Below are 144,179 nucleotides of genomic sequence, written 5' to 3' on the forward strand. Positions count from 1 at the left end.
GCCCAGATATCTATGGCATCTATGTAAATAGGCTTCTCAGATTTTCTACCATGGGGGACACAATTGATGGCCTACCTGAACTGCATTGCAAACCGAGTACTGCGTTTGCATGAGGCCCTTGTTTCCCAATTATTTGCTCATAGCCAGTCATTAAGCATGGCGGGGATATTAAGGCAGGCACATTTCTGTGAAATGGGCCTTAAAGACTCCCCATTTGCCTTGCTGAAACTCTCTTAGAACCACAGCGGAGAGAGAGAATCTAATACTTTTCCTACCCAACTCTTTCCTTACCCCTTTCTCCTGCAGAGATCAGTCCTTTGTCAAGGTGGGATGGCTCTCCTAGCTTCCCCTGACTCTCTGTTTTCCCTCACAGGCATTGCTTCAGTAAGTACTTGCACATCTAATTTCATCTTGGCTTCTGTTTTTGAGAAGTGGTGATGTCAGGAGTAGTCTGATAAAGTAGGCAGTAAGATGGGGCACTGGGATGGTGTACTTAGCATCAAGATGGCAACAACACTTTCTTGAATGGTATGTGCAATATGGATAGTTTCTGGCACGTGGTGATGGTCCTAGTCTTAAAGATCTCACCTGAGGCCTCTTGGATAAACTTCACAGTGAGGTAAATGTCTTGGCAAGTGTGTTGACCCAAGCATTTGAAAGATACAGGGTGAATGATGCCTCAAATATAGCTCAGTTGTCTGGTTACTGCTATGCTGTGTTAACACCCTACAGACAGGATAGTAAAAACTTTATGTCCATTAACAAACAGTTAAAGAATAAATGTAAGGACCAGTGCATCTCTCTGGTAGTTTATTGAAAAGTCTTTATCTGTTGCAGTGGAAGAACAAACTTTGTTAAGTGGCAAACAGGATCTTAGAGCTAAAATTGCAGAGCTCCAGAGATGAATAAATAATCAGTCAAGGCAGGTCTGCTGTGACAAAGTCAGGGCCCAGGCTGGAGAAATCTGAGGCCCTGGAATATGTAATGGCACTATCTGGATTTTCAGCTGCTGTGCTGGAAAAGTATCATTGGTGGAGCAGGAGCATAATATGTAGCTATTGATGCATCAAATGAATTTTTTTCCATCCTAATCAGAAAGGGTCAGAGACAGTTGCATTCATGCAGGGCAGACAATATTCATTTAGTTTTGCCTTAGGGCTATATTAACTTTCCTGCCTTTCATTATATTATAGTACAAAGAGAATCAGACTGCTTGGTCATCCCACAAAACCTCACAGTGATCCGTTAACATTAATAATGCTGATCAGGCAGGTCAAACAACCGAGGGCTAGTACTCTGAAAGCCTTGACAATGCAAATGTGCTTCAGAGTGTCTAAGATAGACTGCCAAGTTTCAAAGGCTTTCTTGAATTTTTAGTGAAGATTTTAGGATTCCAATGAAGAAAACGTCACTGATGTTTTTAGGGTCCACTGTTCAGAAATATGCCAAGATATCCGTAACAAAGGGGGGGGGGCGGTGGCGGGAAACAAACGTGACTGACTCCTTTGCCACAGAAATTGAAGCACATACATGGTAGGCTTCTTTGATTCTAGAGGAAATACATTTTTCACCAAGGAATGTTGACCTGGTCCATGTATTAGGTGACATAGGGTTGCCAACTTTGAATGGGACCTCATGACCCAGTGCAGAAAAGAGCTCTACAGTAGGTCCAGGCTGTGGTGTAAGCAGTCGTGTTGCTTGGGTCCTAAGCTTTGGAAGGCCCTATGGTGTTGGAGATACTTTCAGTGGGAAAAGAGGTACTGTGAAGCTTATGAAAAGCTTAGCACACGGCATCATAGAATTATAAACTATAATAGAATTGTACATTTATGTCTACAGCATGAAATAAAACACCTTTTGAGAAATGGCTCCACATGTTTTGGGGTTCTGGGAGAGACAGACTGCATGGTAATGAAGCACTAAAGACTGTGAATCTGAAACTTCACTTTATGAAAAGAGTTCTGTTGAACCTATCTAGTCAGAATACCTGCAGCAGACTCTGATAAGATGGAAATGCTGCATCTGGGAAGGAAGACCAAGCAGGACCGGAGAACACAAGGCACGTGAGCAAGTGGGTCACCCGCATCACCTGCGCTAGCTGCACTGCCCCCCTTGCGCCTCGCGGCCACGTGGGCAGTCTCGTATAGTACACCCAGCCGAAAGAGCAGGGAGAGTCTGAGCCCAGGTTTCTGGATGCGTTGGTTTGATCATGATTGCAAGCCGGTATGTGTGGTGGTAGCATGGCAGTCAGGTTCCAGAGTGGCCGTGAAAGACACCGCAAAGGGGAAAGAGCAGAGCGGCAAACAGCACAGCCACTCATTCACTTACTACAGAAGTGACTCGTGGCGAGAGTATGTGGATTCCTGGGCTGCAGGCAAGGCTTTGACCATCTCATTTGGGGCAGTGTCATCAAATTGTAACAGTGGTCTACGATTTTGAATAAAAAAAAAAGATGGGTATAATTGGCTTATTTTCAAATGTTCATTACATGTTAAGCTGTAAAGAGACTCCAGGTAAAATGATCTGGTGAATAAAATAATGAAGCAATAAGAAAAAAGGATAACTCAAAATGGATCATGGATCTAAATGTAAAACCATAAAATGTTTAGAAGAAAATATAGAAGAAAGTCTTCATGACAGACGATTAAGCAAAGAATCCAAAGCAGGTAAGTTTGAGTTCATGAAATTAGAAAAAAAAAACACCTGTACATGAATAATCAAAGCAGCTTTGTTTTTAATAGCCCCAAACTGAAAATAATCCAGATAGCCTTCAGCAGATGAATAACTAAACTGTGGAATACTACTCAGCAATACAAAGAAACTATTGATGCATACAATCTGATGAATCTCCAGAGAATTATGCTGAGTGAAAAAAAAGTCCCAAAAGGTTATATACTGTATTCTATGTATATAGCATTCTTGAAATAGGAAAATTATAGAAACAGAGAATAGATGAGTGGTTTCCAGGGATTAAGGGAGAGTTGGGGGCTTGAGAGAAGTGCATGCAACTATAATAAGGTGAATTCTATTGATTTATTTTCAAATGTTGAGCAAGCCTTGCATTTCTGAGATAAACTCTGCTTGGGTATGATGTGACATCCTTTTCTGTATATTATTAGAATTGACTTGCTGTTATTCTGTTGAGGATTTTTGCCTTTATATTCATGATGGGTGTTGATCTATAGTTTTCTCTTATTGCAGTGTTTTGTCTGGTTTTGGTATCATAGTAATGCTATTCTCATATAATGTTATAAGGTGAATACATATTTAGAACTGTAATAACCTATAATATCTCTATTCCTGGTAATGCTTCTTGTTCTGAACTCTAGTTTGATATTAACATAGCCACATCAGTCTTATTTTGATTGTCCCTAAATGGTATATCTTTTTCCATGCTATTACTTTTAATGTGTCCATGTTATATTTAAAGTATATTTTGGGTAAAAAGCCTATATTGTTTTAAAATTTTGGCTTTTAATTGGTATGTTTAGGCCATTTAGAATAAGTACAATTATTAATGTTATTGAACTAAAGTCTACCACCTAAGTAGCTATTTTTTGTGATTCTGTCTCTTTTGATTCTCTGTTTTCTTTTAGATTTGATTTTTTAAATTATTCCACTTTATTTCAACTATTGGCTCACGTATTAGTTGTCTATTGCTTCACAGCAAATTATCCCCAAATTTAGTGGCTTAAAAACACACACATTTATATCTCACAATTTCTATAAGTCAGGAATACAGACACAGCTGAACTGAATACTCTGTTTCATGGTCTCTCTCAAGGCCTCTACATATCAGCTCAACATCTGTGGTCTTATCTGAAGGCTCAGCTGGAGAAAGATCTACTTCCAAGTTCACTCATTGGTTATTGGCAGCATTTGGTTCCTTTTTAGTTATTAGCTTATTGTTGTTGTTCAGTCACTCAGTCATGTCCAACTCTTTGTAGCCACATGGACTGCAGCACACCAGCCTTCCCTGTCCTTCACTATCTCCTGGAATTTGCTCAAACTATGTCCATTGAGTCTATGATGCCATTCAACCATCTTATCCTCTGTTGCCCCCTTCTCCTCCCACCCTCAATTCCTTGTCATGTGGGCCTCTTCACAATAGTGAAAGTATTGCTAGCAATGTGGAAATCAGTCTTTTATAGCCCATCAGAAGTGATATTTCTTCACTTTTTAAAAGTTATATTAGTTTGAAGCAGGTCACTATGTTTCTTCTGTATTCAGGAAGAAGCAATTACCTGAGGAGGTGAACACCAGAGTGGAGATCATTAATGACCATCTTAGAAGTGTACCTATCACATCTTAAAGCTGAAACTCCAGTACTTTGACCACCTCATGCGAAGAGTTGACTCATTGGAAAAGACTCTGATGCTGGGAGGGATAGGGGGCAGGAGGAGAAGGGGACGACAGAGGATGAGATGGCTGGATGGCATCACTGACTCAATGGACGTGAGTCTGAGTGAACTCCAGGAGTTGGTGATGGACAGGAGGCCTGGCGTGCTGCAATTCATGGGGTCGCAGAGTCGGACACGATTGAGCGACTGAACTGAACTGAACTGAAGAAAAATTTAGTGATCTCTTTAGGGTTTTCAGTATACATCTTAAGTTATTCATCCTACCTTTGAATAATCTTTTAGAGCAATTAAAAATAATAAAAATGTGAATTATATGCTTACAGTCATTATTGCATTTCTGCTGATCTTTATCAAGAAGAAACTGAGGTTTCTTTCTGTTTTCGTCCTGATTGAAGAACTTCCTTTAACATTTCTTATGTGTCTGATGGTAATGATTACTCTTATTCTTTGTTTTTCTGAAAAAGATTATCTATTTTATTTTCATTTTTGGAGAATATTTTCCCTGTATGGAACTCTGGGCCAGCTTTCTATTTTAAGCATTTTATAGATGACGCTCCATTGTCTTCTAGCTTGCGTGGTTTCTGATGAGAAGTCTGCTGTTACTTCTGTGTCTGTTCCTTTGTGTATGAAGCTTCTTTTGTCTCTGGCTGCCACGAAGAGTTTCCTTCTATTTAAGGGACAGTCCTGGCTATTATCTCTTCAATACTTCTTCAGTTCTGTTATTTCTTTCTTCTTTTGGTATCCAAATTACACATATATTAGAGATTTAATATTGTCCCACAGCTTGTGGATGCTCTTGTTTTATTTTTTCATTCTTCTGTATCTTTGTTTTCCAGTTTGTGTAATTTCTACTGCTTTATCTTCACGTTCATTGATTCTTTCCCTCATTTGTGTCAAGTCTACTGATGAGCCTTCAGAAGGCATTCTTCATCTCTGTTACTGGCATTAAACATGTTTAATTCTAGCATTTTTTAAAATTCCTAGCATTCCCAGTTGATGCCTTCTTACAGCTTTTATTTTTCTGATGAAATTCCTTATCTGGCAATGCCATTCCTTATCTTTTCCACTAGAAACTTTATCCTGTTCATCAGACTTATTTTGAATTCTGTCTGTTAATTCCAACATCAGTATCACATATGAATCTTTTTCTTTTGATTTCTTTGTGTGTTGAATTTTCCCCTTACTTCCTTGTGTGTCTGTTAGTTTTTGGATCCACCAGTGCTGAATTATTTTGCTTGGAGGGGAAACAGGAAAAAGGGGTCTGAACAGAATTGAGTGCCGTTCTTGCCCTGTTGCTATTTTCCTGTCAAAGTTGTATACCATGTTGTTGTTGCTTAGTTGCTAAATCTGTGATCTCTCTTCTGACTAAAGTCTTTCTTGTGAACACCTGGTAAGATATATGAGTAGGTGACTATGTGAATAGAAGACCTTTGAGTAGGTGAAAATTCTCCTGTAGGTGGTTTCTGGGGATTCTGTACTTTGACACTAGCTCACATTCAGCTTTTAGCTTCCATTTCACTTTTAAGCTGAATTATTCTTGCCAACTTGTACAATGTCTGGCATTTACCCCACGTAAGAAAATGCTGGCATCTTGTCTCTGCTTGGAGATGACTGTTTTTCCTCAGATTTCAAGTAAGTAGGTTGTATGGCTACCTCAGAAATCTGATGAGTTAAAGAAAAACTGTAATTTTGCAGATACGCACCTTTCTTTATGTTAGAGTGGGAGTGATGATCTTTCCAGTCTTATACATACCAAGTTGAATTCAGAAATTTGGTCCATTGACTCCCCAGTTGATTATAATTAATTTCATGTTATGGTGTCGCTGTAACCACTTTATCTCTTCCCAGTCAGATATATGGATCTCAAAAATAGAGATTGAGCTCATCACTAATCCTTGGTTCATGACCTTCTAATGATCAGTGCATGGCCCGTTTTTATTTAGTTATTTTTAACAGTTTTTAACTATGATAGAATTACTTTATAAAAATATAAAATTATATTTAATTTTATATTAAAAGTATATTTAAATATTAATTATATTTAACTATTAAATTTATATAATTTAAATATTTAATTTTATTATATTTAATATAAAATATTTAATTTATATATAATTTGTATATTCATATAATTATATATAGCTATATTTTAAAATTAGTTATATATTATGTTGTTTATTTATATAAATTATTTTAATAATGCATTAGGCAGCTGCAAGCCTACCATCAAAATATTACCTTGAAAATAACTTACACTAATTGTTTTGCCCAGTACCTCACAACCCATTTTTCTTACCTCTTCTACTCAAGATAACTATCATACTGAATCCATGCATATGGGTTTTGCTTTTTATGGATTTTTATTGTTTTATTGCAATTATATATCTTTTTAAAACTTGCATTATAAATCTAGGTGTTTAATTTTCTAATGACATTATGTTGCATGTAATCTTTTTAGACTTTTAACATTCTATTAATATTACTTTTTAAATATTATACATACTGTTGACTGTCATTGAGGTTCATTTGTTTATTCTGAGCTTTCTAAAAGTCAAGTATATGCCAGAGAGGAAATGTTCTCTCTGACCCTGATCTTTTAATTTCTTAAAAAAAAAAATCACCATGAAATGCAGTCTTCTGGATATCAAGAGACAGAGACCAATTGAAAACTGAATTATCTTAACACAAGTCATACCAAATCATTACCAAACATGTACTACCCACTCCTGCCTGAAGGTGGGAGTCAATTATCAATATATAATGATCTAGGGTAGAGCTTCCAAGTACTGCATTTCAGACTCTTTTGTTGACCATGATGGCTACTCCATTTCTTCTAAGGGATTCCTGCCCACAGTAGTAGATATAATGGTCATCTGAGTTAAATTCACCTATTCCAGTCAATTTTAGTTCGCTGATTCCTAGAATGTCGACGTTCACTCTTGCCATCTCCTGTTTGACCACTTCCAATTTGCCTTGATTCATGGACCTAACTTTCCAGGTTACTATGCAATATTGCTCTTTACAGCATCAGACCTTGCTTCTATCACCAGTCACATCCACAACTGGGTATTGTTTTTGCTTTGGCTCCATCCCTTCATTCTTTTTGCAGTTATTTCTCCACTGATTTGCAATAGCATATTAGGCACCTACTGACCTGTGGAGTTCCTCTTTCAGTATCCTATCATTTTGCCTTTCATACTGTTCATGGGGTTCTCAAGGCAAGAATACTGAAGTGGTTTGCCATTCCCTTCCCAGTGGACCACATTCTGTCAGACCTCTGCACCATAACCCGTCCATCTTGGGTGGCTCCGCACAGCATAGCTTAATTTCATTGAGTTAGACAAGGCTGTGCTCCATGTGATCAGATTGGCTAATTTTCTGTGAGTATGGTTTTAGTCTGTCTGCCCTCTGATGCCCTCTCACAACACTTACCATCTTACCTGAGTTTCTCTTACCTTGGACGTGGGGTATCTCTTCACTGCCACTCCAGCAAAGCGCAGCCACTGCTCCTTACCTTAGACTAGGGGTATCTCCTCATGGCCACTCCTCCTGACCTTGAACGTGGAGTAGCTCCTCTTGGCCCGTGCAGCCACCGCTCCTTGGTCAGAACAATCTGTTCGTTTCCAAGGCAAACCATACAATATCACAGTAATCCAAGCCTATGCCCCAACCAATAACACTGAAGAAGCTGAAGTTGAATGGTTCTATGAAGACCTATGAGACCTTTTAGAACTAACACCCAAAAAAGATGTCCTTTTCATTACAGGGGACTGGAATGCAAAAGTAGGAAGTCAAGAAACATCTGGAGTAACAGGCACATTTGGCCTTGGAGTACGGAATGAAGTGGGGCAAAGGCTAATAGAGTTTTGCCAAGAGAACACACTGGTCATAGCAAACACCCTCTTCCAACAACGCAAGAGAAGACTCTACACATGGACATCATCAGATGGTCAACACCGAAATCAGATTGATTATATTCTTTGCAGCCAAAGATGGAGAAGCTCTATACAGTCAGTAAAAACAAGACTGGGAGCTGACTATGGCTCAGATCATGAGTTCCTTATTGCCAAATTCAGACTTAAATTGAAGAAAGTAGGGAAAACCACTAGACCATTCAGATATGACCTAAATCAAATCCCTTATGATTATACAGTGGAAGTAAGAAATAGTTTTAAGGGTCTAGATCTGATAGACAGAGTGCCTGATGAACTATGGAATGAGGTTTGTGACACTGTACAGGAGACAGGGATCAAGACCATCCCCATGGAAAAGAAATGCAAAAAAGTAAAATGGCTGTCTGGGGAGGCCTTACAAATAGCTGTGAAAAGAAGAAAGGTGAAAAACAAAGGAGAAAAGGAAAGATATAAGCATCTGGATGCAAACTTCCAAAGAATAGCAAGGAAAGATAATAAAGCCTTACTCAGCAATCAATGCAAAGAAATGGAAAACAACAGAACGAGAAAGACTAGAGATCTCTTTAAGAAAATTAGAGATACCAAGGGAACATTTCATGCAAAGATGGGCTCGATAAAGGACAGAAATGGTCTGGACCTAACAGAATCAGAAGATATTAAGAAGAGGTGGCAATAATACACAGAAGAACTGTACGAAAAAAGAGCTTCATGACCCAGATAATCATGATGGTGTGATCACTCACCTAGAGCCAGACATCCTAGAATGTGAAGTCAAGTGGGCCCTAGAAAGCATCACTACAAACAAAGCTAGTGGAGATGATGGAATTCCAGTTGAGCTATTTCGAATCCTGAAAGATGATGCTGTGAAAGTGCTGCACTCAATATGCCAGCAAATTTGGAAAACTCAGCAGTGGCCACAGGACTGGAAAAGGTCAAAGAAAGGCAATGTCAAAGAATGTTCAAACTACTGCACAATTGCACTCGTCTCACACACTAGCAGAGTAATGCTCCAAATTCTCCAAGGCAGGCTTCAACAGTATGTGAACCGTGAACTTCCAGATTCAAGCTGAATTTAGAAAAAGCAGAGGAACCAGAGATCGAATTGCCAACATCTATTAGATCATTGAAAAAGCAAGAGAGTTGCAGAAAAACATCTACCTCTGCTTTATTGACTATGCCAAAGCCTTTGACTGTGTGGATCACAGCAAACTGTGGAAAATTCTAAAAGAGATGGGAATACCAGACACCTGACCTGCCTCTTGAGAAACCTATATGCAGGTCAGGAAGCAACAGTTAGAACTGGACATGGAACAACAGACTGGTTCCAAATAAGAAAAGGAGTATGTCAAGGCTGTATATTGTCACCCTGCTTATTTAACTTATATGCAGAATACATCATAAGAAACGCTGGGCTGGAAGAAGCACAAGCTGGAATCAAGACTGCTGGGAGAAATATCAATAACCTCAGATATGCAGATGACACCACCCTTATGGCAGAAAGTGAAGAGGAGCTAAAGAGCCTCTTGAAGAAAGTGAAAGAGAGTGAAAAGGTTGGCTTTAAACTCAACATTCAGAAAACTAAGATCATGGCATCTGGTCCCATCACTTCATGGGAAGTAGATGGGGAAACAGTGGAAGCAGTGTCAGATTTTATTTGTTTTGGGCTCCAAAATCACTGCAGATGGTGACTGCAGCCATGAAATTGAAAGACGCTTACTCCTTGGAAAGAAAGTTATGACCAACCTAGATTGCACATTGAAAAGCAGAGACATTACTTTTCCAACAAAGGTCTGTCTAGTCAAGGCTATCGTTTTTCCAGTGGTCGTGTATGGATGTGAGTTGGACTGTGAAGAAAGCTGAGCACCGAAGAATTGATGCTTTTGAACTGTGGTATTGGAAAAGACTCTCGTGAGTCCCTTGGACTGCAGGGAGATCCAACCAGTCCATTCTAAAGGAGATCAGTCCTGTGTGTTCATTGGAATGATTGATGCTGAAGCTAAAACTCCAATATTTTGGCCACCTCATGCAAAGAGTTGAGTCATTGGAAAAAAACTCTGATGCTGGGAGGGATTGGGGGCAGGAGGAGAGGGGACAGCAGGAGGAGAGGGGACAACAGGATGAGATGGCTGAATGGCATCACTGACTCGATGGACATGAGTCTGAGTAAACTCTGGGAGTTGGTGATGGACAGGGAGGCCTGGCGTGCTGCAATTCATGGGGTCGCAAAGAGTTGGACATGACTGACTGAACTGAACTGAGGGTAGAGCTTGTGGAGGAGTGGTGACATCCAGCCCTAATTATATGAGTCTCGTTGCAGTGAGACATTCATTTTTCACTCATTCATTTATATGTAATATTTGCTGAATCCATATCACGCTCCTGAATCTGTTCTAGACCTGGGGAAGCAGAAGTAAAAAAATATGCAAAAATCCATATCTGTAGGGAAAGACATAAAATAATTAAATGTATAGTATAAGAAAAAAATGCTATGGAGAAAAATAAAGGAGATGAGGGTATGTCAAGGGAGGCACTGTTAATTAGGGAGATGAGAAGACATCACGTAGATGGTTACATTTAGATAAAAACAAAGTAAGGAAGTCAGACATGTAGAAGCAGCATAGAACATTTGGGTAGAGGTCAAGGACCTCAGGCTGGAGATTAGGAAAGAAAGAAAGGAAGAGTTCTGGTGGAATAAGAAAGAGATGGTAGAAGATGAGGGGAGAGGGTAGAGAAGTGAAGTATGCTGTTTTGAGGACTTCCCATAGATGGAAAGCTATTGAAAAGTTTTGAGCAGAGAATTGCCAAGAATGAACTAACATTTAACAGAACTGCTTTGGCAACTGCTTTGAGAATGGATTAGAAGGAGGCAGACCTTTCTTATATGAGACAGGGACAGTTTTTCTTCCATTCTTTAATATGGACTTAAAAAGTCAAGCAAGTGAAATTTCTCTACAAAAAGGAACTTTTCATTGGAATTTGCAAATATTTGCTCTCACTCCTTGGTGTAGATAGATACATAGTCCATCTTTTGGGACGGGTCACTCATATTCTTGCACTTCAGGAATGACAGGTACATGAAAAATTGCTGAACATCACTAATCATCAGGGAAATGTAAATCAAAGCCACAGTGAAATACCAGAGCACACTGCTAGGATAGCTGTTATCAAAAAGGTAAAAGATAACAAATATTGGTAAGTGTGTGGAGACAAGGTGACCCTTGTGCACTGTTGATGGAAATGTTCATCTACTATGGAAAACAGTATGGAGGTTCCTAATAAAATAAAAAATAGAATTACCATATGACCAGCAGTCTCACTTCTGGGTATATACCCAAGGGAAATGAAGTCACTGTCTCGAAGTAATAGCTGCACTATCTACCTCAAAAGGGAACTGTCTAACTGATTAGACCAGGCACAGACAGATAATACTGCCTGATCTCATTTATATATGGAATCTAAAAAAGTCAAACTCATAGGAATAGGGGGTAAAATGGTATTTGCCAGGGGCTGAGAAGAGGGGGAAATGAGGATATGTTGATCAAAGTGTACAAAGTTCAGTTACTCAGGATGAATACATTTTGGAAATAAAATGTAGAGCATGGTGACTACAGTCAATAATACTGTATCATATTTTTGAATGTGCTAAGGGAGTAGATCCTAAATGTCCTTATCCCTCCTCACATGCAAATGGAACCTATATGAAGTGATGGATATGTTAGCTTGATTGTGGTGATCATTCCACAGTGTATACATATATTAACATACTACATTGATTACACATGAATAATGTTCATTTGTTAATTATATATAAATAAAGTTGGAGGAAAAAATATTAATAGGTATTTATAATCCATTAATCCTCTCTGGTACATCACAGGGGAACAAAAGAAATTTTCCATAGGTCTTTCATAACACCAAGTGAATTTATATTCACCTATTTGATTTCACCATGTTGGCTTACTAGTCTCTCTGTAAATTCACTGTTTTGAAAAAGTGCTTTATGTTTTCTAGAACGTGGTAGTTTTGTTTTCTCTAGCAGGAAATTATTCATTTTTTAAAGATTGATTTAAAAATAAATAATGTGTTTTGGTGAGATGAACAAAAAGTATTAAAATTGGAATCACCCATAAACCATCCAGAAAAAAATCTATAAGCATTTTTATTCCTTTCAGTCTTTTTTTTAAATTTAAATGTATTTGACATATGACACTATAAATGTAAGATATATAACATGTTAATTTGATACATTTGTATATTATGATTGTCTTTGTAGCAAAAATTAGCACCTCTGTCACATTACATAATTTTTTTTCTTTTTAGTAGTTGTTATTTCAGTCTTTATGTTCTCATATAATGCTCAAAATTCTCCAAGCCAGGCTTCAGCAATACATGAACTGTCAACTTCCAGATGTTCAAGCTGGTTTTAGAAAAGGCAGAGGAACCAGAGATCAAATTGCCAACATCTGCTGGATCATGGAAAAAGCAAGAGAGTTCCAGAAAAACATCTATTTCTAGTTTATTGACTATGCCAAAGCCTTTGACTGTGTGGATCACAATAAACTGTGGAAAATTCTGAGAGAGATAGGAATACCTGCCTCTTGAGAAACCTATATGCAGGTCAGGAAGCAACAGTTAGAACTGGACATGGAACAACAGACTGGTTTCAAATAGGAAAAGGAGTATGTCAAGGCTGTATATTTTCACCCTGCTTATTTAACTTATATGCAGAGTACATCATGAGAAAGGCTGGGCTGGAAGAAACACAAGCTGGAATCAAGATTGCTGAGAGAAATATCAATAACCTCAGATATGCAGATGACACCACCCTTATGGCAGAAAGTGAAGAGGAGCTAAAAAGCCTCTTGATGAAAGTGAAAGAGGAGAGTGAAAAAGTTGGCTTAAAGCTCAACATTCAGAAAACGAAGATCATGGCATCTGGTCCCATCACTTCATGGGAAATAGATGGGGAAACAGTGGAAACAGTGTCAGACTTTATTTTGAGGGGCTCCAAAATCACCACAGATGGTGACTGCAGCCATGAAATTAACAGATGCTTACTCCTTGGAAGAAAAGTTATGACCAACCTAGATAGCATATTCAAAAGCAGAGACATTACTTTGCCGACTAAGGTCTGTCTAGTCAAGGCTATCGTTTTTCCTGTGGTCATGTATAGATGTGAGAGCTGGACTGTGAAGAAGGCTGAGCGCCAAAGAATTGATGCTTTTGAACTGTGGTGTTGGAGAAGACTCTTGAGAAGAGTCCCTTGGACTGCAAGGAGATCCAACCAGTCCATTCTAAAGGAGATCAACCCTGGGATTTCTTTGGAAGGAATGATGCTAAAGCTGAAACTCCAGTACTTTGGCCACCTCATGCGAAGAGTTGACTCCTTGGAAAAGACTCTGATGCTGGGAGGGATTGGGGGCAGGAGGAGAAGGGGACGACAGAGGATGAGATGGCTGGATGGCATCACTGACCTGATGGACGTGAGTCTGAGTGAACTCCGGGAGTTGGTGATGGACAGGGAGGCCTGGTGTGCTGCGATTCATGGGGTCGCAAAGAGTTGGACATGACTGAGCGACTGAACTGAGCTGAACTGAATAGTTGAAATCATAATATCGAATACAATTTTGATTCCTCTTTTTACTCAACGTTATAAACACTTCCCATGTTCTTCACTATTCTATTAATTTTTAAAGACTGCATACTATTTCACAACATGGGATGAACCAAAGTTCACCCATTCACCCCTTGGTGGTTGTTATTTAGGTTCCAAGAACTCAGTCCCTACTCTCACTAAACTGTAATTACGTAGATAATCATATATTTTTGAGAAAAGGTATTTAAGCATAGAGGAAGGAGTACAAGAGAAGCTGATAGAGTCTAGCGTCTCAGAGACTTTTCTCAGGGAGTAATATTTAAATGACTCTGAAGACTCCTGAGACATTAATTAAAGGAGTGGGAAAGGGCATGCCCTCGAGCAAACCACAGGGGAGACATCAGGTGAGAAGTCACCTGGGTGGGAAAGGAGTGTGTATTTGAAAGGTCAGTAAAGCTGAAATGCAGTTTCAAGGGGAAGTTTGTGGAGTAGTCAGGGGAGAAATCATAAAAGAGCCTTAGAGTCTTAAGTTTGAGGTTTGGGTCTTTATCTTAAAAGAAAAGAAAAGCTTCTCAAGGGTTCTGAGCAAGGAAGCAACACTACCAGAATTCTATTTTATAGAAGTTGCTTGGACTATTGTCTGAAGAATAGATTGGTGGAGAGGAAAGCACAGTTGTTAGAAAGCTTGTTGGGTAGGGAGGTAGAGTGCACTTAGGGAGAGTCATGGACAAAGGGAAGGGCGGACTGCTGTGAGAAACACGGGAGGGAGAAGAAGCAGGGCTTGATGATCGGATGCGGGACTGAGGAAAACGTCAGGAGCTCCTCGCGGTTTTCTGGGTGCAGCAGTGGGGACAATGGGGCAGTTCACTGAAAGACAATGCAGGAGAAGGAGCAGTTTTGCGGGAGACATCAGGGGTTTGGTTTGGGACATGTTGAGATGCAGGTAGCTGTGTACCATTCAAGTGCAGATGTCAAGGAAATAGCTGTAGATAGGGTCTGGAGTCCAGAAGAAATCTGTCTGCTGGAATCTAAGAGTTACAAATATATAAATGCTGTTTGAAGTCTCGGGGTGTGGTGGTCACGTGAGGAAGTATGACGTGAAGACAGACGAGGACAGAGCCTGTGGTGGATGCCACGCTCCTAGATAGATCCCCCCTTCAGGCTGGGAAGTCTGGCCATTGTTCCTCATCTGCTAGCCTTAGCTATTAACCCTCTCCAGGAATTGCCCTTGGCTGAAGAGTGACAGCTTGCCAAGGCCCTGCCCTCTTGGGGAAGGGCGCTCATCTGCATCTCAACTCAGCACAACTACAAAGGGCTTATCCCAGCTTTATAGGTAGTGTTGATGTTGGCTGAGGGCTTCCTTGGGACTGTTTTCACCATTCAAGTTCTCCCTCTAACCAGTTCTGCTTTCTTCCCTTCTGTTCTTTTTCCTGAGAGCACTCCTGAGTAAACTTTGTGCATTCAAAACTCTGAAAATCAGCTTTTGGAGGAATCCGTCCCACAACAAAACTTTCTGCTCAACTGGGACTAATTTTACAACTGAGACTGGGAAGGCTTTTGTTGGAAGAGACAGACAACTTGATCGATCATTTAATAGGAAAAGAGTCCCATGGAATGCCTTCTAAAAACAGATTTCCAGGCAAAATTCAAAAACTTCCTCAAAAAGCCTTTGTTCTTATCAGCTTATTTCTTTCTAAGTGGATCCCCAGACCTTAATTGGAAAGGTTCTTTGTGAGCCTTCCTGCCTGAACTAAGCTGGTGTCAGTTTTCACCCCCAGGGCTTGCCTCCTCTAGTGTCTTCTTCATCTATTTCTAGCCAATCAGAGGAGAAACGTGGGCTGGCCTTTCTGCCATTTGCCTTTCTGCCTCTTCATTGTCCTTTTTCCCTTTAAATCAAAAGTAGGCAACGTCCGCTTCCCTTTTTAAGAAGAAAGAGAATCTCAAGCTTTTCATAGCTCTCTGACTGCCATTATTCGAAATTTAAATATAGAGCACCTAGCAATAATATAGCCATAGCTTCCTTTTATACTTGCCTCTGGGAGATTCTTAGGACAGATTTCTAGAAAGCTTATGTTCCTATCATACTATTAAATTTTGAATACATTCTTAAATTGACAAGATTTAGAATGAGACATCTAAAGTGCTTTTATCATTTCTTTCATTGGAGGTGTATCTATGCATGGAAACAAAACAAAACAGATTTTAAGTGCTAAGACATATTAAAAACCAATCACAGAAGCATCACAGATCCTTTGAAACTTATGTATGTAGAATTATTATTTTCAGATAAGTCACCATCAAGCCCATTGGAAAATGGCTCACATTGTATTCACTTTTCTTCCATTTCCAATTCTGACAAGAGTGTAACAGGAAATGGAAATAAAGGAGGAAAATATGCATTAGTGAAAATAAAAACTTGGGTTTAACATCTGATGCATATGGGAGAAATGAGAGGCAGGAAAGGAGAAGAAATACATGTGAGCTAATTATCTTATTTTGCATGTAGTGGGTATCAAAATAATCTGTTTTATTCTGAAGGCTAGGAGATGAATGTCTATTCAAATCTTTTTTTTGACATATTAAAAAATAACTGAAGAGATGATTTTAAAGAATTATTTGTGTCTTCCAAGTTACTGGTAGAAAAAAGTTCATCTAGGGTTACTGTAGCCAAAGTGTATTGTAGGATACAATGAAGGAGATCGAAAAGAACTATCAAAATGATAATAACTGCTGCTGCTAAGTCGCTTCAGTTGTGTCCGACTCTGTGCAACGCTGTAGATGGCAGCCCACCAGGCTCCCCTGTCCCTGGGATTCTCCAGGCAAGAACACTGGAGTGGGTTGCCATTTCCTTCTCCAATGCCTGAAAGTGAAAAGTGAAAGTGAAGTCACTCAGTCATGTCCGACTCTTAGTGACCCCAGGGACTGCAGCCTACCAGGCTCCTCCGTCCATGGGATTTTCCAGGCAAGAGTAGTAGAGTGGGTTGCCATTGCCTTCTCCAGGTGTTAATTATAAGGAGTTAAATTCCCGTATTACAAAAAAGTTACTTAAAGTGACCTCATCAAGAAAGTTCAATTATAAAATACTTGTTCAGTCGCTAACTCAGGTCTGACTCTTTGCAACCCATGAAATGTAGCGCACCTTGAAGGCTTTCCTGTCACTCACTATTTCCCTGAGTTTGCTCAAACTCATGTCCACTGAGTCAGTGATGCCATCCAGCTATTTCATCCTCTGTTGCCCCTTTCTCCTCTTGCTCTCAATCTTCCCAGCTTCAGGATCTATTGCAGTGAGTCAGTTCTTTGCATCAGGTGGCCAAAGTATTGGAGCTTTAGCTTCAGCATCAGTTCTTCCAATGAGTATTCAGGGTTGATTTTCTTTAGGATTTACTAGTTTGATCTCCTTGCAGTCCAAGGGACTCTCTAGAGTTTTCTCCCAGGACCATAGTTCAAAAGTATCAATTATTTGGCTCTGAGACTTCCTTATGGTCCAATTCTCACACACATACATGACTACTGGAAAAATCATAGCTTTGATGAGACAGATCTTTGTCGGCAAGGTGATGTCTCTGCTTTTTAATATGCTGTCTAGTTTCATCATAGCTGGCATTTCACATGATGAGGTCTGCACAGAAGTTAAATAAGTGGGGTGACAATATACAGCTTTGATGTACTTCTTTCCCAATTTTGAGCCAGTCTTGTTTCGTGTCTGGCTCTGTTGCTTCTAGTTCTTCATACATTTCTCAGAAAGAAGGTAAGGTGGTCTGGTATTCCCATCTCTTTAAGAATTTTCCAGTTTCTTGTGATTCACACAAATTCTTTAGCATAGTCAATGAAGCAATTTTTTGTTTTAATTCCCTTGCTTTTTCTATGATCCAGCAGATGTTGGCAATTTGATCTGCCTTTTTCAAATCCAGCTCGTACATCTGGAAGTTCATAGTTCACATACTGCTGAAGCCTAGCTTGAAGGATTCTGAGAATTTTCTTCCTATATGTGAAATGAGTGCAAGTGTATGAAAATTTGAACATTTTTTGGCATTGTCTTTCTTTGGGATTGGAATGAAAACTGACCTTTTCTAGTCCTGTGGCCACTGCTGAGTTCTCGAAATTTGCTGGCATACTGAGTGCAGCAGTTTAACAGCATTGTCTTTTAGGATTTGAAATAGCTCAACTAGAATCCCATCACCTCTACTAGCTCTGTTTGTAGTAATACTTCTTAAGGCCCCTTTGATGTTACACTTCAGGATATCTGGCTCTAGGTGAGTGACCACACCATTGTGGTTATCTGGGTCATTAGGATCTTTTTTATACAGCTTTTCTGTGTATTCTTGCCACTTCTTCTTAAACTTCTGCTTCTGTTAGGTCCATACCATTTCTGTCCTTTATTGTACCCATCTTTGCATGAAATGTTTCTTTGGTATCTCTTAATTTTCTTGAAGAGAGCTCTAGTCTTTCCCATTCTATTGTTTTCCTCTGTTTGGAAGAGTAAAATACAAACTACAGAAGGAAGGGTTTGCAATTACATTTCATACAAACAAGAATTCAAATCATGAAACATTATTTATGACTAATAGGTTATTTTCTTACTCCTTGGAAGAAAAGTTATGACCAACCTAGATAGCATATTCAAAAGCAGAGACATTACTTTGCCAACAAAGGTCTGTCTAGTCAAGGCTATGGTTTTTCCAGTGGTAATGTATGGATGTGAGAGTTGGACTGTGAAGAAAGCTGAGTGCTGAAGAATTGATGCTCTTGAACCGTGGTGTTGGAGAAGACTCTTGAGAGTCCCTTGGACTGCAAGGAGATCCAACCAGTCCATTCTGAAGGAGATCAGCCCTGGGATTTCTTTGGAAGGAATGATGCTAAAGCTGAAACTCCAGTGCTTTGGCCACCTCATGCGAAGAGTTGACTAATTGGAAAAGACTCTGATGCTGGGAGGGATTGGGGGCAGGAGGAGAAGGGGATGACAGAGCATGAGATGGCTGGATGGCATCACCAACTCGACGGATGTGAGTTTGAGTGAACTCCGGGCATTGGTGATGGACAGGGAGGCCTAGTGTGCTGTGATTCATGGGGTCACAAAGAGTTGGACACGACTGAGTGACTGAACTGAACTGAACTGAACTGAATAGGTTTACATCTATAAGCAAAACCCGTAAGATGTGGCACCAAGGAGAAATATCACAGCAATCATGGAAAATAGCAACACCCCTCTCTCATTTCTTGATAGATAAATAAGTAAAAAATCAATGAGAGTATAGAAGATTTAAATAACTTAAGGAAGAGACTTGACTTAATAGTTATGTATAATAATCTGTATTTATATAGAATATGATTTCTTTCCTTATGCTCAGAGGATTTTAGCTGAAATAGTTCATATGTTAGGCTACAAAGAAAATTTAATACATTCCCCAAAGCAGAAAATATACAGAAAACAGTCTTGGACTACATGCAGTGAAACTAGAAACTAGTCTCAAGAGATATAAATTAGCAACTGTGAAAGTCAAACATTTAAAAATAAAAATGAAACAAAACTCTGTTACTGAATGACTTGAGTTAAAGACGCAAATACTCAGTTACACACTATTTGAAGGAGGATAATAAAAAGCATCACTAATCAGAGATACATTAAAGTAATAGCATTAATTTCTTTCATTATAAAACAGAAAGCAAATCAAAACTAGATATTTATCTGGGGAAGCTCAAAACAGAAAAATGGGATAAAAATAAGGGAGTAAAGAATAAGAAAATAATTAAAAAAAATAAATTGATAGGTTATAAAACTAAAAAAAGCCCTGAAAGCTAGTTATAAAAAATGATTATCTAATAATTGAATAATAAGAATAAATACTTGTTTTTCACTTTTAGGTATTGTTCTATGCAGTGTGTATGTGTGTGTGTGTGTGTGTGTGTGCGTTTGCTGTGCTTAGTTGCTCAGTCATGTCTGACTCTTTGCACCCCATGGACTGTAGCCCACCAGGCTCCTCTGTCCATGGGGATTCTCCAGGCAAGCATGCTGCAGTGGGTTGCCATGCCCTCCTCCAGGGGTTTTTTCCAACCCAGGGATCAAACCCAGGCTTCCCGCATTGCAGGCGGATTCTTTATCATCTGAGTCACCAGGGAAGCCCATATATATAACGTGAAAGTGAAAGTGAAGTCACTCAGTGGTGTCCGGCTCTGCGGCCCCACAGACCGTAGCCCCACAGGCTCCTTGGTCCATGGGATTCTCTAGGCATGAATACTGGAGTGCTTTGCTATTTCCTTCTCCAGGGGATCTTCCTGACCCAGGGATCGAACCCAGGTCTCCTGCATTGTAGGCAGATGCTTTACCGTCTGAGCCACCAAGGAAAGCTTTCTTCATATATATACATACATATGTATATATATAGCGGTATATATGTATATATGTATACATATATAAATATACTTATCCAATCCTTATAATGACCCTGTGAATTATTGCTGCTGCTGCTGCTGCTAAGTCGCTTCAGTTGTGTCTGACTCTGTGCGTCCCCATAGACGGCAGCCCACCAGGCTCCTCCGTCCCTGGGATTCTCCAGGCAAGAACACTGGAGTGGGTTGCCATTGCCTTCTCCAATGCATGAAAGTGGAAAGTGAAAGTAAAGTCATTCAGTCATGTCTGACTCTTAGTGACCCCATAGACTGCAGCCTACCAGGCTCCTCCGTCTATGGGATTTTCCAGGCAAGAGTACTGGAGTGGGGTGCCATTGCCTTCTCTGAATTATTGCTAGTACCATCAATTTACAATTAGGACATCCAGGCATAGAGAGGTTAGGTAACTTTTACCTAAATCAGAAATATAGCAAGTGACAGAGCTGAGATTTAATCTCACCTGTCTCTTTTGAGTCAGGTCAGTTTCTCTGTGAAATCCTTCAACCCTTCAGTAACCAGTTGTCTTGGTGATGTCATCACTAACATTGTATTTGGAGACAGACCCAGAAATATGATCTTGGGGGTCAGGGAAGATGTGCTACTAACTTCTTCACTATTGAACCTAAGTTTCATGACTTTGATCACATTGGGGTCGAACTTGGGCAGCATGACAGAGGCAGCTGGTGTCAGATAAACTCAGACGTGGGAGGGGAGAAGAAAAGTTGCACTGTGACTTCCTCTGAGCTGAAAGCCGAAAGCCTAACCCAGTACCTCTGTGTTCCATTTCCTGCCTTCTTTTGGGCTATTTGAACTTTATTTTTATTGTATTTCATTTAAACTTATATGTCACATTTTGGACTTTACCTTTTGGTATATTTTTGGTTATGCTAGGGATTACAATAAGCATACTTAAATTTTTACAGTTTAATTGGAATCAATACTTAACCACTTCAAGTGGAATACAGAAATAATACCACCAGATTGGCCCCTTTACCCTTCACTTATTGTCTTATAGACTACATCTACATCCACATGCTTGGAGAACCTGATGACAAAATGGCATTATTTTTGTTGTCAGTTGTCAAACATCTTTTCCAGGGCTCTACGAGAGAATAATTGTCCATTATATTAAACACCCCTCATATCATTCTCCAACATGGGGCTTCTCTACATCACTACAGACCCCCATTTCTTTCTGCACCCTCTCTCCTGGCCTCAAATATCAAGAATCCTGGGTTTTGCACGAGGCAGGCCCTTATCCTAGACCTTACTAGATTCTCAGGTCCTGTGGTTCTCTGCTTGTGACTCTGTCATAAGCTGTGTTGAAGGGACTTCCCTTTTCCTTTGGAGGCAGCATAATAGGATCAAGTACAAGTGTTCACAGCTGTGTCCATTATGTTGCCCTTAGCCCTTGCACCTGGAAATCACCCAGGTCTTTGGGAAAGCAGGGAATGGAGGGCTCACATTTATTGGAATACCTCCCTCTTATATGTATGCATTCTTCTGTTAATAGAAGTGTCCTACTCAGCTCTGATGCAATATAGCCTCTATTGTCTCAGAAACATCTCTTTTTCTATACACAAACACACACTCACACACACACATACACATGCACCCACTTCATTCCTAAACAGTACAGGTAATATATGTGTTTTCTCCTGGCATTTTAACTAGGAGAGTGTATGCTGTGCTCCATATGTGAACACCAACCAAGGTGACCAAATAATTTATCGTGCAAGCTGGGATACTTTTGACAGTGAAAGAGGATGCTATTACTTACACCAAGACCTTATGAAGTACATCATAAACAGCCTTGCAGCTGGGAATGAATGGCCAATGGTGGTGTGGATACGTCTGGGAGAAACTAGTGGAAACAGTCTTGACCTCAGAGGATTGAAAGGGCATGTAAGAGCAATCTCCAGGGATGAAACAGTTTAACCATTCAGAACCCTGTCCCTGAGCTGAAAGGGGCTTCCTTGAGTGCAATATCTTCTCATATTCACAACTGCTTGGCAAGGGAGATGTTATTATACCCACATCAGAGATAAAGAAGGCTTGGAGAGGGAATTCAAAATGTCCCCACAGCCGAAACTTCATAGAACTGACTCCAGCACTTTGCCCTCTCTGATTCCAGACACCAGCCTAGAAGCTCTGTCATGTGGACTGCATACACACTTTGACAGCAGTGGATCGGGGTTCAGATACCTGGTGCTCAGCTAGCTCTGTGACCTTAGCTGACCTGCACGGTCACAGCATCGTGAGAAAGGGTGCTTACGCTTGTGCACTGCTAGTCATGCACCTTGCTCTGAGCGAAATGCTTTCTGCAAGTTATCACACTCACACTGCCCCGTCATGTAGGCACTATCAGAAATCGCAATTTGCAAATGAGAGAAATAGTCTGAAATAACCTGGAAAAGGGCCCAGTGCATGGGAGATACTCAATAAATATTAGTTCTCCTTCTTTCCATACACAGGTCAGAGCACGGAGTTAAGTCCTGAACAATTCTGTCTTTCATAATATTGTCCTGGAAAATCTTCGGCGTGGTCCCTTTTCTTAATGAATATGCCGCCTCCTCCAGTTTTTCTAAAGGCTCAAGGATTGCTTGTATAATAAGACGGTGCCTATTAATTTCTTTCTTTCTTTTTTTAATGGCCAGAATCCCTCCCACTTTCTTGAAACCATTTTGTCCCATGCTGTGGTTGTGGCCATGCATGAGAAACAGCAGGTGGTGCCAGATGACAGATGGTGTGGGAGCCCGTTTCCCGGTGGGAGGGGGCGCGAACGAGCGAGCGAGCGAGCGAGCGAGCGGGCAGACAGCTGCCAGGAGCCCGCTCGCTGGCGCCTCGCTCTCAGAAGCTCCCAATCCAGACGCACGCAAGGCGCTGTCCTTTCAGCACCACAAGCTCCGGCTGAGGAGGCAGGACTCCCGGCCGTCCTCCTCTTCAAACTGGTTTGAATCTGCTCTGACCCCCGAGAGTGCTGCACAGTAAGTAGGCATTTGTTTTTGCTATAACCACTCCCCAGTATCCTCCAACCCTTGCCCATCCCTTTCACCCCCACAACAACCCTATTTTGTCTAATAATGTTCCAGTCAGCAGGATTGACAAGAAAAATTCAGTTGTACTGGGCTTCTGGGAGTGGGGTGGGAACACCGTTTGACTTCCAAGGGAGCTGGAAAGAAATAAATGTGATTTGTTTATTTAGTTGGCAATCTTGCAATACGGGGGTTGCTAACTTTCCGTGGAACCAAAAAAAAAAAAAAAAAATGGCTCTTTGCTATTGAGGAAATGGAGGCATTCCATGGCTGAATCAGGATCAGGTTCAAGCCAGTCCTTTTTTGTTTTAAGAAATTGTATCTCCTGTACAACCTACATATTGTGTAAAAGGGCATACTACACATAGAGGTATTGAATGTATTTATTGTATTTTAGGGAGATTAATGGGGGAAAAACACAATATAATAAAATAGCAATCAAGGTGGTAAGGTGAAATTTATCATACTGCAGGATGACCCAGAATAATAGGATTTATTTTTTCACTAAGAATTAGCTTTCCACTGAGATTATGTGATTATGTTAGCTCTGTGTCTTGGCTGATTTTTTAAGGTTGTATATTTTGTGTATAAGACTGGGATTTTCCTTGAGTTTCTCAAATTTGAAAGCTGGTGAGTGCCATAGGCAGGTGGCATTTCTTGATGATTAAAGAAGTTTTCCTGGATAATAGGGATCATGTCAGGAAATCTAGCGGAAGACCGATGACTGTGTCTACACTGAAGCCACCAGAGTGGAGCTGTTGAGGGCAGTGCTGTCTTCTCTGTCGTCAGCCCTCTCTTTCCTGCCTCTCTCCCCACTATAACTAGAATTCTACTGCTTGTCTTAGGTCTGGGAAGAAAGGCATCAGAATGGTGAAGCTGAACAGTAACCCCAGTGAGAAGGGAGCCAAACCACCTTCGGTTGAGGACGGCTTCCAGACCGTCCCTCTCATCACGCCCCTGGAGGTTAATCACTTACAGCTGCCTGCTCCGGAAAAGGTAAAGCAGGTGCTCTGGTTCTCATCAGCAGCCCCCGTGCTCCCCTCATCTCAGGAAATAAAGCAGCAGGAAAATTCCACCTCCCTCAAACCCTTTCATTCCCTTATCAGCCAAATATGTTCCCCTTCTTGTAAAATGTAGGTATTCCTTCTAGAGACATGACACCTCTTGTGTTGTTTCAGGTTTATGGTAAGTGCTTGTTCATGATTTTGTTCACATATGTAGGCAAAAAAATTAACCTTTCTTTTAAAAAGTTTTATAGTGGATGAATACTAATAAGCTTCCAGATTTGAAGAAAAAGAAAATGGTCTTGATTATTTGGGGAAGGTCTTTTAAAAATTGACTGCTACAAATCTGAGGTCAGAGAATTGGATGCAGTCCAACAAGCATTTAGTTTGCACCTGCTAAAGCCCTGTTCCTACCCTGGACGTTGGTTATAAAAACACACATTACAAAATCCCTCATCAATATAAGACTTAAATTAATATAAAGCAACATGGTAAATGCAATGCCTGAGCGTTACAAAGATTGTGAGATCACTGGGATGGAAACAACTAAATTCTGTTGTGGCAGAGAGGGAACTGGGAGGACAGGTTAGGTCAGCTGCAGAGGGGAACATTTGAATTTGGAGGCCACTGGAGGGAAAGGCATTTAAGGCAAAGGGCACAAATGTGCAAAGCATGGAGAGCTTTGGGGAAATAGCATGACTGGAATAGAGTGTTTTTTGGGAGGCGTGGCTGGAAATGAGTGACTGGCTGATGGCACATCTCCTGACGTGGGAGGAGTCCATGAAGAATGGAGGTGAGCGTTTGTACAAAAGTGGGAGAGTCATTCTATGAGCACAGGTGGGAGAAGTGATATTCAGATCCCTCTGAGAGAACTTGGGGTTTTCTAATGTGAGCTTTTGCATGCCATAAGAGATAGATTAGGAGGCAAATGATGAAGTTCCCTAGCTGAAGAGTGAACAATGGATCATTCCATTTGTTTGATTTTCTCATTGGCATCTCCAGGAAGGCATTGTGTGTCTTAACCAATTGGCTCTATCCAATGAACAGAAGAGAAGCCAAAGCTAGATAAAGGGCCTGGCTGATTGGCTGAGGGTTGAGTCATCTGTTTTGAAAGTGCAGAGGTTGTCAATATGAAAATATGCATAGGGGTTCCAGAAATAAAGAATCACGGAGCCATCCTGAGAAACTGATAAGGCCTTTTGAAGATAAAATTTGCTAACAGGCAGTTAACACTGTTACTGTGAAGGAGTAATATTAATTGGGTATTAGTTACCTGTAGAGCAGAGGTTCTCAGTTTGTGACTGTATATTAGGGTTTACTGGGGAACCTTTGAAAATCTTGATACCTAGGCCACACCCCAGAACAATTATATCAGGATCTCTGGGGGGTGAGACCCAAGCATCACTATTAACTAAACCTTCCCAGGTGGACTCCTGTGTGCCGCCAAAGTTGAGAACCACTGTGCTAGAGGCATGTTGCCCAGGGATTATACATCCATCCACGTCTGCAGGCAAAAGGTGGAGGAGGATCAGAGAAATTTGGCGATTTATCCAAGCTCACAGAGGAGTGAGTGGCAATGCTGGAATTTGATTGCAGATTTAGTGGAAATTGAGGAGAAGCAGAGGGGATATTTGCTCAAGGTTTTGCGAAGTTTTAGGAAGAATCTTTCCCCTTCAGTCTCAAGGATCTTTATGTCCCTGAGAGGCATGCAAGGAAAAGGGACTGTGGTGAGGTTACCTCTCCCCTCAACTCTACACACACCTGCGGGCCATCCAGAGATATCGTGGTCTCTGTCACCCCTTTCTCCTCACCCCATTCCCCACCTCCAAGGACTTCTTTCTCTCCTTGTGACAGGAAATGTGCCTGATAACCACTGAGCCAGTCCAGATGTGCCAAAAAACTGTCCCAAAGCCTGAAGATAAGTACATCGTGGACTTGCATGCATGGAAAAGGAAACCAGTGCATCTTGGAGGGTGAAAATCCCTGAGTGGACACATCCCCCGGGGGCACCTCACAGACTTTGGCAGGTGTCCTTAACAGAGTCTTCATACCAGGTGGACCTCAGTGTCCTCTGTGAAGTGAGGAGGGTCACACCTACTTCATAATGGTTGGGGCAGTGTTAGATTTGGCCTTATATATACAGTGCCTGGCACAAAACCAGCCATACGAGAATAATAACTATCATTTTCATGTGCTACTTATGGTAGATTTTAAGTCAGAAGTACACACATACACACAGACACAGAATTTCCTTTCATCCTTTCAGTAGTTAATAGGATCTAATAAAGGAGTTGCTCCTTTAATCCAGTTTTTAAAGATGATGAAACTCAGGCATGGTGGTAAAGTCACTTCCCAAATCCCAGAGTTGATAAGCCTCCTGGAGGACCCAGACCCCAGGCAGTGCTCAGCAGGAATAGGGGGCCAACTGGCCCAGCCTCAGCCTCCTCGTGGGTAGAGGGAGCACTCAACCTTACAGGGCTTTAGAGAGGGCGAGGCGAGTTCTGACACATTTGTCAGCCCTCTCATTAGGTCCAGCCAGATGGTGAGGGTTTAAAGCTAAAAAGGTTATCAGAAAGGCATATATTAGACCCCAATATTATGAGTTTTCTTCCTGAAAACGTAAAATACAGAGTGTGCTTTGGCATGTAATACTGACAATTATTTCTAGATTTGTCCACTGAATACTCTTAGTATGGAATGCGAGCTTCTGGGGGAGAGGTTTTGGAGGCTAAGTGGAGAGGATGAGTATGTCTGAAGCCCTTGCTCTGGGCTAGAAATGGGCCATGCAGGGCATTCACAGCTATGGTTTCAGTTAATCTTCCCAGCAACCATATGAGGTGGGTATTAGTGCACCCATTTCACTGGTGGGGAAACTGAGGCTTGGGTCAATAGACATGCTCAAGCTTCACAGAGAGAGTGGAAGAGCTGAGTTTGGAAGCCCAGTGCTCCTGACACCTCGGTTCCCCCTTCTGCACCTTGCTGCCTTCAATAATGAGAAACTTCCCACCCCAGGCAGTGCTTCTTCAGACCTACATCCCTTCATCCCTGGCTGAGGGTCCTTGTTGCGCTCTCTTGGGCCTGCAGGTAAGGCCTGGGGCCATCCTGGAAAGAGAGCATCACAGCCTCCAATGCTCCCTCCGTCCCCAGTGCTGGAGGAGCTGTGCCTGCCTTAGGAGAGGAGGCCTTGTGTCTGTTCCCCCGCCTCTTCTATCACTCTGATCAGTCCTCCAGCTGTGATCAGTCCTTCTCCCTTGGAAAGCATTTCCAGTGCTCCCCACAGGGCACAGTCCTCCCCACAGCGTGCAGTCCTCAAATCCTGCCCTTGACACTCCAGGTCCTCCCTCACCTGCTCCACTGGCTTCCATTCCTACCACTTCTCACTTTGTACCTTGAACACGAGCATGGCAGAACTACCTCGAGCATTGTTCTCAGCCAGGGGGTGCCTCCCCTCCCTCCTGGAGGGACATTTGGCTGTGTCTGGAGACACTTTTCGGTTGTGACAATAAGGTGGGGGTGCTGCTTTGGGCCAGAAATGCTGGTAAATGCGTGACAATGCACAAAATGCCACCCCTGAAGAACTGTCCTGCCCAAAATGTCCACAGTGCTGAGGTTGAAAAACCAGCCCTGGAATTTTCCATACTCTCCAGGGTGTTTCTTGCTCCCTCCTCCTTGCCCACGCCATTCCTTCTGCCCAGAATGCCCCGCTTGTCCCTTTTCCTGTCTGATAAGCCAGTGCTCATGGCAGCTCAAAACCCAGTTCAGATGGCAGCTCTCCTGGACACCCTCCCTGGCCACTCATAATTATAGCTAAGGTGACACTTACTATGCTGGAAGGAACTCATTTTTTCATTCACTCATCCACTGTTTCCATGGGGCACCTTCTATGTGCTGGGCACCACGTTAGGCTATACATACACAGCCAGGAAAAGTCAGGCGTGATCATTACTTTCATGGAGCTTCTAGTCCCAGTGGGAAAGGGGGTCTTCAAACAGGCCAGCACACAAATAGAAGTTCAGAGATGCAGCTTGCAAGAAGGGCTATTAAGGAAAGAGTAAGATGCTAGATTGTAAAGGCTAAGACTTAAGAGGGCTTAATTATGGTGGAACAGTGGTCAGGGAAGGTCCTTCTGAAGAAGCAACCCTGGCTGAGAGCTGGAGGGTTGGGGGTGGCGAGGGAGGTAGAGGCAGAGGGGTCAGCATGCGGATAGGCCCCGAGGGGAGAAGAAGGACAGTCAGAGTCGAGTTGCCTGGGTGCACTGAGTGGGGGGCGATGTGGCATGCGAGGTGCAGTGGACGCCAGTTCACATGGTACATTTTTGGAAGGGGTTTAAAGAAGTCGAGTAACAGAATCAGATTTCTATTTTAGGAAGATTCCCCTGGCTGCTGTAGGCTACCCTACGGCCTGTTCTCTTCTTCCTCCTTTCTTCCAATCCATCTCCCAAATGAGCCAGCACCAGAGAAATTTACCCCAAATAGAGGCTCCTGGGTTTCTAGCTGCACCCTCCCCTCCATGAGTCGGAGAAGAGAAGAGTGGAGGGCAGGAGATCGACTAGAAATTCTCTGCTGTGTTTGTGATTGGCAACAGAAATGGGGGGATGGACGGATTGATTATGACAGTGCTGGGTCAGCCCTGAGGAGCTTTTCCCACCAGGCCTGAGGGTCCTGTCTCTGTCTCAGTTTTGTAGCCTTGGTTCTGGCATATGGTGGGAAACCAGAAATGATGGCTGAATGAGACCCCCGGCCCCTTGCCTAGTGTAAAGGTAGGCTTAGTTAATCCATTTAAATCTAAGCAGTTTGGTAGCTCTCTCCAGGCCGTGGTAGCAAGCTCTTGAGAAGCTGGGACATCAGTCTGTAGATACCAAATTCCAGGATGTGCCTTTGGTTTATTTAAGTGACCCAGATAACGGCACAACTCCTCTATGAGGTCATGACCACTATGTCCATATGAAAACAGGCTCAGAGAACTAAAATACTATCCTAGGACATACCAAAAGAAAACAGGGCAACCAAGATCTGCACCCAGGAGTCTGGGAAATGCCAGCTAAAGGATGGTTATTCCCCTGAAAGCAAGCCAGAGAGGCACAGCCCTCCTTGGCAAAGGCCCAGATGAATCATGTATTCAGCAAAGCCAGCTGCGAGGCTCTAGGCAGTTTGATCCTTTCCTTTCTACTGATTACTAAATCTTTACACGTCCCGCAGGAGGTTGGCTCACCTGCCTGTGGGAGGAAAGGAATGCAGACCTTAAAAGATCGATTCTTAATGTTCGGCACACTTCACATTTTGTGTGGTAGACCACATGTGCTTTGTTGTCCTAGAGACTTGTATTCAAATCTCAGCTAAACTATTCATGTACTGTGTGGCTTTGGGCAAGTTGCTTGGTATCTCTGGGCCTTTTTTTTTTTTTTCCCTTTCTGTGAAATGAGCATAATAGCCACCTAACAGGGTTACTGTGAGGAAACAAGTGAAAATTGTCTAATGACACAAACATGGGGCTCATTGACAGTTTCCTTTCTCTCCTTGGATATTCAGACTGTGTCTCCCAAAAGTGACATTTTTGGAGGATGACTATAAAAGTAAAACTTGCTGAGAAGGATGGGGTTTCAGTGGTAGAGGTTCAGGGTTTGATGGAGCAGATCTGGAAAGAAAGGAGCAAAGGAGACATTGCCCCTGTCACTGGTCCTGAATGCCTTCTTGGTCTTCGTCGTGGCTTCACCAGAGGATTTATTTTTCTCCCCGATACACAGGATCAGAGGACCATCAGCCTTTCCCTGGGAAGCAGAAAATGCGTATCCCTGCAGATTCCAGGCTGATAGAGCCCCCTTGTTCTGCTCTTCAGGGGCTCACAAGAGGCAGATTGTGCATCACCCCAAATTGGGGCAAAGGCTCGGACTAGGTGATTCCAACAAATAGACAGAAAGTGACCAATAAGCAGCTTAAAAATTCTTTATAATTTAAAACATAAGAATTTTAAATGGAACATAGCATCTTACATATCTGATTGGCAATAAATAAATAAATAAAGTGATAATGCCCAGTGTTGCTAACGCTAGGGGAAAGCAGATCTTCTTGTTGCACTCTGCTTGGTTATATAATTTGATGCAGTGGTTTTTAGAGGGTATTTGGACATTGCTTATAAATTAAAACTATATATCCCATTTGATTGGTATGTTGCTACTGGCACCAGAAAATTGTCCTATGGATATATTTTTCGAATCTGCAAAGCCATATATGTATGTGGAGATTGGAGCGGTTAAACAAATGTTCTATGAGATTGAAGTGGTTAAATAAACCATAGTGCATGGATGAGGAAAAGTAAGCAATTGTTATAAGGATGAGACAGATTTGCTTGTGTTTGTGCTAATGTGGAAAAAGCAACAGACACACTGCTCCTTTAAAACAGCTTTGAAGAATGTGGCATGGAGCCCCATTTGTGGAAATATGGGTGTATGTTTCATTCTTATAAAACAGTCTTGAAGAGACACACAAAACCCATCGAATGGTTAGGGACTATGGATGGGGTGGTTGGGGACTGCAGATGGGGTGGTTGGGGCCCATTTGAAGACTGTGTGTGTATATATATAATTCTACAAGTTTCATACTTATTTTTTTACCATGAGGATATATCAAATTTTATATATTTTTTAATAAATCACCTCCATTTCACAGATGGTGAAGCAATCTCAGAGAGCTGAAGTGCCTTACTTGCTCATGTTCATGCACAGAGAGACAGTGAGCTAGTGAGCCAATGTCCCTGCAAGCAAAGGGTGGCCTATACAGAGACACATGCATTGTAACAATGCAGTTGGCATTGTTACAAATCCTAATTCTACTGCCTACTTACTGTGTGACCCTGGGCAAGTTTATTAACCACTCTGTCCCTCTGTTTTCTTATTAAAATGAGGACAGTAGTATCTTCCTTTAAGAAGTGTTTAAAGGGTAAAATGAGAAAATGCAATGTCGAATGTCTATCACAGTACCTGGCATAGGGTAGGTGCTTAATGCAAGGTTGTTGTGATTGTTGTTACCATCATCATCATCATCAATTCAGTCCCATAGTTCCTGGAGTGCACACAGGTGCAAGAAGGGTTGAACAGTGAGGTGGGCTGAGCTTCTGCCCTGTAGAGGATGGGTCTGGATGGCAGAGCTATGGACCTCGCTGTAGGGACTCCAGCCCAGGCAACAAGCCTCTGCTCAGAGCAGGAGCTGGCAGTCCCTGTAGCACCAATGAAGAGTCCCTCATCTTCCCCAGCTATATGCCTTGTCACAGAGTTGAAGAGTCATAGACTCACTGTGGGCTAGTCCATCCATATGCAGCCTTCCTGGCCAGTATTCCATTCTACCCTGAGAAATCAAAGGCCCAGCAAGGAGAAGAGATTTGAGCACACAGGAAAGAGCCCTGGACTGGGAGTCAGCGGGTCCATACTAGAATCTTGGCTGTGTGACCTGCAGCAAATCCCTCCCCCTTTCTGGGCTCCCATGATCCCATCTCTGGATTGGTGGGATTGGACGATACTACCACTAATGTCCTTTGAACACCGATATCTTACTTGCGTTCTGGGCCTAGTACCAAACTTCAAGGGCCCAGGGAGAGACTCAAACCCAAAGAGATGGAGTGTGAGTTGAGGAGTGAGGTGGTAAGTGGGAGAAGGTTCCCAGATATGCACCCAGGCCCCACTAGGGTAGCTTCACCTCGTCTCTTTAGGTGCAGGATTCACTCATTAGGGCATTCATTCAATAGCATTTATAGAGCATCAGGTGCCACAGGATTCGAGTTTGAGTGCTACGATTTTTGAATGATGACCTTACTAGTGGCAGTTGATCTGAGCCAGAAGCCCAGGCTCAAGCCTTGAGTCAGCCCATTAGTGGTTATATGAGGTTGTGCAGTCATTTCTGCTCCCCAAGACTCTGACTCTTGTAAAATGGGGATACTCTCTCCTTCCTCAAAGTGGTTGAAAGGATTGTCTGAGATATAGGATGTAAAGCTTTTGGTACAGTGCCAGGCACATAGCAGGTACCTTAAAAATTATAGAAAAGAGCATCATATTCTTCAGTTCTTCCAGCTCAACCACTTACCTGTCATTTGATCATAGGCAAGGGACTGAAGTCTCTGAGGCTAAATTTCCTCATCTGAAAGATGGGTGTAATAATGATCTTAAAGGAGAGATGTGAAGTTCAAAGAGGATCTCTAAGTGGGGGAGAGGGTATGAGACTTTGTGAGTACACATGAGTAGCACCATGTCTGGCACACAGGAGGTGCTCAGAGGCTAGCCGTTCATTGTCCTGCTCCTAACTTCTCTCTTTGCCGCAAGAATGAGCTGAAAGGTACAGCGTAGACCTATTTCTGGCCTGCAGTCCAGCTCATAAAGATACAATTATGCTCCTTGTCAGCACTTCTGCACTTTTATTTATTGTCCCTGCCAATCCTAGGGCCTCTTCATGTGGGAACCTCTTCACTATTGATAATCCTGGGAAGTAGTATTTTAAATTTTTATGATCTGTACTTTGCGCCATCTGAACCATCATGTATTATCTGGCCTTGCCAGCGAAGGGGGAATATATCCAGACAAGGGGTCCTTTTGGGATGAATAATTTATCCCATTTTCACAATGCCAATTATGTTAAATTATGTTCTTCATATCAACTGTCAACAGAACAATAGGGACTGATGTATTGATATGAAAAGAAAGCAAATTTGTTTCTTTGCCTAAATTCAAAATGATATTTGAAAACCAGGAGTTTCATTCTTCCAAGTATCTATAAAATCCTACTTTTAATAAAAACAAGTAGAAAGAATTTTTCTTTCCCCCCTCCCCACTTTTTCATTACATTTCAGTTATTAATCAAGCAGCTCAGAGCTCCATTTTGCTCCATTTTTTTTTCAACTGCAGAAAATAGAACCTTTTTACCAAATTTGTTTTCTCTCTTCTCTCTTTCTTTGCATAAGCAAGCTGATTCCTCCAAGGTACAATTAACAGTGATTGGCTAACATTTCTTATGCTTTCTCCTTCATAGTACTAAAAAAAGTCACTGTTACTATGTCTCCTTTTATAGAAAGGCTCTGTTTCTGGCAGTAGTCCATGGGAACAGCACACCACGCTTCATGACATGCCCAATAGCTGGTTGATTCCAGTAACTGTAGGGCTGTTTTTTCTTGCTCTCTGCATCTCTCCAGTGTACCTCCATTGCGCCAGAGGCTTCTCCTCTAATTGTAATGCCTGCCTGGAAAGCCATTACCTGGTTTATAAACCTTCCTTAGCTCCTCGCTGCTCTTGAGTTCATCTTTAATATGCAAGGCAAGGCATGCAAAGCCTCGGTTTCCCCTCACTTCACCCACTCTGTTCCCAGTCCACTCAAAGCTACGTCTTTGTGGTCCTCCCAGGTCCAGCCTCCTGGATGTCTTCTGAATGTTTGCTGGCTGATGCTCCCTTAGTCTAGAAAGCTCTTATTATTTGGATTTTGGGAGGCAAGGATGGAAGCAAGGAAGATGGTCAGAGCAAATGTTCGTGGTGAGAGGATGATGCTCTGGACTCGGGCAGTATAACTGGACAAATGGGTTTATTTGAGAGAAAGTTTTGAGGAAGCAGAGACTAGTGGTGGTAGGATAGATTTGGAGACTGAAGGGAAGGGAGGGATCATGAGAGACTCCTGTATATGACTTGACATAAACATGGCTTATCATGCTGCTATTTTTCTTATCTAGGGATTACACAAGAAAGAGAATGTCAAGGGCAAGATGGTTGGGGCAGGTGAGTCAGGGAGCCCAAGAACTTTGCTGTGGACATGATAAATTCAGGTGTGTCTGTCCAAGGGCAAACATCCAGTAGGGTAATCTGAATGCTGAATAGGGTCTGAATTGGAGATGTAAATTTGAGGCTTATGAGAATAAAGATGGAGCTTGAAGTGATAGGAGTAAGAACCTTCAGAAGGAATTTGTAGGAAAGAAGTATCCCGTGGCTTAACCCTGAGAGATTCTAATGCTGAGAGGTTAAGCAGAGTGGGTGGGACTTGAGAAGGAAACTGAGGAGGGATGGTCAGTGAGCAGGAAGAGGACCATGGGCCTGGGAGGAGGACCTTTATGGAGGAGTCAAATATAACTGAGAGGTTGAAAATGACCAGTCCAGAGGACTGCCCATTTGTTCCAGGCAAACAGGCAAAGACCTGCTTTTGATGTGGAGAAGGGGTTCAAATAAGCTAATATTTCCTTGGGAATGTGAATGTGAAGTCGCTCAGTCATGTCTGGCTCTTTGCGAGTCCCCGTGGACTGTAGCCTACCAGGCTCCTATGTCCATGGGATTTTCCAGGCAATAGTACTGGAGTGGATTGCCATTTCCTTCTCCAAGGGATCTTCCCAACCCAGGGATCGAACCTGGGTCTCCCGCATCGTAGACAGACACTTTACCATCTGAGCCCCCAGGGAAGCAAAGGTAAAATATTGGCTGGGCTGCTTTTGGAGAAAGTATGGCTTAGCTAAAGGGAGGAGCAGATGACTGAGGATGGACATGGGGTCAGGGCCCCTTTGTCTGTTGGCCTACTTTGAACCTGGTGGTTTGGGAAGTGTTCTGAAGCCAAAAGAAGTGTTTTCATTAGAAACTCATTCAGAGCATAAGCAACATTGCTTAGGTGTTGAGGGCAAAGCAGGACATGGAGGGCTATGACCCCAACTCTACTAAAATCAGCATCCCTCCTATTTCTGTAAATGGTAGTTCTGCTCTGCTCTGCTAAGTCGCTTCAGTTGTGTCCGACTCTGTGCGACCCTATAGACGGCAGCCCACCAGGCTCCCCCATCCCTGGGATTTTCCAGGCAAGAACACTGGAGTGGGTTGCCATTTCCTTCTCCAATGCACGAAAGTGAAAAGTGAAAGGGAAGTCGCTCAGTCGTGTCCGACCCTTCGCGACCCCATGGACCACAGCCTACCAGGCTCCTCTGTCTATGGGATTTTCCAGGCAAGAGCCTTCTCCGAAATGGTAGTTGGGATACTATATATATAGTATTATATAGTATGTACTATATATAGTGTACATATATAGTATATATATTTGTTTAGATCATATAACAGAGAAGGCAGTAGCACCCCACTCCAGTACTCTTGCCTGGAAAATCTCATGGATGGAGGAGCCTGGTAGGCTGCAGTCCATGGGGTCTCTAGGAGTCGGACACGACTGAGCAACTTCATTTTCACTTTTCACTTTCATGCATTGGAGAAGGAAATGGCAACCACTCCAGTGTTCTTGCCTGGAGAATCCCAGGGATGGGGGACCTGGTGGGCTGCCGTCTATGGGGTCGCACAGAGTCGGACACGACGGAAGCGACTCAGCAGCAGTAGAAGATCATATAAAATTATTTCATTTATATTGAACTTGATATAAATGAAATCACACAGGATATAAAAAAATGTTTTGCATCAGATTTCTTCAGTTCAATGTAATGCCTGTGAGATTCACCCATGTGTGTAGCATTGCTGTGTAACATTCCATCTTATGAGTAAACCACAATTTATCCATTCTCCTATTAATAGACATTTGAGTTGTTCTCAGTTTGGGCTATCATGAAAAAAAGTGGTTGTGAACAGTTTTGTATGTATCTTTGGGTGGATCCATCATATTCTGAGGTGAATTTTTTTTTTTTTTTTTTGCTGGTGCCAAGAAAATCTATTGCTTTTGTTATGATTTTAGTACTTGGCCATCTTACTAAATTCTAATAGCTTTTCAGTTCGTGTTCTTGGAACACACTTGTATCAGATACAAAGCTTTTCACACCAAATATCAGAAAACCCAGCATAAATTGGATTAAGGCCCAAAGAGTAAGATTTGACTCCTCTACCCCTGCCCCATGACTGCAGGGTTCAGTGTGGGTGTGGTTTCAGGCAAGGTATGATCCAGAGGGCAGGATGTCATCAGGGCTCACTTCCATTTCTCCGGGCTCCTCTTGACTCTGTCCTCTTTTATATGCTGCCTTTGACCTCATCCTGGCTCCTCCTCATAGTAGCAACAAATGCATCAGCTGTTTCAGAATGAGGTCCTCACTATACAATCCAGAGGAAAGAGCAAGGAGGCTTCTTCCCCCAAGTTCCCGGTCAGTATTGCCTCATATACTTTTTTTTTTTTTAATAACTACGCCTGACTGGCTTGTTTTATCGGAGAAGAGGACGTGAAGTTAACAATGTGAATGAAGACAGTTGGAACCTGAGGTTGGGAAGAACACTCTCCCCTCCCCATACAAGCCCACTGCCCCAAATAAAAAATAACCAACCATGGGAGAGCAGCTGAGACAGTGACTGGGGGGCAGGGGAAGGACCATGCGTGTGCTGGGAGGGCCCAGAGGCAGCAGCTGCACGAATTTGCAAGTATAAGTTTCTGAATCTTCCATCTAGGTCTGTAGAAACATAAAGATACGCTGTTCGCTTGTCTCCCCTGGTCTTCCTTCTGCTCCGTGCTGCGTGCCGTGGTCCCTGCTCCTCTTTCCACATGAGGGCGAAGGGAAGGGGTTGATGAGCAAGTCATCACCGGCTGGCTATCAGACTCACATCCATCAGCTTCTGGATCTTCTGTGCTGTCACAGGATTCTTTAAGTGTTTGCTGAGCGCTTGTGTCCTTCTGCATCTGCTCCAGGATGAGCCGCATGGCCGGGTCACTCATTATTTGCTGCGCCTCTGGTCGGCCATGGCCCGCTGCTTCACATCTTCGGGGCTGCCGTGTCAGTTGTACTGGGCCATCATGCAGCGCTGGTGACCATCTGCGGCCTCCTTACAGTTGAGTCCAGGTCGAGTGCTTTCTGGTAGACATCCATGGCTTTCAAGTAGGCCTTCATCACCTGCAGTGCGGCTGCTTTCCGGGTATAACCCTTGATGAAGGTTGGCTCCAGCTGGATGCACTCCTCACAGTCCTTGAGCACCAGCTGGAACTCCAGGAGCTTGGTGTAGCAGGCAGCTTGGTTGCTATACAGTTTGGCATCTCTGGGGTTCTGTTTGATGGCTTCCATGTAGAGCTTCATGGCCTGGGGGTAGTCCTCTTTCTGAAAACACTCATTGCCTTTGTTCTTCTCCTCCAGGGCCAGGTCAGGATTTATGTAGGCCAGCCGCTCTTGCTCCTTCAAGATTTTCTCTGCCTGTTGGCATTTCTTGAGCACATTTGGGGTTCGGTGCTCTGCCAGAGACTTGTTATAGAAATGGATGGCATCCTTGTACTTTTCTTCTTTGAAATAAGAGTTGCCAGTTTGTGCATAAGCTTTGGCAATCTGTCAGTAGTCTTCTTGGTTTTCTCAGCCCCCTTCAATGGCCTTCTCACAAAGCTCCCTGCGTTGGCCATAGTCACCCTTTTCGAAGTACACGGCTGCTTGGTTGGTTATGTAAGTCATATTGGTGAGATCCAGGTCCTTGGCTCTGTCATAGTGCTTCAAGGCTGTGTCAAAGTCCTTCTTCTTATAGGCTTCATTCCCCAACTCTTTTCCTTTCAGCCCCTGCTTCTTATTCTCTGGAAGATCTTCTTCCATTGGCTCTGGTTTTGTCTCCTTTTTGGGAGGAGGTGGTGGCGGAGGTGTTGCAACTTCCTCCTCTTCATCCATACTGCCCAGATCAACTCCGAGCAGGATGCTAAGAGTAGTCATGATCCAGGGATCTTGCAGTTTCGTGCCCAGGTTGGAAGGCTTGTTCCGCAGCTGCTCAATCAGTTCCCGGTAGGTAGGATCTGCGGGCAGAGTCTTGGTCCTGGGATCACTCTCCAACTTCTGGTACAGATTAGGCATGTTGAAAGGGTTCATGAATTTCCTTTCTGCCAACCGGGCCTCCATACTCTGTAAACCTTCTTTGAACTGAGGATTGTTTGCTTCTTGTTTTACACCCTCCTCATAGGTTTGCTTGGCTTCTTCAAATCAGTTTAAGAATTCAAGAGCCACTGCTTTTCATGAATAGTCCTTGCCCCAGTCAGGCTTTAGGTCAACGGTTTTGCAGCCGTCCTCATAAGCCTTCTGGTGGTCTCCTTTCTTGGCATAGGCAGCTCTGCGATTGCTGTAGAGCACATGGTTCTGGGGGTCTAACTTAATGGCTTCAGAGTAGCACTGTAACGCATCGTCAATGTTGCCAGCACTCAGGGCCTTGTTGCCTTTCTCATTGAGCTCATTTACCTGCTCCATTGCTCGGTCTGGAACCCCGCTGAATAGACTCTGTCGGCTCCATGTTCCCAACCGCCTCATATGCTTTGATCCAAATTGGATAACATGTGCCTCTCTGAGTCAATCAAATTTTGTGATCAATAGAACAGTATGTTCTGATTGGCCTAACTTAATTAGGGACCATCCTTGTCCTCAAGGAAGGCAACAGTTCCACCAAACCACATGGCTGTTACATAGGACAGGGCTCTTGAAAAGAGGATTGGGGGCTTTTGATTGAAGAAGGGAATGGATACTAGAGAAACAACCACAAAATATTTATTATGGCATTTATAGCAGAATGATATGCCTGTAATGGTTATTCATTGTCTCATTTCAGCAGTAATATTTGTTTAGCTTTGTCCCTGTCTCAACACGTTGACTGCTGCGTGAGGTCTTTTAAATTAAATTGAATGATATAAATGGTCCAGAACTCTTTGAGATGTTTTGAGAAAGATGTCTATAAAATAGAAGGGCAGAGGAAAAGACCAAGTAGCAAATGCTTCTTGACGTTTGATGTGTGATGCTTGAGATGAGTCTCATGGCTAAGGATCTAGAAATGAACAAGTCTAGTTACGAGATGGTTGAGATGGATTTGACAATGTGGGGAGGAATTTTGGTTTTTCTGTTTTTATGTAACCAGTTACCAAAGCTTTAGTACCTCAAAACAACACAAATTTATCACCTCACAGGTCAAAAACCTCACAGGTTTTCATAGGTCAGAAGTCCAGTCACAATTTGGGTGGGTTGTCTGCTCAGGAGGGTCTCACAGTTCTGAAGTCAAGGTTTCAGCTGGGCTGCATTTTACCTGATGCTTGGGGTCCTTTTCCAAGCTCATGCCAGTTATTGGCAGAATTGAGTTCTTGTGGTTGTAGGACTGAAGTGCCATTTTCCTGCATGACCTTACTATTGGCCCGGGTCATTTTCAGCTCCCAGAGTCCACCCTCAGGCATTGGCTGCATAGCCCTCTCCAACATGTTGACTTACTTGAAGGCCAGAAGGAGCATCTCCCTCCAGTCTGCTCTGATGGAGTTTTAGATAGCATAGCATACTCGTGGGAGTGACTGTGCCATCATATTCATGGGTCCTGTCCACACTGTTGAGGAAGGAGATTATATGGGGGTGGGCATAGGCTGGGAAGTTTGGGGACTATCTTAGAATGCTGTCTAGCATAAAAGGCAAAGGCAGTTATTGCCCCAAGTTTTATGGGTTACATAGCACACTGACCAGGAAATTTACTAAGCTTAGAAATAGATGCTGAGCTGTATTATAATATGTTTATATATACATGCACACATCAGGCATGTACACACATATAACATGAAGAATTGGGAGAAGAAATTATAATTCCCAGTTTGTAAATATTTTAAAAAATGATCAGACATCTAAATATTCTATACATTTCATAACCTGCCAGTTGATCTAGTACTATCCCAACAATTTTTAATGATTACATTTTGTAGAACATCTTTTAAGTTCACAAAACACCAGCATATTTCATTTGGCCCTTCCTAGAATATTGTGAGTTTCTAATAGAAACAGCTAGCCTGTGGAGGCCACACAGCCATCTCTAGAGGGTTTCCCTGGTAGCTCAGCTGGCAAAGAATCCACCTGCAATGCAGGAGACCCCAGTTTGATTCCTGGATTAGGAAGATCCCCAGGAAAAGGGATGTGATGTGCTGTGCTTAGTCACTTGGGGAAGGATAGGCTACCCATTCCAGTATTCCTGGGCTTCCCTGGTGGCTCAGATGGTAAAGAATCTGCCTGCATGTAGGAGACCTAGGTTCAATCCCTGGGTTGGGAAGATCCTCTGGAGGAGGGCATGGTGACCCACTCCAGTGTTCTTGCCTGGAGAATCCCCATGGACAGAGGAGCCTGCTGGGCTGCAGTCCCAGGGTTGCCAAGGGTCGGACACGACTGAGCGACTAAGCACACAGCACAGCCTATGAGTTGTGCTTTTGCGTTTGCTCTTGTAGTTATATCAGCTCTCAATTCTTACTTATACATTGAAGCTCGTGTGACACCAAAGCATCCAAACACCGAGGCTACATGCTGCTTCACACTTTAGTTTCTTAAACCATGTGGTTCACTTTGCATAAAATGTCTTGGCTTGTTCTCTCAGGAAAACTGTATTCATCCTTGAAAGCTTCCCTTTTTAGACCATGCTTGAAGAGCATCATTCTTGAGAAATCCTTGTGTTGTTCTGTAAGGGCTGGATACAGGTTGACATGTGCAAGCCAGGCCCAAGCTACATCTGCTTCAGACATCTACTGGAAAAACATTTGGCAGCACTCAGAGGCAGTGTTTCAAAAAACATTTATTATTGGATAAACGATGGGAGTGCTTGACTTACATTGACTCATATAAGCCTCCTAAAAATTCAACCAGGTAGTTATGGTTATTTCCCGTTTAATGGATGAGAAAACTAAGACACAGAACGCTCAGCGCTAGAGTTGGGATTCAAACACATTGTGCAATCTTTCATCTCCCTACAATATTGACAATGTCAGTATTTGCCCCACAACACAGAATTAAGTGAGAGAGTGCCTGTCAAGTGCTCAGTGTCTGCCATACAGTACATATGCAAAGCATGAGGGATATTTTTTTACTTGTGGCAAGGAGGCTTCTGTTTTCTTCTTCTTTAGAGCAGGAGATGGAAAAAAATTGAACATTCCCTAACCCCATTTTCGCCCCAAACCCCTCACCCTTGTTTGACTGTATCATTTCTTAGTTTAAGGAAGCCAGGGATCACTTTTTGTTGTTTGGAGGAGCAGAATTGAGAGAGGGGGAGCACAGCACCAGAATTTACATCTGCAAATGAATTCTGTGTGTCAGGGAGGGAGTGGTGTTTTCCATGGGCTGGGACCCAGATCCTCCCTAACCAACATATTTAAGTGCCACACAGGAGATGTTCAATCATGGAAGTTCCTCCCCTGCCCCTTCCTTTGTGAGCTGTATTTTGTCCACAGTATGCCTCAGAGACCCTAAAGAGCATTCTTCATAGAATTCTTGCAGGAGTCCATACACTTGACTGTCATTTCTAGGAAAACTTGGGGTGAAAGTTTTCAGTGAAAATTCAGTTAGTTTAAGCTCTAATGGGAAGACTGATGATAGTTAGCAGATTGCTTCCTTTGAGCTGTGTTACCTTGGATACCAAGTGTGACTTGGCAGTCCTCTGCTTCAGTTTCCCTTTCAGGAGAATGGAAATAGTAGTGGTTTGTGGATAAGGTATATGGAGAGCTTGATCTAGCCCTGGCACATAATAAACTATTCCAAAAATTTTGCCCGTTATCATCTCATTTAACTCTCAAAACAATCTTGTTAAATAGGGGTTATGATTACGATCATTGTCCTTACTTTCCAGGTGAGACCTCAAGGCTCAGACAGCTCCTGTGTTCCCCATGACATCGTGGCACTCAGCAATAGTTATTGATTATCTGTCAAGTTCCTTTTTTCCTTCCACTTTGCCTACACTGTGGGATGAAGTTCCATAAATGTCTTGGCAGGTTGACAGCTTATCTTGAAAAGATATTAGCCACCTCTGCAAAATATTCAGACTTCAGAAAAATAAGATGGTACAATAGATTCAATAGACCTTTATATTTTGCTTCGTGGAAGTCTCCAAATTAAACTGGAATTAAGTATATGTGCAAAAGTTTAGCTACAAGATGTTCATCATAACTTGCTTAGATCATCCAAACTGTGGAAACACCCTACATGTTCAACGGTCAGTAATGGTTAGAGTAACTGTAGTAACACATACAATGAAACATAAAGGGACATCAAAAGGCAAACTAAAATCATACATTTGTCTACATGGGAAAAAATGTTAGTGTAGTGTTGTGTGATAAAATGAAGTGCCAGTCCATTTCACAAAAATATATTTGTATAAATAGCTAATCAGTTCAGTTCAGTTCCGTTCAGTCACTCAGTCGTGTCTGACTCTTTGCAACCCCATGAATTGCAGCACTCCAGGCCTCCCTGTCCATTACCATCTCCTGGAGTCATTCAAACTCACGTCCATCGAGTCGGTGATGCCATCCAGCCATCTCATCCTCTGTCGTCCCCTTCTCCTCCTGTCCCCAATCCCTCCCAGCATCAGAGTCTTTTCCAATGAGTCAACTCTTCACATGAGGTGGCCAAAGTACTGGAGTTTCAGCTTTAGCATGATTCCTTCCAAAGAACACTCAGGACTGATATCCTTTAGAATGGACTGGTTGGATCTCCTTGTAGTCCAAAGGACCCTCAAGAGTCTTTTCCAACACCACAGTTCAAAAGCATCAATTCTTCGGTGTTTAGCTTTCTTGAGAGTCCAACTCTCACATCCATACATGACCACTGGAAAAACCATAGCCTTGACTAGATGGACCTTTGTTGGCAAAGTAATGTCTCTGCTTTTGAATATGCTCATAAATACAATATAATACATATATATGCATGTAAAAACATCTGAAAAGGTGTGACCAGAATTGTGACCTATGGTTGTCTCTGATGGAATGGGAAAATATTATGGATGATTTGAATTTTTAATTTTCTTGTGTGTGTTTGAGGAAGTGTGTGTTTTCTGATCTTTATGCAATATATAGTAAATTCTAGTTACTAAAAAAAAAAAGGAAGAGAAAACTCTTCCAAGTATTTATGTATGCTAACACTGGTTGATCATTTTAGGTGATCGTGAAGACAAGAACAGAATATCAGCCTGAACAGAAGAACAAAGGGAAGTTCCGGGTGCCGAAAATCGCCGAATTTACGGTCAGTGTCGTGATGGTGTAACAGGAAGACTGCACATGAGTCACTGAGTCTAGTCAAATAACAAAACTCCGCCTCTTGAGGATGAATTGGCCTTTCTCTTGCCCCGAAATGTTCAGACAATTTGATAACTGTTAAATGTGTCTCATTTCTTCTTTTACTTCCGGTCCCTGTCTCTCTGCCTTTCCATCACAGTCTCCAGGAAATGTGATGGAAATGTGTAAAGAAACATAAATTGTAGACAGTGGCTGATTGCAACGAGTACAAAAATGACGAAGGGAGAGAAAAGTTGACTTAGTGGTGAAAACTAGATGATTGAGTTTCTGTTTCTTGGTGGAGGGGTCACTAGGAGAACTGAGGAGTATATATCACTGTGATGAATTGCATAAAGGAGCCATGAGACCTGCTCTGCAAAGATGTACGGAGGCACCTCAGGAAAGTACCATGGGGAAGTCACTTAGGACTTAGGGCCCTGAGGCTGGAGGGGAGTTGGATCCAACACTGAATAGGCATAAGGGCAGTGAATCTGGGCTCTGGGAGAGGTGTGGGGAGCAGGCAGAGAGGAGGCAGGAGAAATAGGCAGAGGGCAGAGAATCCTAGGCCTCATACGCTGTAAGGAGGAATTTGGGTTTTTATGAAGATACCCTAGAAGGACTTCAGGTAAAGGAAGGACATGATTACAGTTGGTTTTTGGAAAAAGCAGACTGGCTTTTACTTGACTAACAGAGTGTAGTGGGCAAGAGGGAACATGCGGAGACTGCTGGGCTACTGCATTTGTCCATGTTCAAACACCGGTAGTGGCTTTGAGAAGGATGGTGAATGGATTAGAGACCTGAAAAATGTTTTGGAGGCAAAATCTGCTATGGAGGCAGTAGAATAAGTGGTTCTGTAGAAGGATGCTGGAGCAGTCTGGCTGGGCTTGAGCTCTGGTTTCTGCCTCATACCAGCCATGTGGCCACAAGCAAGGCAGTTGTTGTTGTTTAGTTGCTAAGTCATGCCTGACTCTTTCCAGCCCCATAGACTGTAGCCCACCAAGTTCCTCTGTCCATGGAATTTCCCAGGCAAGAATGCTGGAGTGGGTAGCCATTTCCTTCTCCAGGAGATCTTCCTGACCCCGGGATCAAATCCACGTCTCCTGCATCGGCGGGTGAATAATCTTTAGCACTGAGCCACTTGGGAAGTACAAGCAAGTCTGTAAACTTCACTTATCAAAGGGAGATACCAGAAGGTTACTGTGAGGGTGACGTACAGAATACATGCAAAGCAGATGAAGTACATGACTAATAGCAGCTATTTCGTGTCAACTGTGGCTCAGGGGCTTTGGACGTGAAAACAGTCCTTGGTTGCTTGTCTGGGGATTGGAGTATGTATGCGGGTATGATTGCTGGTCTGCTCCTGTCCTTGTCTTTCTCCCTGCTGAATCTGTATTAGAGCAGCTGGGTGTGTGAGCCTGGGAGGGAGCATGGCACCTCTGTGTACATCCCCCAGCACGTTGGACTTCCCTGGGTGTTGACCCCCTCTTAGAGGGCAAGGATTGCTTTTATTTCTGACTGTGGCTTTAGTGTCTGGCACACAGCGTGGGCCCAGTGAGCTTGGACCTGGCCTGAACTGCGTGCAGGTACCTACCTGCAAGAGCCAGCAGCAGCCATGAGGGGAGGGTGGGAGTGTCCTGGTACACAGTGTGGGGGGACCAGGCCAGGGAGAATGCTGGCCTGTCCTCCTAGCAGCAGAGATCATCAGAAATACGTCCAGATTCACGAGCACAGGTGTTTATTGCAGTGTTATTTGTCAACTCAAAGCATTGGAAACAATGCTAGGTTTTCAGCAACTTCCTCATGATTCCATATGTAAGACCACATGCGTAGGATGGAGTAGTTCAGCAGTTTTTTAAGAACCACTTTTGAGGGGCGAGTAGTTTACTCTGAAATATGGGCTCGTGAGATATTTTCTTCTTTCTTTTACATTCCCAATTCTACAAGAGCATGACTTATTACAATAATCAGAAAAAAATTAGAAGCATTTAAAAATTTTGCTCATTTTACCAAATAGAGTGTTACAGTTTTTGATGGAATTAATCCTTATTTAGCAATCATTTAAAATGATGGTTATGAAGACGTGATAATTTGGGCAGATTCTTATTATAGAGGAGGTTGTGTGAAAAAAGCAGAGATTAAAATTGTATGTTTTCTATGATTGGAATTATGAAAAAACCACAAGTATATAGAGGAAAGAAATGTCTCAGTGTCATCTGTGGCTGTGTCATCAGCAGTGGCATTGGGACCACGTTGTTTCGTTTTTGTTTCCTCTTTGTTGGCAACTTCTGGTGATGTGGCTGTTTTATCGTATGGTAAACATCATACCATATCATGAGGCCCATGGGTCCCTGAGAGGCTGATATAATCCCATTTTTTTTTTCAAGAGGATCTTTAGCTCAGAGCAGCAATGCAACCTGCTCCCCCACTAGCAAGTGGCCGGGACTGTCTGTTCATCCACGCAGCCTGCCATAGGTAACTATGGGTTAGAACAGAAATGAGTCAGCCAGGAAAAAATGAGTAGTTCATCAGGGATCAGGGTCTATGGAAGCCCGTCCCCTAGCCCCCCACAACTTGACTCATTTGGTCCTGGGGGTGGGAAAAAAGGGTGCTGGGATTCGGGGTCAGTCCTTTGTCAGCACTGGTGTGGGGGGAGGGCCCTGCCACTTGGAACAAAATGGAAGGAATGGAGCAAATTTGTTTGCTTTTGTAAAGCTGCGAGCATCCATTTGACCAGCTTTTCACTTCCTTAATGGGAGCTTTGCCTGGGCTGCGTGGAGGATGTTTCTACTGGGGTGATGGTTGATGCCGCAGTGTAAGGAGGAGGCTGGTGGTGACTGAGAGGAGGCTGAGGGTCTGAGCGTCAGGTGCAGGGGCACTCAGGCATCCAGGTGGGCTGTTACAGAGGTGAACTAGCAGGGCTTGTTCCTGGTTGGAGAATCAGGGGCTCCATCAGGAGCTTCTGGGTGCTTGGCTTGGCTGACTGGATAGGAGATGGGGGACTGGACAGTGGGGAACACGTTGAGTGGAGGGCGTGCGGGCACCATGGGAGAGGTGGTTGGGGGAGGAGGCAGTCTGGCCACCCTTGGATGTAACTAGTCTGGAGCTCAGGATGGAAATTGAGGCTAGGCAACTGGAGCTTGAAGTCAGAAAATTCCCAGTTCATTTCAGAGAGCATGAGGCTGATAAACAATGGCCAGGCGCCCCCTCCAGGATATCACCCACGGCAGAAGTAACCATGGGGATGACAAAGATGCATCTGACCCTTATTCCCAGTACCTTCGAGGAGGTGGAACAGCTTGTGACTTCACAGCTCAAATCTGAGCTGGGGAGATCAGCTCATAGCAATTGTACCTTGAGAGAGAATGAGAGGAGAGAGCAGGGAGGGAGAGAGGAATGGAGAAAGATTGAAAGAATCGCCTGGAATTTTTTTTTTTTTAACATGAAGGCTCTTGCAGTCATTGCCAAGGGTCACAGACTCGTGAGAATGTTCATCAGGCTTCTTTGAGAAGATGGGAGCATGCAGAGAGAAGCCCTGCCTTCTTTCTTGGTCCTGGGAGCTGGAGTTTCTTCTGAAGCTGATTTTTTTTTGCTGTGAAAGGAGCTGTTTGTCCCCAGGTTCACCTGAGAGAAGAAACTTGAGTCTTGCATTTGGAAGCTGTGCTAAGCTGAGGAGAGGTATTCTAGGGAACACCTGTACTTTGGGACTAGATTCACCTGGCAACTCAGGTCATGTCCCTGTCACCTCTTAGCTTCATGACCTTGGGAATTCTCTTCACCTCTCTGAGCTCTTGATTCCTCATCAATTAACTGAGACACAGTCTTGAGATAGCCCGAAGTGTAAGTTCCTGGAGCGCTCTAGTTCTCAATGAATGATCATTTTATTCTCTTCCTGTTCGGATCTCTTTCCTTCATCCTGGGTCCTTAGTTTCCTGCCTAATTAGCTGGATTTTGACAATTGGTTGAGGCAGACCTGGTCTCCCCTCTCCTGGCTTCTCCTCCTGGGAAAGTGGCTGGGTAAACCTGGAGGGACTGTGCTGCTGCTGCTGCTGAGCCGCCCCCGTCGGGCCCGACCCTGTGACCCCAGAGACGGCAGCCCACCAGGCCCCCCGTCCCCGGGATCCTCCAGGCAAGGACACTGGAGTGGGCTGCCATTTCCTTCTCCAGCGCATGAGAGTGAAAAGGGAAAGTGAAGTCGCTCAGTCGCGTCCGACTCCTAGCGACCCCACGGACTGCAGCCTACCAGGCTCCTCCATCCGTGGGATTTGCCAGGCAAGAGTGCTGGCGTGGGCTGCCATTGCCTTCTCTGGGAGGAGCTGTTCTAAGAGTAGCCAATTCAATGTCAGAACCCATGGGCTGCCTCTGGCTCTCTACAGTGACCTCGGGGGCCATCTCTTCGCCTCTTGGGGAATGCAGGCAGTATTTTTTGGTAAGCTACATCTCAACACATCAGTTATAACATGAATAATCCTAGTACGTGTGAAAAATGCCTTTATATCCACTTTTCAGGTTGATGACAACCTTATGTACTACTACTCTTATTATTATCAGTACCACTTTTATTATTATATTATCACTACTCTTATTATTACCTCCATTTTATGGATGAGGAAACAGATGCTCAAAGAAGTGAAGTGTTTGGCAAGGCCACGCAGCAAGGACATTTAAGGACAAATAAGAACCCAGAACTATGGCTCCATTAACCTATTTTCTCTGCTATACCTCGATGACACCCTGCCCAGCTGTGGCTTGCCTGACTTCCTCCCTTTCTGCCCTTTCTGCCCTTTTGTTTTTGTCTTTATAAAATTTGCACTGTGCTGCACTGGATGTGTTGCTGGGAGACACACAGAGGTGCAAGACAAAAGCCTTGCTCTGGAGGAGCTTGCAAATGTGTGGTTTAGACAAGAAGATGCCAACCAACTTCTTGTCTGTGTCCTTGTAGGGTCACCTCCTCTGAGATGCCTCCCCTGTTCTTCCGAGTCTGATGCCTCCTCTGAGCTCTGCAGGTCATCAGGGGGTCATGCATACTACTGTGTTGTCGCTACTCCGGTACCTTCAGCCCCTGGTCCCTGGAGGGTAGGGTCGCAGTGGCCCACTCATGTGTTCTCAGTTCTCAGAAGAGGGTATAGTATAGAGTGAGTGTCAGGTGTGCTGCAACTTGAGCCCCACCCAGTCTTGGGACTGCCTCAGCATCCAACCCTGATAATACATCCTGAGTCAGGATTCAGAAAACCTGCCCCTGGTGGCTATGACCTGGGCAAACTCAGACTGGAGGGTGTCCAGGTATGTGAGGAAAGATCCTGAGGGTGCCTGCAGACCAGACCCTGAGCACAGTCAGTGGGGAGAATGCAGAGTGCAAGGGACGCATCAGTGCAAAGGGACCAGACCTCACCATTCCTGTCAGGCAAATGGACACATTACATAAAACTGGTGGCGGAGAATTAGAAGTGAGAAGCTAGCAGTTTTTAAAGAGTTGGTGTCTGTGGCTTGTTGCTAAAAACAAGCAGCGACAGCACACCAATAAAACAAACAGAAACAGATACCCAGCTGAAGCCTCGGGACTAATATTACAGGATATTGACTCAGTGTTCCATCCACTTGTCGGTGCGCTCACCGTCTGAGGCTTGTGCTCTGCTTTCGACCTGACCTGTGGTTGGCACTATGTAAGATATCGCACTGCATGACCCCAGCACACCATGCTGGTGAGATTGTCACCCTGGTCGCAGGTGAGGCAAACAGGCTCACAGAGGCTGGGCATTCTCCCGAGTTCCATGCCCAGGAGGCTGTGGAGCCAGGCTGTACTTGCAGGCCTTAGCAGGGGCCTTGGCTGGGCGTAAGGGGTGAGGGAAGCTGCCGCCAGGGGAAGGGGAGCCCGGCTACCAGAGAATCACAGGCAGGGGCTGCTGCCGAGCCCAGCGAGCTGCCTCTCGCCTTCTGCTCTTCCTCTTCTGGCCAAAGGCTGGGGATGCTGGCACTCTGTGTCAGGCCACCGCTCTGCTCACCTCCCCCCAGCACTACACGGGGGAGTGCCAGAGCCAGTCTCCCCAGGAGCGTGGCCCGTCCACAGTCGGCAGAGCCCAGGCCCCTCTCCTGCCTGCAGGGCTCCCGTCACACGCTTTCTGCTCTGCTCTCTGTCCCACTCGTCATCCGCTGGCCCAGCTTCCTTCAGCTCCCGCTGCCTCCTTTCTCAGCCCCTCCTGCCCATTCTCCTCTCTCCCCACAGGAAGACTTCCTAATGCATGAATGGATGCATACAGACACGATGCATTTGCTGTCCTTCCAACATCCCACGGCTTCCATGGGTGCCCTGCTCATTTGCCTCCTCCCACAGGTGCCCTCACCTGCCCAAAGTCCTGGTCCTTTCCTCGTAACATACGTCGTATGCCTCCCCGTCTTTGTTCATGCTGTCTCTTCCAACCAAACTGCCTCACCTGCCTCTACCATTGGGCCAACTCCCTTCTTACCCCTCAGCACCCAACTCAAATGGCCCTGCCTGTGAAGGCTTGCCTGCCTACCCACGTGCAGTCTGTCCTTCCCCTTCGGGATTCCCACACCTGCTGTACAACCTTCCAGTAACACACTGTTGGCACCAACTTTACCCGCTGTGTCTCCCACTGTCTTCATCTTTGCACCCCAAAAGCCTAGTGAATGCTTGGCCACCCTCGGCACCAAAGGATATCTTTAGTAAATAGGCAGGTAAATGAACAAACAAACAAAAAACCCCATGGCTGATGGAAGAACTCCATGGTGATAAACACCAGAGCTCTGGCTGACTCATTTTCAATGTATTTATTTAAAATTGGGGCCATATTTTTGCTTCTAAGCTTCTTGCTGATGACACATTCTCATAGATGTCCTCTTCCTGATATCACATTCCCCAGGAGGTGAGACCTCTTTTATAGCTTTGCCATTTGCTTCTTCCAGTTTTTCATCAGAATCCCAGGGGCTGCCTTCCATTGATGGGATTCTAATATTTGCTGACAGCAGCAAAAGGAGATAAGCGATTTTACTTTATTATCTGTTGTCTCGGTTTTTATTGCTCTCTTATTTTTTTTAATTTTGAGAAACACTTTAGGTAAGTTATTAAAAATACTGCCTGCTGGGTTAGGAGCAGAGTCATTAAATGGCATGAAGAGAATTTGCATGTGAGTGCTTGGTGGAAAAAAAAAAAGGCAGTAAGAGTGTTTGATGTTTATTATTGCACTCCTGGCTAGGGTTTTATTGAAAATCAGAACAAAGATGTTTATGGCTGGGTGCTTTCTCTTGGCCTCATGAAATTGTACCATTGGAGTAACCTTGAAAAACATATATTATTGAGAATTGAAAAGCGAATGTGGCTTAATTTTTTTTTTTTTTAACAAAACATGTCCCTGGGAGAGAAAATGTGTGTGGCCCTGTCTCAGGCGGAATGTGCTCAGGGTGTGAGGCGCATGCAAGCCCTGGCTGACGCGGTAACAGCTCCACTCCAGAGCCTGATGACTGGGCTGCTGTTATTGCCAGCTTCTCATTCTCATTGACTCAAACACTGGCACATAAATGCTGTAATAAAGCAAGTTACTTGCTAGTGAGTTTGGTATAGAAGACTCCTAGAATTTAGTGAATATTCTTATTTCCTGTGGGACTCCTGAGGGAGTTGGCCGATTTAAAGTCTGCACACCAGTTGTTAAACTGTTGCAAGTATGTAAAGCTTTGGGGGAATATTTATACCATGGAAATGAGCAAACACTGAATCAGGCATCATCCTCCTTTCCCAGCTCAGGGCAGTTAACCAGCACACTTGCGTGAAGGGCAGTACGGAAAAGGGGAAATCCGTGGGTTGGAGGTTTGACACTGTGAGTTTATATGAACTAGAGCAAGTCATTTCAGGTCTCTGAACCTGCATTTCCCAAGCTGTAAAATAAAACAATGCTGTCTGCACCATAGGCCTGGCCTGAGGACAAAATGAGATAACATAAACCCCACAGAAGCTTCAGAAACGTGAATTTCCTCCTGTTTCATTTTTGGGAAGTTGGTCACGCGACTGGATGGAATGCTCCCACCTAGGGCGGGCCTCAGTGGGGAGCCACAGCTGGCTCCATCTCACTAGGCCCTCTTTCTCAACAGCCTGGCTCAGTTCTTTCTCCTCGCCCACCCTTTCCACCAAGCCAGCTTTTGACCTTCAAGTTCCATCCCACCTTCGCCTTTCCACCTTTGTGTAGTTAAGACAACCATCAGATCTTGCTTGAGAAATCCTTGGTGGCCCCCACGTCCTGTCGGCAACAGCGTGAGGTTTTAGCATGGTAGTGCAGGCTCTGGCAACCCACTGCAGTGTTCTTGCCTGGAGAGTCCCAGGGACGGGGGAGCCTGGTGGGCTGCCGTCTATGGGGTCGCACAGAGTCGGACACGACTGAGCGACTCAGCAGCAGCAGCAGGCTCTCCCAGAGGTGGCCCTTGCTGCTCGTCCCTCTGCCATTCCCTGTGTTTCAGTGCTTCAGGCCTCTCTCAGTTCTACAAAACCACCTCTCCTTTCACTTCTCCTGGTCTTTGCCCATGCAGTTTCCTCTGGCTCGATTGCCTACATTTTCTGCCTTGTGACCCAGACCAGGTCTCACCTCCTTCTGAAATTTACCCTTGATTCCCCAAGTCACTTTCTCATCTGGAGTCCCAGAGTCCCAGCCCTTCCTGCACCCATCCCTCCCCTGAGATGGCACGTTGACTTCACCTAGAGTTCCCGTGATACCTGGTTGGATTGCTGAAAGTAGTGAAGGGCTTCGTAAAGTTTTCTCACATCCCCTGCTGGGATAATAAAAGGAAGATAGATGTTCATGGACAGTGAAACAAGATTTAAAAAATTTTTGTTTTTACTTAATTGATTTCATTGAGCTCTTATTATGTGCTTTGTAGTTTGCTAGTCATTTTCCGTTTTATCTTTACTCTAACTCATGAAGTAGGCATTGCTTTTGATGTACAGGTAAGGAAACTGAGGATCAGTGAGGTTAGTTAAGGCGCTCAACGTCACACAGCTAATAAGGTACAGAGTCAGGCTTTCTGGCTCAGAGGGGTATGTTTGTCTATGATGTGCATATATGTTTGTGTGTGTGTCCTTTTGTCTGTATCAGCTTCCAAATCAGGAAACCCTGCACATATGGGGAATTGGCTAAATTAAACTAAACTGAAAAGTGGTTTGCTAGAATACTAAAATTTTGCTGCCTGTCCCTGTTATTTGCCAAGCATTAGGCCAATTTTTCTTTGGCTCTCTTTTTTCCTTCTCTTTAAATACCCTGTTTGGCCAAGTCCTAAAAGCATTGATCCAAAAGGAAAAAGAGAAGCAAACATTTCCCGAGGGAAAAATGCTATTTTCCTCATGGCTTGCCATGGGGCTTGCCTCCTGGTCCCCTCACACAGGGGGAGGGTTAAGCTCCTGACTTCCTCACCCTCTGGGCCTCTGCTGCGGCACTGCATGATTCTTTTCAATGGGACTTAAAAAAAAATTATGATATTTAAGCTCCTGGAACTGTCAGAGGAAGACAGGTCCTAACAAAGTGATTGTCTGTGAGCTTTGTCGTGTCACCACCATGTTCTATAATTAAAAGGAAACGTCGTCATAGCAACTGCCACAGAGGCCTGGCTTCCTCCCGGAGATGCTGGCAAGCTCCTCAGCTCTGTGATCCGAACAACTGCGGGGGAGTTTGTTTCTCTGAAGGGATTCAGCTCTCTCTTGGGCAGTAAGCGTGAACTCATTCTAAGTCTCCACAACCTGAGCTCAGTTTCACTATACAGTCTGACGGACTTGAGTTCAAATGCCAGTCTGAGAACTCACTAGCTGTGTGAGCATGTCACCTTACTTCCCTGAGCCTCAGTTTCCTCTTTAGGAATATGAGTAAGCTTGCCAATGCCCACCTCTGAGGGTTGTTGTAATAACTGTGTTTAGGATGTGCCGGGCAGAGTGCCTGGCACACAGACACTCAAATATATATATTGGACATCTTCCCCTTCACCTCTTCACTGCTAACAAATGAAAAATATTGAATTAGAGAAGTATGGATGTTTTCATAATCTTTTCTATTATTATTAATTTTGTTAGCATTTGTATCTAGAAAAACAAGTAAATAGAAATTCTAGGCTGAATAATTTATATCAAGGAGAGAGAGGTAAAAAGAGAGGAGAGAGGAAAAATGAATGAATATTCAGCTAGATGAAATTAAATTTGCTTTATTTTTTTCTTATCTTTTTTCTTTAATTTTTCATTTTACTTTGGAGCATAGTTGATTAACAATATTGTTTTAGTTTCAGGTGTACAGAGAATATATCTATTCTTTTTCAAATTCTTTTATCTAAAAAGAAATGACAGAAATGAACTTACTTACAAAAACAGAAAGAGACTCACAGACTCAGAGAATGGACTTATGGTTGCTGGAGGGGAGGGATAGTTAGGGAGTTTGGGAAGGTCATGTACACACTGCTATATTCAAAATGGATAACCAGCAAGGACCTGTGATTGTAGGTCCTTGTCAGTTATCTTATTTTAAATATAGCAGTGTGTACCTGTCAATCCCTCCCTTCAGTCTAGCCCTATTGCTGCTCCTTCCCCACTGGTAACCGTTAAGTTCCTTCTCTAAGTCTGTGAGTCTGGTTTGTAAATAAGTTCATTTCTGTCGTGTGTTTTTTTTTTTTTTAAGATTCCATATATAAGTGATATCATATGATATTTGTCTTTCTGTGTCTCACTTCACTTAGTATGATAATCGTTAGGTCTATCCATGTGAAACTGATATTTAGAATTCCTCCAACACTTAAAAAAAAATTGCATTTCTCTGAGGCTAAGAAAAAAGATATCTAATCTCTAAAAAATATTCTAACCCGAGTAAGGAAACCTGGTTTCTAGTCTTAGTCTCTGAGCTTCCGTTTTCTCATCTGTAAAACGAGGAAGTTGAGTGGGAGGGTCCCCAAGGGCGCTTCCGTCTGAGATGTTCTAAGGCAGTGCTTTCCATCAGGGATGACTTTGTTCCCCAGAAGACATTTTTGGTTGTCACCAGTCTGTGTGTGTGTTTGCATATATCTGTGCTACTGGTATCTAGTGGGTTAAGTAAGGCCAGAGATGCTGTGGCCTTAAATATCCTATGATGAACAGGACAGCTCCCCACAATGAAGCATTACCCTACCTAAAATATCAATAGTGCTGAGGCTGAGAAAAACTTGGCCCAGGATTTATCACTATATTTATTGGTCTGAAAATGGGAATTATGCCCCTGTCACCCCACCGTGACATATCAGATTTGTTGAATATTCAGTTTCTTATCCTAGCTGTCTCCTGGAGATTTGAAGCCCTAGAAAAATTAGTAAAGGTAAAAACAAGACCTCTCAAGGTCCTAAGAGACTTGATAAAATACGAGATAGTCACAGAAAGTGGGCAAAATGAATTCTCTTGAATTTCCTTTTCCCTTGGTACTGCATAACACTTAATGGACCAAAGGCGATTGTTCACGGGCAAGTAAAATGTACACAAGGCAATTTTAAATCCACAAATAGCTTTATTATCTTTATAGGCAGGATAAAAATAAGTCATGTTTATATTTCAACTGCATCCCTCATTTTCCAGCTTGTCTTTGATTTTGACATTCCAAGTCCTAGCCAGTGTTTGTCTCTTCTGAGAGTCATGTGTGACCACCTTCCCCTGCTGCTTAAAACCCTTCTGGGGCTTTCCCTGGCCTTCAGGGTGAAATCTAAACTCCTAAGTCTACTGACCCTGGTCCTCAGAACCTCTTTCTCATCTCTTCAGCCTCCTCTCCTTTCTCACTTCGCACCCCTCCCACCAACCTAAATTACTCATGGAATGCTGGACACACTCTGCCCTATCCTGCATCCACTCCTCCAAACAGTTGTTTCTCCCGCCTTGAATGCTTTTTTCTCTGCTATGGTCTAGCATGTACCTTTTCATCTCATAGGCTGGCTCACACATCCCCTTCTGGGTGAAGCCTGTTCTAACAGCCCCTCTTCGCTTCCCCACTGTCAGCTGTGGTCCTGCCTCTTTCTTCCTCCAGGACCTCACTCACTGGGGAGTTTGTCAGCTGGACCTCCTCCTTGCAGTTGTTTTCTTACATGTGTTTTCTCTGGCCCTATGAAAGCCTGGGCTCCTGAGGACAGATACCACCCTTGGTTCACTTCTGAATCCTCTACTGTGACTATCAACCCTGGGACCTTAGGGGTCAGTAACTTTTAAAATATGAGTAAGAATTGGATGAAGGTACTCAACGGTACAAACTTCCATTTATAAAAAGATAAATACTAGGGGTGTAATGTACAACATGATAAATATAATTAACGTTGCGGTATGCTACCTGTGAAAGTTGGTAAGAGAGTAAATCCTAAGAGTATTCATCACACGGAGAAACTTTTTCTTTTATTTTGTATTCATACGAGATGATGGATGTTCACTAAATTTATTGTAGCAGTCATTTCATAAGGTATGTAAGTCAAATGATTATGCTGTCCACCTGAAACTTATTCAGTGCTATATGTCAATTATATCTCAATAAAACTGGGAGAAATAAATAAAGCAAAAGTTTTGGAGATTTTGTGTAGGAAATGCCCATTGAAGAGCTCTCAGATTGCTAGGTAGAGAAAACTTTATACAGATAAGAAGTTGAAGATAACTAAAATCTGCTTTAAACTATAAAAAACTATATAGTACATGCACAAAATTCCAACAGTATAGAAAGACAAAAACTGAAAAAATATCTCCCCTTCTCTCCATAATCCTTTCATCCAAACTATCCATTGTCCATGTCTGTGCTGTCCAAATTGGAAGCTTCTAGCCTAGCCATGTGTGGCTATATATATGTAAATTAATAAAAATAAACTAAAATTCAAAATTTAATTCCTGAGTCACGCAAGCCACATTTCAAGTGCTTGACAATCACGTAAGCCTAGCAGCTACCATACGGGACAGATTTACAGGGTGTCACCATATTGTAGAAAGCTCTGTTGAATAGCCCAGGAGCATCGCCTTGTGTTTCTATCCAGAAGCGCTTTCTTACACATCAGCACATACAGATATATGCATATGCACATTTGACATTCTTTTTCTCGAATGAGACCATTCTACATGCCTTGCCTTTTCTTTTTCCTTAATAATGTGTCTCAGATATCTTTCCACATTAGCACACTGGACTTCTTTTTTATTCTTGTTAATGACTGTAGCTTCCCTGGTGGCTCAGAGGTTAAAGCATCTGCATGCAATGCGGGAGACCTGGGTTCGACCCCTGGAGAAGGAAATGGCAACTCACTCCAGTCCTCTTGCCTGGAGAATCCCATAGATGGAGGAGCCTGGTGGGCTACAGTCCATGGGGTCGCAAAGGGTCAGACACGACTGAGCGACTTCACGTTCACTTTCACTTTTCAATGACTGTAGACTGAGGATTTTTGCAATCTTTCTCAGTCCCCTATTGTTTTAGCTTTCAGTCTTTTGCTGCTAAGAGCTCTGCTTCAGTAAATTTCCTAGTATGTGTGTTTTCACACACACACACCTTTCGTATATTTCTACAAGTATATTTGTAAGGTATGAGAATCTTTATCATAAAAGCTTCCAGAGTGAGTGTGAGCCTTCAATTTTAATAAATTTTGCCAAATTACCTTCCAAAAAGTTCCCAATAATCTATACATCCTCCTTCGTGCCTACAAATGTGTTTTTCCCCACGTTGCCAGCATCTGTTTTAATTATGTTTAATAGTTTCACTGGAAGATTAGATATATTTCCTTGGGATAAACAGTAATGGAAAAGAGTATGAAAAGAATGTCTATATATATATAATGGAGTCACTTTACTGTACAACAGAGATTGGCCAACATTGTTTATCAACTGTATTTCAAAAATTAAAAAATTAAATTAAATTTTAAAGAAAGTTTCATCAATCTGATGGGTAGAAAATGGCTCTTCACCTTTGCTTCAGTTTGTATGTCTTTCATTACTGATGAGAGTGTGCCTTTTCCCACATACCAGCTGACTGTTTAATGCATCCTTCCTGGAACAGACCCTGCTTGGTAAGACCATTTGCTGTTCCTTCCTGGTGATTTGCATGGCCTCTTCCAGAAGCTGAGAACTTAGTCATTCTCATTTGTTTAGGATTTTCTCAGTTGTCCTTTGCCTTTTTGTTCTGTTTATGGTACAACTTCTTTCTTCAGCCTGCGGTATTTCTTACTTTTGCTTTAACTCAAATTAATCACAGGCTCCCGAAGGCTTAAAGGAAATTATGGGTACATTTGACACTATAAAAATTAAAGCCTTCTCGCACCATAAACTCATGTTTTCTTCTGCTACTCTTGTGATTTTATGTTAACGTTTGGATTCATCTGGAATTCGTAAACAGTGGAGTAGGAGTCCAGTTTCCCTTCTTTTTGAATGGCAGCTTGACAGTTGATCTGGTTATTCCTTCGTCCTTCCTGTTTGACTTGACATGCCACGTTTTTTAGATATTGCATATGCATTTGAGTTTACGTCTCTGCACTTTTCTTCCATGGATCTGACAATTATTTGGTATCAATAACTGAGAGAATGCCAAACTGTTTCAATTAATAGTTCTATAATACTTCTTTAAAATCTGCGTATTAAAAATCTGTATTCTTCTACTTTTTAAGAACTCTCAGTCCATTCTTGCACACTTACTTTTCCAGATACATAGTAATGTATCTTTAGGTCCCAAAACTCTTGTTAACTTTCACATTTGGGTTACATGAATTCAAAGATTAACTTGAAGAGGACTACATCTTTATTTAGCCTATTTATTTTTAAAAAAATTTGTATTGGACTATAGTTGATTTGCAATGTTGTGTTGCTTTCTGTGGTACAACAAAGTAGATCAGTTATCCATATCCATATACCCACTCTTTAAGATTCTGTTTCCATATAGGTCATTACAGAGTGTGGAGCAGAGCTCCCCATGCTATGTAGTAGGTCCTTATTAGTTATCTATATAGTAGTACATATATGTCAGTCCCGAATTCCCAGTTTATCCCTCCCCTCACTTTCACCCCTGGTAACCATGATGGTTTTCTATATCTATAATTCTATTTCTGTTTTGTACAATTTTTTAGACTCTATGCATAAGAGATATCAAATAAGATTTAATTTTGCATTTGTTAAAATCTCCTTTTAAGGTTCTCAGTTAAACTTTAAAATCATCTTTACAGTTCCTATTAAATTTATTCCAAAGTATTTTACCTAATTTTTATTGGTATCCTAAAAGGCCCTTTTCTGCCATTATATTTGCTAACTTAATTTTTATTGTTACTTATACTTAATAAAGATGCTTTGAATTTTGTACTTTTATTTGCCACCACACAGTTACCAATTTCTCTTATTGCTTCTAATAATTTTTCTAAAAATTGGACTCTGTCTTTTCTGCATATATAATTGTATCTTCTGTCCACAATACTAATATTGCTTCCCTTTTGGTATGTTTAGTTTTCTTATGTTATTTCCTCTTTGAAATTATCAGTTCCTGGATTGGGAAGATCCCCTGGAGAAGGAAATGGCAACCCACTCCAGTATCCTTGCCTGGAAAATCTCTTGACAGAGGGCTGCTGTCCATGGGGTCGCAAAGAGTTGGGCACAACTGAGCGACTAACACTAACTAACACTAATGTCATTTTTGCACTGGTCAGTACTTTAGACCTACTGTTTCTAGCATCTCACCATGGACATTTTGATGATTTTTTTCCCCCTCAAAAGCCCTTCCTGCATTTATGGAGATGATCATATGGTTCATTTTCTTTAACCTGGTAAATTATACTGCTAGACTTTTAAATATTAATTCACTCTTACACTTCCTATTTGGTCATTGTGTATCACTGAATTCTGCTTGCTAATATGTTATTTATAGTTGTTACTTTAATAATAATGTAAAGTTTTATGAGCTTCTTTTTGTATATGTACCATTTTTGTCAGGTAAGGTTATTAGAGTTATGCTATTTTTGTAAAGAGAATGTACATGCCTTTTCCTTTCTCCATGCTCTAAAAAATTGGAAAAGGCTGAGAAATAATGATTCGTTGAGCCCTTTATAAAACAAAGTTAACCCATAAAGTCATTTGGCTTAGTGTTATTGGGAGGGCGTGGGTCATTTTCAGTAAATAAGTGGAGAGTTATTAATTATAAACAAATTCCATTTGTACCCAGCTATCTCTAAAGCTTTAAAAGGTGACATACGAAGTGCACTTACTGACATTCTCCTAATTGTAGCTCCCTTTAGTAATTTTTCTTGTAGTGGCCCCATTCAGTCAATATGTATTTAGACAGTAGCCACCATGTCCCCAGCCTTTAGGAAGGTGTGTAGGTGATTCATGGATGTACGAGGCATGGCCCCCAACCTAATGTTCCCGGGATGCTGGCACACAGCTGAAACCTCCATTTGTATGAATTTGATTTGAAAATAACATCATTTATCATTGAATATTAATAGAGCTCGGGGCTCTGTGTTTACAGATCACCCTTTAGGCACACATTAGTCATCTTTGGATCGAGACTACAACTTCTCATTCCAAGCTGTACACAGAGATGCAACAAATTGTCTTTCCTTTCTGTATTTGAGGGGCTTCCCTGGTAGCTTGGATAAGGCAATGGCAACCCACTCCAGTACTCTTGCCTAGAGAATCCCAGGGACAGAGGAGCCTGGTGGGCTGCTGTCCATGGGGTTGCACAGTCGGACACCACTGAAGCGACTTAGTAGTAGCAGCAGGCTGATAGCTCAGATGGTAAAGAATCCGCCTACAATGCAGGAGACCTAGGTTCTATTCCTGGAGAAGGAAATGGCAACTCACTCCAGTATTCTTGCCTGGGAAATCCCATGGACAGAGGAGCCTGGCAGGCTACAGTCCATGGGGTTGCAGAGAGTCAGACATGACTGAGCGACTAACACACACTTTCTGTGTTTGAGCCTGCCCCATTTCTGATCCTGGTCTACAGGGTATAGAGCCACCCTGGTCAGCAGTGGGTGGAGCCTGTTAGACCTACCTTATCCCAGACTTTCCCCATATGAACCACTTCTCTTTGCCTCCCTGAACTTCAGGCTTTTTAATCTGTAAGATAGAGGTACTAATCTTGTTTTGTGATACTTAAATGTGACAAGATCTGTAAAGCATGGAAATACATTTGGCACCCAGTCAGTTTATCTCTCCCTCTTTATTTTTGGTTTTTCCCAATGTAACTCAGTACTGGGCTGTGAAGAAGACACTCATGGAATACTTGTTTAGGTTTGGACTATTTTTAGAGCCTTTGCCTGGTTCTCCTACCTCCCAGTTTCATCCCCTCCAATTAAATCTCCACCCATCCAATTTCATTTTAAAACAATGGAGCCATATCAGTGAATACCAGATATCAAATAGCTGTTAGCTCTCCAATGCTCGCAATAAACCCTTTAGTCTGACAGCCACGCTCCTCCTTGAGCTTGCCTCTGTTTACCTTCTAAGCTTCTTCTTTCATGTATCACCCACACCTCCATATCTTTGCACAGACTGTCCTCTCTGCCTGAATTACCCTTTCTCCATCTCTTCCCAGGCTAGCTTAGGAACCCCTTTTCCAGTGCTTTCTCCATCACAGTGCTTCTTGCCTTGCCTTCTGAAGCCTCCCGTAAGCACAGAGGCCACACGTGTGTCATCCTGCATCCCATGTGTCTGGTCCTGGCCCTGCTCTGGACCAGGTGTCCCACCAGGATCTGTTGTCAGGCGCATGATTAGCCTTTGGGTTACATGGTAAAATATGGACGAGATTTTCCCCATTTCAGTTCTCTGAGGAGCCCTGGGGATACAGTTCTTTAAAATATGAAAACGAGGCCAGGAAAATCAATTGCATTTCTTGGTTGCAGGAGACTATGGAAAGTGTGACTTTCCTGAGCATCCCAGGGCACAGCGCTGTAATGGGGAGTAAGAGGCACCTTCCATGTTAACGTGGATTTGAGCAGGACCCAGACTGGAACTCATTGAACCATTCACCTGCCTACTGCTCATGAAATTTAGGAGCAGGGATGCTTGAAAAGCCTTGCACAGCTTCTTTCTTCTTTTTAGGCAATAATGAACTGGCTGGGCAGTCTTGCCAATGATTTTACAGTTAAACATCCATGCTCCAAGATGCCTCCTTCAATAAGTGGAAGGAGAGAGAAGGCCAGAAATATGACAGGGTGAGTAATTGATGGAACAGCTTTTGGGTTCCAGGCACTGGGCTTGCTGCATTTATCATCTCCTTTGACCTTTGTAACTGCTTTGTGATGGGGACATTATTGTAATCACTCTCTTTGAACAGAAAAAAAAAAAAAAAAAAAAAAAAAACAAGAAGCCAGAGGATGAAAAAGAAGTGACTTGTGACTTACCCATGGCCACACATATTCAGTTCAGTTCAGTTCAGTCGCTCAGTCATGTCCGACTCTTTGCGACCCCATGAACTGCAGCATGCCATGCCTCGCTGTCCATCACCAACTCCTAGAGTCCACCCAAACCCATGTCCATCGAGTCAGTGATGCCATCCAACCATCTCATCCTCTGTCATCCCCTTCTCCTCTGGCCCTCAATCTTTCCCAGCATCAGGGTCTTTTCAAATGAGTCAGCTCTTCGCATCAGGCGGTCAAAGTATTGGAGTTTCAGCTTCATCAGTCCTTCCAATGAACACCCAGAACTGATCTCCTTTAGGATGGACTGGTTGGGTCTCCTTGCAGTCCAAGGGACTCTCAAGAGTCTTCTCCAACACCACATATTAGATAGGAGCAACTTGTGCATATTCTGAGCAGTCAGTTTGTTTCTGTCTTCCGGACTCTTGAATGTTACAGTGGATCCAGTTCCTGTCTTTGGCCAGGCTTCTAAAACACCTTTCACCGATGTATTGCCCCCTGCAGCAAGTACAGGCACTATTATAACACCTGCTTCTGATGAATACTCATCCTTTTTCCATTTTGTTATTATGGTTCAGTAACTAAGTCATGTCTGGCTCTTTGTGACCCCATGGATTGTGGCACACCAGGCTTCCTTGTCCTTCACCATCTCCCAGAACTGGCTTAAACTCAGGTCCATTGAATCAGTAATGATATCCAGCCATCTCATCCTCTGCCGCCCTCTTCTCCTCTTGCCCTCAATCTTTTCTCAGCATCAGAGTCTGTTCCTGATGTTCCATTTACTGTGTTCCTGTTTTCCTTATCTGTAAAATGGGGACAATAATAATAATACCTATCATAAAAGATTGCTGTAAAGACATAATGAGGAAACCATATAAAATGCTTAGGGCAGAACCTAGCAGATTGGGAGCACTTAGCAAATGTTAGTGATTACTAATCATGTAGCCTGTAAGCTGCCTTTAATTATTTCTGGAAAAACATAGGAGTGTAATGAAAATAATGAATGAAACTAGTTAAGGGCATTTATTTACTAAGCACTGATTTATCTTACACCCATTGCAGTCAAACCAGGGGCTACCAAGATGAATCCTCAAGAGCTGGGGCCCTCAAGGAGCAAACAGCTCAGTCAAAATTCAAGTCCCGCACAAGCTTTCTCAGCTGGCTTGCAGCTTCCCAGCACGGAGTCTGTAGCTCAGAGCATCCTGCCCTCTCGGTATATCCTGTCTTGCTTTATTTTCTGTACCCAGGAAGCAGCCCTGACCTGAACCTCACCTCCCAGCTCCATGGTTTCCAGCAACCCTGCACAGAGCAGCTTCACATATGGAAGCACACTGACCCTTTGCTGTGGGTCACCAAGCTCAGCTCACCCTGCCAGGGGTGCTGGGAAGACACGGCCTGAGGTCACAGTTGAATAAGCTCACAAACCGGAGATCCAGATTGCAGCTACTGTAGGGAACTCATTGAGGGAAGGCAATTTCCTTAGTTTCCAAGCCTTTGCCTCCTTAATACTCTGTGGAAAGCCTTGCCTTGTTGCAGTCTGGTTGCGTGTGTGGCTCTACGGGTGATTTACTCATCTATGTAGAGTCAGAATGGTTTATAAGAGACGTGAACTTCCATCATGTGGAGCCAGGGAGAAGGGACGAAAGGCAAGGGCCTGATACATGGTTTCCCAGTGAAACCATGGGAAAGTTAATTGAAGCTGTGACTCAACAGATGATTTTGATGAAATTAAGAGGTCCAGGCATCCTGCTATTTTAGTAACAGGATGTCAAGCAGGTGGCTTTCTGGGCAACTGCATATGGAATGTACTTCAGTAGCAATGGCAGTGATGGTATCCAGCTCTGCTGGGAGCTTTACACCCAGTGTCCCTGGGAGTCCTACCAATGTGCCGGGTAGTGAGTATTATGATCAATCCCATTTTTGCAGATAAGGAGACTGAGGCTCAGAGAGGTGGCATCACTTGCCTGAGGTCACACAGCCAGTAAGTGGTGGAGCAGAGACTGGATCCAGGTCAGTGTGGTGCTAGGGCCTGGCTCGCTCTCACACCACCTGAAATTGCTTCCCTGGTAGATGTCTGAATCCCAGTCTCTGCAGAGCCACAGGTGGACTGTCACCCACCCTCGACCCTGGGCCCTTGGATGCCTTTCATTTTCTTAACAATAAATAAAAATCATAATCACGGCAGCAGTAAACTTCATGACCTATCTGCTCAGAGCCCACTTGCCTGCACATTGGGACAGATTTGTAGCTACAGTCCCTCCCCGTGGAAATAGCAAAGCTTGTGTGACATCTTAATTTACTGAGTTTCACTATGTGCAAAATAACCCTGGTAAGATTTGTGAGGTCTTCTGTCCTGGATTGTTATTCACAAAATGCTCGTGGTTGACCACATGGCAGTGGAAGCTCCAGCCCTCTCCTTGCCTAAAGCCCAGGTGTTTCAAGTAAATGTTAGAATGAAGAGGTTCACCTTGGGCTGGCTGTGTTGCCCTGGGAACTGCCCTCAGGAAGACAGGAATAGTAACATCTTCAAATAGTTGTGTTCAGTTCTGTTCAGTCGCTTAGTAGTGTTCGACTCTTTGTGACCCCATGGACTGCAACACACCAGGCTTCCCTGTCCATCGCCAACTCCCAGAATTCACTCAAACTCATGTCCATCGAGCCAGTGATGCCATCCAATCATCTCATGCTCTGTTGTCCCCTTCTCCTCCTGCCTTCAGTCTTTCCCAGCATCAGGGTCTTTTCAAATGAGTCAGTTTTTCACATCAGGTGGCCAGAGTATTGGAGTTTCAGCTTCAGCATCAGTCTTTCCAATGAATATTCAGGACTGATTTCCTTTAGGATGGACTGGTTGGATCTCCTTGCAGTCTGAAGGACTCTCAAGAGTCTTCTCCAACACCACAGTTCAAAAGCATTAATTCTTTGGTGCTCAGCTTTCTTTATGATCCACTTCTCACATCCATACATGACTACTGGAAAAACCATAGCTTTGACTAGACAGACCTTTGTTGGCAAAGTAATGTCTCGGCTTTTTAATCTTCTGTCTAGGTTGGTCATAACTTTTCTTCCAGGGAGCAAGCGTCTCTTAATTTCATGGCTGCAGTCACCATCTGCAGTGATTTTGGAGCCCCAAAAAATAAAGTCTGACACTGTTTCCCCATCTATTTTCCATGAAGTGATGGGACCGGATGCCTTGATCTTCATTTTCTGAATGTTGAGTTTTAAGCCAACTTTTTCACTCTCCTCTTTCACTTTCGTCAAGAGGCTCCTTAGTTCTTCTTCGCTTTCGGCCATAAGGGTGGTGTCATCTGCATATCTGAGGTTATTGATATTTCTCCTGGCAATCTTGATTCCAGCCTGTGCTTCCTCCAGTCCAGCATTTCTTATGATGTACTCTGCATAGAAGTTAAATAAGCAGGTTGACAATATCCAGCCTTGTGTGGAGATTCTGTAAAGCAATGCCTATAGCGCCTGGGGTCTGGCTTCTAGTAGTTGCTCAGTAAATATTAGGTCCTCCTTCTCCATGATCCCCAATCCTTTCACCAGGGTAGACAGTACTTTCAGCTGATTTCTAGAATGCACTCCAGACCTCTCTAATCCCCGCCTTGCCTGACCCAGGGTCACAGATATTCTTGGTGTACTGACTTTCCACTCAGCCCCAGGCCAGTCACACTCCCCAGCTCATCCCCTTAGACCTGGGCACCTCCCTCTCAGAACAAATTGGGAGTATGTGCTGGTTTCAGCCATTGCTGGCTGTTTGACCCTAGACCAACCACTTTTTGGAACCATATTTCCTGTAAAATAGGTTTTAAAAGACTGACTTTACAGAGTCATTGGAAGGTTTAGAAGGAATAATGAAAGAAAGCACAGTGTTGTATCAGCTGCCCCTAGTTTGAAGATCGGGACATTTTACTTATGGACAGAATCTCTGTATGTCCCAGAAAATGCAGAACACCAGTCATATGAGGGCCTCCTTCCCATCCTTGACAGTTGTCAGGGACTGGGCAGCTGCCCCATGTCGATGCGGCACGTTCCCTCCTCTTCCCTGCGCTCCCCACCCCTGGCCCTCTTCCCTCAGTTACCTGGCTTGCACAGAGTAGGTGACGGGGAAACATCGACTCCTCCCTTTGCTAGGCACACTGGTTAAGGGGCTTCCCAGGTGGCGCTAGTGGGAAAGAACCTGCCTGCTGATGCAGGAGACAAACGAGACAAGGGTTCCATCTCTGGGTTGGGAAGCTTCCCTGGAGGTGGGCATGGCAACCCACTCCACTATTCTTGCCTGGAGAATCCCCTGGACAGAGGAGCCTGGCGGGCTACAGTCCATGAGGTCACAGAGAGTCGGACACGGCTGAAGTGACCGAGCAGGCACATGCGCACACTGGTTGAGATCTATTTTCTACATTTGCCTTTGTTACTGATAAAGATACAACCTTCTGAAGTAAGCCCTTAGCTTCTCCCACCTGTAAGAAGTTTACTCTCAAAGATCTTAATATCCTCTGATCCAGGTTGAACAAGGGTCTGCACTTTCAAAATGAAAAAATGCTTTAGGAGGTCAGAGATTTATCTCCTACGTAAACTGGGCCCCAGGCCCCTGTTTCTTCTTTCTTGATTGTGCCAATAGCAAATTAAATTGGAAAATGAGTTATTGCTTTAGAGTGTTCCCATTTAAATTGTGCTTTCTCTCTTTCAAGGGTTCTGCTGATATTAATGAATTTCTGGCTTTGGCCAGGTTCACGCTTCTGTACTGCCCCTGCCTCCGTGGGGAGTTGTCCTCTCTGGGTTCTGAAAGAGACCCTTGAGTTATTGCTCGTATAAAGTTTGAGGCCACAGATGTTTCATTTTCCCTTTCCTTTCAGAAGGCAATTTACTCAACAGGATTCACTGGGGCCCTAGATAATAGGCCTCTTTAATGGATACTGGGGGCTTTCATGGGGAACTGACTAACCAGTATCATACGTAATCTTTCTGGTTTGGGATAGAGAGAACCTTGTATTCCAAACAGCTAATCTGGTAGCATCCATTCCAGAGGAAGTGGAGGGAGTGAGTAGCACACACAGCCTTGGGGTTGATACCTGAGTTCAAAATCTACTTCATTCACTATTTGAATTTACTTAGGCAAGTGACTTCACTTCCTCAGGTCTTTGCTGCTAAGTCGCTTCAATTGTGTCCAACTCTGTGCAAACCCATAGACGGCAGCCCACCAGGCTCTGCCATCCCTGGGATTCTCCAGGCAAGAGCGCTGGAGTGGGTTGCCATTGCCTTCTCCAATGCATGAAAGTGAAAAAAGAAAGTGAAGTCACTCAGTCGTGTCCGACTCTTAGCGACCCCATGGACCACAGCCTACCAGGCTCCTCCGTCCATGGGATTTTCCAGGCAAGAGTACTGGAATGGGGTGCCATTGCCTTCTCTGCCTCAGGTCTTTGGTTCTTCATTTATAAAATAGCAAAAAATGACAAGACCTATCTTCTAGGTTTTAAAAATTATTTATAAGAAATAAATTATATATATATATACACACACGCCATGTTCATTAATTCTTAATGTTTATCTTATCCCTTTCCAATGAAACCGTCTTGCTCATGGGAGCACAGTTCATAAGCAAAACCAAATCCTTGTCTAGGAACTGACCCCGACTGAGGAGTTAAACAGAATACGAGCAGTAAACAGATCAGATGTTCACCCTCCAGACCTGTCTTGCCGTTTTAGAGCTGGCATTCCTACCTGAGAGAGAACATATCAATAGAAAACATTCTGGTACATTCACTTAGAAGCCACTTACTGAACACTGCTTCAGACCAAAGGCATGCAGGTGATCTGTGTGACCTCATGATGCCTTTGAAAGCCTCTGGGAACTAGGGATCGTTGTAACTTCCATTTCGTAGATGAAGAAACTCGGCCTTAGAGATGTCACAGAGCTTGTCTGAAGTCACCTGGGCAGCAGCGGGAGGAGCTGCCAGTGGAGGACGTGTATGTTCTCAGAGTCTGCGCTGGCTCTGGTCTGGATCTGGCTAGCAGTGATGGCTGTCTTCAGTCTTGTCCCAATATTTCATAAAACCCAAAGGAAACAGTTTCTTTTCTTCTGATTAGTTCAAACATCCAACAAAAAACGCTGTAGGTCTTTGCTTTGGTCCTTCGGGTTATTTCCCATTCATAGCTCTGTGCGTCCGTCTGATGAGTCCAAAACAGGAGAATGAATTCCTTAGCACTGATTGAGTGGATGCGTCTGTTTGGTATGGAAAAATAAAATCACTGAAATCGTGGACCAATGGGACAGTCAGAGGGCGCACGGTTTTATATCCTGAGGCGTGTCTCTTGTTTCTGGGTCCTCAGGACTCGTATCTCTGGGCACCGACTCGGTGCCAGGTGTTGGCTGCGGTGTTTTCACTGAGTGATCTTGTATCATCTTTCCACTGATGCTCCAAGGTATCCCAGTTTCAGATCCCAGATGAGAAAGCTGAAACCCAGGAAAGGTAAAAAAGGGAACCAGGAGGTGGTGGGATTAGAATACAAACATGGGCGCTTCTGGCTTCCAAGTCAGGGCTCTGGCCACCACCCCATTTTTCTCTCTTTATTGAGACAGAACAGGATGATGGAAAAATTTCCATCTGAGGCCACACTGAAACATACTTAGCTGACCTGGGAACATTTGTACCTGGGGGGTAGGTTCAGCTTCTAGGTGCGACTGAAATGTGAGAATCATGACCCTTGACCGAGTCAGCTGGCTGTAGGGGTCAGCCTACACGCTCACAGCTGTAGACTGACAAGGGCTGGGAAGAGGTCTTAGTGCCAGTATCCTTCCACTCTTTCCTTCTGAGGCTTCTGCCAAGGAGATCTGAACATAAGGATGGACCCCAAACGGCAGATGAAGAACCACCCTACTCACCTGCCACGCGTCCGGTAATCCAGGAGGCAGCTCCTCCCGTGAGCACGGCTGGGCCTAAGGCTCAGCATGGGAGGCCCAGGTGGTTTTCTAGCTTCTCAGCCTGTTTTTCCCACCCTCACCCCAGGGAGGGATCTCATGCTGATGGATACTCACCATCCCTGGAGGGAAAACTGAGGCAGAAGGCAGGAGGGACAGTGTTTGCTCCTAATTCTTAGTGTCGGTCTCACCAAGTGATAACCTTGGTCAAGATGCTGCAGGTGCCGGGAAGGATGGACGGAAAAGAGATGGCACCGGCTCCTCCCACATAGGAAGAGTGAGAACTTTACCTCCATCTGGACCCGTGTGACAAGGAGGCATGGGGTCTGGGTGCTGGGGGCAGGAAGGGAAAGGTTTACAGCTGGAGCCTGATGCTGCTTTTAAGGCAGAGCATCTATAGTGAAGTGTAACCTTTGCTGCCAGGCTCTGAAAAATAAGATCCAGGGGAAACCAAAAAGGGGACAGCAAGGGAGCTGTATCAGAGGTCACTGAGGAGGATGATTCACTGGAAGAACTCACAGGACTCGGGGTGTAGCTGTAGTACAGCTATGATTTATTGCGGTGAAAGGATACAAACCACAGGCGGCAAAGGAAAAAGGTGCAGGGACCGCGCCAGAGGAAAGCAGGCAGGAGTTGGCAGAGGCCTCTCCTCCGGGAATTGCACGGGACGTGCTCACGCGCCCCAGCAAGGGGTTGTGAGCATACTCATGGAGAGTGGTGGACCAGGGAACTAGCTAGATACTCAGTGCCCAGGGCTTCTGCTGGGAGCTGGGTCACATCAGCAGACTTGCATGTACCTAAGTTCTGGACTCTGGGTGCTGGGGGCAGGAAGGGAAAGAATGCAGATGTTCAGCATAAACCATGTTTTTTGAATAGTGTAGGCACAGCGAGTCCTTCTTACTAGTTCTGGGATTCATGGGAAATGTTAGTTGCTCAGTCTGTCTGACTCTTTGTGACCCCATGGACTGTAGCCCACCAGGCTCCTCTGTCCATGGGATTCTCCAGGCAAGAATACTGGAGTGGGTTGCCATTCTCTTCTCCAGGGGATCCTCCTCACCCAGGGATCAAAACTGGGTCTCCCGCATTACAGGCAGTTTCTTTACCGTCTGAGCCACTAGGGAAGCATCATGGGAACCTTCCTGTTACCAAATTCCTGGATGCCAGCTAGCAAGTGGACCTCTCCAAGGGAAGCAGTCTCAGGCCTGCTATGCTAACTGTGTTCTGTGAAAACTCCTCCAAGACTCCTCCTAGGTAGCGAGTGTGTGCCTCTGTGTGTGTGTGTGTGTGTGTGTGTGTATGCATGTATATATGTAGGGTGGGAGGAGTGAGGAGGTGGAAGATTGGGTAGAGATTTCTTCCTTCTCGTGGACAAAAGTAGTGAATTGAATAGAGGCAGAAATGCTGCCTCCTCCAAATGTGGCCACCTTCTGTACAGAGGCAATCCCTCTGCGTGCGCTGTTGTGTTACTGGCAGGCATCGGCGCTCAGCCTTGCAGGAATTACAGGAAGACGTGGAACAGCTTATCTGGCTCAGAACCCCCCACTGGCATCCAAGCGGTGCCACACATGGGAACTTGGAGAAGATGATTTCTAATTTTCCAAACCAATTTTGCTGACCTGATTTTTTTTTTTTATCAGTTCTTCTGCCAAGAAAGAGGATTGAGGAATGAAAGTAGCTTAACAGAACAGGCTATTTGGGCTGCAGGGCTGGCATCTCCGTGGAGATGAACATGCAGGCTGCATCTGGACAAGGCTCGGCTGGATGCAGTGAGGCAGTGATGCACCTCTGATTGTGGCCAAGACGTGTGTGGCTGGTACCCTGGGGGAGGGGACCACCTGCCCTGTGCTGGGCCTACCTCTGGGCTGGCTGAAACAAAGAGATATGTGATCTCTGAAGCTCATTTGTGTGCTTGTGGTGCTGAGCCCTGGCTGAGAGCTGGGCTTGAGGTGGGTGAGGTACAGTCCTTGCCCCCGAGAGGCTCATGGTGTGGTGGAGCAGGCTGATGGGTTTAGAAGTCGTGATGACATGGAGCAGGACGTGACAGTGGCCAGGATGGAATTCGGGGGAACCTAGAGAGACCACCCTCCTGAGGGAGAGGTCTGGGGCGGCTTCCTGGGGTGTCAGGGAGACACCCTCCAGGGGAAGACAGTGGAAAGGCGTGCCAGCAGCAGAGAGCCTGGAATCTAAGGGGCTAGGCCTATACTGTGTGCGTCTGTGTGTGTCTGTGCGACTGTGTTTCTCTGTCTCTGGGTGTTTGTGTGTGTGTGTGTGTCTGCATGTGCTTTTGTGTGCCTCTGCCTGTGTGAATCTGGTGTATTTGTAGTGTCTGTGTTACTGTGTATATCTATATTTGTATGCATGTGTCTGTGTGTGTGTATATTTATGTCTGTGTGTCTTTGGGTCTCTGTGTCTGCGTGTGTCTCTGTGTGTCTGTATTTGCCTGTGTGTGTATCTGTGTATCTGTGCATTTCTGTGTGAGTGAGAGAGGGCTCCTAGGGTCACAGCGGTTGGTGTTGTCGGATAGGTAAGCAGGACCAGAGGATTAAGCGCAGTGCCAAGGGGCGAAAATGTGTTTTAGATCCCGACAGACCTGGCTCCTGGGTGTTGCTCTACAACTGATGGCCCGGAAAATCCTGACAACTATATAACCTCTGCAGTCCTCAGTTTCCTCATCTGAGAAGCAAGAATATGGGCAGTACCCACTTTATGGGACACTGGGTGGGACTGAGTGAGACCCTCTTTGTGCTTAATATCTGACTCTCAAGGATGTACGATTCTTGTTGCCTTCTCTTCAGAAGCCAGACAAAGGATGTCGGCCCTTGTCTTGATCTAACTATACGCTCCAGGTCACTTGCATCCAAACCTCCTGGACTTAGGTTGAAATGCTGATTTGTGAATGTTGTGCAGACCAAAGGAACCTGGATCTCTAAGTGCAGGGCCCAGGACTAACACTTTCTACTTTCAGGACCCTAGAAGCTGAGAGACAGAGCGCTGCTCCGCTCCTGAGGGGCTGTTAGTCAGCCTGGGAGGACAGGTCACAGGTGATGGTAAGGCAGTATAACACCCAGCGGTCCTTGTGCTGAGGAAATAACTGAGTTAAACTTAATTCTAGTAATGCGCGGAGAAGGAAATGGCAACCCACTCCAGTGTCCTTGCCTGGAGAATCCCAGGGACGGGGAAGCCTGGTGGGCTGCCGTCTGTGGGTTCGCACAGAGTCCGACATGACTGAAGTGACTTAGCAGCAGCAGCGGCAGCTAGTAATGCGCAACTGTAACAACAGCATTGTTGGCAATAAGAAGCATTAGTTTATCATGTTTGCCTTTACATGAGTGATTTGTCGTTTGCATTGCTCATCTTTGTTGCACCTCATGACAGTTTTGTGCAGATTAGTGTAATGCTTTGGAGTCATTTTGTAGATGGTGAAGTTGAGACCTGTCTTGTTCTGGGATGGCCTGGACTGGGCTTGTGATGAAGTTCTCCGTGATCAGAGACAGTTGGATGGACCACAGATGGGCAAAATGAGAAGGAGCAGGGGGGTCAGGACTTATGCAGGGAGGCACGTGGACAGAAACAAATAGCAACCATGTAAAACTGGCCTTGAGACGGTGGCAGTGTCATAACGGGTGGTTCTCCTCTTGGATTTCCCGTTTTGTTCTTATAACACAATACATTTTTAGTAAAAATAAACTCTAACACAGTTATAGATTTATTGGCAAAATACATATGGTTAGGTAACTGACTTCTGAGTTAGACAGACCTGAGTTCAAATCCTCGGTCTCCCCTCATGTAGGTAAAGTCATTCCATCTGCCTCTGATAGATAATCTGTAAAATGGGCACATTGTTCATACCTCTCCCACAGATTTGCCAGAACACAAGGTGATGTGTGTGTGTTCCCTCTGGATGCTAACTGAGGTCATTACCTTGGGCTACGCCTATGCTTTAGGGCTTCAGACACGATAAAATTCTATTTCACAACAGCTGGTGGAAAGAACTAAGCCGAAGAGTTGAAAAAGCACTCAACTTGCCCAGGGCCACAGCAAATAAGAGTCAGACCTGGACTTGAAGACTAGACCCCCTGGGGACTCTACTCTATTTGATGCTTGGTACTGGGGAGAGGGGTAGGAGAGTGTGTCATTTGGGCAGGATTTGTGGATTCGGCGATCCTCTCCCACTTTCTACTCAAGCCCTTTTGTCAGGATCTTTGGGGCCGAGCCAGGAGCATGGCGCCGGGCGGCCTAATTCTGTCTCTAGAGGTTCCAGCTGTCACATACTGAAGACAAATATCTGTTGGGCAGCTCTGTTTTTATCTCCCCACAAAGTTTTATTTCTCCAATGTGAGTGATTCTATTGCTTTGAGGTTTCCAGGGTTTGCGTTCTTCATAAGGAAGGACGGTTTATTGGGTACCGTGGTGCTGAGATGGTGCAGTGCATGAATGTTAATGAAGTTCTTGTTTCCTGGCGTAATGAGGGTCTAGATCAGCGCCCTGGCTTAACAGACAGTGGGAGAGTTTTTTGTTTTTCTCTTCTCTCTTCCTCACTCCTGGGGTTTCATGTCTGCTGTGGCATTATCTTCTGGGAATAAGTTTACTGGATACATCATCTCGCTTCATTGCACTGTTACAAGCAAAAGCAACTGCAGGGCAGAGAAATATTTATCAAAAGGTCTGTTAAGGTAGCGTTTAGGGTTGAGGGCTTCAGAAGCTGATAGTCCAGAGTTCCAATCAGGCTCTGTTACTTCAATAACCACCTGCACTCAGACAAGTTACTTTATGCCTTTGTGCCTCAGTGTGCAAAGCTGTAAAATGGATGTAATAATGAGGCGTATAGGGCTATCATGAGGATTAAAGGAGATATTATATAAGAAGCACCTCACACAGTACCCAGTGCCTTACTGAACAGTCAATAAGTGACTGCTATTATCGGTTACGCCCAGGGACCAGGACAAGACCAGGTAATTCACAGGCGTCATCTCATACAGTCATCGCACCAATCGTGTGGGGTGGAATTTTTGTTTCCATTCAACAGAAGAGGAAATAGGAGTTCAGAGAGAAGCATCATCTTGTGGAAGGTCACACAGCTCATCAGAATCTGAAGCAGAATGGGAACCTTCTTGGGATGGGGCCATAGCTACTGCAGAAAACTGCATGGACATTGCCTAGAATGAAAAACCTAGTTCTCCCAGACGTCAGAGAGAAGTTTCTCATCTTTTCAGGGCACAGCAGGCAGACAAGGAGGTTGCTTCATGGGAAAAGCTAATCATTTCCCAGCATCAGACAGACTGCCTCTGATGGCTCAATGCAATGATTTTATCTGGTTACTCTGTCAGGTGTGGAACAGTTAAAAGGGGCCCTAAAATTCACTCAAGGAAGTGGTTTGTGCCAAAAATGAAGAAAGAGGTGTGGCATCAGAATGTGGGATGGAAAATCTGACCTGTGCCAAGTCATGAGCTGGACCATGGAGGCAGACAAGGTACAGTCCAGATAGTCATGATACAGTGGGCTGAGTGCTGTGTGGTGAAGGGAAAACAAAGTGTGGTGAGAAAACAAGTTAGCAAGGGAGGGCTTCCTAGAGGAGGTGAGATGTTGTGAGTTGGGTTTTGAAGCATGAATAGGAGTTCTCCAAGGAAAAAAGGGCTGGACATGTATACAAGAGAAATCTGTGTTGAGAAATGGCAGTCTTCCTGAGTGATTGGAGCCCTTGAAGTGCGTGCTAAAGAGCATGGCAGATGACATGGCAAGAAAGGGGAGCACACACATCTGTAGCCCATATGCCAGGCAGTGTGGGAAAGCACCAGGTTAGTTTCCTGGGCTGCCACAACCAATTGCCACACACTGGATGAATGCAACAGAAATTTATTCTTTTGCATTTCTGGAGATCAGTTCAAAATCAAGGTGTAGGCAGGGCCATGCTTCCTCTGAAGCCTCTAGAGAAGGATCTATCCTTGCCTTTTCTGGCTTCTGGTGCCTCCAGGTGTCCCTTAGCTTGTGGCTGCATCAGTTCAATCTCAGCCTCTCTAGTTCTGTGCCCTTCTCTCCTCCCCATGTTTGTCTCCCTCTGTGTGTCTCACATAAGGGCATTTGTCCTTGCAGTTAGGACCCACCTGGACAGCCCTGGATGATGTCATCTCATGATCCTTAGTTTAACTATATCTATACAGACTGGTTCCAAATAGGAAAAGGAGTACGTCAAGGCTGTATATTGTCACCCTGCTCATTTAACTTCTATGCAGAGGACATCATGAGAAATGCTGGGCTGGAGGAAGCACAAGCTGGAATCAAAATTGCCAGGAGAAATATCAATAACCTCAGATATGCAGATGACACCACCTTTATGGCAGAAAGTGAAGAGGAATTAAACAGCCTCTTGATGAAAGTGGAAGAGGAGAGTGAAAAAGTTGGCTTCAAGCTCAACATTCAGAAAATGAAGATCATGGCATCTGGTCCCATCACTTCATGGCAAATAGATGGGGAAACAGTGGAAACAGTGTCAGACTTTATTTTTTTGGACTCCAAAATCCCTGCAGATGGTGACTGCAGCCATGAAATTAAAAGACGCTTACTACTTGGAAGGAAAGTTATGACCAACCTAGATAGCATATTGAAAAGCAGAGACATTACTTTGCCAACAAAGGTCCTTCTAGTCAAGGCTATGGTTTTTCCAGTGGTCATGTATGGATGCAAGAGTTGGACTGTGAAGAAAGCTGAGCAGCGAAGAATTGATGCTTTTGAACTGCGGTGTTGGAGAAGACTCTTGAGAGTCCCTTGGACTGCAAGGAGATCCAATCAGTCCATTCTAAAGGAGATCAGTCCGGGGTGTTCATTGGAAGGACAGATGCTGAAGCTGAAACTCCAGTACTTTGGCTACCTCATGCAAAGAGTTGACTCATTGGAAAAGACTCTGATGCTGGGAGGGATTGGGGGCAGGAGGAGAAGGGGACGACAGAGGATGAGATGGTTGGATGGCATCACCAACTTGATGGACATGAGTTTGAGTGAACTCCAAGAGTTGGTGATGGACAGGGAAGCCTGGCGTGCTGCGATTCATGTGGTCACAAAGAGTCAGACATGACTGAGCGACTGAACTGAACTGATACAGACCTCTTTTCCAAGTAAGATGATATTTGTAGATTCTGGTGATTAATACGTGGACCTACCTGCCGGGGTCCTGCCCCGGTGGATCCAGGGTAATTCAAAGTGGCGACAGCTTGGCGAGGAAAAACTCATTTATTTAGAAATATAAAGAGAGATTAGAAAGAAATAGTGTAGTAGGCAAATTTAGTGGAGAAAAGAGGCTGAATAACTTGGTTTACGTGGAGAACTAATAAAACCTCAGGGCAAGAGATTTGCACCATCTACATTAGGCCACCGGCACCCGTTTGAATAGCGGAGGGTGCCCCGCCTTAGGCTCCCTCTCTCATGGGTCTTAGAAGCCAGGGCAAGTAAGTATACATGGTGAGCCTCCACACCCCAGATGGGAATTCAGCCTGAAAATAGAGTAAGAAAAGAAGACACGGGGGAAACCAGTCTTTCCAGTGACTGGCCCATCCTCTATTGTCCGGAAAGGCCTTTTATACTTTTGATTGTACATAGAGATCAATGGATAATACAAAATTATGCAGCATCAGCAGCCCTGACTCTTATCGAGACCAGGCTTTCTCTCTACATACCTACTTAGGTGATTTACATCATCTTCTGGCCAGAAGGCCAGTTAACATTTTACGGCCCTTTTCTGATAAGGGTTTGTCAACCAGAAGACTTATTTGCCTTAATAGTGTTGTTCTTCCCAAAGTCTGGTGCCACTCTCAGGAAGCACTAAATAAAGTTACATTCTTACATAGCAAGGACATAACAATTTATAACAAGGAAAAGGAGTACAGTGATTTATAACAAAGAGAAAAGTAATTAACTCAAAAGTCTAGTGTTGCTAACATCAAGAGTACTATATTCCTTTTTCTATATCCCAATTATATTGATGAATATCCTTCAGGTGCCTAAAAGATAAAGAATATGGAGGCCTGGCAGCAGTCATTGACTCAACAGTGAAACCCGTCACCAATATAATTTTTAGCTCTTTAGAAAAGGCTCTGTATCTTTGAGATGCTTTAAGCTTTGTGCCTCTCACTGTTGGGGGGCTGTAAACAATTCACAAATTGTAAAAGTCCGGACAGACCGGTCAGCTAAGTTAGAAAGCTATCAGAGGGGTTTAAGAAGAGACATTCTCTTTGTATGCAGGAGACTGTTAACTGGAGCCCTAAGTTAATTCCTTTTAGAGGCAGAAGAGGGGAAAGCACAGTACAATAAGGCAGGCAGACTCTGGTTTTGGGGGGTAGATGTTCAGGAAAACCCAGGGGGAACCCCTGAAGCCAGATCATGCCTTTGAGTATGTCTGGCTTCCTTCCTCATGACCTTTGCCACGGGCGGGATTCCTCATGCTGGCTCCCGGCACCTATCTTTTAAGAGGTCATCATTCAACACACTACAGGGCCTCCCATGCACCATCTGATTTAATCCTCAGAATTCTGAGGGGCAGATACCATTACTATTCTGCTTTATAGAAGTAGACACTTGTTGAAACAGATTAAAGGTAAACTTTAGGAGAGCAGGGACCTCCCTTCCTCCGCACTCTACTCTCAGTGTGTGGAATTCTCTGGCACATTGTAGGTGCTCAGTTAATGTTTAGTGAATAAATGCTCTATGAGGAATATATCATAGGCTAAAAACCTAGGCCATACTTCATAGAGTCCTGACTGTATTACTTAATTATCTGTGTTACCTTGTGAAAACGACATAACCTCTCTGTGCTTTAGTCAAAAGAAATGAAAGGGCACTATCTTATGGGGCTGTTATAAGAATAAATTCATATACAGTGATGAGAAGTGTGCCTGGACAGCATCAGTTCAGTTCAGTTGCTCAGTCATGTCTGACTCTTTGCGACTCCATGGAATGCAGCACGCCAGGCCTCCTGTCCATCATCAACTCCCGGAGTCCACCCAAACCCATGTCCATTGAGTTGGTGATGCCATCCAACCGTCTCATCCTCTGTCGTACCCTTTTCCTCCTGCTTTCAATCTTTCCCAGCATCAGAGTCTTTTCAGATGAGTCAGTTCTTTGCATCAGGTAGCTAAAGTATTGGAGTTTCAGCTTCAGCATCAGTTCTTTCGATGAATATTCAGGACTGATTTTCTTTAACATGGTCTGGTTGGATCTCCTTGCAGTCCAAGGGACTCTCAAGAGTCTTCTTCAACATCACAGTTCAGAAGTATCAATTCTTTGGCGCTGAGCTTTCTTTACAGTCCAACTCTCACATCCATACATGACTACTGGAAAAACCATAGCCTGGATGAGATGGACTTTTGTTGGCAAAGTAATGTCTCTGCTTTTTAATGTGCTGTCTATGTTGGTCATAACTTTCCTTCCAAGGAGAAAGCATCTTTTAATTTCATGGCTGCAATCACCATCTGCAGTGATTTTGGAGCCCCCCCAAAATAAACTCTGACACTTTTTCTACTGTTTCCCCACCTATTTGCCATGAAGTGATGGGACCAGATGCCATGATCTTCGTTTTCTGAATGTTGAGCTTTAAACCAACTTTTTCACTCTCCTCTTTCACTTTCATCAAGAGGCTTTTTAGTTGTTCTTCACTTTCTGTACTTCTTCACTTTTTTCTTCTTCACTTCTTCACTTTTCCTGGAGAAGGAAATGGCACCCCACTCCAGTACTCCTGCCTGGAAAATCGCATGGATGGAAGAGCCTGGTAGGCTGCAGTCCATGGGGTCTCAAAGAGTCGGACACAACTGAGTAACTTCACCTCACTTTCTGCCATAAGGGTGGTGTCATCTGCATATCTGAGGTTATTGATATTTCTTGCAGCAATCTTGATTCCAGCCTGTGCTTCATCCAGCCCAGTGTTTCTCATGATGTACTCTGTGTATAAGTTAAATAAGTATGGTAACAATATACAGCCTTGACATACCCCCTTCCCTGTTTGGAGCCAGTTCCATGTCCAGTTCTAACTGTTGCTTCCTGACCTGCATACTAATTTCTCAAGAAGCAGGTCAGGTGGTGTGGTATTCCCATCTCTTTCAGAATTTTCCATAGTCTGTTGTGATCCACACAGTCAAAGGCTTTGGCATAGTCAATAAAGCAGAAATAGATGTTTTTCTGGAAGTCTTTTGCTTTTTTCAATGATCCAACAGATGTTGGCAATTTGATCTCTGGTTCCTCTGTCTTTTCTAAAACCAGCTTGAACATCTGGATGTTCATGGTTCACGTATTGCTGAAGCCTGGCTTAGATAATTTTGAGCATCCTTTACTAGCACGTGAGATGAGTGCAGTTGTGTGGTAATATGAGCATTCTTTGGCATTGCCTTTTTCTGGGATTGGAATGAAAACTGACCTTTTCCAGTCATGTGGCCACTGCTGAGTTTTCCAAATTTGCTGGCATATTGAGTGCAGCACTTTCACAGCATCATCTTTCAGGATTTGAAATAGCTCAACTGGCATTCCATCACCTCCACTAGCTTTGTTCATAGTGATGCCTCCTAAGGCCCACTTGACTTCACATTGCAGGATGTCTGGCTCTAGGTGAGTGATCCTACCATTGTGATTATCTGGGTCATAAAGATCTTTTTTGTATAATTCTGTGTATTCTTGCCACCTCTTCTTAATATCTTCTGCTTCTGTTAGGTCCGTACCATTTCTGTCCTTTATTGAGCCCATCTCTGCATGAAATGTTCCCTTAGTGTCTCTAATTTTCTTGAAGAGGTCTCTAGTCTTTCCTATTCTATTGTTTTCCTCTATTTCTTTGTATTGATTGCTGAGGAAGGCTTTCTTTTCTCTCCTTGCTATTCTTTGGAACTCTGGATTCAAGTGGGTTTATCTTTCCTTTTCTCCTTTGCTTTTCACTTCTCTTCTTTTCACAGCTATTTGTAAGGCCTCCTCAGACAGCCATTTAGTTTTTTAGCATTTCTTTATCCCGGGGACGATCTTGATCCCTGTCTCCTGTACAATGTCATGAACCTCTGTCCATAGTTCTTCAGGCACTCTGTCTATCAGATCTAGTGCCTTAAATCTGTTTGCCACTTCCACTGTATAATCGTAAGGGATTTGATTTAGGTCATACCTGAATGGTCTAGTGGTTTTCCCTACTTTCTTCAATTTAAGTCTGTATTTGGCAATAAGGAGTTCATGATCTGAGCCACAGTCAGCTCCTGGTCTTGTTTTTGCTGACTGTATAGACCTTCTCTGTCTTTGGGTGCAAAGAATATAATCAATCTGATTTTGGTGTTGACCATCTGGTGATGTCCATGTGTAGAGTCTTCTCTTGTGTTGTTGGAAGAAGGTGTTTGCTATGACCAGTGTGTTCTCCTGGCAAAACTCTATTAGCCTTTCCCTGCTTCATTCCGTACTCCAAGGCCAAATTTGCCTGTTAGTCCAGGTGTTTCTTGACTTCCTACTTTTGCATTCCAGTCCCCTATAATGAAAAGGACATCTTTTTGGGGTGTTAGTTCTAGAATGTCTTGTAGGTCTTCATAGAACCATTCAACTTCAGCTTCTTCAGCATTACTGGTCAGGGCATAGACTTGGATTACCATAATATTGAATGGTTTGCCTTGGAAACAAACAGAGATCATTCTGTCGTTTTTGAGATTGCATCCAAGTACTGCATTTCGGACTCTTTTGTTGACTATGATGGCTACTCTATTTCTTCTAAGGGATTCCTGCCCACAATAGTAGATATAATGGTCATCTGAGTTAAATTCACCCATTCTAGTCCATCTTAGTTTGCTGATTCCTAGAAAGTCAACGTTCACTCTTGCCATCTTCTGTTTGACCACTTCCAATTTGCCTTGATTCATGGACCTAACATTCTAGGTTCCTATGCAATATTGCTCTTTACAGCATTGGACGTTTCTTCTATCACCAGTCACATCAACAGCTGGGTGTTGTTTTTGCTTTGGCTCCATCTCCTCATTCTTTCTGGAGTTATATCTCCACTGATCTACAGTAGCATATTGGGCACCTACTGACCTGGGGAGCTCATTTTTCACTGACCTATCTTTTTGCCTTTTCATACTGTTCATGGGGTTCTCAAGGCAAGAATACTGAAGTGGTTCTTTCCTTGACATATGGTCAAAAGTTGGAGGAGGAATCTTGGATAGGTCTTAGTTGAAGCTACCCTACACCTTGATTCTTTCCAAGGTTAAAGTTCTTTAGTTTAAGCCTGTGTGTGGGTGGTGGAAGGGGTTGAGACTAGTGACTGGAGAAGACCAGATGTTGCAGCGCCTTATCCCATCCCATGTGAATACAGTATGTTTTTTGGCAGGTTGCATATCTTTGGATGTGTGTCTGGGGAGAGGGGTGTGCGTGTGTGTATGTGTGAGTGTGTGTGTGTGTTTGCACTCCAGGTCTTAATTCAGTTCAGCATTTCTCTTCAGGAAACGCTGGTCCCCTCATGGAGTCAAGGTGCCAGGCACAGGGGAAAAGGATGAGATTGCTGGCTGCCCGAGGCACTCCCAGCAGAAGGAGGCTAGAGGCTGGCGGGGGAGGCCAGGCTGAGCGGGGCCTGTCCAGGAAAGCCCTGGATGGAAGCGGGAGGAAGCTCCTCTCCTGGGTGGAGGAGGTGACCGTGGTCTCCACAGCCCTGGACTCCCCTCAGTGCTCTGTCCCCACCTCAGGGAGCTGCTCCTCCCAGGCTCTGAGCTCCTCTTCTGTTTAGGCTTAAGCCTCAGGTGAGGCGGCGGCTCTGGCCCAGTGTCTTCTTGTGTGGGGCTCCCCCTCCCGCCCCTGCCCACTGTATCCAGGCTCCTCTCCTGTTCGCTGTCCAGATCCTGCTCAGGTCTGGTTTTGTCATTGTTTATCAGGTGATTTGCTTGTTCAGCGTCTGAACCTCTCCTTCTCTGCACTCCCCATGTGGTGAGGGAATGAACGGATGAGCAGGGAGGTCGGTAGCAGGGAGGATCACATCTCAGATCCAGAGCCAGGAACTTGTTTATTTCTAATCCTGGGCTGTTGCATTTGGAAGGTAAAGCCAAGGGCTTTCCACCATCTGCAAGCAACGAAGTTATATGAACCGAGCCAATGGATGCTGAATTATGGCTGGCCTTCATGCTCAGAGGCTCTCTGTGGGGAAGGGGGGATCCTCTCCCAGGTCCTCTCACTCCCACAGCGCCCCCCGCCCCAGCTTCAGGAGCTTGGCTGTCTGAGCAGGCACTGGGACCTCCCCCTTCTGTGAGGTTAATCCCTCTGAAAGGGAGAGTGTAGCTGCCTGCAGGGTGCCCAGTGGAGACCCGCCTTCAGGAAAAAGCTCAGCCTGGCACCAGTCAGAAACCTCAGTGGTGTTCCCATCCCCCACCCAGTAGCCAACACTGACCTGGTCATTAAGGATAAGACCCAAGGGATGACCTCGAGTTGTTTCAGAAGTTACCAAGGTTCTGGGGAGGCAGACTTATCTTTGCCTAAAACAGCCTCCTATCCCCCTCATTCTGGGCTGTGGGATGCATGGCAGAGGTTAGCCTTGCTGGGTAGAATCCCCTGGGGTGGGCTGCGCTCCTGGCATCCCAGTCAGCATCAGACCCTTGACTCCTGTGGTTGTGTATGCACGCCTCTGTCTCTCTCTGTGCTGACTCTTCTCGGCACTTGCCTGCACATGGCAAACACCATGGGACTCTGATGTAACTGGTCTGGATGGAGCTGGAAGATCAGGATTGTTTAAAGCACTACCCAGGTGATTCTAAGCTCGAGAACCCTCAGATCTAGTCCTCCAGGAGTAGTGGTTCTCGTGTCTGGTTGTACACTAAAGTCACCTGGAGAGCGTCTTGGGCCCACCGTCCCTGACCTGATAAATCAGAATGCACCGGTTGGTGGCCGTCTGGGCATCAGCCGTGAATTCTTTAGGATCCTCCCTCTCTCCCTTCTTCCCTCCCTCTCTTTTCCTTTTCCAGAAACATGTGCTGTGCTCTGCCGGTCAAGCCTGAGTGCTGTGGTGAATCAGACTCTGCCCCTGCTAGGTGGGGGCTGTTAGCTCAGGGCTGTTAGGAATGAAAGAGCACCCCCTCCAACCCAAGACAAAAAGAAACCCACTGTAAGGGAACTTGTCCCACAGCCAGCCTGCAGGGCCCTGCTCCAGCTCCCAGCAGCTTCACCGGGCTGCTGGGGACCAGACCCACCGGAGACCCCTGAGCTGGAGTCTTGCCCTGCTCCCGAGTCACAGAGAGGCCCGGCTCCCTGCTCAGGCAGAGGCTGGAGCCGCGTGTGGCCATTAGGATGGGGGCGGGGGGTGCTGTCCGCAGGTCCTCCCAGACCCCGCATCAGGCTGGCGGTGGTGGCAGGGTGGGCAAAAGCTCTCGCCTTTCTCTTTGCGAGTTCAAGGGCTGCAGGCCTGTGGAGGCGCCTCTGAGCGTGTCTGTCCCAGTCTTGGGGGAGCTCAGGTGACAGGGCACTTGCAGGAGCTTAAGGTCCCTTCGACAGAATCAGCCGGAGCTCAGGGCATGTATTTTAAAGTTGAGGTGAGACAAATTCCCTGGTGGCTCAGTGGCTAAGATTCCACACTCCCAGTACAGGGTGCCTGAGTTTGATTCCTGGTCAGGAAAGAAGACCCCACATGCCACGACAGAGACTGAAGATCCCATGTGCTATAAGTTAGACCCAGAGCAGCCAAACAAAGCAAAAAGCTAAGGTAGAATCCACATGCTGTAAAGTTAAGAGCATCAGAGTAAAAACTCCAGTGGCACTGAGTTCATTCACAGTGTTGGGCAACTATCACCTCCATCTAGTTCTGAAAGGCTTCAGTACCCCAAAAGGAGACTCTGTCCCCATTAGGAGTTATCTCCCATGCTCCCTGGCAACCAGCAGTCTGCACTCTGTCCCTATGGATTTACTTATCTGGTTACTTTATATAAATGGAACCATACAGTATGTGGTTTCATTTAGCATGTTTTCAAAGCCCACCCACACTTGCATGAGAACTTCATTCCTTTTTATAGCTGAATAATATTCTGTTGTACAGATGGACTACAGTTTGTTTATCCACTTATTGGTTGATAGACTTTCAGGCCATTTCTACCTTTTGGTTACTGGGAAGACTGAGCATTTAAAATTCTGTATGACTATGCTCCAGATGTCTGCTCACTGAGTATTCCTAGGTCCTCAGTGTTGGGCAGTGGTCCTGGGTGCTCCCAGCCCTGTACAAGTCAAATACCATCTTTGGGGAACCTAAGGGGGATATCTCAATCTCAAAAATGAATGATCTCTGTTCGTTTCTAAGGCAAACCATTCAATATCACGGTGATCCAAGCCTATGCCCCAACTAGTAATGCTGAAGAAGCTGAAGTTGAATGGTTGTATGAAGACCTACAAGACCTTTTAGAACTAACACCCAAAAAAGATGTCCTTTTCATTATAGGGGACTGGAATGCAAAAGTAGGAAGTCAATAAACACCTGGAGTAACAGGCAAATTTGGCCTTAGAATACGGAATGAAGCAGGGCAAATGCTAACAGAGTTTTGCCAAGACAATGCACTGGTCATAACAAACACCCTCTTCCAACAACACGAGAGAAGACTGTATACATGGACATCACCAGATGGTCAACACCAAAATCAGATTGATTATATTCTTTGCAGCCAAAGATGAAGAAGGTCTATACAGTCAGAAAAAAACAAGACTGGGAGCTGACTGTGGCTCAGATCATGAACTCCTTATTGCCAAATTCAGACTTAAATTGAAGAAAGTGGGGAAAACCACTAGACCATTCAGGTATGACCTAAATCAAATCCCTTATAATTATCCAGTGGAAGTGAGAAATAGATTTAAGGGACTAGATCTGATAGACAGAGTGCCTGATGAACTATGGACAGAGGTTCCTGACATTGTACAGGAGACAGGGATCAAGAACAACCCCATGGAAGAGAAATGCAAAAAAGCTAAATGGCTGTCTGAGGAGGCCTTACAAATGGCTGTGAAAAGAAGATAACTGAAAATCAAAGGAGAAAGGGAAAGATAAAAGCATCTGAATGCAGAGTTCCAAAGAATAGCAAGAAGAGATAAGAAAGCCTTCCTCAGCAATCAATGCAAAGAAAGAGGAAAACAACAGAATGGGAAAGACTAGAGATCTCTTCAAGAAAATTAGAGACACCAAGGGAATATTTCCTGCAAAGATGGGCTCAATAAAGGACAGAAATGGTCTGGACCTAACAGAAGCAGAAGATATTAAGAAGAGGTGGCAAGAATACACAGAACTGTACAAAAAAGATCCTCACGACCCAGATAATCACAATGGTAGGATCACTCACCTAGAGCCAGACATCCTGCAATGTGAAGTCAAGTGGGCCTTAGAAAGCATCACTATGAACAAAGCTAGTGGAGGCAATGATGGAATTCCAGTTGAGCTATTTCAAATCCTGAAAGATGATGCTGTGAAAGTGCTGCACTCAATATGCCAGCAAATTTGGAAAACTCAGCAGTGGCCACAGGACTGGAAAAGGTCAGTTTTCATTCCAATCCCAAAGAAAGGCAATGCCAAAGAATGCTCAAACTACCACACAATTGCACTCATCTCGCACACTAGTAAAGTAATGCTCAAAATCTCCAAGCCAGGCTTCAGTAATACGTGAACCATGAACTTCTAGATGTTCAAGCTGGTTTTAGAAAAGACAGAGGAACCAGAGATCAAATTGCCAACATCCGCTGGATCATGGAAAAAGCAAGAGAGTTCCAGAAAAACATCTATTTCTGCTTTATTCACTACGCCAAAACCTTTGACTGTGTGGATCACAATAAACTGTGGAAAATTCTGAGAGAGATGGGAATACCAAACCACCTGACCTGCCTCTTGAGAAACCTGTATGCAGGTCAGGAAGCAACAGTTAGAACTGGACATGGAACAACAGACTGGTTCCAAATAGGAAAAGGAGTCCGTCAAGGCTTTATATTGTCACCGTACTTATTTAACTTATATGCACAGTATATCATGAGAAATGCTGGGCTGGAAGAAGCACAAAGCTGGAGTCAAGATTGACGGGAGAAATATCAATAACCTCAGATATGCAGATGACACCACTCTTATGGCAGAAAGTGAAGAGGAACTCAAAAGCCTCTTGATGAAAGTGAAAGAAGAGAGTGAAAAAGTTGGCTTAAAGTTCATCATTCAGAAAATGAAGATCATGGCATCCGGTCCTATCACTTCATGGGAAATAGATGGGGAAACAGTAGAAACAGTGAGAGAATTTATTTTGGGGGGCTCCAAAATCACTGCAGATGGTGACTGCAGCCATGAAATTAAAAGACGCTTACTCCTTGGAAGGAAAGTTATGACCAACCTGGATAGCATATTCAAAAGCAGAGACATTACTTTGCCAACAAATGTCCATCTAGTCAAAGCTTTCGGTTTTCCAGTGGTCATGTATGGATGTGAGAATTGGACTGTGAGGAAAGCTGAGTGGCGAAGAATGGATGCTTTTAAACTGTGGTGTTGGAGAAGACTCTTGAGAGTCCTTTGGGCTGCAAGGAGATCCAACCGATCCATCCTAAAGGAGACCAGTCCTGGTTGTTGATTTGAAGGACTGATTCTGAAGCTGAAACTCCAAAGCTTTGGCCACCTCATGTGAAGAGTTGACTCATTGGAAAAGACCCTGATGTCGGGAGGGATTGGGGACAGGAGGAGAAGGGGACGACAGGGAATGAGATGGCTGGATGGCATCACTGAGTCGATGCACATGAGTTTGGGTGAACTCTGGGAGTTGGTGATGGACAGAGAGGCATGGCGTGCTGCGATTCATGGGGTCACAAAGAGTTGGACACGACTGAGTGACTGAACTGAACTGAACTGATCTTTAATCAGTTATAAGATTATAAGTTTTTCCTTTTATTTTTTGGTGTGGTCGATGGTGACTTATGGTATCCATCTTATTTCCTTTTATGCACTGGTTATTAGGAATCTGGAGAAGGAAATGGCAACCCACTCCAGTATTCTTGCCTGGAGAATCCCATGGATGGAGGACCCTGGTGGGCTGCCGTCTATGGGGTCGCGCAGAGTCGGACACCACCGAAGCAGCTTAGCGTAGCAAGGGGGATATGTGTCTTTTTGGCACCTCTTGCTCCATGTTCTGGCCTCTGATCTCTCTCTGTCTTTCCACAACTTGCTGGGGGACTCCAGTCTGCCCGCTGTACCATCTCACCCCTTTGTTGCCACCAGCTTGGTCCTGGCCAGGAGGCTGATGAGTGAGCAACAGGCTGCAGCAGAGAGCTTGGGATGTCAGTGGAGAGGGCCGACAGCACATTGTGTGGACAGTCATTTAGAAATGAATTTCACCTGTCAACATATAAAAGGGGAAAATACTTTTTCTCTGTACCCTTGCTTCTGACACCAAATGTGTGGTTTTTCCCATACCATGCAATTCTCCACTTCTTGGTGGAGGCTGACTGAATTCCCTATGACTTCACTCAACTCGTTAACTGCCCTACGTTAGCACACACCCCCACAGGTCAAGGGCTCAGTCCCGCAAGCCTGCATCCACTCAGACGCCACTCGCAAATCTCAGGCTATAACCTGGGGCTCTCCACCACTTCCTCCACAGGCTCAGTGATTTGCTAGAATGGTTCACAGACCCCAGGAGAGCACTTTACTTTCTGATTTACTGTGAGGGATATTAAATGATACACATGAACAGCCAGACGAGGAGATATATGGGGCAAGGGCTGGAAGGCTCCTGAGCAAGGAGTTCCTGTCCCAGTGGGGTTTGGGGTGCACCACCCTCAGAGGCATGATGCATTCTTGTTCACCAAACTGGAAGGTTTTTGAGCCCTTCAGTTAGGGTTTTCTGGAGCCTTCATGATTTATTAAAGCATTGGCTGTTGGTGGTTAATTTGATCTCCAGCCCCTCTTTCTCCCCTCTGAGGTGAGGGAGGCAGTTAAGTTATAACCCTCCTATCAGTGGTTTCTTCCCCAGCCTTAGGGGCCTTCCAAAAGTCACCTCATAACATAATATAGCATTAACTCAGGTATAGTTGAAAGGGGTTGTTATGAATAATAAAAGGTGCTCCTTTCACTTTTAAGAATTGGAATTATTTCAGGAACTGGGCACAAAAACCAAATATTAGAACACAAGATGCTGCTACCCTACTCTTATCAAGTAGGAAATTATACGGGTTTTAACTCTGTGCCAGGAACTGGGAACAAGACCAAATAGATGTGTTTCTTATATCACAATAGTCCACTAACCTGACACTTCATACCCACATGCAGAGGAATTTCATGGACAGTGTCTGCCCATAGGATTCAAATGACTACATCCCACATCCATCTTCTTCTTTTCCTCTTCAGATTCCTTCCTTTTAGGATTTATGGCTGCTAACATATGACTCCTTTGGGAGCAATACAGAATCCCATCTCCTCTTGTCCTTATAAACCATGGCCTGAGGTGGGAAGGAGATGGGATAGGGACCTCCCCACCCCCGCCACCCCAAGATGATTTTATTTTTCTTCCAAATCAAAATAAGCCTTCTCTCTGTGACAGGAGTTCTGCCGTATTTCTAGGTCAACTGACTCAAAAGGCTACCAGCTTTGAAAGTAACGTAGAAAAAAATTCTGTATATAACACCCAGAGCGCAGCATCAGGGCGGTCGCCCCATTACTTTGTACACAGGTGGCGGTTCTGTGTGTAACACCCAGAGCCCAGCATCAGGGCGGTCGCCCCCCTACTTTGTACACAGGTGGCGGTTCTGTGTGTAACACCCAGAGCCCAGCATCGGGGTGGTCGCCCCCCCCCCACTTTGTACACAGGTGGCTGTTCTGTGTATAATACCCAGAGCCCAGCATCGGGGTGGTCGCCCCCCTCTACTTTGTACACAGGTGGCGGTTCTGTGTATAACACCCAGAGCCCAGCATCAGGGTGGTTGCTCCCCACTTGGTACACAGGAGGCGGTTCTGTGTATAACACCCAGAGCCCAGCATCGGGGTGGTCGCCCCCCACTTTGTACACAGGTGGCGGTTCTGTGTATAACACCCAGAGCCCAGCATTAGGGTGGTCGCCCCCCACTTTGTACCCAGGTGGCTGTTCTATGTATAACGCCCAGAGCCCAGCATCGAGGTGGTCGCCCCCCACTTTGTACCCAGGTGGCGGTTCTGTGTATAACGCCCAGAGCCCAGCATCGAGGTGGTCGCCCCCCACTTTGTACCCAGGTGGCGGTTCTGTGTATAACGCCCAGAGCCCAGCATCGGGGTGGTCGCCCCCCACTTTGTACCCAGGTGGCGGTTCTGTGTATAACGCCCAGAGCCCAGCATCGAGGTGGTCGCCCCCCACTTTGTACCCAGGTGGCGGTTCTGTGTATAACGCCCAGAGCCCAGCATCGGGGTGGTCGCCCCCCACTTTGTACCCAGGTGGCGGTTCTGTGTATAACGCCCAGAGCCCAGCATCGAGGTGGTCGCCCCCCACTTTGTACCCAGGTGGCGGTTCTGTGTATAACGCCCAGAGCCCAGCATCGGGGTGGTCGCCCCCCACTTTGTACCCAGGTGGCGGCATGGGACCAGTGCAGACCTGGAGGTGCCTCTGGATCAGCCTCTCCATCCTTTCTAGTAAACCTGACGGTGCCTTCGGTTTGTTTGGTGTTGTATTTGTTTTTTAAAGCTTGTTGATAATGGTCAAGAGCTGGGTTTTCACTGTGAGCAATTTTGGAGACCATTAGATGCTTCTGAGCAGGAAGGGGATGTGCTTTGACTTGGATTTTGAATGGGGTTCTCAGGTTACTGTGTGAACACATGTGGGGGTCGAGGAGGCCACTAGCTAGAAGGCAGTTGCAGTCCTGCGGGTGAGGGGGGATGATGGCTCTGGCCCCAGTGGAGCTGCCTGAGAGTGTAAGAAGCGATTCCATGAGGCATGTGCTGGGAGGCAGAAATGATAGCTTCTGCCGGTAGCTGGGATGTAGAGCGTGAGGAAAAGAGAATCAGAGAGAACTTCAGATTCTTCAGCCAGAGCGACTGCAAAGGCGGCGTTGACATTTTCTGAGATGGGAAAGTGTGGGTAGAGCAGGATGGGAGGGGAGCAAGGACTTGAGAACGCAATTCAGCTGAGTATTGGACATCCAAGTGGAGGTAGCATGAGCTTGGATATCTGAGATGGAACTCAGTAGTGGCAGGGAGGTGGTGATCAAAGGCAGAATTGCTGGATGTGATCGCTTGATGATCAACCCCTGCCCACACAAAATCAACAGGGAAAGTACATGGGGAGGGGAGTGGGCCTCACACATGGGGCCAAGTCGGAGCTTCCAAGAGTATCAGAAGATGGAGACACCAAGGCTCAAAGACAGCAGGTTGGTGACAGAGCTGAGACCGAGCTGGTTCTTGGGGTCCCTGGTCACCCCCTACCTTTTCTAACATACCAGGCTTCCTACCAGCTCCAGGTTTTGAAGGCTGCATGTGTAGACAGAAAGCAGGCAAGCTGAGGCTGGAGCCTTCTGTCCTGTGTTTCTCCAGGTCACCATCCTCGTCAGCCTGGCCCTAGCTTTCCTCGCCTGCATCGTGTTCCTGGTGGTTTACAAAGCCTTCACTTATGACCACAGCTGCCCAGAGGGATTTGTCTACAAGGTAAGGGTCTTCTGGCAGGGGAGTGGCTCCTGGTGACCATCAACTTCAGTTAGAGGGTCAACATCTTTTCATTGGCATTGAAGTTCTGGGTATGGTAACCTCTCTGCAAATTGTTTAAAATGCACTATGTGTCTGAAGAAGATGAAAACACTAATTTGGAGGTATATGCACTCCAGTGTTGATAGCAGTGCACTGTTTATAATAGTCAAGACATAAAAGCAACCCTTGGACCACCAGGCTCCTCCGTCCATGGGATTTTCCGGACAAGAATACTGGAGTGGGTTGCCATTTCCTTCTCCAGGAGATCTTCCCGACCCAGGGATTGAACCAGGGTCTCCCGCGTTGTAGGCAGACGCTTTACCATCTGAGCCACCAGGGAAGTCTAAAAGCAATCTAAGTGTCCATCAATGCTGAATGAATAAAGATGTCATATGTGTGTGATGTGTATACACACACATGCTTTATACCTGATATACACACAATGGAATACTACTCAACCATAAAGAAAAATGAAAATTTGCTACTCACAGCAGCATGGAGGGACTCGAAGGGCATTATACTAAGTGAAATAACTCAGACAGAGAAATACAAATACTGTATGACATCACTTATATGTGGAATCTAAAAAATACAACAGCCTAGTAAATATGACATAAAAGAAACAGACTCACAGACATAGAGAACAAGCTTCGGTTACCAGCATGTAGAGGGAAGTGGAGAAAGGCAAGATAGAGATAGAGGATTAAGAGGTATGAACTACTGTATATAAAATAATAAGCTATAATGATACATTATACAGCCCAGGGAGTAGAGACAATATTTTATAACAACTATGAATGGAGTATAACCTTTAGAAATTGTGACTCCTGTTGTTACACACCTAAAACTTACAAAGTATTATAAATCAAGTATGCCTCAGTAAAAAAGAAAGCTTTATGCACTCAATAAAGGCATTGAAATATGTTTTAAAAAAGTATAAAGAAATATAGAAGTAACACCAAAGCAAAACTGATGACGGCAATCTAAAATTATTTTCACTCTCTGAAATACTGTATATTTACAATACATTTTGATGTGAAATTATAAAATCACAATAAAAAAAGTCCTATGTGTGGCAGGGAGTTTTCAGGCTTTCATGAAGCACTTGGTTGGCAGTAGGCAATAGAGGGTGCTCTCCAGGGTGTGGGAAAGGGAGGCAGGCCGGCTTCAGACTACAAGTCAGAAGTCGGGGAGAGCTCCTTGTCCCATCTCCAGAACACTCCGCTTTAGGGTGACCCTGGTTTGATGGCTGATTCCTTGTCCCTGTAGAGGTGTGAAGACGGGGAGCAGAGCTTCTGAGGTAGCCTCCTCCCCCATCTTGCAGCTGGGCCTCCTCCTCCCCAACTCTGACTGCACGCCTTCCCTTGAAAGACAGAACTGGCTGCATGACCTCCAGCCCTCCCGCGCCCCTCTGAGCCTCAGGTTTCTCGCTTGCAGTGGGCACCAATGATGTTTGTCATGGGATCTTGGAGAGAATTTAAGTAAAATCAAGACAGCAAAGGGCCTGCTAGAGAATGGGCTGGCAATAACTATTAGAGGTAATAAAGCTAGAATCGAGTTCAGAGTTGAAACGAATATCGGTAAGTTACCACTTACTGCGTGCCAATTAGATGTCACCTTCCTTCCTAGACTATTTTCATAAATAGTATCTCAGTTGAGCTGTCCATCCATTCTGAAAAGGAGGTTTCGTTGCCCCCATTTTGCATCTGAGGAGATGGAGATTAAGAGTATTCTGTCTTGAGAGTTTTCTAAGACATCACTGCTGTTACGTTCCAAAGTGAGGGAATCAAATGGGGACTTTTCTGCCTTAAAAACACATGTCTTTTGGTTCTGCTGCATGATTTCCTAAGATGACCTTCTTAGGCGTTGGAAGCTGGGATTCTGAAAGACTAGCAACCACTATCAGTATTGGGATGTCAGTAGGGGACAGTGGAATAAACTATGATGTGTCTGCATATGAAATTCCAAATAACTGCGACAGTGAGTGAGGGTGTCTCCAGACATGGAGAGAGAATACCCTCTGGGAGAAGAGTGAAGAACAAAAGGTGCTATTTTTGAGTGAGAAAAGGGAACGTGAATGATGTTTGCTTATATTTTCAGGAAGAAATTCTGGAAGGATAAATTAAAAAAAACAACAACAACAACTGAGAAACACATTGAGTCAGGTGGAGGAACAGGAATGAGGAGCAAGGCTTCTCTGCCTTTGTCTTGATATACATTTGTCCTGGATGTGTGTCAATGTTTGACATGTTTATAAAAACTAGATTAAAAAAAAATTCCTAAAATTAAAACCAAGTTAAAATCCAGCTGTATATCAAATTGAGGACTAAACTTACCAAGAAAGTAATTGCTCCAAATGACTGTATAATACAGTATATTGACTCTACGCCCTCAGTGGAATATATTCTAAGGACACAGAGAGCTGCAGAGAAATGATATAGTCCATTCAGTAGTCTGTTACTCATCATATTGCTGTTATTTTGGGACCATTTGATTGATATTGTAGGATAATGCAAATATGTAATTATATGTTGTTAGGAACCAAGGCTTTGATATAAGAAGAAAGAGTAATAAATTTCCAATCAAAGAAAAGAAATGGACAGCAGTTGGCTGCAGGCAGTGGTCCAGCGAAGCAGTTAGGGGATGGGTGAATCAGCCAGGCAAAGAGCTATCAGCAGTGTCCACTGTAACCCTGCAGTTGGTAAGCAGAGGGTGTTGACCTTGAATTCGTATTGGCATCAGTTTCTTCCCTCCTTCCTCTTCCTTCCTTTCTTCTTCTCTCCCTCCTTCCTTTCCTTTATTTCTTCCCCTTTTATTGAGGTTTAATTGACATATAACATTGGATTAGTTTCAAGTGTTCAACACAGTGATTAAATATTTGTGAATACTGCAGAATAATCACCGTTGTAAGTCAATATCCATCACTCTGCATAGTTGCACGTGTTTTTCTCATGATGACGACTTTTTAAGACCTACTCTCTTGGCAACTCTCAGATGTCCACTACATTACTATTAACTGTGCCACTATGCTGTACATTACACCCCCAGGACACACTCATTTCATAACTGGAAACTCGTACCTTTTGATCCCCTTGACCCATTTCTCTCACCCCTTCTCTGCCTCTGGGAACGATTCTAACATCAGGTTAGTTTCCTCTGTCTTCTCGTAGGTGGCAGCTTTGATGATGGTGATGGTGATGACGTGAAGGAAGGTCTGACGAATACCAGGCCCAGGCCAAATGCCATCCCCTCCGGCTGGCTGTGAGCTGGGGATGGCCGGGGCCCCCGGATGGGATGGCCTCGTTGCAGGGCAGGTGGGAAGCATTCACTGAGCTCCTCCTGACTGTCTCTCTCTTCCCCAGCACAAGCGCTGTATCCCGGCCTCCCTGGATGCTTACTACTCATCCCAGGACCCCAGCTCCAGAAGCCGCTTCTACACGGTCATCAGCCACTACAGCGTGGCCAAGCAGAGCACCGCCCGGGCCATCGGGCCGTGGCTGTCGGCAGCTGCCGTCATCCACGAACCCAAGCCTCCCAAGACCCAGGGCCACTAGAGGTGCCCCCGCCAGCCAGCATGGGGAGTGGGGAGGGGAACCCCGCTGGCTAAGACGAGCTCCAGTTACAACACTGTACTCCTGGGATATGGGGGCGGGGGTGGGGCCAGGGTGGGTGGGCGGAGCTCACCGAAAGTCTCGTGTGCTGGAGTTGTCTGAATCAGTATTTCTTTTTGTCCTTTGGTATTGTTGATTCGTCCCCGAGTCAGGCCCATGTACAAAGGCATGTTTCGTGTTGACTGTTCCCATGTAAGATATTTTCAAAGCCACTGCTTATTATTTGTTAGGAAAATTTAAAAACAGGAAAGGAGAGAAAGAAAATGAACATGGAACTCTTAGACTGGACGCATCTGGAGTGTGTTGAAAGGTGGTGAAGAGCACAGACCTTCCGGGCTGCTCAGACTGAGGGAGATGGTTGCTTCAGGGTGGGCTTCAGAGGGTGCAAAATGTGAGTGAGGCAGGCAGTCTGCTCGCTTGGCCTCGGGTCTGCAGAGGAGGAACACTGAAAGTTAGGAACTGTCAAGTTAGAAAGAAGACTGAGTTTGGCATTTGTAGGCCGGGACGCACACAACCCAGAGAAAAGCCTCAACCATGTGTGTTTTGCAGAATGCGGATAAGGATGCGCACAACCCAGAGAGAAAAGCCTCAACCACATGTGTTTTGCAGAATGCGGATAAGCTTGTCTGTATGGGCACCGGAGCAGGGCTTGGGATGCATGGTCTGGGGATGCAGAGGATAGAGGCGAACACTCAACAGTGGGCAGGCTTTCTTTGCCTCTCTCTTGCGTTTCTAGCCTTACACCTGGGTGCTGCCCACGTCTAGGAGATGGCAGGGGTAGAAAGAGGAGGAAGGAAACTGCAGGATGAAGAAGGCAGAGGACGGGCAGGTGGCTTTGACTAAGCTGTAAGCCCAGCACCCAAGTTTAACATTTTTGTCGGTTTGTTGTTTCCCAAAGTGGTGATGAGCAGGAAGAACAGGAAGGGTCATGACCAGGTGACAGCCAGGGAGGCTTTCGGCTGGGTCTCAGCAATGCTAAGTCATTTTTTCTGAGGGAGACTGAGAACCGCGGCTGTCTTGTGCACACTTCACTGGGTTGACAGGAGCATAGCCCAAACTTTCCCATCTGCTTCTAGAAGCTTCTGACCAAGAGGCGACAGCTGGCATTGCCCAGGCCACCCATTGCCTTGCACCCACATCAGGCACTCCCACACGGCTCTCCCACTAATGTTTTGGGGAGACCCCCTCTGTGTGGTGTTGGCTCTGGGCCCAGCAGAGCCAGAACTGGCTAGGAGAGTTGGCTATTTGAGATGTGATTCTGTTTTCCCATGAAGCTTGAACAGGCCATTTAAAGGGCATTTTTTTAGTGGCTTGCTGTGATGCTGAAATCATCCTATACAACAGCTGGGTAATAAGACTAGCATAGCTCAAACTATTCTGCTAAAAGCTATCATCTGACTTTTCCTCTCCCCACCCCCACCCTCCAGTCACCTCGAGTCACCTGTAAATTCATTTGTCATCTAAAGTGGAATAACAAATTGTCCCTAGCGAAACTGCTGAGCGCTTTATAATTTTGTGGTGTATTTTTGTCAGTAGGTAGCAGAGGCTGAAGTATTTTTTGGTGTAATTCTTGAACTTTTCTGACAGGAAACAAATAAAGATAGATGTGTCTGAGAGTCTTGACCTTCCTTTGCATTTTTCTTCATCTTCTGCTCAGTGAGCCTGGTGGGGAAGATGCAGGGGGCAGGGTGTCCTGTTAGGCTGGGGCTGGAACTGAGGTGGGGGGACCTCCATCCTCCACCAGTGAAATGATGCTGAAGTCAGAGGCAAGGACCAAGAGATGCAGCTGGCTCTTGTCTTGCAGCACAACATCCTTCATCCTGTGAGCATCTGCTGAGCACCTGCAGAGGGCCAGGCTGTGCTGGGTATGGGGCACCCAGCCCCAGATGACACATATTCACCCCCTGAAGTCTGAAGGTAGAGCCGGATGTGGAAATAGACTTTGGCATGAGAAGAGTCTGAGAGTGCCATCTGGCCATTTGCCAACAGTTTGAGGAGGAAGCTGATGGGTGATGAGTGGACTCTTTTCCTAATGAGCCCACTTGAAGCTTATTATAACCTAGGTAGGTAGAGATTATTGGTCCCCATTTGACAGATTAAGACACTGAGGCTCAGAAGGATGGAGAGATGCCTGGGGCTCTAGCAGATGAGCTGAGATTCAAACTCAGGTGTGTGACTACTTTATCCCCCTCGACTGCTTTTATAAAATCCAGAGCAACACTGTCAATGTTCATGCCTCAGAAATTCAAGTCACATTTATAAAAGCGAGCTAGCTTATCCTTTACCCGAATCAGCATCAGCAGTGAGTGTTAAGGATAGTAGACATTTAACAGCCCCTGGCTACATGCCACGTAGCATTAGAGCTTCCCCGCAGTTCAAATGGTAAAGAATCTGCCTGCGATGCAGGAGAACTGGGCTCTATACCTGGGTTCAGTCCCTGGGTCGGGAAGATCCCCTGGAGAAGGACATGGCAACCCACCCCATTCTTGCCTGGAGAATCCCATGGGCAGAGGAGCCTGGCGGGCTGCAGTCCAGGCGGTCGCAGAGAGTGGGACAGACTGAGCAACTGAGTGCAAGTACTGCCCCATGCCAAGCGCCAAGTGCCCTGGGTGTCTTGGTTCCTGGAACTCTTCCCCCAGGTTCATGAGTTGGGTACGTCCATCCTCAACATCACTGTCTTCATATGACCATCGCCCCCACTTTGAGATGAGGGAATGGAAGCTCAGAGCAGTGCTTCAGCTACAAAGGAGGCTGCCGTTAGGAAGCAGCCGATTCCAGCCCACACGTTGAATACCGGTGTCTCAACGATGGTGCCATTCTACCAGCTCATCTCTGCTCTTGCTTGGGAGTTTCTAGTGTGTGTCCACAACTCTTCTCAGACTCAGATGGCAGGCCATTGAGGGAGAGGCCAGGATTAACTAGGGACAGAGCTGAAGGCTGAGGCTCCAGGCTCAGTGCTGCCGCAGGGTGGTGGCCGTGAACGCGTGGCTGGTGGGAAGGAGGAGGGGGGCCACCTGAGCCCTGCCCTTCGGGGCCGCACAGGTTGCTGAGCACGAACGGGCCTTAGACAACCCTGCCTGCACCCACAAGGCCTTAGACTGTGGTTTCAGGGCCCAATGAGCTGGGCAGGCAGGGCTGTTTTGCTGGCCTCCCACTTGCAGAGGCAGCCTCATCCATACGGCCAGTGTGTAAACACCCACTATTTTTCTCAATTACACAGAGTCAGCTAAAGACTTAATGAACACATGTTCAAACATTCTGTCATAAATGGATTTGCCACTCCATTGCCTCAAAAAAATAAACCAAAGCTATCTCTTCTCTGGAATGAGCAGGCTCTGTGAGTGTGTGACTGAAGGAAGGGCACACGTCAGGGACAGGAGACATGGCAGAAATTTCTGATTTGAAGAGAGGCCTTGGGGCCATGTGCTATTCGTGGCAGAGTCAGAATTTCCTCATCAGAAAAAAAAAAAAAGGAGGATGCTTAACTCCTCCCACAAATACCCACAGAGTAGGAGATTAGTTCTAGGAGAGCTTAATCAAGTGGGGTTTGGTTGGGGGAAGCTGCTCTGGGTTTTGGAGGATGGGGTCTCACAGGGCTCTGCTGGCTGACAAAGGGTTAAGCCAGAAAATGGTAGAGAGAGCTCTTTGATTCATAGAACAAGCTCTGTTTGTGGCTTTTGCACTTTTGAATCTGCTCACCAGCAGTGGGGACCCCTCTCGAGATGCTCACAGTCTGTGGGAAGGGCAGATTCCACATGCGCACAGGAAGGGGAGCTGGCGCAGAAATTCTCAGAAGGGCAGAGCGTGGCAGTGGGGTGCCAGCCAGGGGCTTTGGGGGAGCTCAACTCCTACCTCAGCCTTGATCCATTGCGTTTTGACAGGGAGAAATCAGAAGGTACAGAGAAGACACCCCAGAGTCACCCCCCCCCAGGCCCTGGGAACTGCGTCACAAAGGTGCCAAGAGGAGACAGCCCGGGGCCGGAGGGCTCCCCGCTGGCAGTGCCAGACCCCGAGGTTAAACGCACAGGAAGCCACTGCCGCTGCCCTGGGGCCGTGGTTCAGGCTGGGGGATGGGAGGGAGAGAAATGGGGAGAGGCAGGGGTGGCGCCTGGGGTGACCCCAGCCATCAGTCAGGTCTGAAGATATGAGGGAAGGCACACTTTTCTGGCAAATTGAAAGACCACTTGTCGGAGCTGCTGTCAATCACTTTATTCCCCCATCTCCACCCCTACGATGTGCTCTAATCCCAGGGGGTCTCTTGTGGAGGAAGAGAAAGAAATCCTCAATTGCTTTCTCAACACGCACACAACACAGTCTCTTTAGAAAAACAACACGCCTGAACCACTGAGGGAAAAGGGTTGGTTTCCATGGCAACATCAATGCCATGAGAAGCAGTCTGGCACGGCGGGGTGTTCATCTGACTCTGCTCTTTTGTCAGAAATGATGTATTTCAGAGAACCCAGCCCCAGAGATCACGAGTCCAAGTTGCCTGGAGAGATGGCCACACCCCTCCCGGACACCCTGCCGCTTCTCATCTGGATCTGTCCTTGTCTTTGTCTCTGCCTCTCTGTCTCCTTCAAGGGAGCAGTGTCTGGAGGTGTCGACTGGTGCTGTAATTTATGCTTCAATTTGAGGGCCCTCGTGAGCGCTGTGCTGGGTTTGGGTCCAGTGTGGGGTGGGGTGTGCGGCCGAGGGCAAGACAGCTCAGAGGAGCTCAGAAGGAGCGTGGCATTCAAATTCTGCTCCTCTTGGCTCTGTGGCCTTGCTTGGTTCCTTTCTTCTCTCTCTAAGCTGCAGCTTCCCATCTCTAAAATGGAGATAATAATTTTAATCTGCCTCATTTTGCCAAACAATGCAATGAAATAATATGTAAAGTTCTACCTATAGCAGGCACTCAACAAATTGTAGCTGCTGTATCTTGAGTAAGTCTCTCTCAGACTCAGGCTCCTCACTGGTAAATCGGAATTACTTATAAACAACCCCTCCCCCTCATAGGGTTGCTGTGGCTTAAAACAAGGCAGTGGCTGTGAAGTACCCATGGCAAAAGTCACTTACCTCCCACCCACCCTCATTTGCTAGAGAAGTCTCCTTGCTTCTCACTGTCCTCTTCGTGGACAGTTAGGACATGACGGATGTACAGCAGTCCATGTGTGCACAGACACCTCTCTCTCTCTCTGTCTCCATATCTCTGTCTACCTTATATTATCTATCATCCATCTCTATCAAAATCAAATATACATTTATTTTGATACCTCTGATGTCAATGCAAAACCAAAGGCTGTATTGTACCATCCTCTCTTTGCTTAATTGTAGCTTCTTTCTCTGATAGTGAGAAAGATGACTCTATTATTTACAACATATTTACTTACTCTTTCAGCTTTTGTGTACATATAAAGTCGTTTCAGGTATGTGACTTTTTTGACATTTAGAATTTCTGACATCACTAGAGAGATGTTTTGAGTAATTAACTTGGTATTTTAGGATACACCGTCTTGCTTGGTGTTTCATTGTAAAGATGGATATGTGTTAGTTGCTCAGTCATGCCCGACTCTTTGCAACCCCATGGACAGTATCCTGCCAGGCTCCTCTGTCCATGGAATTCTCCAGGCAAGAATGTTGGAGTGGGTTGCCATTTCCTTCTCCAAAAGACGTACATAAAGCCACTTACTTTCTAAAGGCTAACTTTTTGGACAGAATCAGTGTTGGAGCAACAGTAGTGTTGGAGCAGGATCTGGCAGCCCACTCCAGCATTCTCGCCTGGAGAACTCCATGGGCAGAGGAGCCTGGCGGGCAGTCCATGGGGTCGCACAGACTCGGACACGAATGAAGCGACTTAGCACAATGTATTGTGTCATATTTAAGCTGAGTTTCTCAGGTCTCACCACTTACATTCAGAGTAGTGACAGGGTTTTAATAACAACAGCACCTTAAATGTCATAGACACTTGCTCCCAACTGCTTATGGGATCTTCTGCCCCCTTGTGAAGACCACTCTCCCCAGCCCAGGTGGACTCTCGTGTGTGCTGGAGAACAGGTGTGAACCTGCTGGACTCTGTTCTCCACTGAGCTCCATGGACATCCCAAACTTTTTAAACAGATGGACAAGGCCACTGATGTGCTAGGGCCGTGCATAGGACAGTTCTCTCAGGCTCTGGTGGTGTGAGGAAAGAAGTCTTCCTCTTCCCTTCGCATTTCGCTCCGTTCTCAGGGGCCCACCTGGGGTGGCTTGCGCTTCCTGGGCCCTCCAGAGTTTGATCAAATGACTCCTTCTCCTGACAGCGCCTTTATCTCCTTCACACTCTACCTGGGACCCCAACATGAATCCATGCAACTGCACTAAACGGCAAATCTGAGGAAGAGCTATGACGCTGGGGTTGGAAGAATTGGCCACACACCGTAACTCTTCTTATCTGCACCTGCAACAGACAGTGACTCCATCACATCAGCTTTCTTCCTGAGCCCTGCCGCAGCCATATTATCTTTCCTTACAACGTTCTCCACGTCCCCCTCTCTCACTCACTTGGATGGTGAGAGTGACAGAGATCACTGGTTCTACTGAAAACCCCATGACTTACTTCCATAGCCTGGAGTTGTCACCAGGATGGCCTCGATTGGTAAGGGACTCTCTTTCCCAGCCCCTCATTTCCAAGCCTGATTAGACTAGTTTTCAGCATTCTAACGTGAGTGGAAGGTGAAAGTGATGTGTGTCCCTTCTAGGACGGCACTTGTCGGCAGGTGACGCAGCTTCTCTAATCTCTCTTCCTTCCCTTTCCTCCCTGCGCTGTGATGTGGTGAAGCTGAGGACTCCTGGGGAGACGATGGAGGTGCAAGGTGGGAGGAGCCCGGATCCGTGAATCCCCAGGTGGACAGCCATCTGCCCACACTGGGCTATTATATGAATGAAAGAAAACTTCCAAGATTTGGGGGTCTGTTTGATACGGTAAAAAGGATTGCCATGACCAATACACAGAGGAACTCCATTTTCCATCTGGGCACCACCCCGTGTTTAGGATTGGCTGTGACAAAGGCCGGGCTCTCCTTTGAGGTCAGGCTTGTGACTCCAGCCGCATCCTCAGGTAAGCTCTCTCAAGGAAGCTGCCCAGCCTCCAAGCCCTCTCACCCATCAAGCTCTTTCCAGTCCACACCTCAGGACTCAGTTCAGGTGCTGATTTTTCTGTGATCTCCCCAGACTGGATAGGATTCTCCACACATACCAGCTCTGCGTATCCCTGGGTCACAGAATGACTACAATCTATTTCTGTCATCAGATTACTTGTCAGTGGTATCCTGGATGGATGGCTGAATGGATGGGTGAAAAAAATAAGCTCTATGCCAATAACTTTTAAATGTCTATTTTTAGTCCAGCTCTCTCTATTGAGACTCACTCCATGTATATTCTTTCTTTCTGGTCCTTGCTAACTGAATATCCTTGCAGGCACTTCAAGGTCATAATGTCCTTTAGAGCCTTCGTCATATTGCCCCCCAAAGATGCTTTATGTCCCATGTCCTTTAAGTGGGGTGATGACTCCACCAGCTGCTCTGCTTTCTAGACCCAGGTGCCACTTTTGATGTTCCCCTTTACATCAGTGAACATTGGATTGGCTGCTAAGTTCTGACCATTCCATTTTCAAAGTGGCTCGAGTCGGCCCCTTCCTTTGCCAGAATCTGAGTGTAGGTCCCTGACCTTGACATCAAAAGCCCATCACAGTCTGACCCCTGGCTGCTCTCACCCCCTCATGTCTTCCATGGACCATGCCCCCCACCCCCACCATTCACTCTCAGTCTCACTAAACTGGTGCTTCACAGCACGCACAGTCTCATGTGCCCTGTGAGCTGGGGCACGATGATGGAGACTGTTTCACTTTTTCGCCTTCCTCCATTCCCCTCACCACACCCGACTGAGATTGGTCATTGTCTTTGTGCTCCTTTCATGGGAGAAGGATGAGGCAGCAAGGAAGACAGAAAGCACTTTCCTGACCTTCTTGCATTTGTTTCCAAAACCCGTACCACAGAGGGGAGACCATCCTTAGGTACACAGGAAGTGTCTTGAAGAAATATACAGAAAATCTGTCTCATTCCAGAAAAGATTCTCTTGCCTGAAGGCAGCAGGGGATGGAGCAGAGAGGTTGGGGATTTGACAGAGGAGGGCCCTGCACACTGCTCACCAGGGGGCCCCTCCCGCAAGGGCGCCGAGGCCCTGGAGAGGAAAGGGAACTTCATGTCTGGGAGAGTGGTCAGTCACCAGGCACATTGCGTCTCCAAGAGACGCCTCAGGTCACAGGACCAGACTCCTCACAGGGCTGAGGCAGCAGCTCCTGCTGGCCCAGCAGGATGAGGGCTCAAGGTAGGCATTCACTGAGTTTGGGGAGAAAAGAGAGACTTTGCCCCGCTGCACTTATGGAGGGAGGTACATACCCTCTCTGTCCTTCTCATCATCTTCATCTCTTCGTGTTTGCAGGTCAGTCTCATCAGCTTCGTGGTACAGACTTGCTCTGGCCAGATGAACCCTTCCTCTGGGCCTTCGGAGCTCCTCTATCGCATTCCCCACTTTATAATCTTGTTATACATGCAGTAGCATATGTGGTCGGTATTCTTCGTCTTTCATTTCACAGGTGAAGAAACAGGCTCAGAAGGGTCAGTGCTGGGTTTGCACCCGCCCTGCTGCGCAGGTGCCCAGCCTCGGCACCCTGGCCTGGACTCTGTGCCCTGCCCGCCCTTGCCACCCTCCATCCTCCTTGCAGCCTCTGCCATCTGGTTTGGAGGCCCCTGGTCCTGCTCTCCTGCACGATTTCGGCATCCACCACTTCTCCACAGGCCAGCTCTTTTCCCCGCAGCTTTAAACAAACACATTTGATTAGGAGGGTGTATCTCTCTATGCCAGCAATTTATTCCTCTCCATGCAAATTTTCCCACTAATTAACAAAGAAAAAACAACACAATTCAGACCAGTGAGCTCTTGAAAGGGAAAATGAAGGAGCTTTCAGCAAATTGTGGCATCCAGAGTCCTGGGCTGGGAGTCAAACAGACCTGGACTTGAATCCCTGTCTCATTGCTCTCTGCCCACCAGCTCTGGGCAGGTGACTTCACCTCTCTGAGCCTCACTTTCCTCAACTTTGAAGTGGTGCTACTGATCGCTACTTCCCAGCATGGCTAGGAAGTTCATTTGAGAAAGAATCCAGGTGTTTTTGGAATTCTAAGATACTCTGGCAGTAGGAAAAGAATAGTGCTTTACATTAAATTGCAGAAAAACACACAAGTGTATCCTCTTAAGACCCTAGAGCATAGGGTCTCACTGCAGAAAACTTACCCATGTCTGGTTGACTCTGCTGTGGATTGAAATGTATCCCCACCAAAAAAAAAAATGATTTATTATATGCGAGAGCCCCTAGCATCTCAGATTGTGATCTTATTTGGGAAAAGGGTCGTTAGCGAGATAACCAAGTTCAAGCAAGATGGCCCCTAAACCCATGTGACTAACGTCCAAAAAGGAGGAGTTCAGACACAGAAACACACACACAAGGTGAGCACCTTGTGAGGCAAAGGATGGGAGCAATGCAGCTACAAACCGAGACACACAAAGACTGCCTGCACATCTCCAGAATCTAGAGAGGGGAAGGGACAGATTCTCCCTCACGACCCAGACCCCGTCAACCTATCCTTGATCTCGGACTTGTAACCTTCAGAACTATGAGGACTGTATATTTCTTTTATTTTAAGCCACTCAGTCTGTTGTCCTGGCAAACGAATACAGACCTCAAAGCTGTGCTCTTTCCCTGAACTGCATGTGACAAACTATTCACTGTGTAGTTGTTACTGAAATAAGCAGAACTCTGGGGGCTCTGGGGAACAAAAGTCTTTCTGGGTGACCCCCATTTCTTTTTTTTTCATTTGTGTCATATTTTATTTTTCTTCTTTCTTTTTTATTTTTTAAATTATAAAAATATAACACATTTACAGAAGACTTAGAAAATACAGAACAAAGCTACATATAGTTCAACTATATATTATAATTTTTAAGTAGATAAATTAAGATTTTTAGCTTTAATTTGAATATCAAACTCTCAAAAATTAGTAAAATGAATAGGCAGAAAAGTACAGGGATATAATAGACCTGAAAAGCACTAGGAATCAATTCAACATAATTAAGATTTATACAATTTCCAATATATAGCAGGATACAAATTCTACTCAGGTTCCCATAGACGATAGACCAGGAGACACTTGAACATATCCAGGGACAGAAAACAAGGTGCAAAAATTTCGGTCTAAAAGTATTGAAATGATACAGGGTCTGTTCTCTTATCACTGTGGAATTATGTCAGAAATCCATATCAAAAGGTATTTGAAAATAGCCCACATATTTTCAAGTGCAGTGTGACATTTACCAAGAAAGATCTTTGACTTAACCATTGAAAGCCTCAATAAAGTTAAGACTGAAAAAACACAGAGGGCAGTTGCAGAGAATAAATCATTTAAATGAGAAATTAATATCAAAGATACTTTAAAAAAAACCCATATATTTGGAAATTAAATGTTTACTTTTAAATGGTGGGTGTATCTAAGAAACCATAAAAAGGAAATAGAAAATGTTTGTAACAGAGTAAAAATGGAAAGAGAATTCACCAGTATTTGTTGCAGGCAGCTGAAGCTGCTCAGTGCAGCTTAATACAATATGGAATCTTGAATAAGCTATGAAAGCAGATAATTGACACTAGTATAAAATTTTGTGAAATTTCAACAAAATTTTTACTTTAGTTAATAATACTGTATTACATGTTAATTTCTTGGCTTTTTTTTTTTTTTACAACATAGTATTTCTTTATAGTCTCAGAATTGGATTAGAAGTTTCAAGCCTCATTTAAAATTTTTTTTAAGTTGCTAAAATTGTAAGCTTTTTAGACTTTTAGCAGTAATACTAGATGTCAGAATAAATAAAACTACATTAAGGTTTTGAGTGAATATAAATTAGAAGTCTAGCATTCTTTTCATACTAAGTAAAACAAGTGGAACCAAAATATCATAAATTTTTTAGCTAAGCAAAAATTCATGTTTTCTAAAATATATATTATATACACTTTGTGTATGGATACAAACGATTTTCCACTACACTTGATAAATAACAATAACAATGACAAAAAACAGATGGAGAAATTGGAAAACATAAACTAAATGAAATGGGAGCACTGAATATGAAATAGAAAAAGTGAAACAAACTAGATAAAAGTAAAAGGTAATCAGGTAGTCCATTTATTTTGAAACATGCCTCCTCATTAGAATCATCTGGAGCTTTGGAGATAAAAAAAAACAATACTTGGGCATTTTTATTTTTCAAAAAATGCCGAGCTAATTCTAATTGCATCTAGATTTTAAAACGTGGTTACGTTTTTCCTATTAAATGCTAGTTTTTAGTGATATAGAATTCTATTATTTTCTGTTGACCAATCATGATGCAATGGTATTAAAATGAATAAAAGTTACATAATCACAATAGTAAAAGATGTTTATCAGTGTTTTGGTTTCACAGACCAAAAAAGTAAAAGATAATTACAATTGCAAGCCATAATGGAAACACGATTAACCTAACCATACAAACTAATTACATAAATCAGAGGGGCCAAGTAGAGTGATGTGGTAAGTGGAAATGCACGCATAGACGTGTTTTCATTCATCCAGCCAGCGCATTGAATCCATTAACATTTAAGGTAATTATTGATATATATGATCCTATTACCATTTTCTTAATTGTTTGGGGTTAATTTTTTGTAGGTCTTTTCCTTCTCTTGGTGACTTCCCTGGTGGCGCAGACAGTAAAGCGTCTGTCTACAATGCAGGAGACCCGGGTTCGATCCCTAGGTCGGGAAGATCCCCTGGAGAAGGAAATGGCAATCCACTCTAGTACTATTGCCTGGAAAATCCCATGGACAGAGGAGCCTGGTAGGCTACAGTCCTTGGGGTCACAAAGAGTCGGACACGACTGAGCGACTTCACTTTCCTCCTCTTGTGTTTCCTGCCTAGAGAAGTTCCTTTAGCATTTGTCGTAAGGTTGGCTCGGTGATGCTAAATTACCTTAACTTTTGCTTGTCTGTAAAACTTTTGATGTCTACATCAAATCTGAATGAGAGTCTTGCTAGACAGTCTGTTCTTGGTTGTAGGTTCTTCCCATTCATCACCTTAAATATATCATGCCATTCCCTACTGGCTTGTAGAGTTTCTGTTGAGAAGTCTTCTAATAACTTTATGTGAATTCCCTTGTGTGTTGTCATTTTTCCCTTGTTGCTCTTAATATTTTATCTTTTTCTTTAATTTTTATCGATTTGATTACTGTTTATCTTGGTGTGTTCCTCCTTGGGTTTATCCTGCCCGGGACTCTCTGTGCTTCTTGGACTTGACTGACTATTTCCTTTCACATGCTATAGAAGTTTTCAGCTATTACCTTTTCAAATATTTCTCTCTCTCTTCCCCCTCGGGGACCCCTATAAGGTGAATGTTGGTGCATTTAATGTTGTCCCAGAGGTCTCTTAGACTGTCTTCACTTTATTTTATTTTTTTCTGTATTCTGTTCTGCAGCAGTGATTTTCATCATTCTGTCCTCCAGGTCACTTATTCATTCTTTGGCCACAGTTATTCTGCTATCAATTTCTTTTAGTGTGTTGTTCATCTCTGTTTATTTTTTAGTTCTTCAGGGTCTTTAGAAAACTTTTCCTGCATCTTCTCCATTCTTTTTCCAAGATTCTGAATCAGCTTTTCTATCATTTTTATGAATTATTTTTTTGGAAAGTTGCCTATCTCCATTTCATTTAGTTGCTTTTCTGGGGTTTTGTCTTGTCCCTTCATCTGAGGGGCATAATCCTCTGCCTTTTCATTTTGATGAACTTTCTGTGATGTGGTCAGCTGCAGGATTGTGGTTCTTTTTCTTCTTCTGTATGCCCTATGGTAGATGAGTCTAAGAGGCTTTTATAAGCTTTCTGATAGGATAGGGTGGCAGTGGGAAAAACTGAATCTTGCTCTGGCGCACAGGGCCATGCTCAGTAAGACTTTAATCTGATTGTTTGCTGATGGGTAGAGCTGTACTCCCTTCCTGTTAGTTGTTTGGCTTGAGGCAACCCAGCCCTGGAGTCTACAGGTGCTATGGTAGGGTTAATGGTGACTTGCAAGAAGGCTCATGCCAGAGGGCACCTCCTGGGACTGCTGCTGGTGGTGCCCCCATCCCATGGTGAGCCACTGCTGACCCACACCTTCACAGGAGACCCTCCAACACTAGCAGGTAGGTCTGGTTCAGTCTCCTGTGGGGTCACTGCTCCTATCCCCTGGGTCCTGATGCATGCAAGATTTTGTTTGTGTCCTCCAAGAGTGGAGTCTCTGTTCTCCCAGTCCTGTGGAAGTCCTACAATCAAATCCTGCTGGCCTTCAAACTCAGATTTCCTGGGGTTCCTAGTCCATTTGCGGATCCTTAGTCTGGGAAGCCTGATGTGGGGCTCAGAACCTTCACAATAGTGAGAGAATTTCTTCGGTATTATTGTTCTCCAGTTTGTGGGCCACCCATCTGGCAGGTGTGGGATTTGATTTTATCATGATTATGTTCCTTCTGACTCATTTGAAAAGACCCTGATACTGGGAAAGATTGAAGGTGGGAGGAGAAGGGGACAGCAGAGGATGAGATGGTTGGATGGCATCACCAGCTTAATGGACACGAGTTTGAGTAAACTCCGCGAGTTGTTGATGGGCAGGGAGACCTGCGTGCTGCAGTCCATGGGGTCACAAAGAGCTGGATATGACTGAGCGACTGAACTGATGTTCCTCTGACCATCTCATTGTGGCTTCTCCTTTGCTTTGGGCATGGGGTATCTTTTTTTGGTGAGTTCCAGTGTCCTCCTGTCAATGATTGCTCAATAGCTAGTTGCAATTTTGGTGCTTTTGCAGAAGGAGATGAGTACACATCCTTTCACTCTGCCATCTTGAACCAATCTCTACCCCCATTTTTTGATTACAGGAAATAGGGTTCATTCAGCCTCCAAGACCTTCCCTGAGTTCCAAAGGGCAGGTCCAAACAGCTGCTAATCAAAGAAGGGAGGGGATACAGAGACAATAAAGGACAATCAAGAAGAAACAGTGCAGCCTTGGGGTAGGGTCCTTGTTCCCCCATCGAGGGGTGATTGAGGGATGATCATAGCAACATCTTTGAGCTGTTTTGCAGACAGTGAAGTCCCCACTAGGTGACAGAAGTTAACTGTATGCTGTCCACAAGCATGCAAACCTCAGACTGGTTGGAACCAGAAGATTGATGATGCTAATTCCAATTTACCCCACCACCAACCAGTCAGAAGAACATCCATGAGCTGATCAGAGCCTCTTTGAACCATTACTCCAAAACTCTTTACTACTTTCTCCAGGTTGGGACACATAGTTTTGAGAATTTTAGCCCACTGTGGCCCCCTTTGCATGACAAAGCAATAAAGCTATTCTTTCTACTTCACCCAAAACTCTGTCTCTGAGATTTAATTTGGTGTCAGGATACAGAGACCAGACTCAATATCATTACAAGAAATGAACAAAAAGTTGAGTGATCCATCCCATTCAGTGTTCACCTGAATGGTTCCCACACAGTGTTCCCACACAGTGATCACCTCCTGTGTGCTGAGCCTCTGCTAGGAACTGAGTAACCAGTGACATCTAAAATGCAGACTTCACCTTCAAGGACACAGTATGTGTGTGTGTGTGTGTGTGTGTGTGCATGTGCTAAGTTATTTCAGCTGTGTCCAACTCTTTGTGACCCTGTGGACCGTAGCCTACCAGGCTCCACTGTCCATAGGATTCTCCAGGCAAGAATACTGGAGTGCACTGTCATGCCCTCCTCCAGGGATCTTCCCAACCAAGGGATGAAACCCAAGTCTCTTACATCTCCTGCACTGGCAGACTGGTTCTTTACCACTAGCATCACCTGGGGAGCCCCTTTACAGAGACAGTGACAGATACCAAACACATACAGCTTCAGAGTTATGCTCTTTCATCCCTTTGAGTATCCTGGAGCCATACAGGCTGTGCTCACATGGCCTGGATCAGCTGCTTGGCACTTTCAGATGGGAGGACCTGTCTCTGCCCTTATAGAGCTCCCAGACTGACCCTTGTAAGACCGGAGGTGGGGTCACAGTTTGGAGGGGGCGGTGGGAAGGGAGTTTGCCACGCACTCTGATGCTGGGGGTTCCGCAGTGTGTCGAGGGAAGCACACTCCACAGATAATAACAATTGTCATGGGACTTCTCTGGTGGTCCAGGGGCTAAGACTCTGCACTCCTGGTGCAAGGGGCCTGGGTTTGATTCCTGGTCAAGGAACTAGATCCCACATGCTGCAACTAGGATTTTACATGCGACAGCTAAAGACCTCAAGTGCCATGATGAAGACCCGGTGCGGCCAATAAATACACAAGTAATACCAATATATTAAAAAAAAAAAAAAAAAAGCAGGTTGTGTTCTTTAAAAAGAGAGTTAAAAAAAAACAACAACTGTTATATTCCCCCACTGCAGCCCAACCATGAGCTTGCCTACAGAGGGAAAAAAAAAAAAAAGAAAAACTTCATTTAGACTAGATGAGCTGGAAAACAAACTCTCTCCCTCGCATATTTGCTGTTAGCTCTCCAACACTTTTATAATCATGTGTTAGATAAAATAGCATCAGCCATTTGGACTTGAGATCAGCCAAGGTGCTTGGCATATAATCGTGTTCAGAAAGAAAACAGGAAAATCTTTTAAAGGCATTATTGTATTTTCTCCAGCGTGAGAAGTGGTGCTTTTAATTAGTTGTTCTTTGACCTTTTTCTCAACAGCACACATGAAACGGTGGAGCTGGGCTGGAGCCAGCCCGGCAGCCAGATCTATCCTCTCTCCACGTTTCCTAAACAAGCAAGGGGACACTGTTGGTGGGAAAAGCTCTTCACTGGAGGGAGCACTGTCCTCCAAGTGGAGGTGGCAAGTGGGATTTAGACTCAGCATTGGTGGGAAGCAACAAGCTGTATGTTTTGGTTAGACTTTAGCCTGTAGCCCCTTCCTGCAATTCTGGGAAGAAAGCCTCTTTCAGTGGAGGCCTGTGGAATATGAATGGGCTGAAAAGAGCACCACGTGATTCTGTTAGTCTCTGACATGCGCAGTCTTTCATCAAGGCCCATCAGGCAACTTTATTGTGGCTAATCAAATCCTTTGCAAATGGATTTCCTTTCCCCTCAGTAAAGGGACAGCTTTATCATTTCCTTCCCCTAATGCCATGAGATGGGGAGAATTCAATTCTCCAGACTTCCTCCTGAAAAGAACACAATGGCATTTATTTGGAAGAAGCACTTTGAGAAGCCAGTTTGGATGAAGGGTGATATCCCAAGGCAGGGGGCTTGAAAAAATTTTACTCCAAATCCCCCTAAAACAATAATTGTAAAACCTTATTTCTCTTTGCACGGTTTTTTTTTTTTTCAGGTTGATAATGTAAATTCTTTTAAGTGACAAGTTTAAATGGTTGTAAAATATATAGCTTACTATTCATTGTATCGGAGAAGGCAATGGCACCTCACTCCAGTATTCTTGCCTGGAAAATCCCATGGACGGAGGAGCCTGGTGGGCTGCAGTCCATGGGGTCGCTAAGAGTTGCACACGACTGAGCGACTTCACTTTCACTTTTCACTTTCATGCATTGAAGGACATGGCAACCCACTCCAGTGTTCTTGCCTGGAGAATCCCAGGGACAGGGGAGCCTGGTGGGCTGCCATCTATGGGGTCACACAGAGTTGGACACGACTGAAGCGACTTAGCAGCAGCAGCAGCAGCATTCATTGTATAAGTATTTTATTAAAATCCATTTTCTTTGAAATCTTGAAGCTGCACATTTAGTGCTTTTAACTTTGAAAAATGGCAACCTAAATTGCAAAGTCATTTACTGAAACCATCAACCAACTCAAAGTGTTTGAAAGAAAACATCTAGATTCATTACTTAGTTCAAATAAACTTGACCATGAGGTAACTACTGCACTTGTGAATTCTAAGTTAGTACATAAAACAGATAACCAACAAGGACCTACTGTATAGCACGAAGAACTATACTTGACATCTTGTAATAACCTATAATGGGAAAGAATCTTAAAAAGTATATATATATATATATATACACACATTATATACATATTCTTTTAAAGATATAAACTTGAATCACTTCCTGTATACCTGAAGCTAACACAATATTGTAAGTCAACTATATTTCAAAAAAATTAAAAAACAAAAATTATAAGTTAGACAGAGACAGATATTTGAATCAAGTTAGAGGGCTCCTACAAAGTGTCTGCTTTGGAGCTCCTCACTGCAGGGCTTTGCTCAGGGACTCCCTCACTTGGAAGCTGACCATCTGGACTCTTTCCCCTTTCTTTGGTCCTGGAGGTGTTTGACCTTTGTAGCGATAATACCCTGGAGGAGAAGCAAGCTTTCTTTTGTGAACTGCAAGAGGCATGATTGTGAAAGAGAAGGTGGGAAAGAACAGGCAGATCCTGGAAGTGACCTGAGGGTGCATTTTACAAACAGGGCTCTTGGAAGCTGAAGATCTGGAAATAGTCCCCACAACATACCTGAGTCTTTGCATTCTCTCTGGGATCTGCTTCCCACCCTGGTCTGAAGATTGCCACATAGTATAGGAGGAAAAGGGATTGATTAAAATTCGCTAAGGGAGACTTCCCAGCTGGTGCAGAGGTTAGGACTCCACGCTACCAATGCAGGGCCTGGTATTGACCCCTGCCAGGGGATTAGATCCTACGTGTGGCAACTAGAGATCCCACATGCTGCGACAATCTATCCCTGGTGGCTCAGAGGTAAAGAATCTGCCTGCAATGCAGGAGACTGTCAGTCTCTGGGTCAGGAAGATCCCTTGGAGGAGGGTGTGGCAACCCACTCCAGGATTCTTTCCTGGGAAATTCCACAGACTAAGGAGCCTGGTGGGCTACAGTCCATGGTGTAGCAAGAGTCGGACATAACTTAGCAACAAAACCACCTAAACCATGCCACAACTAAGACCCAGCACAGCCTAATAAATAAATAAATAAAGTAATAAATATTAAAAAAGTTTGCTAAGGGGGACTTCCCTAGTGTTCCAGTGGTTAAGACTCCAGCCTTACACTGAAAGAGACATGAGTTTGATCCCTGGTCAGAGAACTAAGATCCCTCATGCCATACAGGTGCGGCCAAAAGAAAAAAAAAATTCTAAGAAGTTCATAGGTTGGTTAGGAGAGCTGGAGACTCCAACACAAGCTAAGCCTAGCTCCCTGGGCAGCACCCACAGCCCTGTGGGGGGACGCTGCCAAGGAGATCACTCACTGCGCCAGCTTCCAGTTGGAGAACAAATGGAGAAACAGCGCGGAAATACCCTCATTTCAGGCCCAGAGTGTCCCCTTTCGGTATTAAATAGGTCAAACCTCTTTAGAGTTAATAAAAAAAAAAAAATGCTCGAACAAAAGTTAAAGTAGTCCACATGTAAAAGTCTCTTTTCTCCCAAGAAATTACTGTCTAAATTCAGAATGGAGACTTCTTTCTCTCAGCCCCATCTGGTGTCCCGGTAGCAGTGTGGGATTATTCTGAGCACACATAGGATCAAAATTCTGCTGCATTAGGAACCTTTTAAACAGAAGAGAGAGGTCTTGGGGACTCGGGGTGCCCTTACACCGCTCTTTCCACCTGCTCCAGAAGGTTGCAGAGGCCTCTCTGCCTGGTCTGGGCCCTCCTTCCTCCAGTTCACCTTCCTGAGAGGCCACCTGGGTGATCTTCCTTTTTCAAAATCTTAGGAAGTTTTTAGGAGCATAGAGCAATTTAGCTACATTGTAAAACATTCTGGAGGTTTTTTAAAAAAAAATAAAATTAGGCATATCCCTACTGTCTGACGCACAGTTAAATTCCCAAGAAATATGAAAGCACATCTGGATACAAAGACTCATGTAATAATATCCATAGCACTGTTTTTTTTAGAACAACCAAAATGCAGAAAATAGCTCAGGTGTCCGTTTGTAGGAGGATAGCTAAACAAGCTGTGATCTATCTGTATAATGGAAGATGACTCAAGAGAGGAAGAGCCCACTGAGACATATGATAACACAGGGGTAGCTCAAACACATTTTGTGAGTGAAAGAAGCTTGCCTCAAAGAGCACCCACTGTCTGATTCTGGATATAAAGTTCTGCAACAATCAAAACTAGTCTCTAATGATAGAAATCAAGACAACAGCTGCCTCTGCGGAGTAGGTGGGTGTAGAGATTGATTCAGAAGGGGCAAGAAGGAAAGTTCTGGAGTCAATGGAAATGTTCTGTGTCTTGAGAATTGCTTGCATTCCATAGGGGTTCAGTTCAGTTCAGTTCAGTTCAGTTCAGTCGCTCAGTCGTGTCCAACTCTTTGCGACCCCATGAATCGCAGCATGCCAGGCCTCCCTGTCCATCACCAACTCTCGGAGTTCACGCAGACTCACATCCATCGAGTCTGTGATGCCATCCAGCCATCTCATCCTCTGTCGTCCCCTTCTCCTCCTGCCCCCAGTCCCTCCCAGCATCAGAGTCTTTTCCAATGAGTCAACTCTTCGCATGAGGTGGCCAAAGTACTGGAGCTTCAGCTTTAGCATCATTCCTTCCAAAGAAATCCCAGGGCTGAGCTCCTTCAGAATGGACTAGTTGGATCTCCTTGTAGTCCAAGGGTCTCTCAAGAGTCTTCTCCAACACCACAGTCCAAAAGCATCAATTCTTCGGTACTCAGCCTTCTTCACAGTCCAACTCTCACATCCATACATGACCACAGGATAAACCATAGCCTTGACTAGACGGACCTTAGTCGGCAAAGTAATGTCTCTGCTTTTGAATATACTATCTAGGTTGGTCATAACTTTTCATCCAAGGAGTAAGCGTCTTATAATTTCATGGCTGCAGGGGTATCACTTGTCAAAACACAAGGGCACTTTAAAGATTTGTGCATTTCACTATGCTAAATTTTCTCTCAAAAAATATATTGAATGCTGAATGAGTGCTGAAATGTTAAGGAGGCAGAGCGTTGGTGCTGGCAACTTACTTTGAAGTATACCAAATCTGAGATGGAGGAACGGAGGGCTAGAGGAGGTGGAGAGATGGAGACATATGTGAGGGAGATGTAGCAAAGCACTAATCTCATCCAGGTGGTGGGCGCATGGTGGCTCACCATAAAACTCTTTCAGGGTAAGCTTGTCCTAAGCATTGCTCTGTACGCCTTAGCTCGATGCTACTTATCAGGTGTTTTGCTCACTGAGTCCTTATGATGATCTTATGAGGTCTGCATCAGTCTAGGCTACAGAGGAGAAAACAAAGGCTCATGATAAATTCATTTAGTTGGTTAAGTGTAAACCTGGATCAGGGCCCAGGCCGTCTGCCTCTAGCACCCACCTTCTAATTCTCTTGACTATCTCACAGACCATTATTTAGAGGTCAATTCCTTTTTTCAGTCCTGGGAAAGAAGCTTGGAGAAATCAGAAGTGTTTTCTGTCCTCTCCTGTGGATCAGGAGGCATCACAGAGGCGGACTGGCTTCTGGGCAGTCCGCCTTGTTCTGACATGGCCCCTGCTATTTCTCCTCTGGACATTTTGATTTTGAGACAATGACTGTTATGGGTTGAATCGTGTCTTCAACAAATTCATGTGTTGAAGTCCTACACCCCAGGACCTCAGAATACAATCTTCTTTGGAAAATAGGGTTTTTCCAAAGTGTTGCAACTGTGTGATTTTAACCATATGATTCTGAAAAAGGTAAAACTAAGGAGACAGTAAAAATATCAGCCAGGGCTTAGGGAGGAGAGGCAATGAACAGGTAGAAGATAGAGGAGCTTTAGGAAAGTGAAGCTACTTTGTATGACACGATAATGGTTGATATATTTAATTTTACGTTTGCCCAATCCCATAGAAAGTTCAGCAACCAGAGTGAACCCTCAATAAGCTATAGACTTTGGGTGAAATGACATATGTCAGCAGGCTCGTCGGTTGTAAGAAGTGGGCCATGGTGCTGGGGGATGTCGATGGAGAGAGAGGCGATGCATATGTGGGTGCCAGGGCTACATGCGAAAACTCTGTGCCTGCAGGTCAATTTTCCTGTGAGCCTAAAACTTTTATAAAAAGGAAGCCATACCACATAGCTGGTATTCTAAAACGGCAGTATCAATAGTGTTATCAATAACAAAATACAGTTAAAATAAAAATAATTTGTAGGGTTAAAAAAAAGAAAATAGGTTCTTTCCAGATGATCAAGTTAAGGTCATATAATCCAGTATGGTTGGTGTCCTGATGAGAAGGGGGAATCTGGGCACAGGGACAGACATGCCCTAGTGAGAATGCCCTGGGAACATGGAAGCAGAGAGCAGGGCGACCCACCCACAAGTCAGAGCATGCGAAGGTGGCCAGCAAGTCCCTGGGCACCAGGAGGGAAGCACAGGACAGGGTCTTCCTCACAGACAACATGTGCGACCAACACCACCATCTCCACCTCAGACTTCTGGCCTCCGGAGCTATGAAATAATCCACTTCTGTTGTTTAAGACACCCAGCTTGTGGTACTTAGTTACTGCATCCTCAGGAAACTAGTACCATATCTAAGCAGTTCTTAGTCCCAGGTCATTTCCCTGTGTGACTTGCTTCAAGAACCGTCTCTCTCTCTCACACACACACACACACCCCCAAGACTGTGATATTACATGTTTCACTGGATTTGCAAAAAGGATATGGCTTAGAAATATGTTCCCAGAGAACAACTCTGGTAGCACTGTGAAGGGCAGGGGAAGACAAGATTTAATTTATAGAAAAGTATTTTACAAGTGACCTTTCAGGAATAAATCTATACAGGATATATACCTCCCAAAAAATTCTGGGAGTGAAAATGAATCTGCTTAATAAAACAATAAGGTTTTCACTGCTTTATCCTAACTATTCATATATCTGTAGAAAAAGTAGTTCATGCTCATTTAAAATGATGAGACTAACGGAGGAGTAGAATTTTTTCCCACCTAAAGGAAAAGGACCAGGGCAAATTGTCTTCCTCTGTCCCTCTTTTCTACCATTCTTGCCTCCCTCAGCTGAGTTCCTATAACTTGTTTGGCCCTGTGCTAGCTGCTGCATCAAAGTCCTGTGCATTCCTTCCATGGTATAGAGTTGCTGCAAGGACTTAGCTGTTGAGATTTGGACTACATTTCCCAGACTCTCTTGCTTCTAGGAGGGGTTCCTATAACCGAGTCCTGGACAGCTTGTTCACGGAGGTGATGAACACCATCTTCTCACAAGCCTGGTCCTTAATGGTGAATTAGAACCACTGGGCCCCTTAATTGCAAGTACGTCATTTTGTTATGTGTTTGGCTGTCGTGATCAGAAAATTATTAATAGATGTAGATCAGGGAGAACAAATCTATCAGAGGGAGAAGGAAGGGATTTGTTTGAACACTAGTTTTTTTTTTTAGATTAAAAAAAATTTATGAAAGTATAGTTTCTTTATGATGCGGTGTACAGCAAAGTGAATCGGCTATACTTACACAGATTCCCCTCTTTTTTGGATTTCCTTCCCATTTATGTCACCACAGAACTTTAAGTAAAGTCCCCTGTGCTACACAGCAGGTTCTCATTCGTCATCCATTTCATACACAGTGTAGCGTATATATATGTCAATCTCAACCTCCCAGTTTATCCCACTCCCCTTCCCCTTCGGTGTCCACGTTTCAGAACCACTAAGGCGGGAAGCCGCTTTTAGGAAGCTGGAGAGAAGGTATGCAATAACACTGAATGACTCCAAGAGAGGGTTACATTCTCTCTAAACCTCTATGAATCCTGATTACACTGAGAAGAAAGTCTCAGGTTGGGTCCACTCTGTCTGAATGCATTTCTTCAGCACGTGATGGTACCGAGTTAGCATTTACATCCTTCCTTTAATTTCTATTATATTCACTTCCATTATTACGTCTAGGTAGACAAATTCTGTAAACTTTTTATTTATAGCCTTCACATGAAATTTCCTCTTCAAATTAAAAGTGTTGAGAAAAAAGTATCTAGTCAATTGAGAGAAGAGCATTGGCAAATAGTAGCGGATGTGGGGAAAGAATGTGATCAATATTTTTAAAAAATGGTGTTTGAATGCCCAAACACTGGTTTTTGTAAGGTGATTGGGAAATGTGGGAAAGGAAGACCCCTAGGTCATCTTAGGGGCTCCACCTCAGGAGCAAGAGAGTGGGGAGGACATCTGTGTTGCGACAACCTCCCATTGAGTCCTGCTTCTGCTTCTCTCCACACACCTATTGTATTTTGGGGTCATCCTGAAGCTTTGTCACAGCAGAAAATAGTCATCAACAGTTCCCACATTTGATAGCCAAATTTGGGAAGAGAGAGATTGATTTGCTCTGAGTCCCCATTTCACTTTTCTTAATAATGAGATCACCGGCTCAGCAAAGCCAGGTGCCCCTCCCCACCCCTACCCCCCCCCCCCCCCCCGCCGCCCTGTGACTCAGTCATGTGTATCCATGAAGGGAAGATAACCCTGAAGGCATGGGATTGTCTCAGCAGTCATCACCTGGTTGGGACCAGGAGTAAACCGGGAGGAAAGGGGGCATTCCTGACAAGTCATAGAGCAAATCTGGATGAATCTGACATTAAAGTGGAGGATTCTCTCTCAATGAAGAATTGCACCAGAAAAGTTGAAAGAGAAGTGACAGATTCAGTGATGATTTTTGTAGTATGTCCTATCAACAGATTAATGGTATATAAAAGTGAGTGAAAGTTGCTCAGTCGTGTCCAACTCTTTGCGACCCCGTGGATAGTCCATGGAATTCTCCAGGCCAGAATATTGGAGTGGGTAGCCTTTCCCTTCTCCAGGAGATCTTCCCAACCCAGGGATCAAACCCAGATCTTCCTCACTGCAGGCGGATTCTTTACCAGCTGAGGCACCAGGGGAAGCCAATGGTATGTAAGAATTCTTACAAACCAATTTTTTAAGACAGGGTTCAATAGACACTGGGCAAAAGAGAGGGACAGAAGAGGAAATTCATATGGCTAATCAGTACATGAAGAAGGGCTCAAAGTCACTGGAAATGGGGGAAAGTGAAAGTGAGAACAACTGTGATCACCAGTTCACATGTATGACTTTGCAAACATTAATAAGCAAATAATTCTGCATGCTGATGGGCATGTGGAGAGACCAGAACTCCCCTGCTTAGGAACAGGAACATCGATTGGCAGAGTCCTTCTGGAAAGTGCTCTGAAGCACTTAGCAAAATGAAGCCTGCATATTCCGTACATTCCCTCTAGCACATTCTTAGGTTTACAGTGCAGATAAATCACTTCTGAGGTCTGCAAAGGAGCATGTCCTAGGACAGTCATTGCTAGGCTCTGAATGGAAGAGGAAGAGAGGATGAAAGGCAACTTGAGTGGAACACCACTGGGGCAAGAACAAGTGAAATATAGCAGATGCCTGCTGGGATATTCTGCAGAAGCCTGGAACCTCAAACTGGGTATATTGATAGCTGCTTGGAAAGGGCTCCATGAAACACAACAGAGAGAGAAGGGAAAGCAAATGAACTTAATAACATGATACTATTTATTTAAATTAAAATGCATTTTATACAAAGCTGTTACTGCTGCTGCTGCTGCTAAGTCGCTTCAGTCGTGTCCGACTCTGTGCGACCCCATAGACGGCAGCCCACCAGGCTCCCCCATCCCTGGGATTCTCCAGGCAAGAATACTGGAGTGGGTTGCCATTTCCTTCTCCAATGCATGAAAGTGAAAAGTGAAAGTGAAGTCGCTCAGTCGTGTCCGACTCTTCGCGACCCCACAGACTGCAGCCTACCAGGCTCCATCCATGGGCTTTTCCAGGCAAGAGTACTGGAGTGGGGTGCCATTGCCTTCTCCGTTATACAAAGCAATCTTACTTAACTGATAGGAATCAATGCATATTTAACATCACATATGAGATACCTTGGGCTTCCCTGGTGGTTCAGATGTAAAGAATCTGCCTGCAGTGCAAGAGACCCAGGTTCGATCCTTAGGTTGGGAAGATCCCCTGGAGAAGGGAATGGTTCACTCCAGTGTTCTTGTGTGAAGAATTCCATGGACAGAGGAGCCTGGTGGGCTATAGTCCATGGGGTCGCAAAGAGTCATATACAACTGAGTGATTAACACAGACACACACACACACACACACACACACACACATGAGATAGATTAAGCTGAATGCTGAGGTGGGTAATGCTCATAAAGAATCAGGGAGGAAGGAGAGGAAAGTTAAAAAAAAGAAAAATGCAGACCATCAGAAGGATGTTTGACTGCTAGCTTAGGTGGGGTAGAAATCAGAGGAGGGAGAGGGGTCAGAGGACCCAGTCAGGGCGCTATCGTAAAGACTGGGGGAAAGAGGATAAGGCTTGAACTAAGCACATAAAAGGGCTTGAGGAATGTCAACTGATTTAGGAGACATACACAACGAGGCAGAAATGATGAGGCATGTACCAGATGAAGTATGGTAGAGAGGAATAGGGGAGAGTCTAGAATATTCTTGTGTCTCTGGGCATCTAAGTGATGGTGCTGGCATTGCTATGACAGGGAACCTGGGAAGAGAACCAGGCTTGGGGTGGAAAAAAAGAGAACTCTATTTTGGTTGTCAAGACATGATGGTGCATTCACGACGGAGCGTGTGCACGTTTCATCGCGGATAAAGATTGGGACAGTCCATCTGAGCAGATTCCCTGCCTAATCCTACGCAAGCTGCCATGCTCAATTAGCTTCTTGTAAACAAAAACAGTTAGGAGACTTAGTCAAACACATTTCTGGACTTACGAAGAAAGCAAATCATATTTATACTCCAATGAACGTTAGAGAATTGGGCAGACCCAGACTGAATCCAATGTTTTTATCCGAAATTTGAACAGAAATGCTGAAGTTCATTTTTAAATCTCAGAAACAGAAGCCAGGATTTGTGCAAAGTACTTTATTCCCTATTGACTCCAAATCATGGGGAATATCAATATTTTAGGGCTCTCATAATACAACACCAGAGTTTACCGAAGGAAATAAATACTCATGGCAGTGAAAAAAGTTTCCTTTTGCGATCACTCCGTTTATGTAGCAGTAGGCAACCAGAAGGGCGGAGGAGCAGGGGAATAGGGATTTGAGCATCTGTGATGGCGCTCCCCATCTACAGCAAGAATGGATTTCAGGAACACTCATCTGTGTGGGACGTAGTAGACTCCACAAGGGTCCTGCTAGATACAGGGATGGGAAGGCAGAGATTCCGCGAGAGGCAGGCGAAAGGCACGAGCTCACTGCCTGGGTTCCGATTCTGCCACAAACTCTCTGGGGCGGCGGGGGTGGGGCGGGCGGGTTGGATGAGTCTCAGGTCTATCGTCCTTGAGTCTCATGATTCCTCTTTTACAGGTTAAACCAGTTCAATGATGAGGTCTCCGAGCTTTCCCCCTGCTTAGATCCAATTCCCTGTGCTCCGCTCCGACCTTCTAGTTTCTGAAAACATATTTCAAAATTGGCTCACATGCATGAGATCCTTTATAGAAGACTTCCCCACCCATCATGCCCCTGGGCCCCTCAGCACAGTGTCTGTAAGGTAGCTGACAAGGTTATGTCTCACTTCCTAAGTGAAGAGCGTGGGGCTCAGAAAGACAAAATCACTTCTGGAGGCTACACAGCCAAGATGTTGGCTGCTTCAGTTGGCTTCAAACACCCAAAGTCCCACATCCCAGGAACTCCTCACACTGGGGTGAGAAGTCATCCCAGGGAAGTATAGTCGCAAAAAGTCTCTTAAATATACTAAGTATAGTCTCTAAAATTGTGCCTCTCATTTTTCAAATCCTGTGCTTTTTGTTTTTTTTCAAGATTTTTTTGATGCGGACCATTTTAAAAGTCTTTACTGAATTTGTCACCGTGTTGCTTCTGTTTCATATTTTGGATGTTTGGTTGTGAGGCATGTGGGATCTTACTTAGCTCCTCGACCAGGGATTGAACCTGAACCCCCTGCATAGGAAGGCGGAAGTCTTAACCACTGGACTAGCAGGGAAGTCTCTGCACTCTTGTTAAACAGATACCTCACGGTATGTTCAGAGAAGCGGTCCCCCCTTTCTGTTTCTTGATCCCACTCCCCATTATCTTCACCTCTGCTTCCTAGGAGATTCCTGGAGATCTTGAAACACCTTTGTAAAGTTTAGCTTAGACTTAAAGCACAATGTTAGACAAGATATGAAAACAACAGAAATGTCTACTGACAGAAGGATAGAGAAGAAAGATATAGGACATATATATATATATATATATATATATATATAATGGAATACTACTCAGCCATAAAAAGAATACATTAGTGCCTTTTGCAGCAGCATGGATGCACTGAGAGTTTGGGATTAACATATATACACTACTTCATATAAAGTAGATAAACAACAAGATTCTACTCTATGGCACAGGGGACTATACTTAATATTTTGCAATAACCTATAAGGGAAAAGTATCTGAAAAAGTCTATCTATCTATTTAGCTGAATCACTTTGCTATATATCTGAAACTTACACAACATTGTGAATCAAGTGTACTTCAAGAAAAAAAAAAAAAGAATGGCAACGTCTGGCTTGTGGTTCATGAAAGCATTCCTTTTTTCTCTTCCTTCTGCCCACAAGCTAGACTACACTTCCCAGCCTTCTGCGGACAGGCATGGCTCAGTGACTGAGTTCTGGCCAGTGTAATATGGGCACAGCCCTTCAGGTCTGCACCATTAAGTTCTCTCTCCTCCTGATCCTTTATTCTCTTTCACTATCCTCCCATTATATAGAGAAAGCTCTAATGGTCTGGAGGAGGGTTTGGAAGGAGGCTGGATCCTTGAGCCCTTGTATGGCAGGGAGTCCCTCTGGGAGACAGCGTTTCCTGGGGCTCTCGCCGCTCTGTATGTCTTGAGAGCAGAGGCACTAGCAGTTTTTGCTCCGGACTACTCTTTTCAAGGATGTTTCTACAGTGAACAGGTTTGGAAGATAAAGAGGTGTCTCCTGCAGGTTTGTTTGCTGCCTTTAGAATAAAGATAATACTTCCTTCCAGGGCAAAGATCAGGTAGGCTTACCACCCAGGCCGAAAGATTTTGGTCCTGGAAGCATGGGTCTCCCCATCCAGTTTAAGCTAGCTGTGCAGCACCAGATTGGATGCCATGGGGCTTGGGGGCAAGGGGAACCATTGTGAGCACGACACTCAGCTTGTTTGCCACTGATCCTGAGTCCTGTGCCAGCATACATGGAGTGGTGGCAAGCCAGCTTAGAGCCTCATGACTCTTCCTCATTACCTAGGGAATCTACCACCCAGGAACATTCACTTTGAACTTCTGTGTGAATCAGCAAGAGACTTTCTTATGATGATCCACCAAAAGGAGGGGGTTGTTACAGCAATTGGTCTATTCTGACACACACAAAGGGTCTGAAAGGACTTTGCAAGACTGCCACCTGCTTAGCACTCTTCTAGCCTAGAGAGGAAGGCAGGCAGGCATGACTGTGGCAAAGGCTGATAAGTTTAGCATCTTTGGGTTCAAATTCTGGTTCTTTCCCGAGTCCATAACCCACTGGGCATGTGGCAGAGCTTGGTAAGTTTCAGTCTTCCACCCCACCCCTTCCTCCTACCTCCCACTTCAGAGACCAGAGAGGCAAAGAGATGTCCCTCTCAGGGGGCAGACGGAATTCAGCCCTTGGAGCGCACTGCTGTTCAGGTGGAGTGGTATAACAGGAGGACCGCTGTGTCTCTGAAATGCATTTGAAGTCAGGGGAGGCAAACACTTCTCTAGTGGGGAGATAAGGTCTTGAATTTTATAGCCTTTGAGAAAAGATTATTGATTCATATCCTCAGCAGGAAGGTAACAGCTGTTTGGATCCAGGCAACAAATCCCACCAGACACTTTTGAGAAGGTTTTAAAGGCAAATGTTTATGGCTGAAATTTCCAAAAAACAGCTCTCATGTGTCTTCACCTTTTCTCCCAGGCCAGCCTCTATTTTCCAGCATACAGATATGTGCTAATTTGGGCCAGAGACAACTCTGAGGTTATCCATACTTGCAAGTTTAATTGCATCTTCTAAAAATATGCTGAAATCCTAATCTCTGGTAATTGTGAACATGACTATATTTGGAAATAAGTAATCAAGTGAAGGTCATTAGTGAAAAAAAAAAACAATTAAATCGTTGTTAGCTCATTTGTGTCTGATTCTTTGTGACACCATGGACTATAGCCCGCCAGGCTCCTGTGTCCATGGAATTCTCCAGGCAAGAACTCTAGAGTGGGTTGCCATTCCCTCCTGCAGGGGATTTTCCTGACCCAGGGATAGAACCCTCATCTCTTACGTCTCCTGCATTGGCAGGCAGATTCTTTACCACTAGCACCACCTGGGAAGCCCAAGGAACTACGAAGATTGCCATCAAATAACCAGAAGCTCGGAAGAGGCGATGCTGGATTCTTCTGCTTTCAGAGAGAGCACAGCTCTGCTGACACCTCGACTTTAGACTTTTAGCCTCTACATGGTGAGGCAATCAATTTCTGTTTTAAAACACCCAGTTTGTAGGGCTTCACTACTGCAGCTCCAGTGTGGTGATCTTCCTAAAACATCAAGTTGGGTTTACAGTGGCTCCTACGGCATGGAGGCTAGAGCTCAAATGCCTTTTTGTCCCTGCTACATCTTCTCCAATCACTACCCACACCAACCACCCTGAAGTCCAGCCAGAGCCACGAGCAAGCCAGACTCACACATCTGAGCCTTTTGCCCACAAGTGCTCTTGCCTGCAAATGGTCATCACGCCCCTACTTCTTCAAATCCCTTCATTCTGGGCCATGTTTCATTCATCTCATCTCCTCCCACTTTTCCTTTGGTGAACTTGGCTCCAGCCACACTGATCTGTTTTCTCCTCTTTGAACTTGCCACGCTGATTCCCGACCTCTTGGGAGATATTCTGGCATGAAGTCTTGGGCTGAGTTTCATGCATTCAGCCAGCGTTATCCAGCCTGCCACAGTCACTGTCCAGCTCTGTCTCCAGATCTTTCCCAGCTGTCTTCTTCTCATCCTCAGAGAAATAGCTCACTTTAAATAAAGCCTTTCCTGAGCAGACTAAGTCACTCACTCCCCTGATGTATTTCCATCACAGCACTTACTGTTAACACACACTATCTCATTCATTTATTGTTTTTGCATCCTTACTGCTTGTCTTCCCTCACTAGAGTATTAAGTGCATGAAGGCAAGGACCTTGTTTATTTGGTCCCCTATCATGTCAGATGTTACTTTGCCAACAAAGGGCCATCTAGTCAAAGCCATGGTTTTCCGGTGGTCATGTAGGGATGTGAGAGGTGGACCATGAAGAAAGCTGAGTGCTGAAGAATTGATGCTTTTGAACTGCAGTGTTGGAGAAGACTCTTGAGAGTCCTTTGGACTGCAAGGAGATCCAACCAGTCCATTCTAAAGGAAATCAGTCCTGAATATTCATTGGAAGGACTGATGATGAAGCTGAAGGTCCAGTGCTGTGGCCACCTGATGTGAAGAACTGATTCATTGGAAAAGACTCTGATGCTGGGAAAGATTGAAGGCAGGAGGAGAAGAGGATGACAGAGGAAGAGATGGTTGGATGGCATCACCGACTCGATGGACATGAGTTTGAGCAAGCTCTGGGAGTTGGTGATGGACAGGGAGGCCTGGCGTGCTGCAGTCCATAGAGTCACAAAGAGTCAGACACGACTGAGCAACTGGACTGAATTGAACTGAACTGTTCATGTCTCCAGTGATTAGAACTATGTCTGGCATGCAGGGCATCTTAATACAGTCACTGAATAAGTGGGTCTATTCCATCAAACGTGTAGAGCATTTACTTTTGTGGGGGGCATGGTTTTCAGTGCTTGAGTTGTGTTAACTTGTGTAATTCTGTAATGACCCCAATGAAGAAGCAGAAGTTAAGAGACTCAGCCAAGGCCACATAGTAACCTGGCAAATGGGCAGGGCTGAGATTTAAGTGGAGGGCTGGCACTCTTAACCACATTCCATGCCACCTCTTGGGAGCAGGAAGGAAAGGAAAAACATGGTTGCAGTTATTTTTTCCTCGGAGAATTCTTCTAAAACTCTTCTCATGTGCTTGCCTAGGGCTCCTGCCAGCGCCTGGGCAAAATTTAGCCCTAGCGCCCTCCGTATTATGTTATTATTATGACTATAATATAACAATCTAGGTTTCCATCTCTCTTCCTAGAGTGCATGCCCCCTAGAGAGCTTTTCCCATACCCAGCACTGAGCGCAGGGTCTGCACACAGGGCAAGCTCTGCAGATTCCTCCCGGCTGCCATCCACTGCCTTGCCTGTGTGTTTCTCTCCTCCTGTGCTCTGTCTGTGCCAACCTCGCCTGGCTCAGGGCTACGGCACACACCGTCTTTTACATAGGATGCTTTTTCCCTCCTCTCTTCCTGGTTCAGTGCCCTTTCCCACTTGAAGTCCCTCACCTCCTCCAGGAAGGACTCTCTGGTTTCCTAGATTGGCTTGGATGCCCTTGTTGTGGGGGTTCAGCCTGTTAGTCATCCACCATGGCACCAAAGTCACTGGGGGCCATGACACGGCTGCCTGCCTCACCAGGCGGGGCGTGACGTCAGGACTGAAGTCACATCTTCTTTATCTCTGTATCCTCCAAGTCCAGAATCCAGAACAGAGCAAACGTGGAGTGAGGGAGGGTTAAACGGCAAAATCTCTTTGATTTTGCTTTCAGCCGGTATCCGCCTCTTGGGTATCTACAGTGCACCAGGCGTAGCTTGCATGCTTTCCCTGTGAGAACTCACTAATCCCCACAACAACCCAGAGAGGCAGGTGCTGTTTTACTCTCAGTTGATAGGTTTGGAAACCAGGGTGTAGAGAGGTCATGTCACTTGTCTACACCTGCTCAAGTAATACAAAGCACAGTTGATTTTCAAACCCAGACAGCTCAAGAGTGCACACTCTCAGCTACTAAACTAAGCTTGCAGAAGTCCAGTAAGCTCTCTAGGAGCTGCCTAAAACACCCAGTCTCCGCTGTGGCGATGCCTTCTCCATGTGCTGGGGTAGGCCTCTGGTTGATTGGCCTAGGACAGGGTGATGCCGATCATCACAGCAGCATCCCTGGGCCACGCCCTTAAAGCCACCACTCTAGTTCCATCAGGAGGGTGGGTGTGAAGTAAGGCTCGAGCATGGCTCACATCACACTTTTCAATGAGCACGATCTCTCAGGATGCTTGGAAATGTGAATGTGCAGCTCCTCTTGCATCCAGGTGTCTCATATTTACAAACTCTAAGGTCTTACCAATGCATATTCCCTTTTCCATTCATTCATTCATCCGTCCATTCCTTCAGCCTCAGTGATTTATTGTGGCTTTGCTGTGCACCAGTCAGTATGTAGAGGGCTTTGCAGACCTCATCTCATTCAATCCCCTAGGTGGTGGAGTTGGGGTACTGACTCAGATCTGCCTAACATCAAAGCTTCCAGTGAGTGGGCCAGTGAGAACAGTCATTTACTCACTGAGGAAGGAAAGCTGCGGAGAGGCATCTCCCTGTTTGGCTGTGCATCTGCTTAGCTACCCTCCGCCCCAACCTCTTCTTTTTTAAGGCTTCTTCACCCCTCCAGATCTTAGGCTCCACTCTAGGAAGAAGCGGGGGAATATTTGATCATGTCCTTTCTAGCTAGTGAAAGACAGTAATCTCCAGTTATTCCCTCATTCACCAAGAGACACTAGTCGGTTCTAAGAAGTCTGCTTAGTGTTCTAAGGGCTCTATTAGAACGCTCTAGTACTCATACCGGGGCCAGTAATAATGACTACGAGGTTTCTGAAGCAGAGTGAGGCAGGGGACATCTTTGATGGGTCTTTGCTCTTTCCTGCCACCATTCTGGCAACCCTTCTCCAGCTTTAGCCATTCAAAAACAAGGGTGCTCTGCTCCTCTCTCCCCTCCCCTCAGCCTACCAAGCCTGCTGTAATTTCAATTAACTTACTCACACACTCCTATAGACACTGGTCCAGTAAATACATACCTACTGAGCATCTCTGGTATGTAGTGACAAGATAGACAGGGGCCCTACCCTCAGGGAGCTTACATTCTCGTAGGGGAGATGGGATCCTGCTTTGGGGGGCAGATGTGTGAGGAGACCAGAGCCTTAGGAGAAGGAGCTATGGGAACAGCCCAGGACAGGGTATGTGAAAGAAGGCACAAGTGACTGGGAAGCCCTAAAAAGGAAGAGGCTGGGAGGGTAGCTGCAAAAAGGAGAATTTGCTGATCCTCACCCTAAAGAGAATTAATCAGCTTCCCACCTGTGTTCCTGCAGCACTGTGCTTCTTTCTGGTCAAGTCTGTGCCGTACGGTAATTATTGATTCATGTCTTTGCTTTCCCAGTGGAACTCTGAGTGCTTCTAGATCAGGGACCATCTAACAGGTGGTTAATAATTGTGCAAGCCTTACAAACCTCACGGGGTCATTGGGAAGCCTTTAGAAACGTTTCTGAAACTGTAAACGTCCAACATACGTTAATCATTATTATTGGTAGTAGCCTAGTACCCACCAGCCAAGGTATGGCACAGAGAAGGGAGTCACTACTGTTTGAGTATGCCCATAAATGAAAAAAGCAGATGAGCTGGCCCTACAGAAAACTGTAAAGGCTGTGGATGGGTTACTCCCAACTGGCTGATGATTTCTGCTTCGAGGAAAATATGCCCACTGAGAATCCCAGGCCACGCACTTAGTGCAAGAAACATCATTTCTATCATTTATATTAATTCTATTTTTAGTCCCCATTCTAGGGTGGTGGACATGATCAAATATTCCCCTGCTCCTTCCTAGAGTGGAACCTGAGACCTGGAGGAGTGAAGGAGCTGGCTATCTGGTGTTTGTCAACAGCCATCAGAATCCAGAATTCTGCCTGACTGACCCTTGGTTAGTTGCCAATACAGGATATTTATTTATCCAGTATGTATTCATTGATCATAAAGGAACATCAGGCACTGCCCTAAGTGCTGGGGATACGGCCGTGGAAGAACTGGACAAAGCCATGCTTTCCCAACTTATAGAGACTGGGTTCTCAGCTAGTGTTTGAGCCAAGATCTGAGCAAATTAAAGGAGTAAGTTCTGTGCCAGCCCAGGAGCATTCTAGATCCAGTGCAAAGACCCTGAACTAGGGGGTGAGCTCAGAGTGTCTGAGCAGCATCTAGGAAGTGGAGTGGCTGGTGCTGAGTGGGCACAGCAGATGTGATTGGGAGATAAGTTCTGGGGGCAGGCAGGTGAGACCTGGCAGGGCACAGAAGGCATTTGCTTTTGTGCTGAGTGAGGTGAGACGGCGCTGCAGGAGTCTGAACAGAGGAGTGTTGTGAGCTAACTTGTGATTTTAAAGGAACACACTGACTGCTGAGGCCAGGAAAACTGTAGTGGGATGAGTGTGGGAGTCAGTTAGGAGGCTCGTGCAGCAATTCAGGTGAGAGATGATGTTGGTGGGATCTAGGACGTGAGGGTGGCTAGAAAGTCAAAGTAGAAATAATAATGATGGTGGGACAACCCCTTGTGTACTTATGTTTTGAAGGATCGGTCTAAGATTTCCTGATGGGGTGTGTGTGTGTGTGTGTGTGTGTGTGTGTGTGTGTGTGTGTGTTTGTAAAGAGACAGATTAGAAAGAGGGAGACAGAGAGACCGAGGGAGTGAGAGACAGAAGAAAGGAAGGATATGAGAGAGAGAGGGAGGGAGACACAAAGAGAGCCACTCCCCGGCTTCACTCCTTCCATGCCTGGGGCATAAACAAGAGCAAGAGAAGTGTAAATTTCTCCCTCTTCTCTTTTTCGAATATAGGCTCATAAACTCTGCACCATGCTTCCTACACAACCTCTCCTGTTGATTCTCCAGAGCCGATTTTGGGAGTCAGTAAAACACACATCTGCCCTGTCTGTCTCTTGGTCTTCCTGTTTGGATGACCCAAATTCCCCACAAGGCCATGCCAAGACCTCCAGTCTACAGAAAGATCAGTAGAACCTAGAATGTGAACTAACCCCAGATGACTATCTAGAGACATCACTCTGAGATTTGTGTATCTGTTCTCTGCATAGAGTAGAGGATTAACATCTCAGGATCTCTCTCCCATTCCCCTTCCTTCTGAAGGAAACTTCTAGGCAGTGAGAAAGAACCCTTTAGCCAACCAGGCAGATGGTTTGGATGGAGGAAGAGTAAGTAGATGCAGCGGGGGGAAGTTTTGAGTCAGATGAATGTAGCTCTGCCATATGCTGGTCATTCTCTCTCTGAGCCCCAGTATTCTCATCTGTAAAATGGGGATGATCTCCTCTTCCTGAAAAGCTGCCTTTGAGGACATAAGGAGATAACGTATGTGAAATCACTTTATAACCATAAAGTGCTGTTCGAAGATGAGCTGTTTCTCCTGGTGGCTGACTGATTAGCTCAATACGTTTGCCTGCTGCTGCTGCTGCTAAGTCACTTCAGTTGCGTCCGACTCTGTGCGACCCCCTAGACGGCAGCCCACCAGGCTCCCCCATCCCTGGGATTCTCCAGGCAAGGATACTGGAGTGTGTTGCCAGTTTCTTCTCCAATGCATGACAGTGAAAAGTCAAAGTGAAGTCGCTCAGTCGTGTCCGACTCTTAGCGACCCCATGGACTGCAGCCTACCAGGCTCCTCCGTCCATGGGATTTTCCAGGCAAGACAATGTGTTTGCCTACTTGTCCTGAACTGACCAATAAACTTTAGAGGCTGAGTAGTGTCTGTGGGGGCATGGTGACCACAGCAACATAAAATACGAGTCTCTTCCCAGCATATGACCAGTGAAAACTCCATAATAAGAAGGAGCTGTGTGAGGATAAACTCTGCCCCATGTCACCATTTCCTCTGTGCTTGAAGATGACCAAGTGAGGCTGTGATGCCTGGTGCCATGACAGCTATCTTGCAACTATGAGAAGGACAAGAGAACTCAAGGGGTATTGCCCTAGCCTGCTAGTACTGTTGAGCTCACACACAAACCCTGGGTCACTCTCTGACTTTTTCTAAGAGATAAATAAATGCTCTTAGTACAGGAACCAGAGTCAGTTCACTTTTTGTCACTTCCACTGAAAGCCAGGCAGTGGTACACTCCTGGACCATCATCACCTTCAGTCCCATCATCTTCAGCGTCCCATTAAGCTCCAGCTCTTGTCCATCTTTTCAGCTGGTCCATCTCTCTGTGGCAGGTCCAAGGAGAAAGCAAAGAGGAGTCTGCTGCCTGAGATTTTCCTCTTATCTAACTTTGTATGACCCCCCAGAAAAGCCATGTTAGGTAAAAGTGACCATGGCAGACCCCAGCCACAGTTACCACTTTATTGTATTAATACCTCAACCCTGAATCCTGTTAGTTTCTGACCCAAGCTCTTTGTTCTTGTCATACCCTCTTCCAGTCACATGGCCCCATCTGCGTACAAATGGAAGGTCCGTCTGTGCCTAGGAAACCAGGCAGATGGGTTGGGTAAGTTCCCAGCCTGCCTTCTCTGCGGTAGCTCTACACAAGCCCACCTTCCTGGCTCGACCCTCTGTCAGTCATGGCCTGCTGGGCAGGGACAGCTCTGTACGATGGGTATATCGTTGGGACCCCAGCAGGAGACTGTTCTGCTGCTGAGCACCGAGAAGGACATGATTTGCCAGTCTCCTCAACAAACCTGGATGGAGTAGCACTCGTCATCAGGTAGTATACTTGGAGATGCAGGTATAGAAGTGGATGTCACAGCGAGCAAGATGGCACTCATCCAGCTAGTCACTCATGCATTCCACAAACATTTGTCAAGTGCCCACGCTGTGCCCAGTGATGAAGAAATGGCCATGGGCTCTGCCATGCCTGGTGGCATGGATCCATGTGGTGGACCTGATATGTCTGGTCTTCATTTACCAGTGTGACCCGGTGCGAAAAAGTTCACCTCTGACTCACAGTTTTCTCATCTGTAAAATGAAGATGATTGTATGTCATGATTCAACAATCTTGCACAGAAGGCATCTACGGTAATAGCACTCTCTCGGGTATTCAATAACTGGGATTTTCCTTCCCTTTTAAGAGCTTGGACCGTCTGTTCTGAAATTCTCATTTTAAAGCCAAAGGTTTTTCCAACAATTGGCGCCAGGAAAGAGGGAGCAAAGCAGGTCAGAGTTTGCATTTCCACAGTCTCAGTTTAATGTATGAAAAGGAAAATGGTGCCTGAATCCAGGAATGAGGCAGGATTTTAAAAATGTTTGATGTTAACCTAACTAGCACAGAAGAAAAAAAATAATTTGTTCTCTTTACTATTAACACTTAGACAAGACAGAATTGAGCAGCAAGAAAGATCCCCATGGAGGTGGGCCCCAATAGCAGTGTCTTGGTTGGGACTGCTGTAATACCATACCACCAACTGTGTGTGTGTGTGTGTGCCTGTTTAGTCACTTGTGACCAACTCTTTGCAACCCCATGGACTGTAGCCTGCCAGGCTCCTCTGTAACTGGGTACCTTATAAATGACAGAAACATGTTGGTCGTATTTCTGAAAGCTAGACGTCCAAGATCAAGATGCAGCATGGTTGCCACCTTCCAGGGAATGTCCTCTTCCTTGTTCATAGCCCACACCTTCTCTCTGCGTCCTCCCATGGTGAGAATGGTGAGGGGGTTCTCAGGAGCCTCTTTTATAAGGGCGCTAATCCCACTCATGAGCGCTGCACCCTGAAATGCAAGCACTTCTTCACAAGAGCAATGTGGTGTTCAGCATTGCTGAACTTAAGCACCTTCCAAAGGCCCCACCTTTTAATATCATCATCTTTAGGGGTTAGGGCTTCAACATATACATTTTGAGGGGACACATTCATACCACAGCAAGCAGCACAGTGTTGTCCCTTGCTACTTTCTTTTCTTCCTCTCTTTCTAAAACCCATGCCCATTGAGTCTTCTAGGAGGTGGTGACATAAGGTGAGGAGCTTGGCTTTTAACATCAGAAGAATCTGGGTTTAATTCCTGACACTGCCTTACGAAAAATTGAGCAGCTTCTTCAACCTCTCTTAACATTTTTCCTCACCTGTAAAATGGAGAAAATAATGCCCGCCTCACAGACCAAGCTAAGCAATGTATCTGGCACATAGTAAATATCTATATGTGGTTCTATCTCCTTCTTTTTTACCTCTGGAATCTAGACTAGTGCTAACGTCACAAAGCAGTTGAACTTTTCATGTAAAAATCTCTCAGGTCTTCGAAGTTGCTAACTTTGTTCTCATGCAGATTCCAGACATTGTCGTTCAGGCAGCATCTTTAGCTCCCAGTTCCTGCCCTGTTCAGGAGGCTCCGCCTCTCCCCTGGACACGCCCCTCCTAGACATGCCCCTCCCCTGGACACACCCCTCTCCTAGACCTGTCCTCCCCCTGAAACCACACCTTTGCGCTCTGGCACCAACCTCCTCCCTGTCCATTGCTGCGTCCAGTCTCTTACTACCTTCTCCTCCCCACTGCATCAAACTGATCTTCCTAACTGTAACTGTCTGCCACCACGCTCCTGCCGAGAAGCTCTCTGAACACTGCATTGCTCTTACAATGAAGTGCTTGGGTCCTAACCTTGTATTTCAGAAACAGCTCCCCACCCCACCCCCACCCCCAGCCCCACTTCTCTCAACAGAGCCTGCAAACCCTCAGCTGCAGCCATAAGAACAAAATGTCCTTCCACCAATGCATCCCATTGTTTCAAACCCTGATTCTTTGCACAGAGAGCTTCCTCATCCACCTGGCTAACTCCTACTCACCCATCAAGGTCCAGCTCAAATCTGCACTCAGGGAAGCCTTCCCTGACACCTCAGGAGCAGAGTTCCTGCTATTCCTTGTTATCTGTTATCACGGCCCTAATCACTCTGGATTGATACCATCCTTATACGTGTCTTTTATTCCTCCACCAGAGCTCTATGGGTTCAGAGATTACACTTTGTTCTCCACTTGTTTATAAATTCATCCAACTGCCATAGATTCAATATCTCTTATGCCAGGTCCTGGGCTGGCACTGGGACCTGGGTGGAAAACATGAGAGAGCAGGCCCTACTCTAGCAGGAGAGGACAGCTAGGGGGAAGCAGATGAATTAGAAGTGTCTGATGGTTATAAGCAGAGAGAAGGAAATATATCAGCAGGAGAAGGACTAGAGGGGCGGCCTGTGTTGGGACTATGTTGGGTGATCTGGGAAGGACTCTGGTCTACCACAGAAGGTTCTAGAATGCTTGCTGGCAGAAAGGAGTGGGGGAGGGAGATGGAGGGAGCATGTCCCTCTCTTGGGTGCACATGACCTTATCACTGGCTCATTAGTGAGGAGTCTAAGTGAATGCCACCTTGGTCAGTATTTTTCCAGAATGACGATTCTCACATTGGATTGGCATCTTCAAAAAGTGGTCAAAGGCTTCTCTCTCTCACCACAACCACCGTGATCAACCCATGGTGGGAAGACCCCGTGCACAGAGGCTGATGGGGAGCAAGTGTGGGCGCTACATCAGAGAAGCTCCAGAACAATTAACGCTGTGTCACAGCCTCATAATAACGGCAATTATGATAAAAATAACCCTCGCCGTCTGCATGCAGCTTGCCATTTGAAAAGTACATCCATAACCAATATTGTATATGAATCTCTATGCAGACCTGTGAACCAGGAGCCCTATTTATGGAAAGGGAGAGGCTGGAACTGACAGGAGTGAAGTGGCTTCTCCAGGGTCCCGTGTGGGACCGAATATCCAATGCAGGGCTCTGATTCCAAAATCGGGGTTGCGGGAGGGCTCTGTCTTGAGAAGTGGTAAGCTCTCCATCAGTAGAGTTACGTAAGGAGAAGCTCAGTATCCCTAAACAAGGGGATAGAAGAGGCAACAGGGTGAGAGGTAGGCTGTGTGGCCTCTTCCGCCCACTCTCAAGCTCTGGCTTTCATATTGTAAGGTCGTGCAAACATTGCTTCACCAGATAAAGGCTTTCTGTCCCCCTGCCTCTGGGAGATAACCAAAAAGAGATCTTGCCCTCTTTCACACTTTAATTGTACGGTGTTCAGTTCTTCCTGCTGGGTGAGAAAGAAAATCTGAAAGCTAGCTTGTGTTTTGGCAGATGAACCCAAAGTCTTTGAGCTTTAATATCTGATGGGTCTCACACAGATGCCAGAATCTCAGTTCTGCACATTCTCCTGTTCTGGCACCCAGGACAAAGGGCCAGAAGAGATGACTTTCCTGATAACTGCTGGCTAGGTCACTGTCGGGCTCGTAGCCACAGCCAGCCACCTCTTGGGGCATCTGTTGGGTGGAAGAGGGAATGGAACAAGAATTGTCCAAACAGACAAGTTCAAGGAGGGTGTTGATGGCAGAGCTCTGAGTCGGAAGTCCTGAAGCATGGAGCCAGGCCCCTCCCGCTTTCCGGTGCCACGGCCTTTGCGACATCTCAGCCAGGGGATGCTGCAGTCACCCAGCCGGGATTGGATGGCACTTTCACTCGCTCCACGCCTTCGGGGCCTTCTTTTCATCCGCAGGCCTCAGAGGGCTGTTGGGGCAGCTGATGGATAGTGTGGGAGTTGGGACATGTGCTACACCCTGAAGCAAAGCCAGGCTCCTGGCTTCGGGGAGTGCTCCCTGGGTTCCCGTGCCCCTGATGCACAAGTGGAAGCATGTTTGAAAGACAGAGCCTCAGAAACTGGCTGCAGCCAGAGCTCAGTCTTTTAGAAGAGCCTGAGGAGGTGAGAGGAGGGGCCAGATCGCCAAATGCCCCTGGGCAGCAGCTTTAAGTCAGATGGAACAGGTTTGTGTCCTGGCTCTGCAGCTTGCTCCCTGGGGCACCTCGGCCATAGCTCTCAGTTCTCTGAGCTTCAAGTCTGCCATCTGTCCCTGGAGAGGATGCTCCCGCACATGAGGATTCACGCACATAAGGCACTCAGCAGAGTGAGAGCTTGGTAGAGGACTGCGGTTACCTATTATTTTATTAGTATTGTTATTGTTTTTAGGGTAAGCATCACTTTACAGGAAAAGGCTGAGAATCATCAGGCTGACATTTTTTCTAAGCAGAGTAATGACGTTGACTTCCAGCGATCACAGAATATAGGCTTTTTGTGAAAGATCTAATAAGCCGAGAACAACTGTGCAGATATTAGGCTGGTGATTTTTTTTTCTATTTAGCGTTTAATATGGATGATGTGGGCTTCCCTCGTTGGGAAGCTGAATTCCCAGAAACTGTTTCATTCTCTTATCTTTTGCAAACAATGAGAGTGGTAACTGAAATTAGTTGGTCTTCCTATATAGAAATAGTCTCTGCTATGGTTGAAAATTCAAGGTAAATGTTCCAAATAGGAAAAGGAGTACATCAAGGCTATATACTGTCACCCTGCGTATTTAACTTATATGCATTGGAGAAGGAAATGGCAACCCATTCCAGTGTTCTTGCCTGGAGAATCCCAGGGACGGCGGAGCCTGGTGGGCTGCCATCTATGGGGTTGCACAGAGTCAGACATGACTGAAGTGACTTAGCAGCAGCAGCAGAGTACATCATGAGAAACGCTGGGCTGCATGAAGCACAGCTGGAATCAAGATTGCCGGGAGAAATATCAATAACCTCAGATATGCAGATGACACTACCCTGATGTCAGAAAGTGAAGAGGAACTAAAAAGCTTCTTGATGAAAGTGAAAGTGGAGAGTGAAAAAGTTGGCTTAAAGCTCAACATTCAGAAAACTAAGATCATGGCATCTGGTCCCATCACTTCATGGGAAATAGATGGAGAAACAGTGGAAACAGTGTCAGACTATTTTTTGGGGCTCCAAAATCACTGCAGATGGTGACTGCAGCCATGAAATTAAAAGACGCTTACTCCTTGGAAGAAAAGTTATGACCAACCTAGACAGCATATTCAAAAGCAGAGATATTACTTTGCCAACAAAGGTCAGTCTAGTCAAGGCTATGGTTTTTCCAGTCATCATGTATGGATGTGAGAGTTGGACTGTGAAGAAAGCTAAACACCGAAGAATTGATGCTTTTGAACTGTGGTGTTGGGGAAGACTCTTGAGAGTCCTTTGGACTGCAAGGAGATCCAACCAGTCCATTCTGAAGGAGATCAGCCCTGGGATTTCTTTGGAAGGAATGATGCTGAAGCTGAAGCTCCAGTACTTTGGCCACCTCATGAGAAGAGTTGACTCATTGGAAAAGACTCTGATGCTGGGAGGATTGGGGGGCAGGAGGAGAAGGGGACGACCGAGGATGAAATGGCTGGATGGCATCACCGACTTGATGCACATGAGTTTGGGTGAACTCTCGGAGTTGGTGATGGACAGGGACACCTGGCGTGCTGCAATTCATGGGGTCGCAAAGAGTCGGACACGACTGAGCGACTGAACTGAACTGATGGTTGAAAATTCAAGGTAAATAGAGCAGGTGTGGTTTGGTATGTTTCCATATTTGACAAGTGTTAAGGGAGCAAGTGTTAAAGACGCAGAAGGGCTTCTCTGGTGGCTCAGTGGTAACAAGTCTGTCTGCAATGCAGGAGATGCAGTTCAATCCCTGGGTCAGGAAGATCTTGAGGAAAAGGAAATAGCAACCTACTCCAGTGTTCTTACCTGGGAAATACTGTGGAGAGAGGAGCCTGACAGCCTACAGCCCTTAGGGTCACAAAGAGTCTGACATGACTTAGTGACTGGAACAAAAAAACAGTGGAGAATATTGAAGGGTGTTGTTCCACAGACTGTCAAATACAGCAAGTTATATTTAAAAATAAAATACCAAAAGTTGTTCAGTGTTGCTCAGGAGAATCACACTTTGGAAATGAGAGTCTTTGGAGATGAAAAAGAAACATTTTATAATAAATAATAATAGAAACTATAAGCAATACTAATCATTATTGAATGTTTTGCAGAGTCCAGGCACTGTGATAAACAGTCCCTAGTCACTAACCCTTTTCATATTTTCACACTGTCCACATGTTCTTATTAATCCCATTTTACAGATGGAGAAACGGAGGCGCAGAGAGATTAGACAATTTCTTCTAAGACATTGTATTAGTTATCCATGGCTGTGGAGCAAATCACCCTGCAACTTGGCACCTTACAACCAACCTTTATTATCTCAAGGTTTCAGTGGGTGAGGATTCCCAGAGTGGATTTGCTAGGTGGTTCTGGGTTGAGTTCTCTCATGAAGCACTAATCCAGGGGTTGGCTGATACTTCAGTCATCTGAAGCCTTGATAGATAGTGGGACCCGCTTCCAGGATGGCTGTGTGTGTGTGTATCTGTGTGCAGTAGGCAGCTGGCATGGGGACTGGATAGTGGGATCTTGCAGGCCCTGGTAAGTAGTCTGGGCTTTAAACTGTGGCGGGTAGAGTCATATAGGGTTGAAGCAAAAAGTGCCAGGGTCAGACTTGGCTTTTGGGAGGAGCTGTGGGGTGGAGTGTGGGGTGTGAAGCCATCACTGGTCAGGGGTGAGTGCACACCAGCCGGGAGACCAAGGTCAGAAGTGATTTGGATAAATGACCTGGGAAGAAGGGTGGAGAGGGGACAGTTGCTGACTTGGTGACAGGCCTGAAGTCGAGGAAGGAGGGAAGGCCCACCAGACACCCACTTTATTCCACGTGGCTTCCCCATTGGTGCTGATACCATCACAGAGGGGAGGACTCAGGAGAGGGAAGAGCTGGGTGAGGGATGACGAGGAGCCCAGTTTTGATGTGGAGTGCAGTGCAGTTGTTCAGTCGTGTCCACCGCTTTGCGACCCTATGGGCCACAGCCCGCTGGGCTCCTCTGTCCATGGGATTCTCCAGGCAAGAATCCTGGGGTGGGTTGCCATGCCCTCCTCCAGGGGAGCTGGAGAAGAGCCATCCTGAAGGCAGTACACATAGTGCCCACAGGGTACTCTGGCAAACAGTGGCACGCTAGCAACTCTCAGTCCCCTCCTGGTACCAGGGAGTCCAGGGGCTGGTGAGAGGGGTGGGTCCCTGGGGAGAAAACAGGAGCTGGAACTGAGGCAGGTCCCTGCCTTGAGCTAGAATTTGGGTATATTTGATTCCCCTAACCCTCCAATAAAGGCCCTGCTCCCACCAGTTCCCAGTGACTGGCTGTGAGTCAGTTCCGCTGCTGCCTTTGTTTTGATGGGTGCTTGATGCAGCCTGGCTCCACAATGACGCAGAGGCTGATGCTGTTGCTAGGCAACTGAGCTACAGCACAAATCCTGTGAGGCCTTTCTGCGACTCACCCCTCAACCCAGACCTGCTGACAGTGGCTGCTTGGGAACTGGTTATAAAAATGGGGAGAGATTCACCTGAAGTCCAAGGGTGTATTAGAGTAGTGGGTGTTTACGTGCCCAACAAGGAGGAAGAGGAGCAAAGGTGATACCTTCTGATTACCGCTCACTTGTCCTGTGCCAACCACTGTCCATAGATCAACTCATTTAATATTTCATAACAGCTCCAAGAGGCTTCCCAGTTGGTGCTAGTGGTGAAGAACTTGCCTGCCAATGCAGGAGATGTAGAGATGCAAGTCTGATTCCTGAGTTGGAAGATCCCCTGGAGAACAGCATGGCAACCCTCTCCAGTATTCTTGCCTGGAGAATCCCCATGGACAGAGGAGCCTGGGGGACAGGGTCCATACGGTCACAAAGTATTAGAAACAACTGAAGCGACTAAGCACGCACACACACACACACACACACACACACACACACACGCAACAGCTCAAAGATGAATGTTACAACTACTCCCATTTCACAGGTGAGAAATCCAGGATTTAGAGAGAAAAAGTGACTTAGCCATGTCTGCCTAAATATTAATCTGAGATTTAAACTGAGGCCCCTTCTGATTCCAGGGCTCATGAGTGGAAGAGAAATTCAGCTTTGATTTCTTGCCTGATTTCAGCACTCCCTGCTCCATCTACTGTCCTTAATTCATTCTCTGCAAGGCAACCAGAAATTAGATCTGCGCTCCTGCTAACAGCCCGCCCATGGCCTGTACCCTCAGGACACTCCTTAAATTGAATAGCACTGCTGTTTGTGGCCTCAAGCTGCCAGGCCCTCTGTGAAGGGATGGGATGGCAAGCGAGGCCTCCCCCTTTTGTGCTTCCTCCTCCCTCCTTTTTGTAAGTGCTTCCTTTCCTCTAGGCTTCATCGAGCTGTTGATGCCTGCAGTAGGTGACATCCCCCATCTGGCCTTTGGGAGCTCTTCCCTCTCCTGGTTTCAGCTCAGACACTTATCCTCTCAGCAGCCTGTGCAGAGGCTGACCGGGGGGCCTTTTGACCCCCAGATCCCCCTGCAGCCCACTCTCTGCACATTCACCTGACTCTCCTTTGCCAAGGTCTGGGATTCTCTGTGGCAGTCACACTCCATCTGCTCCAATATCTGGCCCAGGCCCTGGCGCACAGGACAGGCCTCAGGAACGCCTTCTGAATGAATGAACAGCTGGAGACTAGACGTTTGAATCTGGGAGTGAGCTTCCTGGGGCCTGTGCTTTTATATTTATTTGGGAGAAAGCTGAGCATTAGCGTTCAATCTGCTGCCCTTCTGGGCCAGACCTTCTGCTGGGGTCTAGGGCCTATCTAAGGGTAAACACTTAGGCTGAACAAGTAGCCCGTTTTGTAGGTGAGCAATTGAGGCTGCGAGACTGGAAGCAGCTTGCTCAAGACCAACGGGATCTAAGCCCAAATCTGTCTGGTCCCATAGCTCTACTGTGAAGTTGTAGGTCCCTCTGAAGAACATTTACAGTGAAATGGAGCATAAGGAAGAGCACTGACATTTTCACAAATCCGCAGTGTTTCCAGACACTTTTGGTTCAGAGACAATACCTGCCAGAAAATGAAAAAACCAGATGCAAAACCAGAGGGAGCTGAGGGGTGTGGAGAACAGTGGGGTTAGAGGGTTACAGGAAAGCACAGGGAATGAGCAGCAGCTTTGTCCTGCAGAGTCCTGGCCCCTCCCCAGGACACCAGGAGTGCCGCCTCCCAGCCTCCTGGAGGAGGCAGGTGGAAGGGAGGCGGGCCCCTCAGGGTCAGACCACCACCGGGGCCATTTGTCCCATTTCAGGGCAGCATCAGAGACAAGGTTCTTTCTCCGTGACCTCCATGAGCTCCTCTGATCTTCACAAAGGGAGGAATTATTATCCCAAGTGTAGAGAGGACATGGAGTCCCACCCATTCATTCATTCATCCAGCGGGCTTTATTGGCCAGTTGAGCCACAGCAGCTGCATGAGGCTGCCTCACAGACACTGCAGCTGTCCCCTTTCAGGCCTCCTGTTGCCATAAGCAGCTCCCCATAGCCCGCGACGAGAGCCGTTCTCAGTCCTTCTCTTCCAAATCCCATTCATTTGTGTCTCCTGCTTCCCTACTTCGGAGATGTACTAACTGAATTCTCTGATTCCAATACTCGCCCTCCGACCCTAGTGTTAACTGCTCAGTTGCGTCCGACTCGTTGCGACTCCACGGACTGTAACACCCCAGACTCCTCTGTCCATGGACTTCTCCAGACAAGGATACTGGAGTGGTTTGCTGTTTCCTCCTCCAGGGAACCTTCCCAACCCAGGGATCGATCCCGTGTCTCCTACAAGGCAGGTGGATTCTTCACCATCAGGATGACTGGATCAGTCTCCTGATTGGTCCCTGGTTCCACCCCTCCCCTTTGCCGATCACAAACTCTATCACATCCCACCCCTAATGGAAATCTTCTGTGGCTACCTGGATCCCTTAGAAGGACCTGTGTGCCCGAGATGGCTGGCCCTCTGCCTGCTTCTCGCCACACTCCTGACTGCCCCAGGGCCTTTGCCTTTGTGATTTCCCTGTAACACCTCACTCCACATTTGCACAGTTGACATTCATGCTGCAGTTCAAGTTACTGTCACCTTGAAGTCTTCCCTAGCCTTCACCATCTGTCACCTCACCCTATTTTAGTTATTGTAACATTCAACTTATTGCCTTATTTGTTTTTACCCTTCCTTACTATGATGCAAGCTCTATGAGAGTATGATCCTGTTTTCAGCACCTAGTACAATGCCAGACATTGCTTGAAGGGTGGATGCACGGCACAACTCTAGAGGACGTGATACGCATCAAATCTCTACGAAGGATGCTCTGGAATAATGCAGTGCACAACTTGTGGAACTGTACGTGACAGACCTAGGGTTACATTAGTGAAAACAGAAATAGCTCCTGACCTCACAGACTTTACACTTTGAAAGGCTTACTTCAACAATTTGAGACTTTTATAACAGTGGGTGCCAGACACTACCAGACACTTCACATTTATGATATACATTTTTCCTATAAGTCACCATTTTACAGATAAGGAAATGGAGGCTCAGAGAATAAAATGGTCTGCTCTAAGGTCACTTGCCTGATAAAGGGAGGCTTCCCTGGTAGCTCAGTTGGGTAAAGAATCCATCTGAAATGCAGGAGACCCCAGTTCGATTCCTGGATTGGGACGATCCCCTGGAGAAGGGATAGGCTACCCACTCCAGGATTCTTGGGCTTCCCTGGTGGCTCAGACGGTAAAGAATCTGCCTGCAATGTGGGAGACTTGGGTTCGATCCCTGGATTGGGAAGATCGCCTGGAGGAGAACATGGCGACCCACTCCATGGACAGAGGAGCCTGGCGGGCTGCAGTCCATGGGGTCACAAAAAGTCGGACACGACTGAGCAACTAAGAACCCACACACCTGATAAGAAGCAAAGCCGGGACGTGGACACTTTTCAAGCTAGTAGCGAAGCCCAGATCCTTGAAGATACAGAAGATAGAGGGCCCCTGTCCTAACAGAACTTGCCATCTTCTTGGGTTGAGGGCCTACTTTTTATTGTTAAGTTAGCATGTGCTCATCATGATAATATGCAGTTTATGCACATTTTTCTTCCCGTGTTTGAAACCTCACAACAGTGAGGTCTAGAAACCTAAAGAGGAACAGAGACTTCCCCACGGTTACATATAGTGAGAGGAAAGGCTTGGACTGGAAACTCCAAATAGTCTGTTTTCCTGGTTCTTTCTACTCTGTGACACTGATCAGGAATGATCATAATTAAATATGGCAGCTGCTGTAATTGAGGGATGAACAGGATGCTGAGGAGCAAAAAGGAAAATGCCTACCTCTGCCGAGAGTGATTCGAGAGTCACAGAAAGTGGCCTTGAAAAAAAGAGAAAGTTTCCAGGCAAGCTGGAGCATTCCAGTAGAAGCGCCAGGCTTACAGCCATCATTAGAAGTGGCTCGGTGATCAGAAAGCAGATCTCCTGACTCTAAGGCCAGCCCTATGCTTAGCCCAGGACCCCAGATGCTGTTGACGTTCATCTCCCCCTCACCTTTCTCTTCTCTCCTTCCTCCCTCCAAACAAGGGGTTCATTAGACAACAGCTGGAATCGAAAAAGTGGGTGATTTCCTAACCATCTAAGCTCAACTGAAAATTCCTGGTTCCATCTCTTTCTAGATTCATCCACAATTCAAATAAAGGTCTAGAAATATATCAGTAATAGCTGGGACTTGAGGGAAAGGGGGTGTTATGTGACTCTGCTTCCAAAGGTGTCAATTCCTTGTGAAGATTTCTCTGCTGTGACATTGTTGTCATGGGAGCTGGGACCCCTGCTTCCATGGGACTTTCAGTCGTCCTGTCCCCTTCATAGATGCCCCAGATGGCTTTCTCCATCCCCTCTCATGGCGCAAATGGCTCCATTTTCCACCTTTGCTTATACCAGAGAGCTGGGTGTATTTACCCCTCCTTCAGCCAGCATTCTCCCCACATCCACTTCATCTTCAAGTTCTGTTAATTCTGTCTCCCAGTGAATCACAGCCCTGTGCATGGCCCTCCACCCTGTAGATCCTTTCCTCTGAAGTTCTTCCCAGGATGGGATGCTGCTGTTGCAGAGCCAGTTATAACCCTGGGAGGAGCTGCTGTTACAAAGCCTTGGGCATGAGACGGAGAGAATCACTAGATTCTGAGGGTGGGACCAAAGGGGTGGGATTTGAGCTGAGCCTGGAAGGTTGGGTGAGGAAGTGGTCACCAGGCTCACAAAGCAGCTGCTGACAGGGGGCCCCAGGGAGCTCTAGAACCAAGCATGATCTAGCCTGGCACCACTGCCCCTGCTCTGTGAAGGTAGAGAAGGCACGGCCCGGACAAGGAGCTGCAAGTGGGAAGAGGGCCTGCAGGGCGCGCTGATGTCCTCATCTATATAGTGGGTAGAATCCTACCTGCCCTGCCAGGTCTGTGGCAGGGTCAAAGAGGCTCATGGCTGACTGCATCCTGCCGGAGGTGAGGAAAGCAAAGCGGTCATGGTGTGAGACCTCAGGGCCAGGATGTGGGCATAGCAGGGCATTTCCTGCTGTGGAGGGTGAGCTTGGGAGCCAGGGTCTGAATCCCCCCTTCACCACTCACCTCTGGGTGACCCTGGGTAAATTAATCACCTGGTGCTTCTCACCATTTCCCAGATCACATAGAAAATGCACACATTTTGGTCTGTTGTGCTGGAGGCAGATGAGTTTGCTCAGTCAAGACTCAATGCCAAGGGTGTGCATACTCTCTCAGAATACCCCTAACTCCACAGGGGCACCTTAGTGGGAAACGCAGCATGCCTCTCTGAACCGCTGGCTCCTCATCTGTAAAATGGGGATGTTGATAGAAAGCACTCCCCTCCTAGTGTCAGAGAGCTGTTCAGTTCAGTACAGTTCAATCACTCAGTCGTGTCCAACTCTTTGAAACCCCATGGACTGCAGCACGCCAAGCTTCTCTGTCCATCACCCACTGCTGGAGCTTGCTCAAACTCATGTCCATCAAGTCAGTGATGCCATCCAACCATCTTATCCTCTGTTGTCCCTTTTTCCTCCTGCCCTCAATCCCTCCCAGCATCAGAGTCTTTTCCAATGAGTCAATTCTTTGCATCAGGTGGCCAAAATATTGGAGTTTCAGCTTCAGCATCAGCCCTTCCAATGAATATTCAGGACTGATTTCCTTTAGGATTGACTGGTTGGATGTCCTTGCTGTGCAAGGGACTCTCAAGAGTCTTCTCTAGCACCACAGTTGAAAAGTATCAGTTCTTCAGCACTCAGCTTTCTTTATAGTCCAACTCTCACATTCATACATTACTTCTGGAAAACCACAGCTTTGATTAGATGGGCCTTTGTTGGCAAAGTATTGTCTCTGCTTTTTAATATTGTGTCTAGGTGGGTCATAGGTTTTTTCCCAGGAGCAAACGTCTTTTAATTTCATGGCTGCAGTTACCATCTGCAGTGATTTTTGGAGCCCAAGAAAATAAAGTCTGTCATTGTTTCCAGTTTCCCCATCTATTTGCCATGAGGTGATGGGACCACATACTATGATCTTAGTTTTCTGAATGTTGAGTTTTAAGCCAACTTTTTTGCTCTCCTCTTTCACTTTCATCAAGAGGCTCTTTAGTACTTCTTTGCTTTCTGCCATAAAGGTGGTGTCAACTGCATATCTGAGGTTATTGACATTTCTCCTGGCAATCTTGATTTCAGCTTGTGCTTCATCCACCCACCATT

At 45.1% G+C, this 144,179-nt stretch overlaps 1 protein-coding gene and 1 pseudogene across 1 annotated transcript; one reads left to right on the forward strand and one right to left on the reverse strand.

Annotated features, from left to right (window-relative positions):
* On the forward strand, window positions 23,072-95,333 carry LOC102181163 (neuron-specific protein family member 2). The gene is made up of 5 exons (XM_018065786.1): window positions 23,072-23,245; window positions 24,139-24,289; window positions 43,108-43,191; window positions 89,957-90,067; window positions 93,469-95,333. Exons 2-5 carry the CDS (start codon window positions 24,161-24,163, stop codon window positions 93,658-93,660), a joined length of 516 nt encoding a protein of 171 aa, XP_017921275.1. The 5' UTR covers window positions 23,072-23,245; window positions 24,139-24,160; the 3' UTR covers window positions 93,661-95,333.
* On the reverse strand, window positions 36,797-38,424 carry LOC102176729 (annotated as a pseudogene).

The sequence above is a fragment of the Capra hircus genome, chromosome 20, assembly GCF_001704415.2.
Source record: "Capra hircus breed San Clemente chromosome 20, ASM170441v1, whole genome shotgun sequence".
Lineage (NCBI taxonomy): Eukaryota > Metazoa > Chordata > Mammalia > Artiodactyla > Bovidae > Capra > Capra hircus.

Excerpts from the sequence above, each read along its gene's own strand:
- LOC102181163 (XM_018065786.1), top strand. The coding sequence starts at position 24,161 with ATGGTGAAGCTGAACAGTAACCCCAGTGAGAAGGGAGCCAAACCACCT. Across the intron at positions 24,290-43,107 it reads AGCTGCCTGCTCCGGAAAAG|GTGATCGTGAAGACAAGAAC; the intron begins GTAAAGCAGGTG and ends TGATCATTTTAG. Across the intron at positions 90,068-93,468 it reads CAGAGGGATTTGTCTACAAG|CACAAGCGCTGTATCCCGGC; the intron begins GTAAGGGTCTTC and ends TCTCTTCCCCAG.